Here is a 144,179-nt window from a genome sequence, read left to right as displayed (position 1 = left end):
TTATTAAATTGTATTTATGTTGTTTTAACCTATGCTTTATTAAATTGTATTTATGTTGTTTTATCCTATGCTGTATTAAATTGTATTTATGTTGTTTTATCCTATGCTTTATTAAATTGTATTTATGTTGTTTTAACCCATGCTTTATTAAATTGTATTTATGTTGTTTAAACCCATGCATTATTAAATTGTATTTATGTTGTTTTATCCTATGCTTTATTAAATTGTGTTTATGTTGTTTTATCCTATGCTTTATTAAATTGTATTTATGTTGTTTTATCCTATGCTTTATTAAATTGTATTTATGTTGTTTTAACCCATGCTTTATTAAATTGTATTTATGTTGTTTTATCTTATGCTTCATTAAATTGTGTTTATGTTGTTTTAACCTATGCTTTATTAAACTGTATTTATGTTGTTTTATCCTATGCTTTATTAAATTGTATTTATGTTGTTTTATCCTATGCTTTATTAAATTGTATTTATGTTGTTTTAACCTATCCTTTATTAAATTGTATTTATGTTGTTTTAACCTATGCTTTATTAAATTGTATTTATGTTGTTTTAACCTATGCTTTATTAACTTGTTTTTATGTTGTTTTATCCTATGCTTTATTAAATTGTATTTATGTTGCTTTAACCTATGCTTTATTAAATTGTATTTATGTAGTTTTATCCTATGCTTTATTAAATTGTATTTATGTTGTTTTATCCTATGCTTTATTAAATTGTATTTATGTTGTTTTATCCTATGCGTTATTAAATTGTATTTATGTTGTTTTAACCTATGCTTTATTAAATTGTATTTATGTTGTTTTATCCTATGCTTTATTAAATTGTATTTATGTTGTTTTAACCTATGATTTTTTAAATTGTATTTATGTTGTTTTATCCTATGCTTTATTAAATTGTATTTATGTTGTTTTATCCTATGCTTTATTAAATTGTGTTTATGTTGTTTTATCCTATGCTTTATTAAATTGTATGTATGTTGTTTTATCCTATGCTTTATTAAATTGTATTTATGTTGTTTTAACCTATGCTTTATTAAATTGTATTTATGTTGTTTTATCCTATGCTTTATTAAATTGAATTTATGTTGTTTTATCCTATGCTTTATTAAATTGTGTTTATGTTGTTTTATCCTATACTATATTAAATTGCATTTATGTTGTTTTAACCTATGCTTTATTAAATTGTATTTATGTTGTTTTATCCAATGCTTTATTAAATTGCGTTTATGTTGTTTTATCCTATGCTTTATTAAATTATATTTATGTTGTTTTATCCTATGCTTTATTAAATTGTATTTATGTTGTTTTAACCCATGCTTTATTAAATTGTATTTATGTTGTTTAAACCCATGCATTATTAAATTGTATTTATGTTGTTTTATCCTATGCTTTATTAAATTGTGTTTATGTTGTTTTATCCTATGCTTTATTAAATTGTATTTATGTTGTTTTATCCTATGCTTTATTAAATTGTATTTATGTTGTTTTAACCCATGCTTTATTAAATTGTATTTATGTTGTTTTATCTTATGCTTCATTAAATTGTGTTTATGTTGTTTTAACCTATGCTTTATTAAACTGTATTTATGTTGTTTTATCCTATGCTTTATTAAATTGTATTTATGTTGTTTTATCCTATGCTTTATTAAATTGTATTTATGTTGTTTTAACCTATCCTTTATTAAATTGTATTTATGTTGTTTTAACCTATGCTTTATTAAATTGTATTTATGTTGTTTTAACCTATGCTTTATTAACTTGTTTTTATGTTGTTTTATCCTATGCTTTATTAAATTGTATTTATGTTGCTTTAACCTATGCTTTATTAAATTGTATTTATGTTGTTTTATCCTATGTTTTATTAAATTGTGTTTATGTTGTTTTATCCTATGCTTTATTAAATTGTATTTATGTTGTTTTATCCTATGCTTTATTAAATTGTATTTATGTTGTTTTAACCTATGCTTTATTAAATTGTATTTATGTTGTTTTATCCTATGCTTTATTAAATTGTATTTATGTTGTTTTATCCTATGCTATATTAAATTGTGTTTATGTTGTTTTATCCTATACTTTATTAAATTGCATTTGTGTTGTTTTAACCTATGCTTTATTAAATTGTATTTATGTTGTTTTATCCAATGCTTTATTAAATTGCGTTTATGTTGTTTTATCCTATGCTTTATTAAATTGTATTTATGTTGTTTTATCCTATGCTTTATTAAATTGTATTTATGTTGTTTTAACCCATGCTTTATTAAATTCTATTTATGTTGTTTTAACCCATGCTTTATTAAATTGTATTTATGTTGTTTTATCCTATGCTTTATTAAATTGTGTTTATGTTGTTTTATCCTATGCTTTATTAAATTGTATTTATGTTGTTTTATCCTATGCTTTATTAAATTGTATTTATGTTGTTTTAACCCATGCTTTATTAAATTGTATTTATGTTGTTTTATCTTATGCTTTATTAAATTGTGTTTTTGTTGTTTTATCCTATGCTTTTTTAAATTGTATTTATGTTGTTTTATCCTATGCTTTATTAAATTGTATTTATGTTGTTTTATCGTATGCTTTATTAAACTGCATTCATGTTGTTTTATCCTATGCTTTATTAAATTGTATTGATGTTGTTTTATTCTATTCTTTATTAAATTGTATTTATGTTGTTTTATCCTATGCTTTATTAAATTTTATTTATTTTGTTTTATCCTTTGCTTTATTAAATTGTATTTATGTTGCTTTAACCTATGCTTTATTAAATTGTATTTATGTAGTTTTATCCTATGCTTTATTAAATTGTATTTATGTTGTTTTATCCTGTGCTTTATTAAATTGTATTTATGTTGTTTTATCCTATGCTTTATTAAATTGTATTTATGTTGTTTTAACCTATGCTTTATTAAATTGCATTTATGTTGTTTTATCCTATGCTTTATTAAATTGTATTTATGTTGTTTTAACCTATGATTTATTAAATTGTATTTATGTTGTTTTATCCTATGCTTTATTAAATTGTATTTATGTTGTTTTATCCTATGCTTTATTAAATTGTGTTTATGTTGTTTTATCCTATGCTTTATTAAATTGTATGTATGTTGTTTTATCCTATGCTTTATTAAATTGTATTTATGTTGTTTTAACCTATGCTTTATTAAATTGTATTTATGTTGTTTTATCCTATGCTTTATTAAATTGTATTTATGATGTTTTATCCTATGCTTTATTAAATTGTGTGTATGTTGTTTTATCCTATACTTTATTAAATTGCATTTATGTTGTTTTAACCTATGCTTTATTAAATTGTATTTATGTTGTTTTATCCAATGCTTTATTAAATTGCGTTTATGTTGTTTTATCCTATGCTTTATTAAATTATATTTATGTTGTTTTATCCTATGCTTTATTAAATTGTATTTATGTTGTTTTAACCCATGCTTTATTAAATTGTATTTATGTTGTTTAAACCCATGCTTTATTAAATTGTATTTATGTTGTTTTATCCTATGCTTTATTAAATTGTGTTTATGTTGTTTTATCCTATGCTTTATTAAATTGTATTTATGTTGTTTTATCCTATGCTTTATTAAATTGTATTTATGTTGTTTTAACCCATGCTTTATTAAATTGTATTTATGTTGTTTTATCTTATGCTTCATTAAATTGTGTTTATGTTGTTTTAACCTATGCTTTATTAAACTGTATTTATGTTGTTTTATCCTATGCTTTATTAAATTGTATTTATGTTGTTTTATCCTATGCTTTATTAAATTGTATTTATGTTGTTTTAACCTATCTTTTATTAAATTGTATTTATGTTGTTTTAACCTATGCTTTATTAAATTGTATTTATGTTGTTTTAACCTATGCTTTATTAACTTGTTTTTATGTTGTTTTATCCTATGCTTTATTAAATTGTATTTATGTTGCTTTAACCTATGCTTTATTAAATTGTATTTATGTTGTTTTATCCTATGTTTTATTAAATTGTGTTTATGTTGTTTTATCCTATGCTTTATTAAATTGTATTTATGTTGTTTTATCCTATGCTTTATTAAATTGTATTTATGTTGTTTTAACCTATGCTTTATTAAATTGTATTTATGTTGTTTTATCCTATGCTTTATTAAATTGTATTTATGTTGTTTTATCCTATGCTATATTAAATTGTGTTTATGTTGTTTTATCCTATACTTTATTAAATTGCATTTGTGTTGTTTTAACCTATGCTTTATTAAATTGTATTTATGTTGTTTTATCCAATGCTTTATTAAATTGCGTTTATGTTGTTTTATCCTATGCTTTATTAAATTGTATTTATGTTGTTTTATCCTATGCTTTATTAAATTGTATTTATGTTGTTTTAACCCATGCTTTATTAAATTGTATTTATGTTGTTTTAACCCATGCTTTATTAAATTGTATTTATGTTGTTTTATCCTATGCTTTATTAAATTGTGTTTATGTTGTTTTATCCTATGCTTTATTAAATTGTATTTATGTTGTTTTATCCTATGCTTTATTAAATTGTATTTATGTTGTTTTAACCCATGCTTTATTAAATTGTATTTATGTTGTTTTATCTTATGCTTTATTAAATTGTGTTTATGTTGTTTTATCCTATGCTTTTTTAAATTGTATTTATGTTGTTTTATCCTATGCTTTATTAAATTGTATTTATGTTGTTTTATCGTATGCTTTATTAAACTGCATTTATGTTGTTTTATCCTATGCTTTATTAAATTGTATTGATGTTGTTTTATTCTATGCTTTATTAAATTGTATTTATGTTGTTTTATCCTATGCTTTATTAAATTTTATTTATTTTGTTTTATCATTTGCTTTATTAAATTGTATTTATGTTGCTTTAACCTATGCTTTATTAAATTGTATTTATGTTATTTTATCCTATGTTTTATTAAATTGTGTTTATGTTGTTTTATCCTATGCTTTATTAAATTGTATTTATGTTGTTTATCCTATGCTTTATTAAATTGTATTTATGTTGTTTTAACCTATCCTTTATTAAATTGTATTTATGTTGTTTTAACCTATGCTTTATTAAATTGTATTTATGTTGTTTTAACCTATGCTTTATTAGATTGTTTTTATGTTGTTTTATCCTATGCTTTATTAAATTGTATTTATGTTGCTTTAACCTATGCTTTATTAAATTGTATTTATGTAGTTTTATCCTATGCTTTATTAAATTGTATTTATGTTGTTTTATCCTATGCTTTATTAAATTGTATTTATGTTGTTTTATCCTATGCTTTATTAAATTGTATTTATGTTGTTTTAACCTATGCTTTATTAAATTGTATTTATGTTGATTTATCCTATGCTTTATTAAATTGTATTTATGTTGTTTTAACCTATGATTTTTTAAATTGTACTTATGTTGTTTTATCCTATGCTTTATTAAATTGTATTTATGTTGTTTTATCCTATGCTTTATTAAATTGTGTTTATGTTGTTTTATCCTATGCTTTATTAAATTGTATGTATGTTGTTTTATCCTATGCTTTATTAAATTGTATTTATGTTGTTTTAACCTATGCTTTATTAAATTGTATTTATGTTGTTTTATCCTATGCTTTATTAAATTGTATTTATGTTGTTTTATCCTATGCTTTATTAAATTGTGTTTATGTTGTTTTATCCTATACTTTATTAAATTGCATTTATGTTGTTTTAACCTATGCTTTATTAAATTGTATTTATGTTGTTTTATCCAATGCTTTATTAAATTGCGTTTATGTTGTTTTATCCTATGCTTTATTAAATTATATTTATGTTGTTTTATCCTATGCTTTATTAAATTGTATTTATGTTGTTTTAACCCATGCTTTATTAAATTGTATTTATGTTGTTTAAACCCATGCATTATTAAATTGTATTTATGTTGTTTTATCCTATGCTTTATTAAATTGTGTTTATGTTGTTTTATCCTATGCTTTATTAAATTGTATTTATGTTGTTTTATCCTATGCTTTATTAAATTGTATTTATGTTGTTTTAACCCATGCTTTATTAAATTGTATTTATGTTGTTTTATCTTATGCTTCATTAAATTGTGTTTATGTTGTTTTAACCTATGCTTTATTAAACTGTATTTATGTTGTTTTATCCTATGCTTTATTAAATTGTATTTATGTTGTTTTATCCTATGCTTTATTAAATTGTATTTATGTTGTTTTAACCTATCCTTTATTAAATTGTATTTATGTTGTTTTAACCTATGCTTTATTAAATTGTATTTATGTTGTTTTAACCTATGCTTTATTAACTTGTTTTTATGTTGTTTTATCCTATGCTTTATTAAATTGTATTTATGTTGCTTTAACCTATGCTTTATTAAATTGTATTTATGTTGTTTTATCCTATGTTTTATTAAATTGTGTTTATGTTGTTTTATCCTATGCTTTATTAAATTGTATTTATGTTGTTTTATCCTATGCTTTATTAAATTGTATTTATGTTGTTTTAACCTATGCTTTATTAAATTGTATTTATGTTGTTTTATCCTATGCTTTATTAAATTGTATTTATGTTGTTTTATCCTATGCTATATTAAATTGTGTTTATGTTGTTTTATCCTATACTTTATTAAATTGCATTTGTGTTGTTTTAACCTATGCTTTATTAAATTGTATTTATGTTGTTTTATCCAATGCTTTATTAAATTGCGTTTATGTTGTTTTATCCTATGCTTTATTAAATTGTATTTATGTTGTTTTATCCTATGCTTTATTAAATTGTATTTATGTTGTTTTAACCCATGCTTTATTAAATTGTATTTATGTTGTTTTAACCCATGCTTTATTAAATTGTATTTATGTTGTTTTATCCTATGCTTTATTAAATTGTGTTTATGTTGTTTTATCCTATGCTTTATTAAATTGTATTTATGTTGTTTTATCCTATGCTTTATTAAATTGTATTTATGTTGTTTTAACCCATGCTTTATTAAATTGTATTTATGTTGTTTTATCTTATGCTTTATTAAATTGTGTTTATGTTGTTTTATCCTATGCTTTTTTAAATTGTATTTATGTTGTTTTATCCTATGCTTTATTAAATTGTATTTATGTTGTTTTATCGTATGCTTTATTAAACTGCATTTATGTTGTTTTATCCTATGCTTTATTAAATTGTATTGATGTTGTTTTATTCTATGCTTTATTAAATTGTATTTATGTTGTTTTATCCTATGCTTTATTAAATTTTATTTATTTTGTTTTATCCTTTGCTTTATTAAATGGTATTTATGTTGCTTTAACCTATGCTTTATTAAATTGTATTTATGTAGTTTTATCCTATGCTTTATTAAATTGTATTTATGTTGTTTTATCCTATGCTTTATTAAATTGTATTTATGTTGTTTTATCCTATGCTTTATTAAATTGTATTTATGTTGTTTTAAACTATGCTTTATTAAATTGTATTTATGTTGTTTTATCCTATGCTTTATTAAATTGTATTTATGTTGCTTTAACCTATGATTTATTAAATTGTATTTATGTTGTTTTATCCTATGCTTTATTAAATTGTATTTATGTTGTTTTATCCTATGCTTTATTAAATTGTGTTTATGTTGTTTTATCCTATGCTTTATTAAATTGTATGTATGTTGTTTTATCCTATGCTTTATTAAATTGTATTTATGTTGTTTTAACCTATGCTTTATTAAATTGTATTTATGTTGTTTTATCCTATGCTTTATTAAATTGTATTTATGATGTTTTATCCTATGCTTTATTAAATTGTGTGTATGTTGTTTTATCCTATACTTTATTAAATTGCATTTATGTTGTTTTAACCTATGCTTTATTAAATTGTATTTATGTTGTTTTATCCAATGCTTTATTAAATTGCGTTTATGTTGTTTTATCCTATGCTTTATTAAATTATATTTATGTTGTTTTATCCTATGCTTTATTAAATTGTATTTATGTTGTTTTAACCCATGCTTTATTAAATTGTATTTATGTTGTTTAAACCCATGCATTATTAAATTGTATTTATGTTGTTTTATCCTATGCTTTATTAAATTGTGTTTATGTTGTTTTATCCTATGCTTTATTAAATTGTATTTATGTTGTTTTATCCTATGCTTTATTAAATTGTATTTATGTTGTTTTAACCCATGCTTTATTAAATTGTATTTATGTTGTTTTATCTTATGCTTCATTAAATTGTGTTTATGTTGTTTTAACCTATGCTTTATTAAACTGTATTTATGTTGTTTTATCCTATGCTTTATTAAATTGTATTTATGTTGTTTTATCCTATGCTTTATTAAATTGTATTTATGTTGTTTTAACCTATCCTTTATTAAATTGTATTTATGTTGTTTTAACCTATGCTTTATTAAATTGTATTTATGTTGTTTTAACCTATGCTTTATTAACTTGTTTTTATGTTGTTTTATCCTATGCTTTATTAAATTGTATTTATGTTGCTTTAACCTATGCTTTATTAAATTGTATTTATGTTGTTTTATCCTATGTTTTATTAAATTGTGTTTATGTTGTTTTATCCTATGCTTTATTAAATTGTATTTATGTTGTTTTATCCTATGCTTTATTAAATTGTATTTATGTTGTTTTAACCTATGCTTTATTAAATTGTATTTATGTTGTTTTATCCTATGCTTTATTAAATTGTATTTATGTTGTTTTATCCTATGCTATATTAAATTGTGTTTATGTTGTTTTATCCTATACTTTATTAAATTGCATTTGTGTTGTTTTAACCTATGCTTTATTAAATTGTATTTATGTTGTTTTATCCAATGCTTTATTAAATTGCGTTTATGTTGTTTTATCCTATGCTTTATTAAATTGTATTTATGTTGTTTTATCCTATGCTTTATTAAATTGTATTTATGTTGTTTTAACCCATGCTTTATTAAATTGTATTTATGTTGTTTTAACCCATGCTTTATTAAATTGTATTTATGTTGTTTTATCCTATGCTTTATTAAATTGTGTTTATGTTGTTTTATCCTATGCTTTATTAAATTGTATTTATGTTGTTTTATCCTATGCTTTATTAAATTGTATTTATGTTGTTTTAACCCATGCTTTATTAAATTGTATTTATGTTGTTTTATCTTATGCTTTATTAAATTGTGTTTATGTTGTTTTATCCTATGCTTTTTTAAATTGTATTTATGTTGTTTTATCCTATGCTTTATTAAATTGTATTTATGTTGTTTTATCGTATGCTTTATTAAACTGCATTTATGTTGTTTTATCCTATGCTTTATTAAATTGTATTGATGTTGTTTTATTCTATGCTTTATTAAATTGTATTTATGTTGTTTTATCCTATGCTTTATTAAATTTTATTTATTTTGTTTTATCCTTTGCTTTATTAAATTGTATTTATGTTGCTTTAACCTATGCTTTATTAAATTGTATTTATGTAGTTTTATCCTATGCTTTATTAAATTGTATTTATGTTGTTTTATCCTATGCTTTATTAAATTGTATTTATGTTGTTTTATCCTATGCTTTATTAAATTGTATTTATGTTGTTTTAAACTATGCTTTATTAAATTGTATTTATGTTGTTTTATCCTATGCTTTATTAAATTGTATTTATGTTGCTTTAACCTATGATTTATTAAATTGTATTTATGTTGTTTTATCCTATGCTTTATTAAATTGTATTTATGTTGTTTTATCCTATGCTTTATTAAATTGTGTTTATGTTGTTTTATCCTATGCTTTATTAAATTGTATGTATGTTGTTTTATCCTATGCTTTATTAAATTGTATTTATGTTGTTTTAACCTATGCTTTATTAAATTGTATTTATGTTGTTTTATCCTATGCTTTATTAAATTGTATTTATGATGTTTTATCCTATGCTTTATTAAATTGTGTGTATGTTGTTTTATCCTATACTTTATTAAATTGCATTTATGTTGTTTTAACCTATGCTTTATTAAATTGTATTTATGTTGTTTTATCCAATGCTTTATTAAATTGCGTTTATGTTGTTTTATCCTATGCTTTATTAAATTATATTTATGTTGTTTTATCCTATGCTTTATTAAATTGTATTTATGTTGTTTTAACCCATGCTTTATTAAATTGTATTTATGTTGTTTAAACCCATGCTTTATTAAATTGTATTTATGTTGTTTTATCCTATGTTTTATTAAATTGTGTTTATGTTGTTTTATCCTATGCTTTATTAAATTGTATTTATGTTGTTTTATCCTATGCTTTATTAAATTGTATTTATGTTGTTTTAACCCATGCTTTATTAAATTGTATTTATGTTGTTTTATCTTATGCTTCATTAAATTGTGTTTATGTTGTTTTAACCTATGCTTTATTAAACTGTATTTATGTTGTTTTATCCTATGCTTTATTAAATTGTATTTATGTTGTTTTATCCTATGCTTTATTAAATTGTATTTATGTTGTTTTAACCTATCCTTTATTAAATTGTATTTATGTTGTTTTAACCTATGCTTTATTAAATTGTATTTATGTTGTTTTAACCTATGCTTTATTAACTTGTTTTTATGTTGTTTTATCCTATGCTTTATTAAATTGTATTTATGTTGCTTTAACCTATGCTTTATTAAATTGTATTTATGTTGTTTTATCCTATGTTTTATTAAATTGTGTTTATGTTGTTTTATCCTATGCTTTATTAAATTGTATTTATGTTGTTTTATCCTATGCTTTATTAAATTGTATTTATGTTGTTTTAACCTATGCTTTATTAAATTGTATTTATGTTGTTTTATCCTATGCTTTATTAAATTGTATTTATGTTGTTTTATCCTATGCTATATTAAATTGTGTTTTTGTTGTTTTATCCTATACTTTATTAAATTGCATTTGTGTTGTTTTAACCTATGCTTTATTAAATTGTATTTATGTTGTTTTATCCAATGCTTTATTAAATTGCGTTTATGTTGTTTTATCCTATGCTTTATTAAATTGTATTTATGTTGTTTTATCCTATGCTTTATTAAATTGTATTTATGTTGTTTTAACCCATGCTTTATTAAATTGTATTTATGTTGTTTTAACCCTTGCTTTATTAAATTGTATTTATGTTGTTTTATCCTATGCTTTATTAAATTGTGTTTATGTTGTTTTATCCTATGCTTTATTAAATTGTATTTATGTTGTTTTATCCTATGCTTTATTAAATTGTATTTATGTTGTTTTAACCCATGCTTTATTAAATTGTATTTATGTTGTTTTATCTTATGCTTTATTAAATTGTGTTTATGTTGTTTTATCCTATGCTTTTTTAAATTGTATTTATGTTGTTTTATCCTATGCTTTATTAAATTGTATTTATGTTGTTTTATCGTATGCTTTATTAAACTGCATTTATGTTGTTTTATCCTATGCTTTATTAAATTGTATTGATGTTGTTTTATTCTATGCTTTATTAAATTGTATTTATGTTGTTTTATCCTATGCTTTATTAAATTTTATTTATTTTGTTTTATCCTTTGCTGTATTAAATTGTATTTATGTTGCTTTAACCTATGCTTTATTAAATTGTATTTATGTTGTTTTATCCTATGTTTTATTAAATTGTGTTTATGTTGTTTTATCCTATGCTTTATTAAATTATATTTATGTTGTTTTATCCTATGCTTTATTAAATTGTATTTATGTTGTTTTAACCTATGCTTTATTAAATTGTATTTATGTTGTTTTATCCTATGCTTTATTAAATTGTATTTATGTTGTTTTATCCTATGCTATATTAAATTGTGTTTATGTTGTTTTATCCTATACTTTATTAAATTGCATTTGTGTTGTTTTAACCTATGCTTTATTAAATTGTATTTATGTTGTTTTATCCAATGCTTTATTAAATTGCGTTTATGTTGTTTTATCCTATGCTTTATTAAATTGTATTTATGTTGTTTTATCCTATGCTTTATTAAATTGTATTTATGTTGTTTTAACCCATGCTTTATTAAATTGTATTTATGTTGTTTTAACCCATGCTTTATTAAATTGTATTTATGTTGTTTTATCCTATGCTTTATTAAATTGTGTTTATGTTGTTTTATCCTATGCTTTATTAAATTGTATTTATGTTGTTTTATCCTATGCTTTATTAAATTGTATTTATGTTGTTTTAACCCATGCTTTATTAAATTGTATTTATGTTGTTTTATCTTATGCTTTATTAAATTGTGTTTATGTTGTTTTATCCTATGCTTTCTTAAATTGTATTTATTTTGTTTTATCCTATGCTTTATTAAATTGTATTTATGTTGTTTTATCGTATGCTTTATTGAACTGCATTTATGTTGTTTTATCCTATGCTTTATTAAATTGTATTTATGTTGTTTTAACCCATGCTTTATTAAATTGTATTTATGTTGTTTTATCTTATGCTTTATTAAATTGTGTTTATGTTGTTTTATCCTATGCTTTTTTAAATTGTATTTATGTTGTTTTATCCTATGCTTTATTAAATTGTATTTATGTTGTTTTATCGTATGCTTTATTAAACTGCATTTATGTTGTTTTATCCTATGCTTTATTAAATTGTATTGATGTTGTTTTATTCTATGCTTTATTAAATTGTATTTATGTTGTTTTATCCTATGCTTTATTAAATTATATTTATGTTGTTTTATCCTTTGCTTTATTAAATTGTATTTATGTTGTTTTATTGTATGCTTTATTAAACTGCATTTATGTTGTTTTATCCTATGGTTTATTAAATTGTATTTATGTTGTTTTATCCTATGTTTTATTAAATTCTATTTATGTTGTTTTATCCTATGCTTTATTTAATTGCATTTATGTTGTTTTATCGTATGCTTTATTAAATTGTATTTATGTTGTTTTATCCTATGCTTTATTAAATTGTGTTTATGTTGTTTTAACCCATGCATTATTAAATTGCAATTATGTTGTTTTGTCTTATGCTTTATTAAATTGTATATATGTTGTTTTAACCTATGCTTTATTAAATTGTATTTATGTTGTTTTATCCAATGCTTTATTAAATTGCGTTTATGTTGTTTTATCCTATGCTTTATTAAATTGTATTTATGTTGTTTTATCCTATGCTTTATTAAATTGTATTTATGTTGTTTTAACCCATGCTTTATTAAATTGTATTTATGTTGTTTTAACCCATGCTTTATTAAATTGTATTTATGTTGTTTTATCCTATGCTTTTTTAAATTGTATTTATGTTGTTTTATCCTATGCTTTATTAAATTGTATTTATGTTGTTTTATCGTATGCTTTATTAAACTGCATTTATGTTGTTTTATCCTATGCTTTATTAAATTGTATTTATGTTGTTTTAACCCATGCTTTATTAAATTGTATTTATGTTGTTTTATCTTATGCTTTATTAAATTGTGTTTATGTTGTTTTATCCTATGCTTTTTTAAATTGTATTTATGTTGTTTTATCCTATGCTTTATTAAATTGTATTTATGTTGTTTTATCGTATGCTTTATTAAACTGCATTTATGTTGTTTTATCCTATGCTTTATTAAATTGTATTGATGTTGTTTTATTCTATGCTTTATTAAATTGTATTTATGTTGTTTTATCCTATGCTTTATTAAATTATATTTATGTTGTTTTATCCTTTGCTTTATTAAATTGTATTTATGTTGTTTTATTGTATGCTTTATTAAACTGCATTTATGTTGTTTTATCCTATGCTTTATTAAATTGTATTTATGTTGTTTTATCCTATGTTTTATTAAATTCTATTTATGTTGTTTTATCCTATGCTTTATTTAATTGCATTTATGTTGTTTTATCGTATGCTTTATTAAATTTTATTTATGTTGTTTTATCCTATGCTTTTATAAATTGTGTTTATGTTGTTTTAACCCATGCTTTATTAAATTGCAATTATGTTGTTTTGTCTTATGCTTTATTAAATTGTATATATGTTGTTTTATCCTATGCTTTATTAAATTGTATTTATGTTGTTTTGTCCTATGCTTTATTAAATGTTATTTATGTTGTTTTAACCTATGCTTTATTAAATTGTATTTATGTTGTTTTATCCTATGCTTTATTAAATGGTATTTATGTTGTTTTATCCTTTGCTTTATTAAATTGTGTTTATGTTGTTTTATCCTATGCTTTATTAAATTGTATTTATGTTGTTTTATCCTATGCTTTATTAAATTGTATTTATGTTGTTTTAACCCATGCTTTATTAAATTGTATTTATGTTGTTTTATCTTATGCTTTATTAAATTGTGTTTATGTTGTTTTTCCTATGCTTTTTTAAATTGTATTTATGTTGTTTTATCCTATGCTTTATTAAATTGTATTTATGTTGTTTTATCGTATGCTTTATTAAACTGCATTTGTGTTGTTTTATCCTATGCTTTATTAAATTGTATTTATGTTTTTTTATGCTATGCTTTTTTAAATTGTATTTATATTGTTTTATCCTATGCTTTATTAAATTGTATTTATGTTGTTTTATCGTATGCTTTATTAAACTGCATTTATCTTGTTTTATACTATGATTTATTAAACTCTATTTATGTTGTTTTATTCTATGCTTTATTAAATTGTATTTATGTTGTTTTATCCTATGCTTTATTAAATTGTATTTATGTTGTTTTATCCTATGCTTTATTAAATTGTATTTATGTTGTTTTATTGTATGCATTATTAAACTGCATTTATGTAGTTTTATCCTATGCTTTATTAAATTGTATTTATGTTGTTTTAACCTATGTTTTATTAAATTGTATTTATGTTGTTTTATCCTATGCTTTATTAAATTGTATTTATGTTGTTTTATCATATGCTTTATAAAATTGTATTTATGCTGTTTTATCCTATGCTTTATTAAATTGTATTTATGATGTTTTATCGTATGCTTTATTAAATTGTATTTATGTTGTTTTATCCTATGTTTTATTAAATTGTGTTTATGTTGTTTTATCCTATGCTTTATTAAATTGTATTTATGTTGTTTTATCCTATGCTTTATTAAATTGTATTTATGTTGTTTTGTCCTATGCTTTATTAAATTTTATTTATGTTGTTTTAACCTATGCTTTATTAAATTGTATTTATGTTGTTTTGTCCTATGCTTTATTAAATTTAATTTATGTTGTTTTAACCTATGCTTTATTAAATTGTGTTTATGTTGTTTTATCATATGCTTTATTAAATTGTATTTATGTTGTTTTATCCTATGCTTTATTAAATTGTATTTATGTTGTTTTAACCCATGCTTTATTAAATTGTATTTATGTTGTTTTATCTTATGCTTTATTAAATTGTGTTTATGTTGTTTTATCCTATTCTTTTTTAAATTGTATTTATGTTGTTTTATCCTATGCTTTATTAAATTGTATTTATGTTGTTTTATCCTATGCTTTATTAAACTGCATTTATGTTGTTTTATCCTATGCTTTATTAAATTGTATTTATGTTGTTTTATTCTATGCTTTATTAAATTGTATTTATGTTGTTTTATCGTATGCTTTATTAAATTGTATTTATGTTGTTTTATCCTATGCTTTATTAAATTGTATTTATGTTGTTTCATCGTATGCTTTATTAAATTGTATTTATGTTGTTTTATCCTATGTTTTATTAAATTGTGTTTATGTTGTTTTATCCTATGTTTTATTAAATTGTGTTTATGTTGTTTTATCCTATGCTTTATTAAATTGTATTTATGTTGTTTTATCCTATGCTTTATTAAATTGTATTTATGTTGTTTTGTCCTATGCTTTATTAAATTTTATTTATGTTGTTTTAACCTATGCTTTATTAAATTGTATTTATGTTGTTTTGTCCTATGCTTTATTAAATTTTATTTATGTTGTTTTAACCTATGCTTTATTAAATTGTGTTTATGTTGTTTTATCATATGCTTTATTAAATTGTATTTATGTTGTTTTATCCTATGCTTTATTAAATTGTATTTATGTTGTTTTAACCCATGCTTTATTAAATTGTATTTATGTTGTTTTATCTTATGCTTTATTAAATTGTGTTTATGTTGTTTTATCCTATTCTTTTTTAAATTGTATTTATGTTGTTTTATCCTATGCTTTATTAAATTGTATTTATGTTGTTTTATCGTATGCTTTATTAAACTGCATTTATGTTGTTTTATCCTATGCTTTATTAAATTGTATTTATGTTGTTTTATTCTATGCTTTATTAAATTGTATTTATGTTGTTTTATCGTATGCTTTATTAAATTGTATTTATGTTGCTTTATCCTATGTTTTATTAAATTGTGTTTATGTTGTTTTATCCTATGCTTTATTAAATTGTATTTATGTTGTTTTATCGTATGCTTTATTAAATTGTATTTATGTTGTTTTATCCTATGCTTTATTAAATTGTATTTATGTTGTTTTAACCTATGCTTTATTAAATTGTATTTATGTTGTTTTGTCCTATGCTTTATTAAATTTTATTTATGTTGTTTTAACCTATGCTTTATTAAATTGTATTTATGTTGTTTTATCCTATGCTTTATTAAATGGTATTTATGTTGTTTTATCCTATGCTTTATTAAATTGTATTTATGTTGTTTTAACCTATGCTTTATTAAATTGTATTTATGTTGTTTTATCCTATGCTTTATTAAATTGTATTTATGTTACTTTAACCTATGCTTTATTAAATTGTATTTATGTTGTTTTATCCTATGCTTTATTAAATTGTATTTATGTTGTTTTATCCTATGCTTTTTTAAATTGTATTTATGTTGTTATATCCTATGCTTTATTAAATTGTATTTATGTTGTTTTATCTTATGCTTTATTAAATTGTATTTATGTTGTTTTATCCTATGCTTTATTAAATTGTATTTTTGTTGTTTTATCCTATGCTTTATTAAATTGTATTTATGTTGTTTTGTCCTATGCTTTATTAAATTGAATTTATGTTGTTTTAACCCATGCTTCATTAAATTGTATTCATGTTGTTGTATCCTATGCTTCTTTAAATTGTATTTATGTTGTTTTATCCTATGCTTTATTAAATTGTATTTATGTTGTTTTATCCTATGCTTTATTAAATTGTATTTATGTTGTTTTAACCTATGTTTTATTAAATTGTATTTATGTTGTTTTATCCTATACTTTATTAAATTGTATTTATGTGTTTTTATCCTATGCTTTATTAAATTGTATTTATGTAGTTTTATACTATGCTTTATTAAATTGTGTTTATGTTGTTTTATCCTATACTTTATTAAATTGCATTTATGTTGTTTTAACCTATGCTTTATTAAATTGTATTTATGTTGTTTTATCCAATGCTGTATTAAATTGTGTTTATGTTGTTTTATCCTATGCTTTATTAAATTGTATTTATGTTGTTTTATCCTATGCTTTATTAAATTGTATTTATGTTGTTTTAACCCATGCTTTATTAAATTGTATTTATGTTGTTTTAACCCATGCTTTATTAAATTGTATTTATGTTGTTTTATCCTATGCTTTATTAAATTGTGTTTATGTTGTTTTATCCTATGCTTTATTAAATTGTATTTATGTTGTTTTATCCTATGCTTTATTAAATTGTATTTATGTTGTTTTAACCCATGCTTTATTAAATTGTATTTATGTTGTTTTATCTTATGCTTTATTAAATTGTGTTTTTGTTGTTTTATCCTATGCTTTTTTAAATTGTATTTATGTTGTTTTATCCTATGCTTTATTAAATTGTATTTATGTTGTTTTATCGTATGCTTTATTAAACTGCATTTATGTTGTTTTATCCTATGCTTTATTAAATTGTATTGATGTTGTTTTATTATATGCTTTATTAAATTGTATTTATGTTGTTTTATCCTATGCTTTATTAAATTGTATTTATGTTGTTTTATCCTTTGCGTTATTTAATTGTATTTATGTTGTTTTATTGTATGCTTTATTAAATTGTATTTATGTTGTTTTAACCCATGCTTTATTAAATTGTATTTATGTTGTTTTATCTTATGCTTTATTAAATTGTGTTTATGTTGTTTTTCCTATGCTTTTTTAAATTGTATTAAGGTTGTTTTATCCTATGCTTTATTAAATTGTATTTATGTTGTTTTATCGTATGCTTTATTAAACTGCATTTATGTTGTTTTATCCTATGCTTTATTAAATTGTATTTATGTTGTTTTATGCTATGCTTTTTTAAATTGTATTTATATTGTTTTATCCTATGCTTTATTAAATTGTATTTATGTTGTTTTATCATATGCTTTATTAAACTGCATTTATGTTGTTTTATACTATGCTTTATTAAATTGTATTTATGTTGTTTTATTCTATGCTTTATTAAATTGTATTTATGTTGTTTTATCCTATGCTTTATTAAATTGTATTTATGTTGTTTTATCCTATGCTTTATTAAATTGTTTTTATGTTGTTTTATTGTATGCTTTATTAAACTGCATTTATGTAGTTTTATCCTATGCTTTATTAAATTGTATTTATGTTGTTTTATCCTATGTTTTATTAAATTGTATTTATGTTGTTTTATCCTATGCTTTATTAAATTGTATTTATGTTGTTTTATTGTATGCGTTATTAAATTGTATTTATGTTGTTGTATCCTATGCTTTATTAAATTGTGTTTATGTTGTTTTATCCTATGCTTTATTAAATTGTATTTATGTTGTTTTAACCCATGCTTTATTAAATTGCATTTATGTTGTTTTATCTTATGCTTTATTAAATTGTATTTATGTTGTTTTATCCTATGCCTTATTAAATTGTATTTATGTTGTTTTGTCCTATGTTTTATTAAATTTTACTTATGTTATTTTAACCTATGCTTTATTAAATTGTATTTATGTTGTTTTATCCTATGCTTTATTAAATGGTATTTATGTTGTTTTATCCTATGCTTTATTAAATTGTATTTATGTTGTTTTATCGTATGCTTTATTAAACTGCATTTATGTTGTTTTATCCTATGCTTTATTAAATTGTATTTATGTTGTTTTATTCTATGCTTTATTAAATTGTATTTATGTTGTTTTATCGTATGCTTTATTACAATGTATTTATGTTGTTTTATCCTATGCTTTATTCAATTGTGTTTATGTTGTTTTATCCTATGCTTTATTAAATTGTATTTATGTTGTTTTAACCCATGCTTTATTAAATTGTATTTATGTTGTTTTAACCCATGCTTTATTAAATTGCATTTATGTTGTTTTATCTTATGCTTTATTAAATTGTATTTATGTTGTTTTATCCTATGCTTTATTAAATTGTATTTATGTTGTTTTGTCCTATGCTTTATTAAATTTTATTTATGTTGTTTTAACCTATGCTTTATTAAATTGTATTTATGTAGTTTTATCCTATGCTTTATTAAATGGTATTTATGTTGTTTTATCCTATGCTTTATTAAATTGTGTTTATGTTGTTTTATCCTATGCTTTATTAAATTGTTTTTATGTTGTTTTATCCTATGCTTTATTAAATTGTATTTATGCAAAAAAGAAGCAAGACAAAAATATATCTCATACCCTACCATAATTATATATAAATGTAAAGCAAAATTGCATAATAAATATAGGGTACTTAGTGAACTATTTTTGATCAAAAAAAGTATACAAGCCGTCCCACCAGCGGCAAGGTGACCCTAAATTGGGACGGTACCTATACTGCCTATATTAAAAACCTTACTGTATATCAAAGTTGAAGTAATGCATATAAAAGGGTAGACAAATAGGACCGGGTCCCAACTCCAGACCACCTAGGCCCGTGGTAAGCTACATATATACCAATCAGCTCAACAAAGGGCATGCCACACCCTTAAATTGCACAGAATGCAAACAAGTCAAAAAACCAGACAATGTGAACTGAGGTCTAAGATGGCAGACATACAAGAAACAGAGGCATGTTCACACTAGCAAAAAAGAAGCAAGACAAAAATATATCTCATACCCTACCATAATTATATATAAATGTAAAGCAAAATTGCATAATAAATATAGGGTACTTAGTGAACTATTTTTGATCAAAAAAAGTATACAAGCCGTCCCACCAGCGGCAAGGTGACCCTAAATTGGGACGGTACCTATACTGCCTATATTAAAAACCTTACTGTATTTCAAAGTTGAAGTAATGCATATAAAAGGGTAGACAAATAGGACCGGGTCCCAACTCCAGACCACCTAGGCCCGTGGTAAGCTATATATATACCAATCAGCTCAGCAAAGGGCATGCCACACCCTTAAATTGCACAGAATGCAAACAAGTCAAAAAACCAGACAATGTGAACTGAGGTCTAAGATGGCAGACATACAAGAAACAGAGGCATGTTCACACTAGCAAAAAAGAAGCAAGACAAAAATATATCTCATACCCTACCATAATTATATATAAATGTAAAGCAAAATTGCATAATAAATATAGGGTACTTAGTGAACTATTTTTGATCAAAAAAAGTATACAAGCCGTCCCACCAGCGGCAAGGTGACCCTAAATTGGGACGGTACCTATACTGCCTATATTAAAAACCTTACTGTATATCAAAGTTGAAGTAATGCATATAAAAGGGTAGACAAATAGGACCGGGTCCCAACTCCAGACCACCTAGGCCCGTGGTAAGCTACATATATACCAATCAGCTCAACAAAGGGCATGCCACACCCTTAAATTGCACAGAATGCAAACAAGTCAAAAAAACAGACAATGTGAACTGAGGTCTAAGATGGCAGACATACAAGAAACAGAGGCATGTTCACACTAGCAAAAAAGAAGCAAGACAAAAATATATCTCATACCCTACCATTATTATATATAAATGTAAAGCAAAATTGCATAATAAATATAGGGTACTTAGTGAACTATTTTTGATCAAAAAAAGTATACAAGCCGTCCCACCAGCGGCAAGGTGACCCTAAATTGGGACGGTACCTATACTGCCTATATTAAAAACCTTACTGTATATCAAAGTTGAAGTAATGCATATAAAAGGGTAAACAAATAGGACCGGGTCCCAACTCCAGACCACCTAGGCCCGTGGTAAGCTACATATATACCAATCAGCTCAACAAAGGGCATGCCACACCCTTAAATTGCACAGAATGCAAACAAGTCAAAAAACCAGACAATGTAAACTGAGGTCTAAGATGGCAGACATACAAGAAACAGAGGCATGTTCACACTAGCAAAAAAGAAGCAAGACAAAAATATATCTCATACCCTACCATAATTATATATAAATGTAAAGCAAAATTGCATAATAAATATAGGGTACTTAGTGAACTATTTTTGATCAAAAAAAGTATACAAGCCGTCCCACCAGCGGCAAGGTGACCCTAAATTGGGACGGTACCTATACTGCCTATATTAAAAACCTTACTGTATATCAAAGTTGAAGTAATGCATATAAAAGGGTAGACAAATAGAACCGGGTCCCAACTCCAGACCACCTAGGCCCGTGGTAAGCTACATATATACCAATCAGCTCAACAAAGGGCATGCCACACCCTTAAATTGCACAGAATGCAAACAAGTCAAAAAACCAGACAATGTGAACTGAGGTCTAAGATGGCAGACATACAAGAAACAGAGGCATGTTCACACTAGCAAAAAAGAAGCAAGACAAAAATATATCTCATACCCTACCATAATTATATATAAATGTAAAGCAAAATTGCATAATAAATATAGGGTACTTAGTGAACTATTTTTGATCAAAAAAAGTATACAAGCCGTCCCACCAGCGGCAAGGTGACCCTAAATTGGGACGGTACCTATACTGCCTATATTAAAAACCTTACTGTATATCAAAGTTGAAGTAATGCATATAAAAGGGTAGACAAAAAGGACCGGGTCCCAACTCCAGACCACCTAGGCCCGTGGTAAGCTACATATATACCAATCAGCTCAACAAAGGGCATGCCACACCCTTAAATTGCACAGAATGCAAACAAGTCAAAAAACCAGACAATGTGAACTGAGGTCTAAGATTGCAGACTTCAACTTTGATATACAGTAAGGTTTTTAATATAGGCAGTATAGGTACCGTCCCAATTTAGGGTCACCTTGCCACTGGTGGGACGGCTTGTATACTTTTTTTGATCAAAAATAGTTCACTAAGTACCCTATATTTATTATGCAATTTTGCTTTACATTTATATATAATTATGGTAGGGTATGAGATATATTTTTGTCTTGCTTCTTTTTTGCTAGTGTGAACATGCCTCTGTTTCTTGTATGTCTGCCATCTTAGACCTCAGTTCACATTGTCTGTTTTTTTGACTTGTTTGCATTCTGTGCAATTTAAGGGTGTGGCATGCCCTTTGTTGAGCTGATTGGTATATATGTAGCTTACCACGGGCCTAGGTGGTCTGGAGTTGGGACCCGGTCCTATTTGTCTACCCTTTTATATGCATTACTTCAACTTTGATATACAGTAAGGTTTTTAATATAGGCAGTATAGGTACCGTCCCAATTTAGGGTCACCTTGCCGCTGGTGGGACGGCTTGTATACTTTTTTTGATCAAAAATAGTTCACTAAGTACCCTATATTTATTATGCAATTTTGCTTTACATTTATATATAATTATGGTAGGGTATGAGATATATTTTTGTCTTGCTTCTTTTTTGCTAGTGTGAACATGCCTCTGTTTCTTGTATGTCTGCCATCTTAGACCTCAGTTCACATTGTCTGGTTTTTTGACTTGTTTGCATTCTGTGCAATTTAAGGGTGTGGCATGCCCTTTGTTTAGCTGATTGGTATATATGTAGCTTACCACGGGCCTAGGTGGTCTGGAGTTGGGACCCGGTCCTATTTGTCTACCCTTTTATATGCATTACTTCAACTTTGATATACAGTAAGGTTTTTAATATAGGCAGTATAGGTACCGTCCCAATTTAGGGTCACCTTGCCGCTGGTGGGACGGCTTGTATACTTTTTTTGATCAAAAATAGTTCACTAAGTACCCTATATTTATTATGCAATTTTGCTTTACATTTATATATAATTATGGTAGGGTATGAGATATATTTTTGTCTTGCTTCTTTTTTCCTAGTGTGAACATGCCTCTGTTTCTTGTATGTCTGCCATCTTAGACCTCAGTTCACATTGTCTGGTTTTTTGACTTGTTTGCATTCTGTGCAATTTAAGGGTGTGGCATGCCCTTTGTTGAGCTGATTGGTATATATGTAGCTTATCACGGGCCTAGGTGGTCTGGAGTTGGGACCCGGTCCTATTTGTCTACCCTTTTATATGCATTACTTCAACTTTGATATACAGTAAGGTTTTTAATATAGGCAGTATAGGTACCGTCCCAATTTAGGGTCACCTTGCCGCTGGTGGGACGGCTTGTATACTTTTTTTGATCAAAAATAGTTCACTAAGTACCCTATATTTATTATGCAATTTTGCTTTACATTTATATATAATTATGGTAGGGTATGAGATATATTTTTGTCTTGCTTCTTTTTTGCTAGTGTGAACATGCCTCTGTTTCTTGTATGTCTGCCATCTTAGACCTCAGTTCACATTGTCTGGTTTTTTGACTTGTTTGCATTCTGTGCAATTTAAGGGTGTGGCATGCCCTTTGTTGAGCTGATTGGTATATATGTAGCTTACCACGGGCCCAGGTGGTCTGGAGTTGGGACCCGGTCCTATTTGTCTACCCTTTTAAATGCATTACTTCAACTTTGATATACAGTAAGGTTTTTAATATAGGCAGTATAGGTACCGTCCCAATTTAGGGTCACCTTGCCGCTGGTGGGACGGCTTGTATACTTTTTTTGATCAAAAATAGTTCACTAAGTACCCTATATTTATTATGCAATTTTGCTTTACATTTATATATAATTATGGTAGGGTATGAGATATATTTTTGTCTTGCTTCTTTTTTGCTAGTGTGAACATGCCTCTGTTTCTTGTATGTCTGCCATCTTAGACCTCAGTTCACATTGTCTGGTTTTTTGACTTGTTTGCATTCTGTGCAATTTAAGGGTGTGGCATGCCCTTTGTTGAGCTGATTGGTATATATGTAGCTTACCACGGGCCTAGGTGGTCTGGAGTTGGGACCCGCTCCTATTTGTCTACCCTTTTATATGCATTACTTCAACTTTGATATACAGTAAGGTTTTTAATATAGGCAGTATAGGTACCGTCCCAATTTAGGGTCACCTTGCCGCTGGTGGGACGGCTTGTATACTTTTTTTGATCAAAAATAGTTCACTAAGTACCCTATATTTATTATGCAATTTTGCTTTACATTTATATATAATTATGGTAGGGTATGAGATATATTTTTGTCTTGCTTCTTTTTTGCTAGTGTGAACATGCCTCTGTTTCTTGCATGTCTGCCATCTTAGACCTCAGTTCACATTGTCTGTTTTTTTGACTTGTTTGCATTCTGTGCAATTTAAGGGTGTGGCATGCCCTTTGTTGAGCTGATTGGTATATATGTAGCTTACCACGGGCCTAGGTGGTCTGGAGTTGGGACCCGGTCCTATTTGTCTACCCTTTTATATGCATTACTTCAACTTTGATATACAGTAAGGTTTTTAATATAGGCAGTATAGGTACCGTCCCAATTTAGGGTCACCTTGCCGCTGGTGGGACGGCTTGTATACTTTTTTTGATCAAAAATAGTTCACTAAGTACCCTATATTTATTATGCAATTTTGCTTTACATTTATATATAATTATGGTAGGGTATGAGATATATTTTTGTCTTGCTTCTTTTTTGCTAGTGTGAACATGCCTCTGTTTCTTGTATGTCTGCCATCTTAGACCTCAGTTCACATTGTCTGGTTTTTTGACTTGTTTGCATTCTGTGCAATTTAAGGGTGTGGCATGCCCTTTGTTGAGCTGATTGGTATATATGTAGCTTACCACGGGCCTAGGTGGTCTGGAGTTGGGACCCGGTCCTATTTGTCTACCCTTTTATATGCATTACTTCAACTTTGATATACAGTAAGGTTTTTAATATAGGCAGTATAGGTACCGTCCCAATTTAGGGTCACCTTGCCGCTGGTGGGACGGCTTGTATACTTTTTTTGATCAAAAATAGTTCACTAAGTACCCTATATTTATTATGCAATTTTGCTTTACATTTATATATAATTATGGTAGGGTATGAGATATATTTTTGTCTTGCTTCTTTTTTCCTAGTGTGAACATGCCTCTGTTTCTTGTATGTCTGCCATCTTAGACCTCAGTTCACATTGTCTGGTTTTTTGACTTGTTTGCATTCTGTGCAATTTAAGGGTGTGGCATGCCCTTTGTTGAGCTGATTGGTATATATGTAGCTTATCACGGGCCTAGGTGGTCTGGAGTTGGGACCCGGTCCTATTTGTCTACCCTTTTATATGCATTACTTCAACTTTGATATACAGTAAGGTTTTTAATATAGGCAGTATAGGTACCGTCCCAATTTAGGGTCACCTTGCCGCTGGTGGGACGGCTTGTATACTTTTTTTGATCAAAAATAGTTCACTAAGTACCCTATATTTATTATGCAATTTTGCTTTACATTTATATATAATTATGGTAGGGTATGAGATATATTTTTGTCTTGCTTCTTTTTTCCTAGTGTGAACATGCCTCTGTTTCTTGTATGTCTGCCATCTTAGACCTCAGTTCACATTGTCTGGTTTTTTGACTTGTTTGCATTCTGTGCAATTTAAGGGTGTGGCATGCCCTTTGTTGAGCTGATTGGTATATATGTAGCTTATCACGGGCCTAGGTGGTCTGGAGTTGGGACCCGGTCCTATTTGTCTACCCTTTTATATGCATTACTTCAACTTTGATATACAGTAAGGTTTTTAATATAGGCAGTATAGGTACCGTCCCAATTTAGGGTCACCTTGCCGCTGGTGGGACGGCTTGTATACTTTTTTTGATCAAAAATAGTTCACTAAGTACCCTATATTTATTATGCAATTTTGCTTTACATTTATATATAATTATGGTAGGGTATGAGATATATTTTTGTCTTGCTTCTTTTTTGCTAGTGTGAACATGCCTCTGTTTCTTGTATGTCTGCCATCTTAGACCTCAGTTCACATTGTCTGGTTTTTTGACTTGTTTGCATTCTGTGCAATTTAAGGGTGTGGCATGCCCTTTGTTGAGCTGATTGGTATATATGTAGCTTACCACGGGCCCAGGTGGTCTGGAGTTGGGACCCGGTCCTATTTGTCTACCCTTTTAAATGCATTACTTCAACTTTGATATACAGTAAGGTTTTTAATATAGGCAGTATAGGTACAGTCCCAATTTAGGGTCACCTTGCCGCTGGTGGGACGGCTTGTATACTTTTTTTGATCAAAAATAGTTCACTAAGTACCCTATATTTATTATGCAATTTTGCTTTACATTTATATATAATTATGGTAGGGTATGAGATATATTTTTGTCTTGCTTCTTTTTTGCTAGTGTGAACATGCCTCTGTTTCTTGTATGTCTGCCATCTTAGACCTCAGTTCACATTGTCTGGTTTTTTGACTTGTTTGCATTCTGTGCAATTTAAGGGTGTGGCATGCCCTTTGTTGAGCTGATTGGTATATATGTAGCTTACCACGGGCCTAGGTGGTCTGGAGTTGGGACCCGGTCCTATTTGTCTACCCTTTTATATGCATTACTTCAACTTTGATATACAGTAAGGTTTTTAATATAGGCAGTATAGGTACCGTCCCAATTTTGGGTCACCTTGCCGCTGGTGGGACGGCTTGTATACTTTTTTTGATCAAAAATAGTTCACTAAGTACCCTATATTTATTATGCAATTTTGCTTTACATTTATATATAATTATGGTAGGGTATGAGATATATTTTTGTCTTGCTTCTTTTTTGCTAGTGTGAACATGCCTCTGTTTCTTGCATGTCTGCCATCTTAGACCTCAGTTCACATTGTCTGTTTTTTTGACTTGTTTGCATTCTGTGCAATTTAAGGGTGTGGCATGCCCTTTGTTGAGCTGATTGGTATATATGTAGCTTACCACGGGCCTAGGTGGTCTGGAGTTGGGACCCGGTCCTATTTGTCTACCCTTTTATATGCATTACTTCAACTTTGATATACAGTAAGGTTTTTAATATAGGCAGTATAGGTACCGTCCCAATTTAGGGTCACCTTGCCGCTGGTGGGACGGCTTGTATACTTTTTTTGATCAAAAATAGTTCACTAAGTACCCTATATTTATTATGCAATTTTGCTTTACATTTATATATAATTATGGTAGGGTATGAGATATATTTTTGTCTTGCTTCTTTTTTGCTAGTGTGAACATGCCTCTGTTTCTTGTATGTCTGCCATCTTAGACCTCAGTTCACATTGTCTGGTTTTTTGACTTGTTTGCATTCTGTGCAATTTAAGGGTGTGGCATGCCCTTTGTTGAGCTGATTGGTATATATGTAGCTTACCACGGGCCTAGGTGGTCTGGAGTTGGGACCCGGTCCTATTTGTCTACCCTTTTATATGCATTACTTCAACTTTGATATACAGTAAGGTTTTTAATATAGGCAGTATAGGTACCGTCCCAATTTAGGGTCACCTTGCCGCTGGTGGGACGGCTTGTATACTTTTTTTGATCAAAAATAGTTCACTAAGTACCCTATATTTATTATGCAATTTTGCTTTACATTTATATATAATTATGGTAGGGTATGAGATATATTTTTGTCTTGCTTCTTTTTTCCTAGTGTGAACATGCCTCTGTTTCTTGTATGTCTGCCATCTTAGACCTCAGTTCACATTGTCTGGTTTTTTGACTTGTTTGCATTCTGTGCAATTTAAGGGTGTGGCATGCCCTTTGTTGAGCTGATTGGTATATATGTAGCTTATCACGGGCCTAGGTGGTCTGGAGTTGGGACCCGGTCCTATTTGTCTACCCTTTTATATGCATTACTTCAACTTTGATATACAGTAAGGTTTTTAATATAGGCAGTATAGGTACCGTCCCAATTTAGGGTCACCTTGCCGCTGGTGGGACGGCTTGTATACTTTTTTTGATCAAAAATAGTTCACTAAGTACCCTATATTTATTATGCAATTTTGCTTTACATTTATATATAATTATGGTAGGGTATGAGATATATTTTTGTCTTGCTTCTTTTTTGCTAGTGTGAACATGCCTCTGTTTCTTGTATGTCTGCCATCTTAGACCTCAGTTCACATTGTCTGGTTTTTTGACTTGTTTGCATTCTGTGCAATTTAAGGGTGTGGCATGCCCTTTGTTGAGCTGATTGGTATATATGTAGCTTACCACGGGCCTAGGTGGTCTGGAGTTGGGACCCGGTCCTATTTGTCTACCCTTTTATATGCATTACTTCAACTTTGATATACAGTAAGGTTTTTAATATAGGCAGTATAGGTACCGTCCCAATTTAGGGTCACCTTGCCGCTGGTGGGACGGCTTGTATACTTTTTTTGATCAAAAATAGTTCACTAAGTACCCTATATTTATTATGCAATTTTGCTTTACATTTATATATAATTATGGTAGGGTATGAGATATATTTTTGTCTTGCTTCTTTTTTCCTAGTGTGAACATGCCTCTGTTTCTTGTATGTCTGCCATCTTAGACCTCAGTTCACATTGTCTGGTTTTTTGACTTGTTTGCATTCTGTGCAATTTAAGGGTGTGGCATGCCCTTTGTTGAGCTGATTGGTATATATGTAGCTTATCACGGGCCTAGGTGGTCTGGAGTTGGGACCCGGTCCTATTTGTCTACCCTTTTATATGCATTACTTCAACTTTGATATACAGTAAGGTTTTTAATATAGGCAGTATAGGTACCGTCCCAATTTAGGGTCACCTTGCCGCTGGTGGGACGGCTTGTATACTTTTTTTGATCAAAAATAGTTCACTAAGTACCCTATATTTATTATGCAATTTTGCTTTACATTTATATATAATTATGGTAGGGTATGAGATATATTTTTGTCTTGCTTCTTTTTTGCTAGTGTGAACATGCCTCTGTTTCTTGTATGTCTGCCATCTTAGACCTCAGTTCACATTGTCTGGTTTTTTGACTTGTTTGCATTCTGTGCAATTTAAGGGTGTGGCATGCCCTTTGTTGAGCTGATTGGTATATATGTAGCTTACCACGGGCCTAGGTGGTCTGGAGTTGGGACCCGGTCCTATTTGTCTACCCTTTTATATGCATTACTTCAACTTTGATATACAGTAAGGTTTTTAATATAGGCAGTATAGGTACCGTCCCAATTTAGGGTCACCTTGCCGCTGGTGGGACGGCTTGTATACTTTTTTTGATCAAAAATAGTTCACTAAGTACCCTATATTTATTATGCAATTTTGCTTTACATTTATATATAATTATGGTAGGGTATGAGATATATTTTTGTCTTGCTTCTTTTTTGCTAGTGTGAACATGCCTCTGTTTCTTGTATGTCTGCCATCTTAGACCTCAGTTCACATTGTCTGGTTTTTTGACTTGTTTGCATTCTGTGCAATTTAAGGGTGTGGCATGCCCTTTGTTGAGCTGATTGGTATATATGTAGCTTACCACGGGCCTAGGTGGTCTGGAGTTGGGACCCGGTCCTATTTGTCTACCCTTTTATATGCATTACTTCAACTTTGATATACAGTAAGGTTTTTAATATAGGCAGTATAGGTACCGTCCCAATTTAGGGTCACCTTGCCGCTGGTGGGACGGCTTGTATACTTTTTTTGATCAAAAATAGTTCACTAAGTACCCTATATTTATTATGCAATTTTGCTTTACATTTATATATAATTATGGTAGGGTATGAGATATATTTTTGTCTTGCTTCTTTTTTGCTAGTGTGAACATGCCTCTGTTTCTTGTATGTCTGCCATCTTAGACCTCAGTTCACATTGTCTGGTTTTTTGACTTGTTTGCATTCTGTGCAATTTAAGGGTGTGGCATGCCCTTTGTTGAGCTGATTGGTATATATGTAGCTTACCACGGGCCTAGGTGGTCTGGAGTTGGGACCCGGTCCTATTTGTCTACCCTTTTATATGCATTACTTCAACTTTGATATACAGTAAGGTTTTTAATATAGGCAGTATAGGTACCGTCCCAATTTAGGGTCACCTTGCCGCTGGTGGGACGGCTTGTATACTTTTTTTGATCAAAAATAGTTCACTAAGTACCCTATATTTATTATGCAATTTTGCTTTACATTTATATATAATTATGGTAGGGTATGAGATATATTTTTGTCTTGCTTCTTTTTTGCTAGTGTGAACATGCCTCTGTTTCTTGTATGTCTGCCATCTTAGACCTCAGTTCACATTGTCTGGTTTTTTGACTTGTTTGCATTCTGTGCAATTTAAGGGTGTGGCATGCCCTTTGTTGAGCTGATTGGTATATATGTAGCTTACCACGGGCCTAGGTGGTCTGGAGTTGGGACCCGGTCCTATTTGTCTACCCTTTTATATGCATTACTTCAACTTTGATATACAGTAAGGTTTTTAATATAGGCAGTATAGGTACCGTCCCAATTTAGGGTCACCTTGCCGCTGGTGGGACGGCTTGTATACTTTTTTTGATCAAAAATAGTTCACTAAGTACCCTATATTTATTATGCAATTTTGCTTTACATTTATATATAATTATGGTAGGGTATGAGATATATTTTTGTCTTGCTTCTTTCTCATTAACCCTTGCACGCAGTCTCCTATCCACCCGTATAGCTAATTGCATAGCCTGTTGCAAATCTTCAGGTGTAGGATAAGCAATTAGCAGGTCTTTAACCCTTTCACTGAGCCCAGCAAGAAATAGACTTTTCAGAGCAGAATCGTTCCACCCTGTTTGAGTAGACCATCGACGGAAATGAGTACAATATTTTTCCACATTACCTGATCCCTGTCTCAAACGTCTTAACTCAGTCTCAGCTGATGAGACACGATCAGGATCATCATATAATAGTCCCAAAGCAGAAAAAAAACTATCCACTGAACTGAAGCATGTATCACTAGGTTGCAAAGAAAAGGCCCACTCCTGAGGCTCTTTGCGCAAAAGTGACATTATAAACCCTATGCGCTGGGAATCATCCCCAGAGGACTTGGGTCTCAAACGAAAATACAATAAGCAAGCATTTTTAAATGAAAAAAATTCTCGGTGTTCACCAAAAAATAAATCCGGCAAACGTACCTTAGGCTCCAAGAAATGTGCTCCAGGACAGTTACTAACGTGTTGACGGAGCTCAGTCACCTCCAAAGAGAGTCCCTGCAGGTGTTTAGCCAAATCCAGAACCGACACCATGATGGAACAGAAAAAATCTTTCCTTAGAGCATTTGCTGGGCTGGACTTACTGTTATGTTCTGCTACCAGAGCTAAGGAAAGAGAGGAGATCTGTCCCTACGATAGAACTCAGCTTAATCCCTACGATGTAACAGGGGACCTGATCCTGCGATCAGACCTGCTAAAGTCCTAAGCTAGTCTGTACGGAGACCTATAGATGTGGGGAAGGAATCCCTACAAGTACTAAGGACTGGGAGGAAAATGGGACACCTCCTAACAGAAATAGTAGCAGACAGACGAACAAACAAAATATATAGAACATAGAGGTCCGTAGACCAAGCAAACTAACAGAGTTAGATACAGAGCACAGGCTAGCTAGAAAGTAGATAAACAATGAAGTCCAGCAAAGCCAGAAGGGCGGAGCAGGATTAAATAGGCCAACAAGGTCATGTGACCAATGTTGTACCATCTTGGGTATTTGCTGGGGCTGTTCTATGTGTTTAATGTCAACTTTGTGATTCAATAAAATATTGCCACACTGTTTTACCCTCACCCTGTGTTGGCTGAGTAGCGTTATGCCCACGGAAGACCAAGGATCTTCACATTTTGGTGGCAGCTGTCAAGCAGCTTAAAGAGCTCATTGTGAGCCAGTATTCTATAAACTGGACTGATGCATGTCACCATTAAAATAAAACCGGTCAAAATTGTTCTTATTACAATGGGCACATTGTAGATTCAGACTGAAGGACAATGACCAGTCCCCCCCCCAAAAAAAACAACAAAAAAAACTTCAAGCTATGTGACCAAGAAGAAGGACCTCAGTCCAATTGAGATGGTTTTGGATGAGTTGGACAGAAAAGTGAAGATAAGGCAACCAACAAGTGTTCAGCACCTCTGAGAACTCCTTCAAGACTATTGGAAGCCGTTCCATGTGAATGCCTAAAGAAGGTCTTGAGAGAATGCCAAGGATGTGTATAGTGGCCATTAAAGTAAGGCCAGGGACAGACGAATGTATCAAAAATCCAGAAAACTTGGGCGATTTTTTTGTGTGTTCAAACTTTTGACCCAGTACTGTAGATAGCTGCTACCGGTAGAAGTAGACTTCATAGCATTGTACGAGCCAGAATTATGTAAACTGGACACACGCCTACCATCATTAATATCTAGCATTGCTATTACTTTAGGTGGTGTTAGCCAGTGTTATGGAAACTGGACTGACAACTTCTATCAATACCCTTTTGCCACTCATTGGCTCACACCTACACCATAGCAGTAATTGCCTATTTCTCTGTTCCTTTGGTTTGGTGGAAACTTTGCACTTAATGTATTAAGAAAAAAGAGGTCAAAAGAAGTTGGAAGTGAAAACAAATTTATTTTAAAAACTATATACTAAATAGCAGAAAGTACATCATTTCCTGTGAACACGAGCAGCAGATAAAACAAAGCAGCATCTCATGGTTCTCCCTGATTGCAAATGTAAAGCCTAGAAAAAGTTAAAATCACATCTGCAACATCAAAAACTCACCAAAAACTCATTGTGGGAACGTAGACTTAAAAGGAAAAGCATATAAAAGCATGGGTTCTTGCATGGAACACAGCCATCGATTTTTAGCTAGCAAAACCTGGTAAGAATTCATATGTTTCATCGGTCCAGTCACCTGTCTGTCCTTCCAACACAGGTTTATCAGCTATACAAGAATGGACATGCTAAAAAGAAAACAGACTGCTTGAGGGAGAATAAGAAGGCAGCATTTAACAATGCAAGTAATGCACTTTAAAGAGTTTGTCCAAGAATGCACTAATATGTCCCTTGTCACATAATTCAAACGGCAGTTCGTCTTAGTCACGCGTCAAAATGGGCTGCAGTCTGAAGAAGAAACACTGTTCCAAAGACCTGTGTCTCAATGTCAGAGGAGCTGTATCGTAAGCACATGTACCTCTGTGAGCCGAGGAGAAGTATGTGAGAGAATTGCACGGCGAATAAGCCTCCTTACCTTGCCGTGCCAGAGCTGGTGTGTCACTCTCCATAAGGAGAAACGCTACCCCTTAGACCTCAGTCCAGAGCCTCTCACCTAGCCAAATCAGAACTCATACTTTGCACTGATGAGGGCCAACAGCCCGAAACACCGTGTCTGCAAATTGAGATTCTGATTTGGCTTTTATCCTAAGTCATATTGCACAACTCGTTAAAGGGTTGATTATGACTTGTAGGATTGCTGCTTCCAACAGGTGGCGCTATAGAGTACAAGTCCTCTTTTATTCTGAAGAGGCAATTTGCATATGAGAGAATAAATCAATTTTCTTGGCTGACTGGGCACAAGGGACTAAGGGTGGAGACTGTGCTCAGTCAGCCCAGAAGATTGATTTCTTCTTGTCACACCCTTTTCCTTGGATCACAGAGGTATTGTGTGCTTACAATATTGCTCCTGTCTGTTGGGACACAGGTCTCAGAAGTAGTGTTTCTTCAGAATGAAGCCCGTCCTGACACGTGTCTAGGACGGGCTGCGTTTGAATTATGTGATGGGGACAATTTTATTATATGCCTGGAGAACTCCTTTTAAGTGCAATTCTTCACGCACAGTATTTATTCATTACTAAAATCAGCAACTAACAGGACCTTCAAATGTCATCATCTCGGTCTACATATAACAGTACCCATGAAGCTTCACCTGCCATGGAAGGGTTTTCCTATGCAGGCTTTCCTTTGCTATTTTAAGAGTTTTCCACACATATTTATCAACTGCATGTGGCTTTTACTCTGGTTAGTTATGTACTCACACTACACCTTCCCCATCTCCATTTAGAGTCTTGCCAAACTAATTAAAGGGATAGTCTGCAATTTAGGGTATTTTTTGTTTTACTTAGATGCATGTATTTGAGGCTAAAAATCATTTTTGCAATTATGTTTACTAAAAAAATTGTACCATTTGCTTCTGAGTTGCACTGTCTGCTGCTGGCTGCAGAATGAGTTAACTGAGAATCATCAGTAAGCCCTTTCTAAAAGTCTTAATGGGAGAGTTTATAGAGCTTTATTAATCGGTCTTTTTCTGAACTCCTGTCAGCTCATTTATGACCACAGACCACATCAAAGTTGAATGTGCAGGGAAACAAACAGCCTGTAAAAGCCAAACGGTGAACAATGAAACCCAAAAATTATTTGTAATCTCAAATACACTGCATTTTAATAAAAAAAAATACTATGTATAGTATGTACCAAATTTTGTTATCTCCTTTGGTGTTATGTAGCTATATTGCATAAAGCAGCCGGGAAATAGCATTTGATAGACCAGAGTTAAATAATGAATGGCCCCAGTATGTTACAAAACTAGTAGCATTACTTTGTGTCATGGTAAAAGGGAACTGAGAAAAGTGACATATCCATAACATATGACATAAATATCTGGTTGTGCCTCTGTCAAGACATCCAGAAATTGGAAAAACATGGGATCCCATGTTACTGCTCTAACCTGGGGAATAAAGAAGCAGAGGTTATGATGTCACTTCAATGAAGTCTGGGTCTAATAGAGTCATTGGTCTGCTCCTCTATTTTTTTGCTGCAGGTTTATAGTGTACCTAGACTTGTGTGCTCCCTCATGTATGACCTTCTGATATGGAATAGGACCCATGCCCAAGTGTCTCCTGCCGTGGTACAGTAGCCACTAGAACTTGACCACCGAGCATACCGGAGTGTTGTATCACACCAAAAGATGAGACTGTGTGTGAGGACTAAAGAGTAAGTACGCATTATGGTTGTAGAAGAGCACAAAGGACCTTCTTCTGGCTGGTGGAAGCTGACCCAAACATTTATGATTTAGCCACTTAATAATAGTACTTATCAAAATGTTATTTTAAGCAATTAAAAAAATATATGTTGAAATTGCCCAACGAATCGTGTTACGGTGGAACCATGAGACTTGTACAGTAAGATAAACCTTCCAATGGCAATCCTAAGGAATAAATGAAAAAAGAGGAGCAGCTTGTTACATTAGGCTATTCGGAGTAATTGTCAAATTTTCACATGCTTTTCCCAAAAACCTCTGAAACATGTCCATCAACTCAGACATGGACTTGCTTTCTTGTAATTTCCTTCTGTGTTATTTTCCTAATAGGATTTAGCAGGTGGCGCCCAAACTACAAGTGAAGAACATAGGAAAAGTTAGAAACAGATATACATTCATATATACACTGGGAAAATCGTGAAGGATCAGTCAACGATTCAATTAGTTAAAACACTTCTACCCAATAAAGGTCTAGATTTTAGAGTATATGGGTTGCCTTAAAAGGGTTATATAGCATCTATAAGAACTATGTTTTTTTTACTATGTTGTTTCAACAGTGTAAAAACTTGGTTTCGATGACAAATGCTTCAGCAAAGGCACATGCTTGACAGCTGCTCCATTCATTCCCTAGGTGGCTGCTCGGCTTTTTTCGGTAGACTCCCAGCGGTCATGCATCTGACCTGCGGCACATATTTTGTAATAGGGATAAAAGTTCACCATTGGGGATAAAAAATTCCCCATTCTGCCAATTGGTGCATGTTACACCTATGTGGACTTAAAGATATATTTTGTGCATTTTGGTTTCATTAAATATATTGCACCATTTGGCTTTTAGAGACTATTTGTTTCTCTGCACATTCAACTTTGATGTGGTCAGTGGTCTTAAACCAGCTGAGATGAGGTCAGAAAAAGACATAAAAAAAGTTACTCTCCTTCTCTTGTTATAACAGTTCTCTCCTATTGAACTGTTATAATAAGCTCACTGATGGATTCTTAGACAGTGCAAGATAGAGACTACAAAAGGCAAACGGTGCAAAATTTTTAATCAAATCCAATTACAAAAAATTATTTTTAGCTAAAAATGCATGTATTTAAGTAATAAAAAAAAATTGTCTTTATTGATGGACAACCCCTATAGAGCAATTAGGGTCTATACCTGTAGCTAGTGCCCCCAACATTAGAAACCATATTTCAAATAAAAAAGTATAAAAGCACGGACAACCCCATTTATCACTGGTCAGTAATAGATCATGGTATACAGTCAAGGACCATGTTATACAGTCAAGGACCATGTTATACAGTAATAGACCATGTTATACAGTCAAGGACCATGTTATACAGTAATAGACCATATTATACAGTCAAGGACCATGTTATACAGTAATAGATCATATTATACAGTAATAGACCATGTTATACAGTAATAGACCATGTTATACAGTCAAGGACCATGTTATACAGTAATAGACCTTGTTATACAGTAATAGACCAGGTTACTCAGTTTACTTAGTCTTATGACCACGTCACACAATAGATAATTGCTGGCAAGTATATAATGTTAAAAGGGGTTATCTAGGACTATTTATTTTTTTTTACTATTGACCTAAGAACTAACAGGTAGATAGTTGCTAACTGCCTGCCTGTTGTGCCTGGCACCAATCTCTGCTGACACAGAGCGGTCACAGCGATTCAGCGGCTTCTGCTGATATCATGTCTACAGAGCAGCGGCTTCTCTTCCGCTCTGGTCTCTTGATGGATCGTGACTGCCGATGTGGCACCCTGCTGCGCACAGGTACCACAGGATCCAGGGTGCATGGACGGACTTCTCCACAAGAGGCCCTCATTACATACAAACACCTCCACCCTTCCACCTCACACCACCAGAGGAAGCCTGTTAGGGATATATCTATGGAGGGTGGAGCCAGGCAGTTCAGTTAGTAAGGAGTCAGACTGAGACAGAGTCTGAGAGCGTGCTGACGCTGAGAGCAGCGAAGACGCAGCGTGTCTGCTGCAGAGTTCTGAGGGCCCCGAGTGTGGCCGAAGGCAAGAGGAGAATGGAGAGAGGAGTTGAGGGGGCAGAGGAGCATCATAAGACTCACCCCGAAGATACAAACCGGACACCGGGTCCGCGCCTACAGGGTGCCTTTATACCCAGATTACATAGAATACTGATTAGAATAATGGTCAAAATTCACACTAGTGGTCACCACTGATTCAAATAGCTAATATAAATTGGAAAGGGTATGAAGAAAGGAAAGATGTGTGAATAAAATTTAGCTTTTATTAGTATAATTAAAAACTCTTGTTTAATAAAAAGTTATTTGTAAATGAATTATCATACATCTAAGGATGTATATAGGGCTACTACTATATAATTTTATGCAGTTATAGCCCAAAAGTTCCTATTTTAAATGTGAGGACACAGAGATAAATTGTCCACAGCCAATGTCCCTATAATTGTTGGCTGGGTATTATAAGTTGTATATCCCAAATATCCCAACCCTCTCTGTCAGATAATTTTGTTATTATTGATTCCATATACGGGATACCGTTGAAATGTGAGGAGTGATCATTTATTCTCCACTAGTGAGCCTCTTGTGGCTTCTTACATTCTCTAAGCTGTAAGTAAATTAGTAAGAGTATTGCATAGGGAGATATAAATGTTATGCTTGTTCAATCTCACTGCTACAGGTGGCATTAAAGCAACAGCTATTATGGCTGAGCTTACATCTAAGAGCCAAGCATTAATCTCATATGGGTAATGTAAGCGGTTAATACCGCTGGTCTACTAAATCATGCCCCTAGGGATAATAGTGCTCTGTCTCTCCCGCAGCGTGTTCGTTCTGGCTGTGTGCGGATGGTCTGCTTACAATCACTGTTGTTAATTACAGAGATTAAGGATGTGGTCAACCGCCAGTTTGTATCATTAGCTTAAGCACATGGAGGTCAGAGCACCCTATCTCCCCCACAGCATTCTCACTCAGGTGGCGTGCAGGTTATCTGCACGTGGTCAATGCCACTTTATATATTAAGCCGGCAGAGTGGAAATTGGAGTGAGATAGCGACGGCACACAGCATGACAGAGAGTGGTATATGGGCCCTTAGAAAAAGCCGGTAACCCCGGCAAAACGCGCGTCAGGGACGTTTATCTTAATACTTTAAATGTGGTGACATATTACAATACCCATATACCACTCTACAAGCCCCAGCATCACCACCCACCAAACTCCACACTGCCCCGGGGGTCTGCTCCACCTGTGGGGAGCAGAAACACCTCAGCTACCATCCCATCACCCCCCCGGAGGTCTGCAGCAGCGCTGGTAATCATTACCAGCTACCACAGGTGGCATCACGAACTATTTACTTTATTTTTATTTTTCCTATCCAAGTTACTATCCCCTTTTTGGTTGACCGCCCTGGGCCACGGACCGGGCCAGCCACTGTGACATATCCCCCACCAGCATCCATAGGCCCGGCTGCCGAGTACCCCATTGCCCCAGGGGCGCGTCACCGACGTCATGCTGATTGGCAGCCGACTCACAAGTTGCCTAACATCGGCAGTAATGCCCCGTCGACAGAGCAGCCTGGAAGAAGAAGAGCTGCTCTGTTGACTTGGAGCAGCTGAATCGCTGGTGACAGTGGTCGGTGACCTCTCCGAGCAGGCGCCGGATACAACAGGCAGGTAGTTGCCTCTGTTAGTAACAACCTGCCTGTCAGTTTTTAGGCTTATAGTAAAAAGATAAAATAGTCCTGGATAAACCCTTTAAAGATCCAGCAACAAACCTCCCATTCATGATCTTTCATAAGCCTGATTTTTGGTTGGTCAGTCATGTAAGATTTACAAACAGTACCATTGGGGCTGGAGAACGAAGACTCGTCATGAGATCTATTTTCTTTATTGACAGCGTCATCACCATTTCTGTGCGCAAACTTATGCTTCCAGGCTTTGGCTATAATGGCTGCAGGGTCTGTGGGATCATTAAGTGAACGTTTCTTCTTGTCTTTCCTGGTTGAGGGTTTCCCACCAGGGGATCTAAAGTGAAAAAGCGGTGAACATAAACATCACTGCCATTCTGTAACAGACGGGCTGACAGGCTATAACTTAGCTCTTCATACAAACCACTTTTCATTCATTGCTGCTATGTCTAATAAGATTTTTTTTACAGATTTTTTCTACAAAAATGCATCAATCACCTGCTATCCATTTTCGGAAAAGACTTGTCTAAGATCCTATTAGTGGGGCTAATACAGCATATTTATAATTAGGAACAGACTACTCTGAAATGTTAAATCTAACATCATTATTGAAATCATGCTTGCATTAGTTAATTTTAACTTTGCAAGTTATCACCTATCCACGGGTCACAGGAGGTCCGCATGGAAGACCCCCACCATGAATGGGGCTTGGAAGAGACACATTATTTTTGAGCCTTCTCAAGCATTCACACCATTGCTACATTATTATATGTGGGACTTCCAGAGAAGGGTACAGCCCTTTCGTTTTTTCTCCCCTTATTCCCAGAGCCATACGTTTTTTATTTTTTGTCAATGTACCTTTCTTTTTTGTGGGACGAGTTGTTCTTTTGATTAACACCATTTATTTTAGCATATCGTGTAGTGGAAAACGGGAAAAAAATTCCAAGTGTGGTGAAATTGCAAAAAAAGTGCAATTCCACAATTGTATTTTGTTTTTGTTCTTTTTATTTACCATGCTCACTAAATGCTAAAACCGACCGGCCATTATGATTCTCCAGGTCAGTACGAGTTCATAGATACCAAACATGTATAGGTTCTTTTATATTTGAATGGTGAAAAAAAATCAGAAGTTTGTAAGAAAAAAGAAAAAAAAAATCGCTTATTTTGCCATTTTCCGAGACCCGAAGTGTCTCCATTTTTCGGGATCTGGGGCCAGGTTAGGACTTATTTTTTGCGCCCTGAGCTGACGTTTTTAGTTATATAATTTTGAGGTAGATACAATGTTTTGATCGCCTGTTATTTTATTTTATTGCAAAGCTGCAGAGGCAAAAAAAACGCACATAATTCTGGAGTTTAGATTTTTTTTCTCATTTCGGCGTTTACCGATCTGATTAATTTACTTTATATTTTGATAGATAGGACATTTCTGAACGCAGCAATACCAAATATGTGTATATTTTTTAATGATTTTATTTTCAATAGGGCAAAAGGGCGTGATTTAAACCTTTATTTTTTTTTTTACTTTTTTTATTTTACTTTTTACTGACTGCAATAGCCCCCTTAGGAGACTTGAAGCTGCAATAATCTTTTCACCTAAGCTACACATAGCAGGGCTTCAGCACTGCTATGTATAGCAGAAATCACAATTTCCTATGAATGCCGGCCACAGGGGATCTACAATGACAGCCACGGGGGTCTTCTGCAGACCCCCTGCTGTCATGACAACACGTTGGCACCCCGCAATCACATGACAGGGGCGCCTATGGGTGTGTCTTGTGACGAGCCTCTGGCAGGTGTGTGTTAAATGCCACTGCCAGTGATCGACTGTGATATTTAACTGGTTATCTCGGATCCGCCCACGGTTGTTAGGGGCACATGACAGCTCATGAGATTGTGGCGCCCTGCTATGCATTGGTGACAAAGATCCTAGAAGGGTGCATGGACGGATTCCTCCACAAGAGGCCCTCATAGCATTCACACACCTCCACCTTCCACCTCAGACTACCAGAGGGAGCTCGTTAGGGATATAAATAGGGAAGGTGGAGCTAGGCAGTTAGTCTAAGGCTGGAGTCCACAGAGAGTGAAGCCTGTGAGAAAGTCAGTCCAGCACAGACTCAGTGAGCTCAGGTTAGTGAGCCTACGACGTGCCGACGCCATAAGAGCGGTGAAGAGTAGCGAGGCCTACTGCCAGTGTGAAGCCTAGTGAGGGCCCCAAGCGCGGCCGAAAGCAAGTGGAGTAAGTGAGCAACATAGGGGGCAGAGGAGCTTAGCCAGCTCACCCCAAAACCATTTACTGGACACCGGGTCCGTGTCTGCAAGGATCTCTAGGACCAGCAGAAACAACCAGAACCCCTGGCCAACTATATGTCCCAGGAACACCAGAAGCTGACCGTTAGCCCAGGGTCAGGAATCACAGAGGCCCAAGAGACCAGGGAGTGTGATCTCTTTCAGAAGGACCTACCACCAGGTGAGGAGGTGCGAGACAGAGACCAAGTTAGTCCTAGCTTCAGGCAGGTCATAAACTTATCAGGAAAAGGCAAGAAACAGGAGGCCCCACACCCGCTCACTGGGGAGAGTCCTGAAATGCACCCTTCACCCTATAGAGCCCTGGATCGTGCCTGAAACACCACCAGTAAAGGTACTGAAGTGAACTGTTGTAAGTGTGCCTATTCTTCTCCTGACCCGGCTGGGTCCCCTCTGTCCTGCATCCCCTCTCCTACGCTGCCCTGAGGCCCTGCTCCACCTGTGGGGAGCCGCACCAACTAAGCTGCCTGATCACCGGCCTCAGAGGACTGTAGCAGCGCTGGTGATTCCCACCAGACACCATGGGTGGCGTCACGAACTTTCCCTTATCCCATATACCTTTTCCCCCATTCCTTTGCTTTTAAGAGTGACCCCAGGGTACGGGCTCGGGAGCCGGCCACCGCGACATCCCCCAAATCTAACAGCAAGGCCCGGGCGCCGAGTCGTCCCCCAACACCCTGGGCGCGTCATCTCTTCCTGGCATCACGAACAGGATCCCGTGCCCACTGCAACAACGGAGTGTTGTGCACGTTGCCACCGGGTACTGTGCGCCTTTAATAAAAACTGTGTATTTAACTGTGGTGAAAGATTGCCGCCATTGTTGTGCCGCCGAGCGGGAAGAAGGGCGTAACCGCGGGAAACTGAGAGGCGTACCTGCTGAAGCGCGCGAAGCCCTGGACACGCCCCACGCCTCGAAGTCATACCAGGAAGCGCCAGGTCCTGGAAGGAGCCTCAGTGAGCGCTCTGACGTAGGACGCAAGCGACGCAAGAGATGAATATCCCAGAGGATGGGGATGACTCGGCGCCCGGGCCTAGTTGTTCTGGTTTATGGGGGGATGTCGCGGTAGTCGGCTCCCGGGGCCGTACCCTGGGCCTCTCTTTTAAAAGGGGTTTATAATTATATAAAAGTTCGTGACGCCACCTGTGGTATCTGGTGAGAAGCACCAGCGCTGCGGCAGCCCACTGAGGCCGGTGATAAGGCAGCTTGATGGAACAGCTCCCCACAGGTGGAGCTAGGCCTCAGGGCAGCGTATGAAGGGGGAATGCAGGACATCGAGGCCCAGCCGGGCCTATGGAAAGACAGGCAAACATACAGTTCTCTTCAGTACCTTTTACTGATGGGAAATCAGGCACGTCTCGGAGCACTGTAGGGTGAAGGGTGCATTTCAGGATCCTCCCAAGAGAGCGGATATAGGGCCTCCTGTTTCTTGCCTTTGCGTAGTAGTTTCTGACCTGCCTGGAGCTAGGCCTAACTTTGTCTCTGTCCTGCACCGGCTGACTTTGTGGTAGGGCCTTCTCTTGAAGTACACGCTCCCAGCTTGCGGGGTCTATGCGTTTCCTGGCTCTGTTACGTATCAGCTCTTTGGTGTTCCTGGGACCTGTAGTTCTCCAGGGATTCCGGTTGTGCTTTACTGGGTCATAGAGATCCCTGTAAGCTCGGACCCGGTGTCCGGTATATGCTTCGGGGTCAGCTGCTTAAGCTCCTCTGCCCTCTATGTTACTCACTCTCCACTCGCCTTCGACCTCGCTCGAGGCCCTCACTAGGCTACACACACTAACGGCAGCTTGCCGCGCTTCACCGCTCTTATGGCGTCGGCACGCCTTGGGCTCACTAACCTGAGCTAGGCGAGTCTGGACTGCGCTGCACTGCAGGCTAACACCTGCAAGAGCTGGAACTGGCTCTGTCCCCTGAGGTAACTCTTCTCAGACAGCACTGAACTTCAGCTTCTCACAGGCTCGACTCCAGACCAGACTGCACTGCCTAGCTCCACCTTCCCTATTTATATCCCTGACGGGCTCCCTCTGGTGGTCTGAGGTGGAAGGTGGAGGTGTGTGTATGCTGTGCGGGCCCCTTGTGGAGGAATCCTTTCATGCACCCTTCTAGGATCTGTGGCACTCATGCATAGCAGGGCGCCACACAAGGTCCTGAAGAAGACCATCACCTGCGGAGCTGCGGCCTACCGGAAGAAAAGAAAAGAAGGTAGGCCACGGTTCGCTAGGGGGGCGCCAGAATGTCCGAAGAACAGCACAACGCCGGAGTACCGGTTAATTGGCCCTGATGTCCAACCCGTGCTCGGCGCCGAGCAGGCCGAAGCAGCCGCTCCACCAGCAGGGCCTGTAACCCCTGTCATACCGTACATCCCTGGAGCGAAGTGGCTCCCCCAGTACAGCGGCAAACCAGATACCCTGTCTGGATTCAAAAGGAAAATATGCGGTATACTGGACATGTACTCTATGACAGGCAAGCAAAGAGCTGATGTTGTATTGGGACAATTGACCGATGCTGCGGAGCGAGAAGTAGAAAGCTGGTCGGCCGCAGACCAGGAGTCAGTGTCCGCAATCTCTAAAAAGTTACAGACTGTCTTTGAGAATTGTACTGAGACAGACCTCCGGATGAGGTTCTACAACTGCTCTCAGCAACCGGAGGACAGTGTTCGGGACTATGCCTGGCATTTACAAGGGGCTCTGAAACAGGTTAGTCCAACCAGCTTCAATGATGAAAATAAAATGCTGAAGGAACAGTTTATCCAGGGACTGAGGTCCCAAGAGGAGAGCAGGACTGTGCGTTGGTGGTCCCTGGATCATCCAGATGGCACCTTTGACACCCTTAAGGAAATGGCTATAAAAGGACTGCAGCCCCTGGAAACAACTGCTATCCAATGTTACCAGGGTGGGGCCACCCCAGTGCCTGCAGCATCCACCTTTTCCCCGGTGGCTGCTGAAGCCAAGGTTCCAGCAACGTCCCCTAGTGAGCTGGACAGCCTGCGCTCTGAAGTGTGCCAGCTGAGCAAAACCCTGACCACTGTACTGAGTGTCCTGCAGCTGAGGACGGAGCCCGAGGCAGAAGGAAGGATCCTGCTAGCCGACAGCCCTGAGGATGTCCCCTGGATGAGAAGGATGAGGAGGACAATGCCACCCCCTGGGAGGACCAGCGACCAACGCCGCCCGCCGAGGGACCCTGTCTGCCACCGCTGTCACAAGACAGGTCACGCCATTCAGAGCTTTCCTTTAAACGAGAAAACCCTGGGGCCGAGGTTCCGACACCCAGGAGTAGACCCCGCAGGCCCATCAAACTGGTACCACAGGTTCGTGGGAGGAAGACCTTTCCTGTCCATCGTGCTGGACGGCATCGCGACACCCGCTCTGCTGGACACAGGATCTCAGGTAACCATCACGCCTGATGTCCTCTACAAAAGGTTCTGGTCTATAGACGAACTTCACCCACCAGATCCAAATCTTTCCGTCTATGCCTCAAACAGCCTCCCCCTTAACCTAGTCGGGGTTAAGGATGTGGCAGTAAAGGTGGGAAGAGTGGAACTGAAGGACCAGGGACTAATTGTAGTAGAGACTAATCCTGATGATACAAACTTGTATATGGTACTTGGTACTAATATTGTTAGTAACTGTTTGGGGGAAGTGTTGTTCTTGCTCCAACAGATAGCTGACACTGCCAGACCAGGGCACAGAAGGGCACTGCAGAAAGAAATCTGAGCCTTTATGTACCAGCAACAGGTAAAGCTAACAGGCGGTGAAATTGGTAACGTACGGGTGACAGACCCGGTACTCATTGTGATCCCCCCGATGAGTGAAATGCTGATTTGGTGTAGAGCAGCAAAAGGTCTCAAAGTACGGAGCTACCAGGCGGTAGTAGAGCCCCTTAGCTCGGAACATAGACCTACACTCTTGACTGCCAGAGGGGTAGTGAATGTACGCAATGGGAGGGTGCCCGTATGCCTCCTAAACTATGGGGAGGACGAGATTAGATTACCACACTACGCCACTGTTGCCAAACTGTACACAGTAAATAACAACTCCTTACACACGGCGGAGTCCTTAACCTCACCAGACGAAGTGGAGGATAATGACCCTGGAACCCAGGTGGAGGATTGGTGTCAACAGCTCCATGTTGGGACAGACACCACTCCTGCCCATCAGAAGCAGGGTGTACACCGGGTGGTTCAGGAATACGAGCAGGTATTCAGTAAGCACCCACTTGACTTTGGGAGGATTAAGGGGGTTCAACACCATATCCCCACAGGTGACCATCCACCCATCAAAGAATGTTACAGGCCTATACCACCAGCACACTACCAGAAGGAGATGTTGCACAACATGAAGAAGGCAGGGGTAGTAAGGGATAGATGTAGTCCCTGGGCAGCTCCCCTAGTTCTAGTCAGGAAAATGGACGGAAGCATGAGAATGTGTGTAGATTACAGACAAGTAAATCGCATTACACATAAAGATGCATACCCTTTACCTCATATAGAGGAATCCCTGGCTGCCTTAAAGTCTGCAAATTACTTCTCCACCCTTGACCTCACTAGTGGGTACTGGCAAGTAGCTGTTGCTGAGGAGGATCAGGAGAAGATGGCCTTCACAACCCCGATGGGACTCTGCAAGTTCAATAGTATGCCGTTTGGACTCTGCAATGCCCCCGGAACATTCCAGAGATTGATGGAGTGCTGCTTGGGACACCGCAACTTCGAGACTGTACTACTATACCTGGACGACGTGATAGTGTACTCCAAAACGTATGAGGACCACTTGAAGCACCTGGCGGAGGTATTTGAGTCGCTGTCCCGGTATGGGATGAAGCTGAAGCCCTCAAAGTGCTACCTGCTCAAGAGGAAGGTACAGTACCTGGGGCACATCGTTAGTCCAGAGGGAGTAGCACCAGACCCGGAGAAGGTCACTGCCATCCAGAAATGGCCGGAGCCGAAGAGCCTCAAGGAGGTACGTCAGTTCCTGGGACTAATCGGGTATTACCGGAGGTTTGTGAAGGACTATACCAAGAAAGCGGCACCTTTGCAAGATCTCCTGGTAGGACAGTCCGAGAGAGGCAGAAACCCCCCGTTCCAGTGGGGAAAGGAGCAAGTTGAATCCTTTGAGGTGATGAAGGAGATCCTGACCGGTGAAGAGATCCTAGCTTACCCTGACTAAAGCCAACCATTCCTGCTATACACTGATGCCAGCAATGAAGGATTAGGAGCTGTACTGAGTGAGAAGCAGAATGGCTGAGAGAAGGTGATCGCCTATGCAAGCAGGAAGCTCCGCCCGACCGTGAGGAACCCAGAGAACTATAGCAGCTTCAAGTTGGAATTCCTGGCCCTGGTCTGGGCCATCACCGAGCGGTTCAAGCACTACCTAGCCTCCAATAAGTTCACTGCCTTCACTGATAATAACCCCTTGACTCATCTAGAAACAGCCAAGCTAGGAGCCATGGAACAACGATGGATGGCTAGGCTGTCAAACTACCAATTCACTATTAAGTACCGGGCAGGCTGCAAGAACGCCAACGCCGATGCCCTGTCCAGGATGCCTCACCAGTCGGATACTGAAGAAGAAGTGGATGACCTGGAGGAGATTGAACTACCTGCCTTTCATCAGAACGGAGTGGTCCACGAGCAACAAGCTTCCAGGAGGCAACGTGGTAAGACATTAAACCCCCTGCATCACCACAGCTGGAAGGAGACCCAGGATAGCGACCCGGTTGTCAGCCGTATCAAAGAACTGATAACCAAGGAAGGTTCCTCCCTGGAGAAGGAAGCGTCTCTCCAAGCCAAGCAGCTGTGGAATGAGAAGAGCCGGCTGTTCATCTATAGGGTGAAGCTGTGCCGGAGGTACGTCAACCCCAAAACCCATGAGATGGTATGGCAGATAGTGATGCCCAAGACAGACATCCAGATGGTGTTGGAAGCCTACCACGATCAGGCGGGGCACTTTGGCTGGAAGAAGCTAGAAACCCTTCTGAAGTGTCGGTTTTATTGAGTAGGAATGCGCAGTTCCATTGAGAGGTGGTGCCGGAATTGTGGACCCTGTAGCCTCAGAAGAAAAGACTACAGCAGCCAGAAGGCACCCCTGCAACCCATGAAGATGACTCGTCCCTTAGAGATCGTAGCCCTGGATCATGTCAAGCTGTCACCCAGCAGGTCAGGATATTCCTATGCCCTGACCATGGTGGATCACTACTCCTGGTTCCTGGTGGTCGCCCCCGTCAAGGATCTGACGGCCGAAACCACGGCGAAGACGTTTCAGGCGTACTTCTGCAGGCCCCACGGACACCCGAAGCAGGTGCTGACAGATCAAGGCTCAGCCTTTGAGGCCGAATTGTTTAAAGAGTTCTGCCATCTGTACGGGTGTAAAAAGATCAGGACAACACCGTACCACCCCCAAACCAACGGTCTCTGTGAAAAGATGAATAACATCGTCATTGACCTGCTGAAGACCTTACCACTAGAGGAGAGAAATCAGTGGCCAGACCTACTACCTGACCTGGTAGATCTGTACAACCACATACCTGTGAGTTCCACCAATTGTACTCCAGCATATCTCATGCGAGCAAGACCCGGGAAGTTGCCCATGGACCTGGAGCTTGGTGTAGTAGAACCGGAAGCAGATAGGTCCACTGAGGACTGGGACACGACCAGACAGGAGCAGTACAGAAGAGTACAGGCCTGTGTCGAAGACAGTCTCACTCGGGTAAGAGACAAGCAGGAAGCCCACTACAATAAAAGTGCGCCCGCAGAACCCTTCACACCAGGAGAAGTGGTGTTAAAGAGGAAAAGGAGAAACCACAAACTTGATGACCAGTGGGAGAGAGAACCCTACACTGTGTTAAATTCAAGATTTGATAACAAGAAGACCTGCCTAATTAGTAGAGTCGGAGGAATGACGACTGCAACGGTATCTAGAGATCATCTGAAGTTGTGTCCAGACCTGCTAAAGCCGCAAGAAGAAGTGCCTCTCACCGTACCGGAGGAGCCTAAAGAAGCAGTACTCCATACTGACAGGAGATTTACCGGCAGATTGGCCTCAACTAGGAGGAGCAGTAATAATCCCTGTGATCCACTTCTTTCAACAGCCAGAAGACCCTCCACAGCAAGTAGAGCCCGTAAGTGCTTCAGAAGAGCCTGCTCAAGAAGAATCCCCGGAAGAAGGATCCCCGATTGGAGCAGAGCAAGAAGGCCCAGCCAATGGTATACTTGCCAGTCCTGTAGACAGGTTAAGGCAACCCTGCAGTTCCCCAACACTTAGAGCTGACAGAATGGGAGGTAGTGCAAATACTAGTGCCTCACGCATCCCAGTACCACGTAGGTTGACACGTAGCACACGAGGTCAGACCCCTGTCAGATACAGAGAGTAAAGAAGGAAACTCTGAATGTTAGAACTCTCCTGTTAGGTTTTTTCTATCTTGCTGGTCACATGACCTTTTTTGCCTATTTAGTCCTGCTCCGCCCTCCTAGCCTTGCTGGACTTCATTGTAATTTCTACTCTTGAACTAGCTTGGTGCTCTTTTGCCTTTCTCAGTCAGTTTTGCTGGGTCTTCGGACCTCTATGTTCTATGTTGTTTATGTGTCTTATTTCTGCTACAATTTCTGCTAGGAGGTGTCCATCTTTCTCCCAGTCCCTAGTTCTTATAGGGATCCCGCCCTCACATCTATAGGTCTTCGTTCAGACTAGCCCAGGACTTTAGCGGGTCTGATCGCAGGATCAGGTTCCCCGTTACATCGAAGGGATCCAGCTTAGTTATATTGTAGGGACAGATCTCCTGTCTTTCCTTAGTGCTTGTAGCAGATCATAACAGTAAGTCCAGCCCAAAAAATTTCTCTAAGGAAAGACCTCCAGTTTCCATCATGGTCTCGGTTCAGGATTTGGCTCAACGCTTGCAGGGACTCTCTCTGGAGGTGGCCAAGCTCCAACAACACGTGAGTAGCTGTTCTGGAGCACATTTTGTAGAGCCAAAGGTACGTTTGCCTGATTTATTTTTTGGTGAACAACAAGATTTTTTTTCCTTTAAAAATGCTTGTTTATTGTATTTTCGTTTAAGACCCAGATCCTCTGGTGATGAATCACAGCGCATAGGGTTCATAATGTCACTTTTGCGCAAGGAACCTCAGGGATGGGCCTTTTCTCTCCAACCTAGTGATCCGTGCTTTAGATCAGTGGATAGTTTTTTTTCTGCTTTGGGGTTGTTTTATGATGATCCTGATCGTGTCTCATCTGCTGAGTCTGAATTAAGACGTTTGAGGCAGGGATCAGGTAATGTGGAAAATTATTGTACTCACTTCCGTCGGTGGTCTGCACAGGTGGAGTGGAACGATTCAGCTTTGAAAAGTTTGTTTCTTGCGGGGCTAGGGGAAAGGGTTAAGGATCTGCTGATTGCTTATCCTTCACCTGGAAACTTGCAGGAGGCAATGCAATTAGCTATACGGGGGGACAGGAGACTGCGTGCAAGGGTTAATGAGAGTAAAACCTCTGCCATGTCAGCTCCGAGTCTTGAGAGGGTCTGTACTGACATTGGAGAGCCGATGGAGATTGGGGCGATGTCACTCCGCTCTCAGGAAAAAGACCGCAGATTTTCTGAAGGTTTGTGCTTTTATTGAGGTGGGTCTGACCATTTCATTAGGAACTGTGTGCTTTGTGTGAACAAAGAAAAAAAAAGGTCAGTTACGCCCGTATAGCCTGTTTAAATACTAAGGGTGTACTTCTTTCTCCTACTACCACTGCTCAGGAAGAATTAATTGAATTTCGGGTATTTGTGGATTGTGGTTGTACTCTGAATGTGATTGATGGGGGATTCTTGGAAAAACTTAAATTAAAACCCAAACCTTTGTCATCCCCTATTGCCGTGGTTTCTGTCGATGGCTCTCCTTTAAAGAGTGTTACTCACAAGGTCTGTGAATTTCCCCTCACTATTAATGGTATTCACCAAGAGAATTTGGATTTGGTAGTATTAAATAATTTGCCTTCTCCTGTAGTGTTGGGGTTACCCTGGTTAAAATTGCACAATCCTGTACTGGATTGGTCTACCAATGAAATTAAGTCTTGGAGCCCTAAGTGTTATGACAAGTGTTGTAACGGGTGCATTGCTGCAGTGGATAAAGGGGAATTACCTGTACCTATTCAGGATTTTTGGAAAGTTTTTTCTGAGAAAGAATCGCAAATTTTGCCTCCCCATAGAGACTATGATTGTACCATTGAATTTGTCCCTGGAGCGACTCTTCCTAAAAGTCGTTTATTTAATCTTACTATTCCTGAGAGAAAAGCTTTGGAGGAATACATACAGACAAGCTTGGCCGCCGGTCACATTAGGCCTTCCAAGTCTCCTGTGGCTGTTGGATTTTTTTTGTTAAAAAAAAGGACGGCGGTTTACGTCCTTGTCTGGACTTTCGTGAGATTAATAAAATTACTATACGCATTCCTTACCCACTGCCATTGATTCATGATTTGTTTAACCAGTTAGTGGGGGCCAAGTGGTTCTCTAAAATTGATCTCCGGAGGGCATACAATTTGTTGCGCATGAAGGAGGGTGATGAATGGAAGACTGCTTTTAACACTCATGTGGGTCATTTTGAGAATCTGGTTATGCCTTTTGGTCTTACCAATGCTCCAGCATTTTTTCAGAATCTTATTAATGACATCCTTAGACCTTTGATCGGCAAAAATGTGGTTGTGTATTTGGATGACATTTTGATTTATTCGCCGGATCTGGAGTCTCATTGGCGGAGCGTACGTGAGGTTTTACAGTTATTAATGGACAATTCGCTTTTTGCTAAGCTAGAGAAATGTGAGTTCGCTGTACAGAGAATTAGTTTTTAGGGTTACATTATCTCCAGTGAAGGTTTTGAGATGGATCCGGTTAAAGTTCAAGCTGTGCAGGAATGGCCTAGGCCTATTGGTTTGAAATCAATACAGAGGTTTTTGGGTTTCGCCAATTATTACAGAAAATTCATAAAAAAAAATTCTATTATTGTCAAACCACTGACCGATCTTACCAGGAAAGGTGCTAATGCAGTTCAGTGGACTTCTGAGGCCATTGAAGCTTTTGTGTTTCTAAAGGAGAGGTTCACCTCTGCTCCCATCCTTATGCAGCCTGATGTGACTAAGCCGTTTTTGGTTGAGGTTGATGCTTCTTCTGTGGGGGTCGGTGCGGTGTTGTCTCAGGAAAACTAGGATGGAGTACATCCCTGTGCCTTTTTTTCAAAAAAATTTTCTGAGACTGAACTTAATTACGATATTGGTAATCGGGAATTGCTGGCTATTAAACTCGCATTTGAACACTGGCGTCATCTCTTGGAAGGTGTTGAATTTCCCATTCAGGTTTTCACTGATCATAAAAATCTGATCTATCTTGATGCTGCCAAGCGCTTGAATGCCCGTCAGGCTAGGTGGGCACTTTTTTTCTCGCGGTTTAATTTTTCCGTTACTTACATCCCGGGTACCAAGAATGTTAAAGCTGATGCGTTGTCTCGCAGCTTTTCTCCCATGGTCGGTGCTGAGGAGGAGGAGGAGAGCATTTTACAAGAAGGTGTTGTTTTTGATGCTTTGGACTCCATTTTGGAGGATGAGATTCTTAAAGCTCAGGAGAATGCCCCATCTAACACTCCCCATGGGAGGTTGTTTGTGCCTAGGACCTTTAGGAGAGATTTGTTTGTTGAGTGTCATGAGTCTTGGTTGGCAGGTCATCCAGGAATTTCTGAGACCAACAGACTTGTGGGTCGCAGTTTTTGGTGGCCTGGATGGCAGAAGGAAGTCATTAAGTGGGTGCGTCAATGTACTGTGTGTGCTAGATCTAAGTCTTCGCATGCTCCTGCTGCGGGGTTGCTTTGCTCTCTAGAGGTTCCTAGTGCACCTTGGATACATCTGGCTATGGACTTTTTTACTGACCTTCCCCCCCTCTGAGTGTTTCACGGTCATCTGGGTGGTCGTGGACCATTTTAGCAAGATGTGTCACTTGGTTCCCTTCATCAAACTGCCTTGCGCTAAGACACTCGCTAAGGCTTTTGACAAGGAAATTGTCAGACTACATGGCGTTCCTACTGACATTGTTTCTGATAGGGGACCTCAGTTTGTGGCTCGTTTTTGGCGTGCCTTTTGTGACAGGTTGGGAGTTCATTTGTCGTTTTCATCCGGATATCATCCTGAGTCTAATGGCCAGACAGAAAGAAAGAACCAGGATGTTGAGCAGTTCTTGCGTTGCTTTGTGGCAGAGAATCAAGAGGGGTGGTCTGAGTTTTTGCCACTTGCTGAGTTTGCTCTTAACAACCATACATCCTCTTCTGCTGGGTGTTCGCCTTTTTTTTGTTGTTCTGAGAGACATCCGTCTTTTGGGTCATTCTCCAAATTGGTATCGACTGTGCCTGAGGAGGAGAGTTTTTCCGGTGATTTGGAGAGAGTTTGGACGGATGTGCGTGCTGATCTTCAGGAGGCTAACATAAAATCTAAGAGTTACTTTGATAGGAAACGGCAAGAGGTTTCGTTTGCTATTGGTGACATGGCTTGGGTCCCAAGTTTGTAGGGCCCTTTAAGGTGCTTCAGATAGTTAACCAATCTGCTGTTAAGTTGGAGGTTCCTACCTCCTGGAAGATTAATCCGGTGTTTCATGTTTCTCTGTTGAAAAGAGCTGATGTGTCGGATGGTGACGCTTCTGCCACTGTTCCTCCGGTGGTGGAGGACGGGGAATATGAAATTTCCCGCATCCTAAATTCTAGACGGTATAGGGGGAGTTTGCAGTATCTCGTCGCTTGGAAGGGTTTCGGACCCGAGGATAACTCATGGGTGAGGGCGGATGATGTTTCTGCTTCCAGACTTGTCAGAGCGTTTCACAGGAGGTTTCCTGATAAGCCTGGGCCTAGGGGATCCGGAGGATCCTCTTAGAAGAGGGGGTACTGTTAGAACTCTCCTGTTAGGTTTTTTCTATCTTGCTGGTCACATGACCTTTTTTGCCTATTTAGTCCTGCTCCGCCCTCCTAGCCTTGCTGGACTTCATTGTAATTTCTACTCTTGAACTAGCTTGGTGCTCTTTTGCCTTTCTCAGTTGGTTTTGCTGGGTCTTCGGACCTCTATGTTCTATGTTGTTTGTGTGTCTTATTTCTGCTACAATTTCTGCTAGGAGGTGTCCATCTTTCTCCCAGTCCCTAGTTCTTATAGGGATCCCTCCCTCACATCTATAGGACTTCGTTCAGACTAGCCGAGGACTTTAGCGGGTCTAATCGCAGGATCAGGTTCCCCGTTACATCGTAGGGATCCAGCTTAGTTCTATTGTAGGGACAGATCTCCTGTCTTTCCTTAGTGCTTGTAGCAGATCATAAAACTGACAGTGTAGATAGTTGCCCTTGGGGTATTATATTGTGTATTTTCATGTATATGTATCTATTCACTTGTGTTTTGCCTTTTAATGGACAATCTAAGTGAAATGGACACTTTTCTTGTTTGCCTCTAACTACCCGCCAGGGTACATAAAGAACTTTGTGGCTGAGGACTATGTACAGCCCAAAAACTGTTGCAGTAAATAATTGCACTCCCTGGAGTGCCCCTTTAGGTGACCTCAGAAGAAAAACCTGTCTGGGTGGCACAAGCGGAGGTCGAACTCAGGATCGCCATGCCCTGCAGCCACCCCAGGGCCTACGTGGAGGGTTTGCTTTGGACAGGTCCCTCAAGCTACCAAGTACTCTACCCTGTGAGATGGACATCCTGTCGGGGAACCTCACAGGAAGAGACTTGAATTTTGAGGTTGCTTATTGAATTGTACGTACCTATTTATTATTTATAATGTTTTATATGTAACGTTCAAGCAAAGTGCCTCCCATAAAGGGAAGAGTTATTGTTATTGTTGTTATAAAAAGTACTTCAGTCCGGGAGTACTGAGCTTTGCTAGGGGGGAATGTGGCGCCCTGCTGTGCATTGGTGCCACAGATCCTAGAGGTGTGCATGGACGGATTCCTCCACAAGAGGCCCTCATAGCATTCACACACCTCCACCTTCCACCTCAGACCACCAGAGGGAGCCCTTTAGGGATATAAATAGGGAAGGTGGAGCTAGGCAGTTAGTCTAATTCTGGAGTCCACAGAGAGTGAAGCCTGTGAGAAAGTCAGTCCAGCACAGACTCAGTGAGCTCAGGTTAGTGAGCCTACGGCGTGCCGACGCCATAAGAGCGGTGAAGAGTAGCGAGGCCTACTGCCAGTGTGAAGCCTAGTGAAGGCCCCGAGCGCGGCCGAAGGCAAGTGGAGTATGCGAGCTACATAGGGGGCAGAGGAGCTTAGCCAGCTCACCCCAAAACCATTTACCGGACACCGGGTCCGTGTCTGCAAGGATCTCTAAAACCAGCAGAAACAACCGGAACCCCTGGCGAACTACATGTCCCAGGAACACCAGAAGCTGACCGTTATCCCAGGGTCAGGAATCACAGAGGCCCAAGAGACCAGGGAGTGTGATCTCTATCAGAAGGCCCTACCACCAGGTCAGGAGGTGTGAGACAGAGACCAAGTTAGTCCTAGCTTCAGGCAGGTCATAAACTTATCAGGAAAAGGCAAGAAACAGGAGGCCCCACACTCGCTCACTGGGGAGAGTCCTGAAATGCACCCTTCACCCTATAGTGCCCTGGATCGTGCCTGAAACACCACCAGTAAAGGTACTGAAGTGAACTGTTGTGAGTGTGCCTATTCTTCTCCTGACCCGGCTGGGTCCCCTCTGTCCTGCATCCCTTCTCCTATGCTGCCCTGAGGCCCCACTCCACCTGTGGGGAGCCGCACCCAACTAAGCTGACTGATCACTGGCCTCAGAGGACTGTAGCAGCGCTGGTGATTCCCACCAGACCCAACGGGTGGCGTCACAAACTTTCCCTTATCCCATACACCTTTTCCCCCATTCCTTTGCTTTTAAGAGTGACCCCAGGGTACGGGCTCGGGAACTGGCCACCGCGACATCCCTCAAATCTAACAGCAAGGCCCGGGCGCCGAATCGTCCCCCAACACCATGGGCGCATCAAGATCAGCAGTCATGTGCGGGGAAAGATGCGGGCTCAGAGCCAGATTTTTTTTTTATATACAGTTTTCTCCTTCATTCTATTTCACGCATGTCTGTAATAAAAAATATATACTGTATTTAAAGAAAATCTATAAAATGATCTTACCTTTCGACCGCCCGAAGCTTGATGGAATTCATGCCTTTTAACACATCCATCATACTGGGGAGCTGATCCACACTGCCTTTCTCTGAAGCCTCGCTTTCCGTCGGGCTGCATTTGTGAAACCCTTTACATTCTCTTATAAGATCAAGTGCAGATTTTAGTTGAGTAGATGGGACTGGGGGTGGTGGAGGAGGAGGAGGAGGAGGAGGAAGGGGCAGCGGAGCTACTGGGGTTGTACATTGTAAGAACTGTGCGGAAAGTGGTGTAGAAGCTGAAGATGGGGGTGGGAGGGCATTACCTGGGCTGCCAAATGAGTACAGTGATTCTGTATCTGAGAAAAAAAGACAAGATCAAATCATACCAAATACATAGCAAAAGCTTGACCTGTTTAACCCATTAAGTGATTAATAAGGATTACAAAAACAATGGCTTACGAGACTGTGCGGCTTGTGACTGTTGTAGGGCAACAATGGCAGCAATCTGTGCTCTCAGCTGCAGCAGCTCATCTTCCAAAGCTGCGATTTTCTGAAAGGCATGATCGTCTGCAGGAAGGAGACTCTTTTCACACACTCTCTTGGCCGACATCATAGTCAGAAATCCTGAGTCTGAATTATTCGGGTCCATGGACTTGTTGGATTGAAGATCGTGTCTGATGAAAAAGGTCACTGTCACTAAAGAACCATTAAAAAGTAGTAGTTACTAAAGGGAATCTGTCACCAGGTTTATGCTACCTCATCTGAGAGCAGCATGATGTGAGGGCCGAGACCCCGAATCCAGTGATGTTACTGGGCTCTTTGCTGTAGTTTTGATAAATAATTGTGTTATCTTCTTCAGCTCTGCTAGTCCTCTCAATGATCAGCTCCTGCTATGCAGTCCTTAATATTCATGAGCTCCGGCTAACCATGTCCCTCTCCGCTGTCAGCGTTGTCTATGCACAGTGTAGACAGAAAGCTGTAAATCAATGGTGCAGGCAGGGCTGTGGAGTCGGTAAGCCAAAATTCCGACTCCTCAATTTCCATGACTCCGACTCCCTCATACACGACTCATGTTTAAGTGATAAATTTACTGTAGCACAGATTCATCTCAGCTAAAAGTCTAGACCCTTAGATCAGGAATAGGACAGACATTTATAAGACATTTCATAACTTTCCCAAATTCTTATGAAACAATATTCCCCACAAACTGCATTGAACTACTGTACCCAATTTATTATATATTTTAGGTTAGGAGTCGCAGTCGGTACATTTTATACAGATTCCGACTCCACGAAAATGGACTCCACAGCTCTGGGTGCAGGTTGGGTTAGACTGAGCTCATACAATATGGGAGAAGACAATCAGAGCTCACCAGAAGTAAGAAGTATCTTGGTATATTTATTTGTCTTATTAGTCACACCAAATGAAGCGCACAATAACAGGAAATGGTCGGCACCAGCGTGCACCCGCGCTCTCCTGTAACAGGTCAGCTGCTATTTTTTAGCCAATAAAGATACCAAGACCCTTATGGGGAGTGTCACCTTTCTTCTCCCATATTGTATTACTGGGCCATTTACTATCGTCACTGAGCATCATCTATGTAATTACCTAACAGAGGCCATAACGATAATTGATCAATGTCATATATATTCAAGCCGTTACAGTAGCAGCCTAACCAGTGTCTACACACACATATATGTATATATACAGTACAGACCAAAAGTTTGGACAACCTTCGTATTTAAAGATTTTTCTGTATTTTCATGACTATGAAAATTGTACATACACACTGAAGGCATCAAAACTATGAATTAACACATGTAGAATTATATACTTATCAAAAAAGTGTGAAACAACAGAAAATATGTCTTATATTCTAGGTTCTTCAAAGTAGCCACCTTTTGCTTTGATGACTGCTTTGCATACTCTTGGCATTCTCTTGATGAGCTTCAAGAGGTAGTCACCGGAAATGGTCTTCCAACAATCTTGAAGGAGTTCCCAGAGATGCTTAACACTTGTTGGCCCTTTTGCCTTCACTCTGTGGTCCAGCTCACCCCAAACCATCTCGATTGGGTTCAGGTCTGGTGACTGTGGAGGCCAGGTCATCTGGCATAGCACCCCATCACTCTCCTTCTTGGTCAAATAGCCCTTACACAGCCTGGAGGTGTGTTTGGGGTCATTGCCCTGTTGAAAAATAAATGATGGTGCAACTAAATGCAAAACGGATGGAATAGCATGCCGCTGCAAGATGCTGTGGTAGCCATGCTGGTTCAGTATGCCTTAAATTTTGAACAAAACCCCAACAGTGTCAGCAGCAAAGCACCCCCACACCATCACACCTCCTCCTCCATGCTTCACGGTGGGAACCAGGCATGTAGAGTCCATCCGTTCACCTTTTCTGCGTCACACAAAGACACGGTGGTTGGAACCAAATATCTCAAATTTCGACTCATCAGACCAAAGCACAGATTTCCACTCGTCTAATGTCCATTCCTTGTGTTCTTTAGCCCAAACAAGTCTCTTCTGCTTGTTGCCTGTCCTTAGCAGTGGTTTCCTAGCAGCTATTTTACCATGAAGGCCTGCTGCACAAAGTCTCCTCTTAACAGTTGTTGTAGAAATGTGTCTGCTTCTAGAACTCTGTGTGGCATTGACCTGGTCTCTAATCTGAGCTGCTGTTAACCTGCGATTTCTGAGGCTGGTAACTCGGATAAACTTATCCTCAGAAGCAGAGGTGACTATTGGTCTTCCTTTCCTGGGGCGGTCCTCATGTGAGCCAGTTTTTTTGTAGCGCTTGATGGTTTTTACAACTGCACTTGGGGACACTTTCAAAGTTTGCCCAATTTTTCACACTGACTGACCTTCATTTCTTAAAGTAATGATGGCCACTCGTTTTTCTTTACTTAGCTGCTTTTTTCTTGCCATAATACAAATTCTAACAGTCTAGTCAGTAGGACTATCAGCTGTGTATCTACCTGATTTCTGCACAACACAACTGATGGTCCCAACCCCATTTATAAGGCAAGAAATCCCACTTAATAGACCTGACAGGGCACGCCTGTGAAGTGAAAACCATTTCCGGTGACTACCTCTTGAAGCTCATCAAGAGAATGCCAAGAGTGTGTAAAGCAGTCATCAAAGCAAAAGGTGGCTACTTTGAAGAACCTAGAGTTTAAGACATATTTTCAGTTGTTTCACACTTTTTTTTAAGTATATAATTCCACATGTGTTAATTCATAGTTTTGATGCCTTCTGTGTGAATGTACAATTTTCATAGTCATGAAAATACAGAAAAATCTTTAAATGAGAAGGTGTGTCCAAACTTTTGGTCTGTACTGTACATATATTATATAGACACATACACATACATATGTGTGTGTATATATATATATATATATATATATATATATATATATATATATATACAGTACAGACCAAAAGTTTGGACACACCTTTTCATTTAAAGATTTTTCTGTATTTTCATGACCATGAAAATTGTACATTCTCACTGAAGGCATCAAAACTATAAATTAACACATGTTGAATTATATACTTAACAAAAAAGTGTGAAACAACTGAAAATATGTCTTAAATTCTAGGTTTTTCAAAGTAGCCACCTTTTGCTTTGATGACAGCTTTGCACACTCTTGGCATTCTCTTGATGAGCTTCAAGAGGTACTCACCAGAAATGGTTTTCACTTCACAGGTGTGCCCTGTCAGGTTTAATAAGTGGGATTTCTTGCCTTATAAATGGGGTTGGGACCATCAGTTGTGTTGTGCAGAAGTCTGGTGGATACACAGCTGATAGTCCTACTGAATAGACTGTTAGAATTTGTATTATGGCAAGAAAAAAGCAGCTAAGTAAAGAAAAACGAGTGGCCATCATTACTTTAAGAAATGAAGGTCAGTCAGTGCGAAAAATTGGGAAAACGTTGAAAGTGTCCCCAAGTGCAGTTGCAAAAACCACCAAGCGCTACAAAGAAACTGGCTCACATGAAGACCGCCCCAGTAAAGGAAGACCAAGAGTCACCTCTGCTTCTGAGGATAAGTTTATCCGAGTCACCAGCCTCAGAAATCGCAGTTTAACAGCAGCTCAGACTAGAGACCAGGTCAATGCCACACAGAGTTCTAGCAGCAGACACATCTCTTCAACAACTGTTAAGAGGAGACTTTGTGCAGCAGGCCTTCATGGTAAAATAGCTGCTAGGAAACCACTGCTAAGGACAGGCAACAAGCAGAAGAGACTTGTTTGGGCTAAAGAACACAAGGAATGGACATTAGACCAGTGGAAATCTGTGCTTTGGTCTGATGAGTCCAAATTTGAGATCTTTGGTTCCAACCACTGTGTTTTTGTGTGACGCAGAAAAGGTGAACGGATGGACTCTACATGCCTGGTTCCCACCGTGAAGCATGGAGGAGGAGGTGTGATGGTGTGGGGGTGCTTTGCTGGTGACACTGTTGGGGATTTATTCAAAATTGAAGGCATACTGAACCAGCATGGCTACCACAGCATCTTGCAGCGGCATGCTATTCCATCCGGTTTGCGGTTAGTTGGACCATCATTTTTTCTTTCAACAGGACAAAGGGCTATTTGACCAAGAAGGAGAGTGATTGGGTGCTACGCCAGATGACCAGGCCTCCATAGTCACCAGACCTGAACCCAATCGAGATGGTTTGGGGTGAGCTGGACCGCAGAGTGAAGGCAAAAGGGCCAACAAGTGCTAAGCATCGCTGGGAACTCCTTCAAGATTGTTGGAAGACCATTTCCGGTGACTACCTCTTGAAGCTCATCAAGAGAATGCCAAGAGTGTGCAAAGCAGTCATCAAAGCAAAAGGTGGCTACTTTGAAGAACCTAGAATATTAGACATATTTTCAGTTGTTTCACACTTTTTTGTTAAGTATATAATTCCACTTGTGTTAATTCATAGTTTTGATGCCTTCGGTGTGAATGTACAATTTTCATAGTCATGAAAATACAGAAAAATCTTTAAATGAGAAGGTGTGTCCAAACTTTTGGTCTGTACTATATATATATATATGTGTGTGTGTGTGTGTATATATATATATATATATACATATATATATATGTAGCGCCCCGAGGGTTCGGCCGCTACAGGGGTATTGCACCTCTGCCAGAGGTGTGATATTCCACTCCCGGGTAAGGATGGAGTGTGGACCAGGGCTCAGTTAGCTGCATACAGCACACACACCCCATTTCCGAGGGACAGCTCAACGGTGCTCCCACTAGACAGAAGTGCAGGCACGACCGACTATGTCCCTGTCTGGAGTGGGGAGGGGGGTGGAACACCCAGTGCTGTAGGGGCAGATAGGGGTTGGTTCCTGAGCGTAGGAAGGAGCCCATTGGTTGTTGGTCACCTGGGCTCATGGCTAGAGGGAGGTATAAAAGGTGGGCACCATCTTAGATCTGGGTGCAGTCTGTGAGGAGAGCTGACAGGGAGCAGCAGCTCAGGCTGAGTGCTGCTCCAGAGGCAGGCCTAGAGAAGAGGCCGGAGCCTGAGAGGAGAAGGAGAAGTGAGCCTGGAGAAGAGGCCAAGGGAAGGAGGAGAAGACAGAACAGGAGAGAAGGAGAAGAGAGAGAAACAGAAGGGCTCAGGAACAAGAAGGTGGAAGGGACACTAAGAACCCACGAGAATACAGGGTGAAGGGTCAGGCAGATTAAGGGTACCGGATCCCAAGTTGGTGGAGGAGAAACTACCCTCAGCCAAAGACCGGTCGTCGTGATCATTTATTGGTGCGACACCTCATCAAACCTGCTAGGAAGGCACCATATAGGACAGCGGAGGACGGGGCCCACGTTTAACCGCACAAGTCCGCGGCAGCTGGACAAAAGTGGGTCACTGGTGAGGCAGGCCAGAGAAAGGACAAAAGGGGGTCCTGAGCCATACTTCTGAACTGCCTGGGAGTTGACCGAGCCCCACACCTGGTGGACGCAGCACGGCTCGGGCGGTCACTACTGGTGCCGAAGTGACCCGGAGCACATGAACTGCGAGTAAAGACCCTGGACTGTAACTTGTTGTCTGTGTGTTCCTTCGCGCCTCCAGCACTATCAGCACTGGGACTCTCACTACCATCACTCCCACCATCCACTACACTGCCCTGGGGCCTCACTCTTCCCGTGGGGAGTCACATCATCCCAGCTGCATACATCATCAGCCCCAGCGGTCTGCCCTGCAGCGGCGGTTCCTAATAACCGCAATCCACGGGTGGCGTAGTCAGACATTATCTAAAGCACGTAGCAGACTAACATTGGTCTGACCACCTTGAGCCGCGGGACCGGGCCACCACTACTACTCCCAGCGTCTCCCTACTGCCCGGTTCCGCGTGCCCCACGGCCCAGGGGGCGAGTCATATATATATATACACACATACACATATATGTGTGTATATAAATATATACACATATATGTGTATGTATGTATGTATATATATAAACGTATATATGTGTGTGTGATTGAGCTCATTGTTTAGATAACCAGTAGAACGCTGGAATCAGGGTCTCCGTTGCTTTGAAGAGGATAAATCTAATGACAGATTAATTTTGAAAGTAATAAGATCAGATAATTACCGGAATCTGGTGTACATCAGGTCATTGTCATCTAACAGACATGGGGCATCTACCAAAGAAGCAATGTCAGGTCTCTTGACAGCTTCATACTCTTTAGTTTCTAATACTTCAGGTCCTATGAATTTCTGCAAGAGAGAAATAAAGGATATTATGTCAAAAAGCAAAGTTTTTGTATTAATGTTTTTGTATTAATCCCCATAGAGGAAATCTGTCACCAGGTTTTTGTTATGTAATCTGAGAGCATCATGGTGTAGGGACGTAGACCCTGATTACAGCAATGTGTCACTTACTGGGCTGATTATTGTTGTTTCAATAAAATTAGTGCATTATTAGCAAGATATTATCACTTTAGGACTAACTGTGCCATGTAGTCTTTCTTTTCTATGTAACCTCGCTCCCACCACTGATTAACAGCTTTCTGGTTATGCACGCAGAAAGTTGCCAATCAGTGGTTTGCGCAGGGTTATTGAGAGCTCAGCATTCAGAGAACTGTTAGATCAGCAACAGATAAAACAGTGATTGTATGAAAACTGCAGCAAGCAGCTCAGTAAGTGACACATCGCTAGAATAAGTCTTTGCCCCTACATCGTGCTGCATATCAAAAACGTGTCAAGAGGAATAACCCGTATAATGTACTAGCAGCACATTATCAGCCTCCTAATAATAAGGTTCTAAAAGAGGCACTGCCGTCAAAGTTTTTATCCTCTTAATATATTGCAGTCATCATACTATATAGCACTGTGTACTTACAATTGCTCATTTTGGCCTTATACAGCTAATTCTTCTCTTTTCTCGGCTCTATGTAGAAACAGGAAGTCTCTTTTTCCTGGATTTGTCATCCCCCTCTTCAACTTCTGACCCAGCTGCTTTCTCCTCCTCCTGCCAGGGACTTTTGCAGTGACTCATGACTAGAGCAGAGAAGGATTCAGCTAGTCAGTTTTTAATCACAATGTCATAGACCTAATGGAAAAGAGAAGAATTAGCTAGGTAAAGGGGCAAAATGAGCAATTGTAAGTACACATGACAGTTCTATTCTGCAGTCAAAATGGGGGGGGGTAATAATGGATCAGCTGTCAGGTTACCTTTAAAGGGGGTTTTCTCATAAAGATATATGGATAAAATTGCAAAGTGCTTTTAAAAACAAGCAACCTTGCAATCAATTTGCTTCTTTTTTTAAAAAAACTTTCTGCTCTCAAGAATGGAAGGATTTTTAATTCTATAGTTTACGCACATTGCCTAGTGTACCAGCCACCTCTGTACATACCCCTCAACCTTCCCAGACCCAGGGGACTGTCTCAAATTTAGGGAGCTGTCCCGCTATTCTGGGAGGTCGGGAATATGTCCCGACTTCAACTGTATTTGTGTCCTAATGTCACAGATACAGGTGGCTTTAAAAATGGCACAGGGAAGCATCAGCTCCTTCCTCCACCCATCAGTCTATAGACACACGTGGTCAAAATTGTTGGTACCCCTCGTTTAATGAAAGAAAAACCCACAATGGTCACAGAAATAGCTTGAATCTGATAAAAGTAATAATAAATTAAAAATCTATGAAAATGAACAAATGAAAGTCAGTCATTGCTTTTCAACCCTGCTTCCACAGAATAAAAAAATTAAACTCATGACATAGGCCTGGACAGAAATGATGGTGCTCTTAACTTAATATTTTGCTGAACAACCTTTTGAGGCAATCACTGCAATCAAACCATTCCTGTAACTGTCAATGAGACTTCTGCGCCTCTCGACAGGTATTTTGGCCCACTCCTCATGAGCAAACTCCTCCAGTTGTCTCGTGTTTGAAGGTTGCCTTTTCCAGACGGCATGTTTCAGCTCTTTCCAAAGATGCTCAATAGGATTTAGGTCAGAGCTCATAGAAGGCCACTTCAGAATAGTCCAATGTTTTCCTCTTAGCCATTCTTGGGTGTTTTTAGTTGTGTGTTTTGGGTAATTATCCTGTTGCAAGACCCATGACCTGCGACTGAGACCAAGCTTTCTGACAGTGGGCAGCACATTTCTCTCTAGAGTCCCTTGATAGTCTTGAGATTTCATTGTACCCTGCACAGATCCAAGACACCCTGTGCCAGATGCAGCAAAGTAGCCCCAGAACAAAACAGAGCCTTCTTCATGTTTCACAGTAGGGACAGTGTTCTTTTCTTGATATGCTTCATTTTTCTGTCTGTGAATATAGAGCTGATGTGCCTTGCCAAAAACTTTCATTTTTGTCTCATCTGTCCATAGGACATTCTCCCAGAAGCTTTGTGGCTTGTCAACATGTAGTTTGGCAAATTCCAGTCTGGCTTTTTAACGATTTTGTTTCAACAATGGTGTTCTCCTTGGTCGTCTCCCATGAAGTCCACTTTGGATCAAACAACGACGGATGGTGCGATCTGACACTGATGTTCCTTGATCTTGAAGTTTACCTTTAATCTCTTTAGAAGTTATCCTGGGCTCTTTTGTTACCATTCGTATTATCCGTCTCTTTGATTTGTCATCAATTTTCCTCCTGCGGCCACTTCCAGGGAGGTTGGCTACAGTCCCATGGATCTTAAATTTCTGAATAATATGTGCAACTATAGTCACAGGAACATCAAGTTGCTTGGAGATGGTCTTATAACCTTTACCTTTAACATGCTTGTCAATAATTTTCTTTCTAATCTCCTGAGACAACTCTTTCCTTTTCTTCCTCTGGTCCATGTTGAGTGTGGTACACACCATGTCACCAAACAGCACAATCTGTAGCCCTATATACAGGCCCACTGACTGATTACAAGATTGTAAACACCCGTGATGCTAATTAGTGGACACAACTTGATTTAACATGTTCCTTTTGTCACATTATTTTCAGGGGTACCATCATTTCTGTTCAGGCCTATTTCATGAGTTTAATTTTTTTTCTAAATTATGTGGAAGCAGGGTTGAAAATGAAGATCTGACTTTCATTTGTTCATTTTCATATATTTTTAATTTATTATTACTTTTGTCAGATTCAAGTTATTTCTGTGACCAATGTGGGTTTTTCTTTCAATAAACGAGGAGTACCAACAATTTTGACCACTTGTGTAATCATAGAAAGCCCTGCCTGGACCTTCTGGTCACAAGACATTCTCGTGTCCCGTGACTAGGCAGCGGAGAAGAGGAGCAGGACACAGGCAAGGTGTGGCTGTTGTAGGAGAAGAGGAGCAGGACACATGCAAAGTGTGGCTGTTGTAGGAGAAAATGAGCAGGACACAGGCAATGTGTAGATGTTGTAGGACAAGAGGAGCAGGACACAGGCAATGTGTGCCTGTTTAGGACAAGAGGAGCAGGACACAGGCAATGTGTGCCTGTTGTAGGACAAGAAGAGCAGGACACAGGCAATGTGTGGCTGTTGTAGGAGAAGAGGAGCAGGAAACAGACAAGTTGTGAGTGTTGTAGAGGAAGAGGAGCAGGACACAGGCAATGTGTGGCTGTTGTAGAAGAAAATGAGCAGGACACAGGCAATGTGTGGCTGTTGTAGGAGAAGAGCAGGACACAGGCAATGTGTGAGTGTTGTAGGAGAAGAGGAGCAGAACACAGGCAACGTGTAAGTGTTGTAGGAGAAGAGGAGCAGGACACAGACAAGGTGTGGCTGTTGTAAAGGAAGAGGAGCAGGACACAGGCAATGTGTGGCTATTGTAGAAGAAGAGGAGCAGGATACAGTCAATGTGTGGCTGTTGTAGGAGAAGAGGAGCAGGACACAGACAAGGTGTGGCTGTTGTAGGAGAAGAGGAGCAGGACACAGGCAATGTATGGAAGTTGTAGGACAAGAGGAGCAGGACACAGGCAATGTGTGGAAGTTGTAGGACAAGAGGAACGTGACACAGGCAAAGTGTGCCTGTTGTAGGTCAAGAGGAGCAGGACACAGGCAATGTGTGCCTGTTGTAGGAGAAGAGGAGAAATACACAGGAAATGTGTGGATGTTGTAGGAGAGTTGAGTATTTGCGTGTTGATTTGACAGATTTGTGTGTGCTGATGTAGCATCAGACTGCATGTGTGGCAATGTACTATGGGGGCCTCTAACTGTGTGAAAAGCTGGGGGGCATCATACTGTGAGTGAAGGACATTTTTGGGGCAAGGAAAGTCTTACCAAGCTGTGTGGATACACTAAGGGCTTTACTAAGAGCAATATTTTGGTGTGGGCACATATAAATAACTGGGCAAGGTTAGGGTACTGGCTTGGTGGAAAGCAGAAATTAGCTTGGCACACTATGTGCACCATAGGGCGTGTCCCTCTTTCTTATTCAAAAGTTGGAAGGTATGTCTGTAGTCTATCAGAGGTGTCCGGTTTCATAGGTAAGGTTAGTGGGCTTGCAAGCATTGCTCTGAAGCCAGTCAGATTGCTGGATCTGCTTGCAGCATGGGAATTCACACAGGTTGTGTGAGTAACTCAGCCATGCTGCAGGATCAAATGTCAGGAGCTCAATTGCCCTTTGGCATGCAGGACATTGGGAGTGATAGGAATTGTGCGGGAATTATCTCCGAGACAAACCCGTTAATTAATTCTTGAAAAGTAACTCAACTTTGAATTCATTCTTTGTATGTATACTTTTGTAGGCACTTTCCATTTTTGCCGGCCCCGACCCACACCGATCTGTAGACATGGAAAGTGCCTACAAAAAGTTCCTCACTAGGAACGAAACGTTGCCACTGCAATGACTATGTGTCAATAAATCACCATTTTTCACTGAAGAGTGGAGTGCTGCCTGTGTCTTCATGAAATATACTGCTCAAAAAAATAAAGGGAACACTTAAACAACAGAATATAACTCCAAGTAAATCAAACTTGTATGAAATCAAACTGTCCATTTAGGAAGCAACACTGATTGACAATCAATTTCACATGCTGTTGTGTAAATGGAATAGACAATAGATGGAAATTATTGGCAATTATCAAGACACCCTCAATAAAGGAGTGGTTCTGCAGGTGGGGACCACAGACCACATCTCAGTACCAATGCTTTATGGCTGATGTTTTGGTCACTTTCGAATGTTGGTTGTGCTTTCACACTCGTGGTAGCATGAGATGGACTCTACAACCCACAGAAGTGGCTCAGGTAGTGCAGCTCATCCAGGACGGCACATCAATGCGAGCTGCGGCAAAAAGGTTTGCCGTGTCTGTCAGCGTAGTGTCCAGAGGCTGGAGGCGCTACCAGGAGACAGACCAGTACACTAGGAGACATGGAGGGGGCCGTAGGAGGGCAACAACCCAGCAGCAGGACTGCTACCTCCGCCTTTGTGCAAGGAGGAACAGGAGGAGCACTGCCAGAGCCCTGCAAAATGACCTCCAGAAGGCCACAAATGTGCATGTGTCTGCACAAACAGTTAGAAACCGACTCCATGAGGGTGGTATGAGGGCCCAACGTCCACAGATGGGGGTTGTGCTCACAGCCCAACACCGTGCAGGACGCTTGGCATTTGCCACAGAACACCAGGATTGGCAAAGTCGCCACTACCGCCCTGTGCTCTTCACAGATGAAAGCAGGTTCACACTGAGCACATGTGACAGACATGGAGACTCCATGGAGAGCGATATGCTGCCTGCAACATCCTTCAGCATGGCCGGTTTGGCAGTGGGTCAGTAATGGTGTGGGGTGGCATTTCTTTGGAGGGCCACACAGCCCTCCATGTGCTCGCCAGAGGTAGCTTGACTGCCATTAGGTACCAAGATGAGATCCTCAGACTCATTGTGAGACCATATGCTGGTGCGGTTGGCCCTGGGTTCCTCCTAATGCAGGACAATACCAGACCTCATGTGGCTGGAGTGTGTCAGCAGTTCCAGCAAGATGAAGGCATTGAAGCTATGGACTGGCCCACCCGTTCCCCAGACCTGAATCTGATTGAGCACATCTGGGACATCATGTCTCGCTCCATCCACCAACGTCACGTTGCACCACAGACTGTCCAGGAGTTGGCAGATGCTTTAGTCCAGGTCTGGGAGGAGATCCCACAGGAGACCATCCGCAACCTCATCAAGAGCATGCCCAGGCGTTGCAGGGAGGTCATACACTCACGTGGAGGCCACACACAATACTGAGCCTCATTTTGACTTGTTTTAATGACATTACATCAAAGTTGGATCAGCCTGTAGTGTGTTTTTCCACTTTCATTTTGAGGGTGACTCCAAATGCAGGCCTCCATTGGTTAATAAATTTGATTTCCATTGATGATTTTTGTGTGATTTTGTTGTCAGCACATTCAGCTTTGTAGAGAACAAAGTTTTCAATGAGAATATGTCATTCATTCAGATCTAGGATGTGTTATTTGAGTGTTCCCTTTATTTTTTTGAGCAGTGTACATACAGGGTGGGCCATTTATATGGATACACCTAAATTAAATGGGAATGGTTGGTGATATCAACTTCCTGTTTGTGGCACATTAGTATATGAGAGGGGGAAAACTTTTCCAGATGGGTGATGACCATGGTGGCCATTTTGAAATCAGCCATTTTGGATCCAACTTTATTTTTTTCAATGGGAAGAGGGTCATGTGACACATCAGACTTATTGAGAATTTCATAAGAAAAACAATGGTGTGCTTGGTTTTATTTATTATTTCATGATTTTTTTACAAGTTTATGACCACTTATGAAATGTGTTCAAAGTGCTGCCCATTGTGTTGGATTATCAATGCAACCCTCTTCTTCCACTCTTGACACATTGATAGCAGCACCGCTGAAGAAATGCTAGCACGGGCTTCCAGTATCCGTTGTTTCAGATGTTGCACATCTCGTATCTTGATGGTATGGTGTTGTATATGGGGTACAAAGATAGTGGGGCCATTCTTCATCAATGGAAACCTGAATGCCACTGGATATTTGAAATTGCTACAAGATGATGTGTTGCCCTCTTTATGCACTGAAGGTGGCAAGTTCCCTGAGTTTTTCCAACAAGATGGTGCACCACCACATTATGGGTGTCAGGTCCGAGCATTTTTACATGAACAGTTCCCTGGAAAGTGGATTGGTCATCGTGGGCCAGTTGAATGGCCACCAAGGTCTCCTGATCTGACCCCCTTAGACTTTTATCTTTGGGGTCATCTGAAGGCAACTGTCTATGCTGGGAAGATACGAGATGTGCAGCATCTGAAACAACGGATACTGGAAGCCTGTGCTAGCATTTCTTCTGCGGTGCTGCTATCAATGTGTCAAGAGTGGAAGAAGAGGGTTGCATTGACAATCCAACACAATGGGCAGCACTTTGAACACATTTTATAAGTGGTCATAAACTTGTAAAAAACTTGTAAAAAACTCATGAAAGAATAAAGTTACGTTAAAACCAAGCACATCATTGTTTTTCTTATGAACTTATCAATAAGTTTGATGTGTCACATGACCCTCTTCCCATTGAAAAAAATAAAGTTGGATCCAAAATGGCCGACTTCGAAATGGCCGCCATGGTCACCACCAATCTGGAAAAGTTTTCCCCCTCCCATATACTAATGTGTCACAAACAGGAAGTTGATATCACCAACCATTCACATTTAATTTAGGTGTATCCATATAAATGGCTAAATGGCCCACCATGCATTATATTATATAATTTTTTTTTTCTAAATTATATATATACAGTACAGACCAAAAGTTTGGACACACCTTCTCCTTTAAAGATTTTTCTATATTTTCATAACTATGAAAATTGTACATTGTACATTCACACTGAAGGCATCGAAACTATGAATTAACACATGTGGAATTATATACTTAACAAAAAAGTGTGAAACAACTGAAAATATGTCTTATAATCGGTTCTTCAAAGTAGCCACCTTTTGCTTTGATGACTGCTTTACACACTTTTGGCATTCTCTTGATGAACTTCAAGAGGTAGTCTTCCAACAATCTTGAAGGAGTTCCCAGAGATGCTTAGCACTTGTTGGCCCTTTTGCCTTCACTCTGCCGTCCAGCTCACCCCAAACCATCTCGATTGGGTTCAGGTCTGGTAACTGTGGAGGCCAGTGAGGTGAGTTTGGGGTCATTGTCCTGTTGAAAACTAAATGATGGTCCAACTAAATGCATATCGGATGGAATAGCATGCCGCTGCAAGATGCTGTGGTAGCCATGCTGGTTCAGTATGCCTTCAATTTTGAATAAATCCCCAATAGTGTCACCAGCAAAGCACCCCGGCACCATCACACCTCCTCCTCCATGCTTCATGGTGGGAACCAGGCATGTAGAGTCCATCCGTTCACCTTTTCTGTGTCGCACAAATACACGGTGGTTGGAACCAAAGATCTCAAATTTGGACTCATCAGACCAAAGCACAGATTTCCACTAGTCTAATGTCCATTCTTTTTGTTCTTTTGCCCAAACAAGTCTCTTCTGCTTGTTGCCTGTCCTTAGCAGTGGTTTCCTAGCAGCTATTTTACCATGAAGTCCGGCTGCACAAAGTCTCCTCTTAACAGTTGTTGTAGAGATGTGTCTGCTGCTAGAACCCTGTGTGGCATTGACCTGGTCTCTAATCTGAGCTGCTGTTAACCTGCGATTTCTGAGGCTGGTGACTTGGATAAACTTATCCTCAGAAGCAGAGGTGACTCTTGGTCTTCCTTTGCTGGGGCGGTCCTCATGTGAGCCAGTTTCTTTGTGGCGCTTGATGGTTTTTGCAACTGCACTTGGGGACACTTTCAAAGTTTTCCCAATTTTTCGCACTGACTAACCTTCATTTCTTAAAGTAATGATGGCCACTCGTTTTTATTTACTTAGCTGCTTTTTTCTTGCCATAATACAAATTCTAACCGTTTATTCAGTAGGACTATCAGCTGTGTATCCATCAGACTTCTGCACAACACAACTGATGGTCCCAACCCCATTTATAAGGCAAGAAATCCCACTTATTATACCTGACAGGGCACACCTGTGAAGTGAAAACCATTTCCGGTGAGTACCTCTTGAAGCTCAACAAGAGAATGCCAAGAGTGTGCAAAGCAGTCATCAAAGCAAAAGGTGGCTACGTTGAAGAACCTAGAATATAAGACATATTTTCAGTTGTTTCACACTTTTTTGTTAAGTATATAATTCCACATGTGTTAATTCATAGTTTTGATGCCTTCAGTGTGAATGTACAATTTTCATAGTCATGAAAATACAGAGAAATCTTTAAGTGAAAAGGTGTGTCCAAACTTTTGGTCTGCACAGTGTATATATATATATATATATAATCTAACTACACTTTATCACTGTACCATTTAAAGGGAATCTGTCAGTAGGATCAACCCTCCTAAGCCGTCTATATGGGCATGTACGTCATAGGAAGCTAACTAAATTGATACCTTGATATCTGCGATCTGATGGCTTATTCCAAAGAAATCTACATTTTTCTTAATATGTAAATGAGCTGTGAAAAAAAGTGGAAAATCCAGCAGCCACAAAATTCATTAAAACATCACATTTATTTGTAGATTAAAACATGAAAAAGTAAAATTTAAAACATGTTAGCACAACGGTCTACACGAGCTCTTAATCATGGCCCCAACATAGATCTCCTGGAGAATCTGACTCCAGAGTTCAATTTGAATGAAAGGTTCTGTTACCAGTGTGAGACATGTAATGACTGACAGTCTGCTCTCCTGATCTACATCTCTCACACTGGTAATGTGTCCTTTCATTTAAAATAAGCTCAATAAACTCTGGAGGCAGATTCTCAGGGAGATCCACGTCCGACCCACAGCTCATTTACATATTAAGAAAATGTGAATTTCTCTGGAATATGACATCAGATCGCAGACATGAAGGTATCATTGTATTCAACTTTCTATGACCTACACGCCACATAGACGGCTTAGGTTGGTTGATCCTTCCGACAGACTCCCTTTAAGGCTCCACAAACAGTGGTGATGCCACAAGTATAGGCATGAAATCATAAGGGATGGCAAACCTTTAGATTCATTTCTGGAACCTCTTGGACATTCGTGATGACAGATACTGAGAACAAGAGTGGTATATGCAAAAAAAGAGTGGTGTGTCCTCTTTACAGTGGATCTGTCAACGGATTCCACAATTCAAATCATATACATTGTTAGATAGATGGCTTAAACCTAGCGAAACAGGTCAGAATGGCTGTATGATACTGATATAATAGGATGTTCATTTTTATGAGTCCACCTACAGAGTTAGAGAGCTCAGAAGCTGTAGTGTTTTTAATCTCCACCCAACCTGACTTGCAGCTGCAGCTTGTACTGAGAAGTGTGAGATCTCAGCAGCAGGAGGAATAGATCCGCTTTAAGCCTCTACTGTGAATAATGATGCTACCTAATAATTCACAAGTGTTGACATCACTGCTTGATTTCACATTGGAGGCCACAGTCAGTGATTTGGCCAGATAAGTTCCATTTAAAAGGATTTTCCAAAAAAGTTATCCAAGATGGCCGCCTTTACATATTTCAAAATGCAACCCATCCTGGGCACGCATTGTTACAGTTTACACCCCTATGACTGAAAGCGGGAGGCTTCCGGGGGATAAAGTTAATTTCCTCCCGGCAGACAGGCTCCTAGTGCAGTGGCAACACATGGTCAGAATGCTATTTCCCTGCAGATTAAACCCATATCGGCAGGTTAATAGCGGTTTTTCACACAACCGGTTCATTTTAATACACTGTGGATTCACATGACTTAGAAGTGCACCAACCTGGAAATGAGGTCGAGGGCACGATTCCAATGGCAGTAATGTTCCAATAATTTGAACCACACTACGGGTCCAGCCATATGTCTTACGCTCCAAAATTTGGATACCCTACAGAGGAATAAGCCAGAAAAACATACAGTTAGGGAGAAGTCGGCACAGTCAAGTGACCACGCTGGCACAGTTCTGACCTTCTCAGTGGGCATGACATTTCGATCAGGACTGTGGGAATGAAGTTATGTTACAGGAGCCCCGGGAGAGCTAATGCCGACACCAAGAGGTGAGTATAGAGGTTATTAACCTCTTTATGACGTGGTACGTAATAGTACACACCACGTCATAACCCCCGGATCATCAACCTCATCCATACAGCTGACATGTGCCCGCAACAGCAGCGGGTGGAATCGCGATCCACCCGCGGCTGTTAACTAGCTAAATGCTGCTGTCAATCTCTGACAGCGCCATTTAACCACGCCGGAAGCGCGTCTTTTACATGATCATGGATCACCGATTGGTTCGCATGACCCCAGTGATGGTCATGGCCAGATTGCTATGAGCCCATAGCAAGTGAGCATTTGTGCTACACAGAGGCGATCTGCTCATTGCCTGTATGTAGCAGAGCCGATCAGGCAAGTGCTGTTTCTAGTTTCCCATGAAGACTATTGAAGCAAGCAAAAAGTAAAAAAAAAAAAAGTTTTAATAATGTTAAAAAAATATAAAAAAGTTTAAATCATCCCCCTTTCGCCCCATTTAAAATAAAACAATTAAAAAATAACAAAAAAACACATACACATATTTGGTATTGCCGCGTTCAGAATCTCCCGATCAATATGAAAAAAAATTAATCCGATCGGTAAACGGCGTAACAAGAAAAAAATTCTAAATGCCAGAATTACGTTTTTTTTTGGTCGCCGCAACATTGCAATAAAATGCAATAACAGGCGATCAAAACATTGGATCTACCCCAAAATGGCATCAGCTCGGCGCGCAAAAAATAAGCCCTCACCCGATCAAAGATCCCAAAAAATGGAGACACTAGGGGTCTTGGAAAATGGTGCCTTTTTTTTTTTTTTTTTTTTTTTAGCAAACTTTGAAATTTTTTTCATCACTTAAATAAAGAAGAACCTATACATGTTTGGTGTCTACGAACTCGTAATGACCTGGAGAATAATAATGGCAGGTCAGTTTTAGCATTCAGTAAACGTGGTAAAAAAAAAAAAAAAACCTGTGGAATTGCACTGTTTTTGCAATTTCACAGCACTTGGATTTTTTTTTCCCGTTTTCCAGTACATGATATGATAAAACCAATGATGTCGTTCAAAAGTAAAACTTGTCCCACAAAAAATAAGCCCTCACACGGCCATATTGAGAGAGAAATAATAAAGTTATGGCTCTGGGAACAAGGGGAGCAAACAACGAAAACGCAAAAACGGAAAATGCTCCAGTCATGAAGGGGTTAATATATTTGGGGGAAACATAGTGATGGAGAAGGGGTTGTCAGAGTAGTGATTCTTCAGTCACCTTCCTGCTCTGCTGAGATTTCACACTGTCTTTGCCATGGAAGGCCCAGGCGCAGATTAAGTTACCGGCTGACCTACAATAACATGGCTCTATCATTGCCATGGGCAGCGCATGTAGTCATCTCTAAAAGATGTCATTGAGCTGAAAACTCAATCTGCGCATTCGCTGCCCATGGTAATGATGGTGCGAGATTTCGAAAATAGCAGGAAGGTCACTGAAAAAGCAGGGTCCTATTATTCACAGACCAGAGGGGCCGGGAATCACAGACAGGGAGGAGAAGACAGAGTGTACAGTCCAGCCCCTGTGAACGAGATCTGATTAGAAGAAAACTTCAAATGGGGATTAAAGCACCACTCCAGCAGGTTTTTATTATTGCAGTGCTAATCTAAGGTCCCTGACCCTAGTATAATACTTACCCGCCGTCGTCCTCACCTTTCATCGACGATGCTCTAGTCCCGCGGCGCCACCTTGTGACCGCAACTTCTGACTGATCGGAAGTCAAAAGGTAATAGTCATAAGATCTTGCATTGAAAATTGACCTCCGGATTGTCCAGCAAACACTGGAGCGATCCGGCAGGTCACAAACTGCAGAAGACGACTGGAGCGGCGCTGATAGAAGGTGAAGACGGCGGCTGGTAACAAAAAGATTGGGGGCAGGGACCTTAGATTAGAAGCACCACTCCAGCGCTGTAATAAAAAAAAACACTGACGTGGTGATTTAAAGAAGAACAACAAAGCGGCTTTCTTCACCAAAGGTATCAATTTAATCAATATTACAGCACCATCTAAAGTATGTCTTTACTTTAAATTCCAATTTTGTGCTGACAGCTTCTCTTTTTGGCCCACTCTGTCATCCATGACAACTAGGGTCCCAGTTGGTTCACCTACCAATATGTTTTCATTCAATCATACAGAAATAAATATATACCAGAGCCATATATTATATATCAAAATACATATCAAATTGTATTCATTACAACAATGCAAAAACATTTTGACTTATTAAAACATGTTGAACATGGGAAACCACAAGATGGCGCCACAATCCCAGCAGTAGTATGAAACAACAGCCTTTTCCATGAAAATGATCTAGATTATCGCTCAATTCCACATATGTCTAACTTATCCATCTCCTGCTGGTATCATAGTTTTCTATGGTTTATAGGGATCTTATCTTGTGGTTTCCCATTTTTAACATGTTTTATATATTTTTTGTATTGTTGTAATTAATAATATTTGATTATGTTTTCTGATATATATGGTCTTGGTGTACATTTATTTCTGTATAATCGTGCTTCCATTTGTACTGAACCTGTTACTCCATCCATGCAGACAATATAGGCTGGTACATTCATTTCTGTTTTTGTGTATTTGTGCTGTGACTGTGGACACATTTGCTAACAATGTGTTTTCATGTCTACTGTGCTGGATATGTACATATGTGTGTTTTTTAAACTATATATAATAAAAGCTATATTTTATTCCTTTTATGATTGAACAGCATCATAGTGGGTTGAAAGTACATGTCCACAGAGTTGAACAAAATGAAACGTCAAGTTGAATGAGAAGAAAATTGGCACCAGAAATTGTGGCACCCTATATCTCCACAACAGAGCGCGGAAGAAGAAAAATTATAAAATGTAACTTTTTCATCTAAATTTCTGCCATTACATGCAGGAATCTAGAGTTTATCATGCTTAAAGCGAACCTGTCAGCAGAATTTTGCTAAGTACCGTATATACTCGAGTATAAGCCGACCCAAGTATAAGCCGTGGCACCTAATTTTACAAAAAAAAACCTGGGAAAACATAGACTCGAGTATAAGCCTTGGGTGGGAAATGTAGCAGCTACTGGTAAATTTCCCCATCCTGGTATGCATGGCCCCCTCATCCCCAGTCCTGGTATGCATGGCCCCCTCAACCCCAATCCTGGTATGCATGGCCCCCTCACCCCCAATCCTGATATGCATGGCCTTCTCATCCCCCAATCCTGGTATGCATGGTCTCCTCATCCCCCAATCCTGGTATGCATGGCCTCCTCATCCCCCAATCCTGGTATGCATGGCCCTTTCATCCCCCAATCCTGGTATGCATGGCCCCTTCATCCCCCAATCCTGGTATGCATGGCCTCCTCATCCCCCATCCTGGTATGCATGGCCTCCTCATCCCACAATCCTGGTATGCATGGCCTCCTCATCCCCCAATCCTGGTATGCATGGCCTCCTCATCCCCTAATCCTGGTATGCATGGCCTCCTCATCCCCCAATCTTGGGATGTATGGCCCCCTCATACCCCAGTCCTAGTATGCATGGCCCCCTCATCCCCCAATCCTAGTATGCATGGCCCCCTCATTCCCCAATCCTAGTATGCATGGCCCCCTCATTCCCCAATCCTAGTATGCATGGCCCCCTCATCCCCCAATCCTGGTATGTATGGCCTCCTCACCCCCCAATCCTAGTATGCATGGCCCTCTCATCCCCCAATCCTAGTGTGCATGGCCCCCTCATCCCCCAATCCTAGTATGCATGGTCCCCTCATCCCCCAATCCTAGCATGCATGGCCCCCTCATCCCCCAATCCTAGTATGTATGGTTTCCTCATCCGCCAATCCTAATATGCATGGCCCCATCACCGTACACATAAAAAAATAAACACTTATACTCACCTTCCTTCCTCACCTCTACTCCAGCACTGCGTCCTGTTCTGCAGCAGCTCATGTCAGCATCTGAGCAGCGCATGGTGTCACAGCCATGCGCCCTTAGACGCTGATGTGAGCTGCTGCTGCCGGCATGTTCACTCCTCTCCACACCGGGACTTTGTGCGTTGTACTGCGGTGGTATTCACACTGTGCCGTAATGAGGCACTGACCCAGTAAAGTTTAACTTAAATGTCTTTATTCTTAACAAACTCACAAAGTAAAGGTAAACGGTATCCTCCTGATCACAGCTGGGTCGTAACACAGTCTTTCTCCAAACCCGTTACCGTGGGCGATGGCACCGACGTGTCACGCTGAGGAGTGCCAGGAGTTTTGCTTCTCTTGGCTCTGTGCTCAGCTTCACACAGGCCTGTATTGCAAAGCCAGCTGCACTGCAACTTGTAGACAAAACACTGACACATCCAAACCTTTGCTGCAGGTTTTTAAATAAGAACTGTGGACATGAGCCACATGCAAGACCCGGGCTGGAGGGAGTGGACCGCCCCACTGTCATCCTGTAGTCTACTCCAAGAATAAAAGCCCATGCTGGGTTTTCTTAAATCTAACTTAGCCAAAAGCTTGACCAAGTTCAAACTTTACTTTTTTCCTGCACTGCAACCACAGCTATGTCTGTGATTGCCATGCACTCCAGCGGGTTCAAAATGCTTCTATGCACATCCTAGGAGACACATATCGTCCCTCGCATATGATCCCTCTCACTGCCTCGCAGTGTGGAGAAGAAGAGTGAATATTCATTCTCTTTAGTACCGTGCCCACTACTAAAGAGAATGAAAATGCTGAAAAATTCGTATTATACTCGAGTATATACGGTAAACTACAGGCGTTATCATGTTGGTGCCGTTACACTAATTAATATGATACCTGAGGTGAAGAAATCCGTCTTGTGGTTCTTGTGTAATTAGTGTTTGCAGTTTTTAGTTAATGATATGCCCGTGCTCTGGGGCAGGACTGTAGGCAGGGTCTTATCCTGGTGCTCTAGGCCAGATCAGCAAGATAAAACCCTGTCTACAGGCCGCCCCTATCTGTCTCTCTTTCTGGCTGTCTCTATGATACAGAACATACTTGTCCTTTGGGGCGGCCTGTGGGCAGATCTGTTCTTGCTAATCTGGCCCAGAGTATCAGGATAAGACCCGGCCTACAGTCCCGCCCCAGAGCACAAGAATCTCATTAACTCAAAACTGCAAACAATGATTACACAAGAACCACAAGACGGATTTCTTCACCTCAGGTATCATTTTAATCAGTGCAGCAGCCCCAACATGACACTGCCTGAAGTTTACTTAGCAAAATCCTGCGGACAGGTTTGTTTTCAATTTGTGAAAGGTCCTATTTAAAAGGAATGTGACACAATTTTTATTTTTGTATTAATGATTATATAATTCATAATAATAATTTACTTTTAAAAACAAAATAAAATGTCGTATTTTAAAGGGAACCTGTCACGTCCTAGTTGCTATGTACACTGCCCCCATTGCTTTGTTAGTGATGCAATGTGCATCACTAACAAGCTTTTTGCTTTAAAATCGATGGTAGCATAATGATGAGCTTTATATACACTTTGTCTTAGCAGCTCGTATTCAGTCATAGGGGTGTGATCCTGCTATTCAGTCATGGGCAGCACCTCATTCACTCACTGCTGGCGCTGCCCATGTATTTGAATACTGCTCCCGGCAAGGTTGTGTCTAGATTGGAGGTGATTTTTTTGTGAGAGGGAGAAAGCTCGGCCACTTTGTGAATTTTTTTTTTTTAAATAAAGTGAGTTTTTTTTATTATCGCTTTCTGTAATATAAAAAATTACACACAGCTCTGATTGTTCAGTTTTGTTAGAATTCAAATTTTCCTGTATGTCCACAAGTCTCAGCCAGCGACGGAGCAGCCGACAGAATCATCAGAATGCACAGCACAAAAGTGGCATAAATTATAACAGTTCTCCAGTGACCTTAGACATTCCTGTAATAATTTGTCACTTCCATGTTGTACATTATGGTGACTGTCGGGGGCGCTCTTTTACGCCTCTCCCCGTGGAGCTCCCTCCACTCTTCACAATGTCGGTGCTGCGGACAGGACTGTGGACAAATGGGAGAAGTCACATTCTGGCAAAACTGAACAATCAGCGATAAGGGGAATTTTTATATTACATAAAGCAACAATAAAAATATAAGTTTCATTAATCAGGAAAAAAAAGAATTTTGCCCAAATCCATAAAATATATAACAGTGTAAAAATACATAAATTATATAACAGTGTAAAAAATCATTTTTGATTTGTTTTTAATGGAGCAAACATCACATGAGCAAATGCATAAAAAAGCATAAGAAAAACATTAAAAAGCCAGTAGAGGCGACTAGACAGCAGTGAGTATAAGGATCCTTGAATCAACTCCGATCTATTGGTGTCAGTGCTGAACTGTCTACATCGGTCTAGTGGTGACAGTGCTGAACTGTCTACATCAGAGGGGATTTTTTGAGGACCTCACTCCAGCAACTCCGATCTAGTCTCCTCAGCAGTGAAGCGTCTAGAGCGGCGTGGCTAAAGTGAGGAGCACAAAAAATCACCTCCGATCTATACACAACCTTGCAATATTCAAATACATGGGTGGCTTCAGCAGTGACTGAATGCGGTGCTGCCCATGACTGAATGTGAGAATCACACCCCTATGACTGAATACGAGCAGGTAGGACAAAGTGTAGCATCGGCATCTCTGCCTCCTACTGGGCAGAGACTTCGTTCCCATCAGCGCCGCGGTCCCGGTCCGGTGTCTTCCTGCACCCCTGCTGCTGTGGTGCGCACCGTGCGCAGTTTCCCAGGCACTGTGCTTAGGGCGCGCGCCCTCCTTCCCTTTTTAAGGGGCCGCGCACGCGCCGTCCTAAAGAGTCCCCGGCCAATGGCTGGACGACTTCCCCTATTTAAAGCACCTCCTCCAAAATGGAGGTGCCTGTGCAAGGTTGTTGTTTGTGTGCCAATGTGGCGCCCCTGAGGGTTTGACCACCACAAGGATGCTGCATTTCTTTAATGGAGTGTAATGTTTCTCCTCTCAGGTAAGAACAGTGCGATGGTCAGGAACCTTCCTTCACATCCAACACCACACTTCTCCCACCAGAGGGGACTAGATTGCACCAGGTGCTGCCCTCCTGGTTACAGGGAGACTGGGGAACCAAGAGATAGGGGAACCATTTAATGGGTGAGGATGGAGGACTCACATTTTGGTGACACTGTAAATTTCATATTTAATAAAAAAAAAACCATTTTGGTTCTGGGTCTTTGTATTGTGATCTCCCTCCCTGAGCGTGGATCCTGTGTGAGCCTGCAGAGGACGGAGACACAGCCCTCGTACCTTAGCCTTGGGTCGAGGGGCAGGTTGCAGATAATGGATGTCTCAACCCGGTCAAGGACCATGACCAAGAAGGCCCGGAGCTTAAGAGTGTAGCTCCACAGCAAATGGATCCCAGGGAGGATGCAGACGGAGCAGAGTACGCCACCTGTCCTCGCCTACCTGTTGTATTCAGTGGGATTCCGGCTGCAAGAGGGGAACCGGTCCCCGACACCTCACCTTGCTACTCCACGTCCTGGTCGGGAAAGCCCGGTAGGCCCTGAGGATCCCACCGGGTAACGGAAGGAATGGCGCTGCCACCCGTACCCTTTTTCTGAGAGGAGTTCAGAGGGAGACAAGGCCTATCTACACACAGACAGGAAAGGACCCGGTCTGAAGTCTAGGAACACTCTGGTGCAGGGTCCTGATTTGACACTGGACTTACTCGGAGGTTGTCGGACCCTCTTTGTCTCTGTGACCGCAGGACTCCGCAAGGAGTTGGGAGTCGCCTTCCTACTGCCATCTCTTTAGTGAGTAAAGCCTTGGAAGTTCACCCCTATGGCCTCCGGACTCTTTGTTCTGCACTACACCACACTACGCAGCACTAGACTCCCCTGGACTACTACCCCTGTCGTCCTGTCCCTCTGCCCTGAGGCCCTGCTCCGCCTGTGGGGAGTAGTAACAACCATGGCTGCAATAACACCATGCCTCAGCGGACTGCAGCAGAGCTGGTGGCCTTCACCAGGTGCCACAGGTGGCGTAGTCGAGATCAGCCACTCAACCCGGATAAGCCCATCTCTTTGTTTTAGTGTGACGGCCCTGGGCACGGGTCGGGTCCGGGCCACGGCTGCACCCCATCTCTACATCACAGGACCCGACTCCGAGTCCCCCATCTCCCAGGGTAAGGCCTTATTGGAGACCACGCTGAGTCACACACCAACACTCTCCTCAGCCCTCAGGTTCCAGTGCCCGCAAGCCTGCCTACCCGGAGCACCTGCCAGGTTACCTGCCGTGTCCGCCTGCTTGCTTACCCGGAGCACCTGTCTGACTATTTGCCATACCCACCTGCTTGTCTACCCGGATCACCCACCGGCCTACCTGCCGTGCTTATCCGCTGTACCTGTCAGCTTCTGTCACCTGACCCATGGGAGTCACCTGCTCTCACACAAGGTTGGTCACAGAGTGGAACCTGGTTCACCTGCCCGGTCCCTCCTTGGTTCACGGAGTCAACTAAGCCTCCGTGTGACCTGGGTCGGTCCGAGTAGGCACTTAGTTACGCCCCTCTGGTCCCTCCTTGCATCGAAGCACAGAGGTTCCACCACCCGAATCCGTAACAGTTTGCACAGGCCATGTAATCCGGTGGCCCCCAGGCTCCTTCGCTCCCAGACCTGTACCTGGAGGTCTCTCGTCAGAGATCCCAACAGGAAACTATCCTGTTCTATCTGCGGACAGTCAACTCCCGCCTGGACACGCTGTCGCTTCGGCACTCCATACATGAATATATAAGAAATATTGTATCTAGACTAATGTCACTTTGAAAACTGAAGGTTTTTTGCGCATAATTTGGCCAATTTATGTGTGCCCATCAACCACGACAAGGTCACCTTCGTATGATGGGAAACTACGCTACGCTACCACTGGATATGCCACTCTTGGGCTGTAAGCCTGTATGGACAATATGTCTCTGCTTGGGCTTTTAACCTACAATGTATGGGCTGGTAGAGCTAGTTAAAACCACCTGTGACTGAATGGGAGGGACACATGGTCAGAAAAAAGGCTGTCAAACTTCTAATAGTGTGAACACGTACCTGCTGCAATGCTCCAGGAGCGGGATCCCAAAAATGATTAATAGAAAAAAGAGAGGGGTCGCTCACTGGTCTATTCGGGTGCTCTGAAGAAAAGAGTAATCTCAATTGCAAAAAGAACTTCGGCACTCCATACATGAATATATAAGAAATATTGTATCTAGACTAATGTCACTTTGAAAAATGAAGGTTTTTTGCGCATAATTTGGCCAATTTATGTGTGCCCATCAACCACGACAAGGTCACCTTCGTATGATGGGAAACTACGCTACGCTACCACTGGATATGCCACTCTTGGGCTGTAAGCCTGTATGGACAATATGTCTCTGCTTGGGCTTTTCACCTACAATGTATGGGCTGGTAGAGCTAGTTAAAACCACCTGTGACTGAATGGGAGGGACACATGGTCAGAAAAAAGGCTGTCAAACTTCTAATAGTGTGAACACGTACCTGCTGCAATGCTCCAGGAGCGGGATCCCAAAAATGATTAATAGAAAAAAGAGAGGGGTCGCTCACTGGTCTATTCGGGTGCTCTGAAGAAAAGAGTAATCTCAATTGCAAAAAGAACTTCGGCACTCCATACATGAATATATAAGAAATATTGTATCTAGACTAATGTCACTTTGAAAAATGAAGGTTTTTTGCGCATAATTTGGCCAATTTATGTGTGCCCATCAACCACGACAAGGTCACCTTCGTATGATGGGAAACTATGCTACGCTACCACTGGATATGCCACTCTTGGGCTGTAAGCCTGTATGGACAATATGTCTCTGCTTGGGCTTTTAACCTACAATGTATGGGCTGGTAGAGCTAGTTAAAACCACCTGTGACTGAATGGGAGGGACACATGGTCAGAAAAAAGGCTGTCAAACTTCTAATAGTGTGAACACGTACCTGCTGCAATGCTCCAGGAGCGGAATCCCAAAAATGATTAATAGAAAAAAGAGAGGGGTCGCTCACTGGTCTATTCGGGTGCTCTGAAGAAAAGAGTAATCTCAATTGCAAAAAGAACTTCGGCACTCCATACATGAATATATAAGAAATATTGTATCTAGACTAATGTCACTTTGAAACATGAAGGTTTTTTGCGCATAATTTGGCCAATTTATGTGTGCCCATCAACCACGACAAGGTCACCTTCGTATGATGGGAAACTACGCTACGCTACCACTGGATATGCCACTCTTGGGCTGTAAGCCTGTATGGACAATATGTCTCTGCTTGGGCTCTTAACCTACAATGTATGGGCTGGTAGAGCTAGTTAAAACCACCTGTGACTGAATGGGAGGGACACATGGTCAGAAAAAAGGCTGTCAAACTTCTAATAGTGTGAACACGTACCTGCTGCAATGCTCCAGGAGCGGGATCCCAAAAATGATTAATAGAAAAAAGAGAGGGGTCGCTCACTGGTCTATTCGGGTGCTCTGAAGAAAAGAGTAATCTCAATTGCAAAAAGAACTTCGGCACTCCATACATGAATATATAAGAAATATTGTATCTAGACTAATGTCACTTTGAAAAATGAAGGTTTTTTGCGCATAATTTGGCCAATTTATGTGTGCCCATCAACCACGACAAGGTCACCTTCGTATGATGGGAAGCTACGCTACCACTGGATATGCCACTCTTGGGCTGTAAGCCTGTATGGACAATATGTCTCTGCTTGGGCTTTTAACCTACAATGTATGGGCTGGTAGAGCTAGTTAAAACCACCTGTGACTGAATGGGAGGGACACATGGTCAGAAAAAAGGCTGTCAAACTTCTAATAGTGTGAACACGTACCTGCTGCAATGCTCCAGGAGCGGGATCCCAAAAATGATTAATAGAAAAAAGAGAGGGGTCGCTCACTGGTCTATTCGGGTGCTCTGAAGAAAAGAGTAATCTCAATTGCAAAAAGAACTTCGGCACTCCATACATGAATATATAAGAAATATTGTATCTAGACTAATGTCACTTTGAAAAATGAAGGTTTTTTGCGCATAATTTGGCCAATTTATGTGTGCCCATCAACCACGACAAGGTCACCTTCGTATTTATGTGTGCCCATTCAGTCACAGGTGGTTTTAACTAGCTCTACCAGCCCATACATTGTAGGTTAAAAGCCCAAGCAGAGACATATTGTCCATACAGGCTTACAGCCCAAGAGTGGCATATCCAGTGGTAGCGTAGCGTAGTTTCCCATCATACGAAGGTGACCTTGTCGTGGTTGATGGGCACACATAAATTGGCCAAATTATGCGCAAAAAACCTTCATTTTTCAAAGTGACATTAGTCTAGATACAATATTTCTTATATATTCATGTATGGAGTGCCGAAGTTCTTTTTGCAATTGAGATTACTCTTTTCTTCAGAGCACCCGAATAGACCAGTGAGCGACCCCTCTCTTTTTTCTATCTGGACACGCTGTCCACCCCGACTGTGTCCGTCTCTAACCGAGGGGCACCCACTCCGGCAGCACCTCAACCCAGTGGCGGTATGGCACCTGGCTTCGGATCCTGGCTTTCTGCGCCTCCATGTTTCGATGGTGACCCTGTCCTATGTAGGGGCTTCATAAATCAATGCACGCTGCACTTTGAACTTCTGGCACACCAGTTCGTGTCCGACCGGGCCAAGGTGGCATTCGTCATGTCTCACCTCACCAAAGAAGCGTTGGCATGGCTTAACCCTCTGTGGGAGAGAGGGGATCCTCTGGTGTCCAATCTCCAGGCCTTCCTCGCGGCTTTCCGGAAGGTGTTCGATGAACCTGGACGAAGATCTTTTACTGCTTCCTCACTTCTCCGACTCCGTCAAGGGAGTCTCTCTGTGGGACGGTATGCCGTGCGTTTCCGCACCCTCGCATCTGAACTGGCCTGAAATAATGAGGCACTGGTGTCCGCCTTTTGGGAAGGCCTTTCCGGACGGATCAAGGATGAGCTAGCGGGCCATGACATACCTCCCACCCTGGACGACCTGGTGTCATTAGCTACCCAGATTGACATCCGTTTTCTGGAGCGTGCTAAGGAGACGACCTGGGAGAGAAGACCTCCGCGTCTCGCTCCAACCTCCCAAAACCCAGTCTCTCAACCAGCCATCCCTGGGTGTCTTCTCCAGAGCCAATGCAAAGTGACCAAATCAAGATGGTCAAGTCTCGCCCGGAGACATGCCGCGCCGAGGGGCGTTGCTTCTACTGTGGCAGTATAGAGCATCTGATCCGTTCCTGCCCGGTGAGACAGGGAAACTCCAGTGTCTAGGACCGCTCGTCCTAGGCAAGAGTTCTTCCTCTCCGTCCTTGACTCTGTCCGTTTCTGTCACCAGTGGTGAGACCTGCTTCTTCTATACTGTCTATTTGGATTCCAGAGCCGCTGGGAATCTCATTCAACAGGCCGTTGTGGAGCATTATCAGATTCCTACCATACATCTGGCTGAACCTTTGGCGGTTTCCTCTGTGGATGGGAAGCTTATCCTGGAAACCATCTGGCTTGACACTGAGCCTGTAACTCTTCAGGTGGGAATGCTGCACTCGGAGAAGATCTCCTTTCATGTGCTGTCCGGTCTCTCTCATCTCCTCTTGCTTGGTCTGCCCTGGTTACAGAGACATGAGCCCGTCCTGAATTGGAGATCTGGTGAAGTGATCCGTTTGGGTCAGGAATGCCGGAACCAGACAGGACTCATGGTTCATCCTGCTTGACCCCCGTCTAATCCAGCTAACCTACCTGGCCTGCCGGCTCCCTACTGGTCCTATGCGGGCGTCTTTGACAAAAAGGAAGCGGAGACACTACCACCTCATAGACCGTATAATTGCCCCATCGACCTAGTACCTGGTGCTTCACCTCCCCGCGAGCGAATCTACCCCTTGTCGCTGGCCGAGACCCGTGCTATGTCTGAGTACATAGAGGAGAATCTTGCTAGGGGATTTATCCAGAAATCCACCTCTCCAGCTGGAGCAGGATTCTTCTTTGTCGAGAAGAAAGACGGCTCTCTGCGTCCTTGTATCGACTACAGGGGTCTAAACCAGATTACCATCAAAATAAGTACTCCCTGCCTCTCATCTCGGAGCTGTCTGATCGCCTAAAAGGCGCAAAGATTTTCACCAAGCTCGATCTGGTCCGGATTCGCCAGGGAGACGAGTGGAAGACGGCATTCAACTCCCGGGACGGTCACTACGAATACCGTGTGATGCCCTTCGGTCTCTGTAATGCTCCAGCCGTCTTCCAGGAGCTAGTTAACTAGTGTTGAGCCACCCCCGTAGTGTTCGAGTTCGGTTCGGTTCGTCGAACACCCGTGTGTTCGCCGAACTGTTCGTCGAACACCTTCGAACACCGTTAAAACCAATGGCAGGCAAACAAAAACACATAGAAACACATAGAAAACACCTTCAAAGGTGTCCAAAAGCTAACAAACTGCTCAGAAGACATAACTAACACATGGAAAAGTGACAAGTACATATAGTCATGCGAAAATAAAAGAAGTGGAGGAGTAAAAGGAGGGGGAGACACAGATATAGGCATGTCATGCCCTTCTAAAATCCAAAAAGTGAGAAGCCGACACGGCCAGTCCGCTCCTGCCCGTGCCACCTCCGTGTCGCCGGGTTTGTGCCAGAGCCGCGGTGAACCCTGATGGCCAGCCCCCCTCTCCCAATACTGGTGCCTGTCCACTGGTGGGTCGAGCGAGCCCCCCTGTGGTGGAGGCAGCTCTAAGCTTTTTAATTTAAATTGTCTCTCTAATTTGAATGAATACACTTTAAATCCATTTACAAGGATCTATTGGAGGGCAAGTCTCATGCCAGCAGCCGCGTAATTCCAGCTCCAGTAGCGTCCACTAAAGCTGCTGCAGTTAAAAAGCTTTTATAAGGATCGAGCTCGGCTGTCCACCGCAAGGCATCCTACTGCCAGTCCCAGCCCCTATGCCTTGGGGTGCCTCCTGATGCTCTTCACTGAATATCCCGTGGTCCCGAAGCATTTCCTTTGAAAAAATTAAGTGTCCAAACTACAGGTGGTGTAGCTTGCTTAACAGCCGGGATAATCCGCTGACTAGCAGACACTGCTACTAGGCACAAAGTATTTCCTGGGCTAGATGCAGTTAAAAATTTGTAATTAGATACTCTCGTTGGATGCTGAGAAAGCATTCCATAGAGTCTCCTGGCACGCCATATATGATTCTCTTAAAAAGCTTGGGGTAGGGGTCTAGGGGACCCTTTTATAGCCAAAATCATGGCCCTGTATCACAATACGTCACCTAGGCTGAAGATAAATGGAACTGTAGCACCCTGAGGGCTCGGTTGCTACAGACGTATTGCACCTCACCCAGAGGTGTGATATCTCACTCTCAGGTAAGGATGGAGTGTGGATCAGGACCCGACACCTGCATGCATTACACCACATTGCCGTGGGGCAGGGCGACCAATATGCCCCTGAGATGGGCACGACAGTCCCTGTCCCTGGCTGGAGTGGGGGGAGGGAACACTGAGGAAGGGGAACCCTGTAGTGCAGGAGCAGGGAGGAAGCAGTTCCTGGGTGCATTGAGAAGGGAGTATAAAAGGTGGGCACCATCTTAGTTCAGTGCAGAGAAGTCTGAGCAGAAGTGGCAGGGAGCAGGGGCTCTGCATGAGCTCTGCTCCGGAGGCGGGCCTAGTAACAGAGGCCCAGGCCTGGAAGAGGGAGAAGGAAGGAAGAGGAGCGGAGAAGGCTCCAGGAACGAGGAATGAAGGGATCCCAGGGGTGCGGACGGGCGAGTCGCCACCGCATGCCCGAATCCACCTGCGTGGAGGGGTCAGGCCAAAGGGGGAGACCGGTCCCCGAACTAGTGGAGGCAGGAAACGACCCTCAGCTAGAAACCGGAGGCTCTGACATTTTATGTGGCGCAGCCCCTCGCTACACCCGCTAGGAAGGCACCACATAGGGTCAGGGAAACTGGCGCCAAGTTTACCAAGAGGAGGCCCGAGGCAGCCGGACAGAAGTGTTGGTAAGAAAGGCCAGACAAAGGACACACAAAGGGGGTCCTGTGAAGTGCTCCAAAGTTATCTGGGAGTTGTCTGAGCCCCTCACCTGGTGAGCACAGTATGACGTGGGCAGCCGTTACCTGCAGACGTGGTCTGGATAATAAGAACTGTGAGTAAAGGCCCTGAACTGCATCACTGACTCCGTGTCGTTACTGCTGCTGCCCTGCACCATCACCCCCATCCTCCGCATACACTGCCCTGAGGCTATACTCCTCCCGTGGGGAGTTATGCTACGCTCTGCTGCACCCACAACACCAGCCTCAGCGGTCTGCCCTGTAGCGGCGGTTCACTCTGACCGCAATCCACGGGTGGCGTAGTCGGACATGTAAACATCAAAACCACATAAATAGTTCCGCCACTGGTTTGACCACCCTGAGCCACGGAACCGGGTCGCCGCCACGAAGACTACAACCACTAGCATCCACCAAAAAGGGTCCGGCTCCGGGTGTCCCAAGGCCCAGGGGGTGCGTCAGAACATTTTCATCACCTTTCACAATCACCAATGGGACAAGGCAGGGATGTCCTCTGTCCCCTCTCTTATACATCCTAGTGATGGAGCACCTGCTCTCATCAATTCGCCATAACCCCAATATTAGGTGGATTGAGGTGGGAGGCACCGAGTACAAGTGCTCTCTATTTGCTGATGATGTCCTAGTATATATCACTCAATCACATATATCCATCCATGCTGTTATGGCTGAAATAGATCACTTTGTTACATGGTAAAATTTTAAAATCAATGCAGCGAAGTCTGAGGCCCTCGATGTCTCCCTCCCCAAATCCATATAGGATTCCATCCAGTCCAACTTTCCCTTTGCCTGGCCCTCACAGGGTATCAAATACTTAGGAATTCCTATTCATAGAGACCTCTCCCATCTATGTTATCTTAATTTTGGGCCCTTTATTGAACAACTCCATACAGACCACGGTTGGCAAGTTAGAACTGTAAGATTCACTACGTGAACCACTGGTGTTTTGTGGAAAAGCACATGTACACTGTGTTCCAAATTATTATGCAAAAAGTGTTTAGGAGTGATAAGGGAAGAATTTGTTTGTTTGTCAGTTAAACTCATTGATGGTGATGTGTGTCAGGGCTCTTTATATCACTGTAAGCAATTGCAGACACCTGTGCTAATTAGTTTGGCAGGTGTGTCCAATGAAAGGCAAGACTACTTAAGAAGGCTCTCTCACATTATTAAGCAGCCTACATTTTCTGCCAAAATGGGAAAGAAAAAGGATGTGTCGGCTGCTGAGAAGCAACAAATTGTGGAGTGTTTAGGTCAAGGCATGACTACAATCAACATTGTGCGATGATCAGGATGAAGTGTCTTGGCAATCAAGAAGTATGTAGCTGATTCACAGTACACACGTGTGCGTGCTGATAAGGGCAAATTGAGGACTCTTTCCTACAGGCAATTACGTCAGGTTGAAAGAGCAGCGGCAAAAAAGCCTTGTCATAGCAGCAGACAAGTTTTTGAAGCTGCTTATGCCTCCAACGTCCCCCGAACAACAAGATGCAGGGTCCTTCAGAGGTTTGCAGCTGTGCATACGCCATCCTGTCGACCTCCTCTATCCACTTCACACAAGCAGAAACGGCTCCAGTGGGCCAAACATTACATGAAGACTGATTTCAAAACAGTTTTGTTCACGGATGAGTGCCGTGCAGCGCTCGATGGTCCAGATGGATGGAGTGGAGGATGGCTGGTTGATGGACACCCCACGCAAACACGGCTACAGCGCCAACAAGGAGGAGGTGGAGTAATGTTTTGGGCTGGAATCATGGGGAGAGAGATTGTCGGCCCTTTTAGGATCCTTGAAGGCGCTAAAGATGAACTCCATAATGTATGTGGATTTTCTCAAACAGCACTTCCTGCCATGGTTCAAGAAGAAGAACCGTGTATTTCACAGCAAGATCATTTTTCTGCATGATAATGCACCATCTCATGCTGCACATAAAACATCTGCATCTCTGGCTGATATGGGCATAAAATGGGACAAACTTATGGTGTGACCCCCATGCTCCCCTGACCTCTACCCCATTCAGAACCTTTGGAGCATCATTAAAAGGAGTGTCTATGATGGCGGGAGGCAGTTCATATCTAAGCAACAGCTCTGGGAGGGTATTCTGTCCTCATGCAAAACAATTGAAGCAGAAACCATCCAAAACCTGACAAATTCAATGGACGAGAGAGTTCAGAAGCTCCTTTCGAACAAGAGGTCCTATGTGAAAATGTAACATCACCTAGAATAAAGTTTTGAGTTGAAAACTGTTTGATTTCAGTTTCTAACAACCTGCTAATGCTTATAATTTCAAAAATGACCATTTTTTTGGTCTTTATTAAAATGAAAAGGTTGATCGAAAAGTTTGGGGGATCTAAGAGTGTGGCAACCCAGTAGTCATGATTACTTCGAATTCTGACAATATGAGGGTCATGCTGCAGGTAGTGCAGCAAGAAGGCACTTATGTGTCTTGCGCATCTCGGAGCCCCAAAATTATTTTCCGGGCTAGATGCAGCTAAAAATTATTTTTAATTTTAAATCTGGTGAAGCTTTAGTATAGATGGCCTAATAGGATCAGTGCTGCACACTGCTACAAAGCCCAAATTATTTTCCAGTCAAGATACAGATAAACATGATTAGTAATTTGAAAGCTTAAAACGGTTGGTAGGGTGATTTTAACCAATCATCAAGCTTTTACTCTCCCCAGGATGACACAGGGGTAGAAAAGTCATTTCGGATCCATGATTTGTTCATCTTTATGAACGTGAGTCTGTCTACATTATCAGTGGAGAGCCGCGTGCGCTTATCTGTCAGCAGACCACCAGCAGCGCTGAACACACGTTCAGACAGAACGCTGGCTGCGGGGCATGACAAGATCTCCAAGGCGTAAGTGGCTAGCTCCGGCCATTTATCCAGATTGGAAGCCCAAAAAGAGCAAGGGTCCAGTGACACAGTCGTGGCTTCAATATTTACTTGGAGATACTCCTGTACCATCGTCTCTAGGCGTTGACTATGTGTCAGACTTCTTGTCTCCTGTGGCCTTGCAAAGGATGGGCTAAAAAAGTGGTGAAATGATTCCGCAAAATTGATGTTACCAGCAGATACTGTGGTTCTGTTACGGTTTGAGTGCTGAACACTTGACGGTCCCACGGTTGGCAAGTTGGAACTGTGAGATTCACTACGTGCACCACTGGTATTTTGTGGAAAAGCACATGTAAGATTCTGCAACAGTCTCTGCTGATACTCCTGCATGCGTGCATCCCTTTCTATGGCAGGAATAATTTCTGCAAATTTACTTTTGTACCGGGGATCAAAAAGTGTGGCAACCCAGTAGTCAGGATTATTTCTAATTCTCACAATTCGAGGGTCATGTTGCAGGTAGTGCAGCAAGAAGGCACTCATGTGTGTTGCGCATCCAGGAGCACCAAGTCCCTGTTGTGTTGGTGGCAAGGTAACAATCATGCTTCCTTCCTCTGTCCTCTCCCCCCAACCTCGCACAGCAGAAATGTGATCAAGGTCTCCCTCATCTGATGAGTCTTCCATCAGTTCGTCCTCCACTTCTTCCTGGGCTCCTGCACCTTCCTCACTAGTTTGGCTGCTACCATGCGCCCTGGTAAAACCATCTCCCCCACCCTCACATGCCTGCCGCCTTGGTGCTGCCGACCGTCAGGACCTTGCAGATGTTAGCCCTTCCGCATACAACTCCTCCTCCTCTACTTCCTCCACCTCCTCTTGTGCCACCACCTGACTCCGAATTCTGTTTAACATGTGCTCCAGCATGTAAATCACCGGAATAGTCATGCTGATAATGGCATCGTCAGCACTAAACATCTTCGTCGCCATTTCAAAACTGTGCAGAAGGGTGCATAGGTCCCTGATCTGAGACCACTCCTCCAGCGTGATTTGCCCCACCTCTGAATCTCGTTGGCCCAGGCTATACGTCAGAACGTATTGCACCAGGGCTTGTCGATGCTGCCACAGTCGCTGCAACATGTGCAGAGTTGAATTCCACCGGGTAGGCACATCGCATTTTAGCCGGTGAAGTGGCAGGCCCAACGACTTCTGTAGAGATGTAAGTCGCTGAGCTGCGGGATGCGAACGGCGGAAGTGAGCACACAGCGACCGTGCCCTCTGCAGAAGGCCATCTAGTCTGGGATAGTGGGCTAAAAATTGCTGGACAACCAGGTTCAACACGTGAGCCATACAAGGCACGTGTGTGACATTGCCCCGGCGAAGGGCCGCACCCAGGTTTGCAGCATTGTCGCACACGGCCTTCCCTGGTTTCAGGTCCAGTGGAGACAACCATTCATGAAATTGGTTCTCCAGAGCTGACCACAACTCCTCAGCTGTGTGACTCACATTTCCCAGACATTTCAATGTAAAAACCGCCTGATGACGTTGAGCCCTACTGCCAGCATAGTAAGGAGGTGTGCAGGATCCCTTCTGCGCAGTTAGAAAGCTTGTGGCATGACCAGACAGGCTTTGGGTGCAGGTGGAAGACCGAGAGGAGGTTGAGGAGGCAGAAGCAGTGGAGGAACTTTGAGATAAAGAGGATTGACGCACAACTCGTGGGGACGGCAAGACTTGGACAGCAGCCCCTTGTCCTGCTGTCACCATAGTTACCCAGTGCCCAGTCAGCGACATGTAACGCCCCTGTCCATGTGACGCGCCCCCTGGGACATATTCCTTTTGAGGGGAATACCCGGCACCGGATCAGATGGGGGTTGTAGTCTCCGAGTGGCTGTGACCCGGCCCGTGCCCAGGGTGTCAAACTCAGTGTTATGTGGCAGTCCTACAGATGTTATTTAAAGTTCTTTTGTGTCGACTACGCCACCCGTTGTGTTGCGGTCACTGTGGCCGCCGCTGCAGCAGGGTCCACTGAGGCTGATGGTGTTGTGCAGCTTGATGGGATAACCCCCAACGGGAGGGGTATTGCCTCAGGGGGACAGGTGCAGAGGATGGGGGTTGTGGTGGTGCGGTGCAGACGGCAATTAATGACAGAGTCGGGTTGTGCAGTTTAGGGTATTTACTTACTGCAGATGTTGTACGGGTCACTCCAGCTCCGAGTGACCACCCGAGCCGTGCTGCGTCCACCAGGTCCTGGATCCGGCCAACCCCCAAACAAGTCCGGAGCGTGGCCCTGAGCTCTCCCTCTGTCCGTTCTTCTGCCGTCCCCACCAGTGATCCACCTAGGTCCAGCTCCCTCGGGCCTTCTGTTGGGCAACCCTTTGGCCTTAGGTTCCCTGACCCTCCATGTGGTATGCCTTCAGGGTGGATGTAGTGGGTGGCCGTGGCAGATGCTGCCCACGGCCTCCGGTCTCTGGCTAGGGATGTTTTTGCCCCCACCAGCTTGGGTTCCGGTACCCTGGTGCTGACTCCTCACCCGGTGTTCTTATTTGGGTTCTTGGGTCCCTTCTTTGTCCCCCTCTGGGTCCTTCTGCTCCACTCTCTCTCTTCAGGGCCTCTCTTTCTCCTCAGTTCTTCCTTGCAGGCTTGCTTTCTGCTCTTCCTCTCCTGCTGACTTGTTCTCTGCACTGACTGACAGGCTCCTCTGCAACTGACCCTGATCTTAGTTGGTGCCCTCCTTTTATATCCCTCTATGTGTGAGCTCAGGTGACCAGCACCCAATGAGCTCCTAACACTACCCAGACTGCTCCCCCTATCTGCCCCTACACTACATGGGATGTTCCACCCCCCTCCCACTCCAGCCAGGAACAGGCTCGGTCGTACCTGCACATTTCTAAGTGGGAGTACCGTCGGCCTGCTCCTCTGAAATGGGATGTATGTAGTGCATGCAGTCTATCTGAGCTCAGTTCCACTCTCCATCCTTACCCGGGAGTGGAATATCACACCTCTGGGTTGAGGTGCAATACTCCTGTAGCAGCCGAATCCTCAGGGTGCTACATTCCCCCCTGGTAAATCACAGCACGTCCTCGGGCTGTAAGACACAAAACACCACAAAAACATACATTTTTTTTTTTCATAATAACCATATAAAACACTATATAAATATATATATATATAACATTCTCGTCGTCTCTTTCTTTCTTCCTCCTCTGGTCACCGTGCAACTCGTGACCAGGTAAAGTGCGACAGTCTTTTGAAAAGCAGTTTCTCATAAAACCAGTAGGGGGCGCCTTAGGAAGCGCAACTATGTACAGGGGAATTTGGCCGTTCTCAGTCCCCGGCCAGGTAAGGGAAAGGGATGGCTGCTCACAGTCCTCAGCCTGGTATGGGTAGGGGACACACTGGTTAAACTGTTCATTGGTCCCAACGGGGACTAAACTTTAAAGCAGCCACGGTTACTTGGGTACCCCGACGGGTAACTATATACAGTCCTTTGTACTATTTCAGTCATAGTACCTTCTAGCCTTGAACCCGTCCGGGTCTTCTGGCTCTTCCTCCCTACACCGCAACTCCTCCTCCGTCAGGCGGTGTACGTGGAGGGCGTACGGTCCCTTGGCACACTTGTGCCGGGTGAACGTGACCTCGTCACCGACGTAGAGGTCACGGCCTTTGTGACCCTCTGGCAGGTGGGACTCGACGTCCCGTCGGGTAACAAAGACGTCACCGAGGTGGTTACGGTCCTTTATGAAGCCCCACCCATGCTGCGCGTTGAACTTTATTACCGTCCCGATGGTACGGGGACGATCCGCTGCACGGGGGTCCCTCCTGGTCCGGCTCTTTTGCTCCGCGCTGCGGGTCTGGGCCCATTGCTCTCTGACCCGCCTCTCCTCCCGCTCCTTGGCGAATTGCGCAAGCTGCTGACGACAGATCTCACTGCGCTCTTCTGCGGCCGCCCGGCTCTTTTCGGTGAACCCCATCAAATCTTCTCCCGTGGGGTCCCACGCGAATTGAGCCTCTTCAAGAGGAGGCGAGACCCGAGTCACGGGCTTTGGAGCCGGGATCAGGGGCTCACACAAGGGACCTATTTTCTTTTGTCGCTCCAGCTCCAAAAACTCTTCGGGCCAGATGAAAGGCCGCCCGTCCGGCCATGTGTGCTGGCTGAAGGGGTCCTCTCCCAGACGTGGCACCCTTGGTTTCACGGGCGCGGGCGCGGTGGTGGCGGCGCCCGGGTTGCCCAGGCCTTGCGGCCAGGCCTGGGGCACCTGGAAGGTGAAGGGCACCGTTAGCACGGCGGCGCCCTGGGCTACCTGGCCTTGCGACCAGGCCGGAGGCTCCGCGGAGGTAGATGGCGCTGTTGGTGATGCGGCGCCCGGGAACGCTAGGCCTTGCGACCAGGCCGGAGGCTCTTCCTGTTTCGTCACGCTCCGGGTCACGACGCGTGACGTCACAGGGGTCGCGGCGGCGGCTTCCGGTCGGGGCCTAGTCGGTGGCGGTGTCTTGGCGGTTTCGGGTACTGCAGGGGGACTTTCGGGCTCTGCGACGGGGAGCTGGGGCAGGTTGGCGGTTTCCCGGTATGGGGTATAGGCGTCCCCTTTACCTGCCTCCTTGCGTCCGGCTCCCTTCTCTGCGCCGTCTCCGGCCTTGGGTCCTCCCGCGCCATCCTCGGAGGTGGTCTGCTTCTTCTTCCAGGGCAGCGTGCTCTGCGGACGGATCTTCGTTTTCTGGGCCATTTCCCGGCTCCACTCCGCCAAGATCTCACGCTGCACCCGGGCCATCCTCCTTGCGAGGCCCTCCAGGGCATTTTGTGCGCACTCCCGGTCTCGGGGGAGCTGCGCCAGAACCTCCGCTAAGCCTAGCGGGGTGGTGGACTCCAGCAGGCTCCTGACCATCGGGTCGGTGCTGCGCTGCTCCTCTCCTGGCAGGCTCCTGGCCTGCGGGCCGGTGCTGCTCTGCCCTCCTTCTTCCTTTTGCAGGCTCCTGGCCATCGGGCCGGTGCTGCTCTGCTGCCGCTCCATTCCCGGGTCAACTCTTCCTCTCCTCGACTCCGGGTGCTCTCGCTCTAGACACCTTGTCTCCGGGTGCGCTCGTTCTAGACTGCTCCAAGCGACACCCATCGTTGCTCTTTTGTTTGGTCTCCTCCTACTTCGAGGGCGGTCCCGGGGCAACTTGGTGACTGTCAGCTCCAGGGGCAGTTCTTTCACGCTGACAGACACCTCTAGCATCACAGTCTCTGTTGGTGGGGGCGGTTTCCACCTTTGGCGCCATTTTCGGTCCCGGCCCACGATGGGAAGTGTCCTCCTGCCCTCCTTTAGCACGCCCATAATGGCGTCCGCTGCTCTTCCAAGGCGGGAAAAAGCTGGAATTGGCGGGAATCGCTTCCCAGTGGCGGGAAACTCGGCAGATGGCGGGAACAAGCTGGAAATGGCGGACAACCGGCGGGAAACGACTGGTGATGGAGTCCGATGGCGTGGACCCTCCGGAACCGGCAGGAGACTTCTTTTTGAGGTAACGGTGTTCTTTTCCTCAGGCACGCAGTACCCGGGTGTTGCGGGCACGTAATCCTGCCGACTACGCCAAAGTTGACGCGCCCCCTGGGACATATTCCTTTTGAGGGGAATACCCGGCACCGGATCAGATGGGGGTTGTAGTCTCCGAGTGGCTGTGACCCGGCCCGTGCCCAGGGTGTCAAACTCAGTGTTATGTGGCAGTCCTACAGATGTTATTTAAAGTTCTTTTGTGTCGACTACGCCACCCGTTGTGTTGCGGTCACTGTGGCCGCCGCTGCAGCAGGGTCCACTGAGGCTGATGGTGTTGTGCAGCTTGATGGGATAACCCCCAACGGGAGGGGTATTGCCTCAGGGGGACAGGTGCAGAGGATGGGGGTTGTGGTGGTGCGGTGCAGACGGCAATTAATGACAGAGTCGGGTTGTGCAGTTTAGGGTATTTACTTACTGCAGATGTTGTACGGGTCACTCCAGCTCCGAGTGACCACCCGAGCCGTGCTGCGTCCACCAGGTCCTGGATCCGGCCAACCCCCAAACAAGTCCGGAGCGTGGCCCTGAGCTCTCCCTCTGTCCGTTCTTCTGCCGTCCCCACCAGTGATCCACCTAGGTCCAGCTCCCTCGGGCCTTCTGTTGGGCAACCCTTTGGCCTTAGGTTCCCTGACCCTCCATGTGGTATGCCTTCAGGGTGGATGTAGTGGGTGGCCGTGGCAGATGCTGCCCACGGCCTCCGGTCTCTGGCTAGGGATGTTTTTGCCCCCACCAGCTTGGGTTCCGGTACCCTGGTGCTGACTCCTCACCCGGTGTTCTTATTTGGGTTCTTGGGTCCCTTCTTTGTCCCCCTCTGGGTCCTTCTGCTCCACTCTCTCTCTTCAGGGCCTCTCTTTCTCCTCAGTTCTTCCTTGCAGGCTTGCTTTCTGCTCTTCCTCTCCTGCTGACTTGTTCTCTGCACTGACTGACAGGCTCCTCTGCAACTGACCCTGATCTTAGTTGGTGCCCTCCTTTTATATCCCTCTATGTGTGAGCTCAGGTGACCAGCACCCAATGAGCTCCTAACACTACCCAGACTGCTCCCCCTATCTGCCCCTACACTACATGGGATGTTCCACCCCCCTCCCACTCCAGCCAGGAACAGGCTCGGTCGTACCTGCACATTTCTAAGTGGGAGTACCGTCGGCCTGCTCCTCTGAAATGGGATGTATGTAGTGCATGCAGTCTATCTGAGCTCAGTTCCACTCTCCATCCTTACCCGGGAGTGGAATATCACACCTCTGGGTTGAGGTGCAATACTCCTGTAGCAGCCGAATCCTCAGGGTGCTACACATGCCTACTCGTCCAAGTGTCTGTGGTGAAATGCACCCTGTCACACACAGAGTTTCTCAAAGAAGCGGTGATGTTGTGTGCGACATGCTGGTGGAGCGCAGGCACATCTTTCTTTGAGAAGTAGTGCCGACTGGGCATCTGGTACTGGGGCACTGCGACGGACATAAGGTCTCGAAAATCCTCTGTGTCCACCAGGCGGAAAGGCAGCATTTCTGTAGCCAAGAGCTTGCAGATGGTGAAATTCAACCTCTTAGCTTTCTCATGGCTAGGAGGAAATGGTCTTTTACTTGTCCACATCTGAGGGACCGAGGGCTGGCTATTGTGCTTAGACGGGGTTGATAAGGGTGTCCCCGGCAAACTGCCGGTCTGTGAGGAAGATGCAGGCGGACATGTTAGGTTGCCTTGATCCAAAGGAGGTGCTATCGATGTCGGACAGCGCTCAACACCAGCTGGTGTTACCACCTCCAAAGAAAATGATGACCTGCCAATCACGCTGGCTGTTGCGGGTAAAGAGGTGGCAGGTCTGCGCCCCAAAACAGGTGTGACTGCTGTCCCCCCAGTCACAGAGGATGAAGAGGCCGCGGATGCACAAGATATGGCAGACGGTGGTTGGCCCGGCCGGCTAGGCCGCATTGTAGCACACTGAGCTTCTCACTGCAACTTATGCTTCATGTCCATGTGTTCATGCATGAAGTACTCAAACTATGTATTTTTTGGCCTCTACTTAGCTTTTGCTGACAAATGTTACAGATAACACGAGTTGGGTCTTCTTTATCGATCTGAAAAAATGCCCAGGCTATGCAAGGCTTAGCACCCATGCGACCTGAAGAGCCACCACGACTTGTGGTGAGAGGCAGAGTTGTGTTTGAGGATGCAGTTGTTGACGTGCTTCCAGTACTACGTCTCTGTCCAGGAAGGCGCAACCTGACCTCGTCGTCACTAGCATCTTCCTCCACCTCCTCTGCTGACCTCATCTCTTGGCTGACTGTGGGTTGACAGTAAGTGGGATCTCCAACCTCATCATCATCACCCTGTGCGTTATCACACCCGTCGTCCTCAGAGCCAACCTGTTCCTGCCCTGACAAAAAACTAAAGTTGTCGCTCCAATCAGGTATTTGAGTCTTATCATCGTCTTCCTCATTGTCTCCACCAACAGGAGTTACAGTTTGGGAATGAGGGTCTACATTATGGTCAGAACCTTCTGCGTCTGGTCCTGGATCCGACTCATAAAGATTCTGGGCATCAGTGCAGATCATTTCCTCGTCTGGATTCACAGAAGCGCTGGAGTCGACCTCTGATTCCCAGGCTATAGTATGAGTAAACAGCTCTGCAGACTCAACCATCTGTTCTACCTCATACTCAGACGGGCAGCTGGAGATTTGGGAGCTGTGAGGAAGCAAGTGCGATTGGGGTGACACCTTTGAGGACTGGAGTATTTGTGATGTTGAAGTTGATGTGGAGGAGAGCCCACTTAAAGGAGCACTTGATATCCGTTGAAGCACCTGCTGTTTTTGTGCCTCATCTGGAATTTGTAGCGATTGGCGTGGCCGTAAGAAAGGGATCTTATCACATTGTCCGCTAAAAGAAGTAGACATTTTAGTTTGGCTGGAAGATGGTCTTTCTTCTGCAGATGTTACTGTTGCTTTAACACCTACCCCACGGACACAACCTTTTTTCCCCTTCCCAACACGCCTATTCCCCTTTCCACCAGCAGCAGGCCTTTTTCCACTCATTTTGGTGGTTAACTAATTCACAACTCTGGAGTTGTTTGCACAAAAAAACAATGGATGGGAACCGAGCAGAGCTGAGTGGCCAAACTGTGGTATTAGGCCAAAACTATTGGCTGGGTTAGATGCAGAAAAAAATTATATTCAATTTGCAACCTGATGGAGGTCAGTATAGATGGACTAGTAGAACAAGTCCCACACACAGCTAGAAGCCCAAATATTTTTTCAGAGCTAGATGCAGAAAAAAATTATATTCAATTTGCAACCTGATGGAGGTCAGTATAGATGGACTAATAGAACAAGTCCCACACACAGCTAGAAGCCCAAATATTTTTTCAGAGGTACTGTAGATGCAGATAAAAATTATTTTTAATTTGCAACCTGATGGAGGTCAGTATAGATGGACTAATAGAGAAAGTCCGACACACTGCTAGAAGGCCAAATATTTTTTCAGAGCTAGATGCAGAAAAAAATTATATTCAGTTTGCAACCTGATGGAGGTCAGTATAGATGGAATAACAGAGAAAGTCCCACACACTGCTAGAAGGCCACATATTTTTTCAGAGGTAGATGCAGAAAAAAATATATTCAGTTTGCAACCTGATGGAGGTCTGTATAGATGGATTAATAGAACAAGTCCCACACACAGCTAGAAGCCCAAATATTTTTTCAGAGGTAGATGCAGATAAAAATTATTTTTAATTTGCAACCTGATGGAGGTCAGTATAGATGGACTAATAGAGAAAGTCCCACACACTGCTAGAAGGCCAAATATTTTTTCAGAGCAAGATGCATACAAAAAATTATTTTGAATTTGCAACCTGATGGAGGTCAGTATAGGTGGACTAATAGAACAAGTCCCACACACTGCTAGAAGGCCAAATATTTTTTCAGAGCTAGATGCAGAAAAAAATTATATTCAGTTTGCAACCTGATGGAGGTCTGTATAGATGGATTAATAGAACAAGTCCCACACACAGCTAGAAGCCCAAATATTTTTTCAGAGGTAGATGCAGATAAAAATTATTTTTAATTTGCAACCTGATGGAGGTCAGTATAGATGGACTAATAGAGAAAGTCCCACACACTGCTAGAAGGCCAAATATTTTTTCAGAGCTAGATGCATACAAAAAATTATTTTAAATTTGCAACCTGATGGAGGTCAGTATAGGTGGACTAATAGAACAAGTCCCACACACTGCTAGAAGGCCAAATATTTTTTCAGAGCTAGATGCAGAAAAAAATTATATTCAGTTTGCAACCTGATGGAGGTCTGTATAGATGGATTAATAGAACAAGACCCACACACAGCTAGAAGCCCAATATTTTTTCAGAGGTAGATGCAGAAAAAAATATATTCAGTTTGCAATCTGATGGAGGTCAGTATAGATGGACTAATACAACAAGTCCCACACACAGCTAGAAGCCCAATATTTTTTCAGAGGTAGATGCAGAAAAAAATATATTCAGTTTGCAACCTGATGGAGGTCAGTATAGATGGACTAATACAACAAGTCCCACACACAGCTAGAAGCCCAATATTTTTTCAGAGGTAGATGCAGAAAAAAATATATTCAGTTTGCAACCTGATGGAGGTCAGTATAGATGGACTAATACAACAAGTCCCACACACAGCTAGAAGCCCAATATTTTTTCAGAGGTAGATGCAGAAAAAAATATATTCAGTTTGCAACCTGATGGAGGTCAGTATAGATGGACTAATACAACAAGTCCCACACACAGCTAGAAGCCCAATATTTTTTCAGAGGTAAATGCAGAAAAAAATATATTCAGTTTGCAACCTGATGGAGGTCTGTATAGATGGATTAATAGAACAAGTCCCACACACAGCTAGAAGCCCAATATTTTTTCAGAGCTAGATGCAGAAAAGAATTATATTCAATTTGCAACCTGATGGAGGTCAGTATAGATGGACTAATAGAACAAGTCCCACACACAGCTAGAAGCCCAAATATTTTTTCAGAGGTAGATGCAGAAAAAAATATATTCAGTTTGCAACCTGATGGAGGTCTGTATAGATGGATTAATAGAACAAGTCCCACACACAGCTAGAAGCCCAATATTTTTTCAGAGCTAGATGCAGAAAAAAATTATATTCAATTTGCAACCTGATGGAGGTCAGTATAGATGGACTAATAGAATGATGCTATGCTCAAAAGATTTTACTTCACTAGGTGCAGTAAAAAATTGGTATTCTATACACAGGTGGTATATCTTGCAACACAGATAGGCTACTCCACTGACTAACACACTCTGCAATAGGCCAAAAAGGATTAGCTTTGCTAGATTCAGCCAAATGCTGTGAAAAAAACTTGCACAGCACTGGCACAGACCTGCCTGGCAAAAACTGATAGGAACTGATGTAACCTAGTCCTGAAAAGGACTCCAATTACAATTAGTCTTTACTCCCACAATCTATCTATTTAAGAGCACAGACCTCCCTGATAAAAGTCGTAGGAAATGCTGTAACCTAGTCCTTAAAAGGACTGCAATCACAACTATTCCCTACTCCCAAGCTATCTGTAGATTTGTGCGAAAATTGGCTTGAAATTAACAAGGTATAGCGCACACAGCAACAGCGGTGCCGTCTAACACGCAGCTGCAGCAGTGAGAAAATGGTGGCGACGGGGAAAATGGCTTGGTCTTATAGGGCAAGGACATGTGACATACACTGCCAATGACACATGCCCTTGCTTGTGTGAAAAAAAGCACTTCGCTCCGTGTGTGCGCTGCTGATAGGCTGACAGATTGCACCTCCCCACTGCAAATGCGGGAAAGAGAAAAAAAAATGGAGATCTTCATTGTTCCTGCAGAGATCCATCCCCTGCCCCTCCCCCCACCCCGCTGTACACTCAAACTGCGTATTAACATTAATTTTCATTATTACTGAGAAAAAATCCAGTTATGATTTTGGTGCACGAACATGTATCAAACATAACCTCGAACAGCCGAATTTTTCTCAAATTGTTCGTGTTGACAGAACGGCTCGAACACCGCCCAAAACAGCTCGAATTTGAGATTGGCGAACAGTTCGAGTAGAACAACGCTCATCTCTATAGTTAACGACATCTTCCGAGATCTCCTGTATTCCTGCGTGGTGGTGTACCTGGACGATATCTTGGTGTTCTCCACGGATCTGCCCTCACACCGGAGGGATGTTCGTCAGGTTCTGCTGAGGCTCCGGAAGAATCGCCTGTATGCTAAATACAAGAAATGCCTCTTTGAGCAGACCTTCCTGCCGTTTCTGGGTTATATCATCTCCGAGACCGGACTGCGGATGGATCCAGAGACAGTGTCTGCCGTCTTAAAGTGGCCCCGACCGGAGGGGTTGAAGGCGATTCAACGGTTCCTGGGTTTCGCAAACTATTACCACCTCTTCATTCCTCATTTCTCCTCCCGGACTGCTCGCATCTCTGCGCGCACTCGTAAAGGAGCAAATCCCAGGAAATGGACTTCCGAGGAGGAGAAGACCTTCGTCTCCCTTAAACAAGCTTTCTCCTCCGCTCCTGTGCTATACCGTCTGGATTGCAACAAGCAGTTCTTCCTGGAGATTGATGCCTCCTCCTCCGGGGCCGAAGCAGTGCTCACCCAGAAATCCTCGTCCGGGCGAATGGTGACCTGCGGCTTCTTCTCCAAGCTCTTCTCCTCGTCCGAACGCAACTACTCCATAGGAGATCGAGAACTGCTGGCCATCAAATTAGCGCTGGAGGAGTGGCGCTATTTGCTTGAGGGGGCTCTGCACCTGGTGGTCATCTACACTGACCACAGTAATTGTCCACTGAGTTGTGTACCTAATCCTATCATGTGTAGTACAGTCTGCTGGGCTGTGTACGTAATCATATCATGTCATACATTCCACAAAGGCATGTACCCAGGGCCGGCGTCAGCACCCGGCGTACCCGGGCAAGTGCCGGGGCCCTGGAAAATCAGAAGGGCCCACCGCCCACTCACTGTCGGGGCCCACCGCCCACTCACTGCCAGGGCCCTGGCCGCTTCCTCGGCACCTGTTCAGTGACGCAGGCGCTCATTGATGGTGATGTGTGTCAGGGCTCTTTATATCACTGTAAACAATTGCAGACACCTGTGCTATTTAGTTTGGCAGGTGTGTCCAATGAAAGGCAAGACTACTTAAGAAGGCTCTCTCACATTATTAAGCAGCCTACATTTTCTGCCAAAATGTGAAAGAAAAAGGATGTGTCGGCTGCTGAGAAGCAACAAATTGTGGAGTGTTTAGGTCAAGGCATGACTACAATCAACATTGTGCGATGATCAGGATGAAGTGTCTTGGCAATCAAGAAGTATGTAGCTGATTCACAGTACACACGTGTGCGTGCTGATAAGGGCAAATTGAGGACTCTTTCCTACAGGCAATTACGTCAGGTTGAAAGAGCAGCGGCAAAAAAGCCTTGTCATAGCAGCAGACAAGTTTTTGAAGCTGCTTGTGCCTCCAACGTCCCCCGAACAACAAGATGCAGGGTCCTTCAGAGGTTTGCAGCTGTGCATACGCCATCCTGTCGACCTCCTCTATCCACTTCACACAAGCAGAAACGGCTCCAGTGGGCCAAACATTACATGAAGACTGATTTCAAAACAGTTTTGTTCACGGATGAGTGCCGTGCAGCGCTCGATGGTCCAGATGGATGGAGTGGAGGATGGCTGGTTGATGGACACCCCACGCAAACACGGCTACAGCGCCAACAAGGAGGAGGTGGAGTAATGTTTTGGGCTGGAATCATGGGGAGAGAGATTGTCGGCCCCTTTAGGATCCTTGAAGGCGCTAAAGATGAACTCCATAATGTATGTGGATTTTCTCAAACAGCACTTCCTGCCATGGTTCAAGAAGAAGAACCGTGTATTTCACAGCAAGATCATTTTTCTGCATGATAATGCACCATCTCATGCTGCACATAAAACATCTGCATCTCTGGCTGATATGGGCATAAAAGGGGACAAACTTATGGTGTGACCCCCATGCTCCCCTGACCTCTACCCCATTCAGAACCTTTGGAGCATCATTAAAAGGAGTGTCTATGATGGCGGGAGGCAGTTCACATCTAAGCAACAGCTCTGGGAGGGTATTCTGTCCTCATGCAAAACAATTGAAGCAGAAACCATCCAAAACCTGACAAATTCAATGGACGAGAGAGTTCAGAAGCTCCTTTCGAACAAGAGGTCCTATGTGAAAATGTAACATCACCTAGAATAAAGTTTTGAGTTGAAAACTGTTTGATTTCAGTTTCTAACAACCTGCTAATGCTTATAATTTCAAAAATGACCATTTTTTTGGTCTTTATTAAAATGAAAAGGTTGATCGAAAAGTTTGGGGGATCTAAGAGTGTGGAAACCCAGTAGTCATGATTACTTCGAATTCTGACAATATGAGGGTCATGCTGCAGGTAGTGCAGCAAGAAGGCACTTATGTGTCTTGCGCATCTTGGAGCCCCAAAATTATTTTCCGGGCTAGATGCAGCTAAAAATTATTTTTAATTTTAAATCTGGTGAAGCTTTAGTATAGATGGCCTAATAGGATCAATGCTGCACACTGCTACAAAGCCCAAATTATTTTCCAGTCAAGATACAGATAAACATGATTAGTAATTTGAAAGCTTAAAACGGTTGGTAGGGTGATTTTAACCAATCATCAAGCTTTTACTCTCCCCAGGATGACACAGGGGTAGAAAAGTCATTTCGGATCCATGATTTGTTCATCTTTATGAACGTGAGTCTGTCTACATTATCAGTGGAGAGCCGCGTGCGCTTATCTGTCAGCAGACCACCAGCAGCGCTGAACACACGTTCAGACAGAACGCTGGCTGCGGGGCATGACAAGATCTCCAAGGCGTAAGTGGCTAGCTCCGGCCATTTATCCAGATTGGAAGCCCAAAAAGAGCAAGGGTCCAGTGACACAGTCGTGGCTTCAATGTTTACTTGGAGATACTCCTGTACCATCGTCTCTAGGCGTTGACTATGTGTCAGACTTCTTGTCTCCTGTGGCCTTGCAAAGGATGGGCTAAAAAAGTGGTGAAATGATTCCGCAAAATTGATGTTACCAGCAGATACTGTGGTTCTGTTACGGTTTGAGTGCTGAACACTTGACGGTCCCACGGTTGGCAAGTTGGAACTGTGAGATTCACTACGTGCACCACTGGTATTTTGTGGAAAAGCACATGTAAGATTCTGCAACAGTCTCTGCTGATACTCCTGCATGCGTGCATCCCTTTCTATGGCAGGAATAATTTCTGCAAATTTACTTTTGTACCGGGGATCTAACAGTGTGGCAACCCATTAGTCAGGATTATTTCTAATTCTCACAATTCGAGGGTCATGTTGCAGGTAGTGCAGCAAGAAGGCACTCATGTGTGTTGCGCATCCAGGAGCACCAAGTCCCTGTTGTGTTGGTGGCAAGGTAACAATCATGCTTCCTTCCTCTGTCCTCTCCCCCCAACCTCGCACAACAGAAATGTGATCAAGGTCTCCCTCATCTGATGAGTCTTCCATCAGTTCGTCCTCCACTTCTTCCTGGGCTCCTGCACCTTCCTCACTAGTTTGGCTGCTACCATGCGCCCTGGTAAAACCATCTCCCCCACCCTCACATGCCTGCCGCCTTGGTGCTGCCGACCGTCTGGACCTTGCAGATGTTAGCCCTTCCGCATACAACTCCTCCTCTTCTACTTCCTCCACCTCCTCTTGTGCCACCACCTGACTCCGAATTCTGTTTAACATGTGCTCCAGCATGTAAATCACCGGAATAGTCATGCTGATAATGGCATCGTCAGCACTAAACATCTTCGTCGCCATTTCAAAACTGTGCAGAAGGGTGCATAGGTCCCTGATCTGAGACCACTCCTCCAGCGTGATTTGCCCCACCTCTGAATCTCGTTGGCCCAGGCTATACGTCAGAACGTATTGCACCAGGGCTTGTCGGTGCTGCCACAGTCGCTGCAACATGTGCAGAGTTGAATTCCATCGGGTAGGCACATCGCATTTTAGCCGGTGAAGTGGCAGGCCCAACGACTTCTGTAGAGATGTAAGTCGCTGAGCTGCGGGATGCGAACGGCGGAAGTGAGCACACAGCGACCGTGCCCTCTGCAGAAGGCCATCTAGTCTGGGATAGTGGGCTAAAAATTGCTGGACAACCAGGTTCAACACGTGAGCCATACAAGGCACGTGTGTGACATTGCCCCGGCGAAGGGCCGCACCCAGGTTTGCAGCATTGTCGCACACGGCCTTCCCTGGTTTCAGGTCCAGTGGAGACAACCATTCATGAAATTGGTTCTCCAGAGCTGACCACAACTCCTCAGCTGTGTGACTCACATTTCCCAGACATTTCAATGTAAAAACCGCCTGATGACGTTGAGCCCTACTGCCAGCATAGTAAGGAGGTGTGCAGGATCCCTTCTGCGCAGTTAGAAAGCTTGTGGCATGACCAGACAGGCTTTGGGTGCAGGTGGAAGACCGAGAGGAGGTTGAGGAGGCAGAAGCAGTGGAGGAACTTTGAGATAAAGAGGATTGACGCACAACTCGTGGGGACGGCAAGACTTGGACAGCAGCCCCTTGTCCTGCTGTCACCATAGTTACCCAGTGCCCAGTCAGCGACATGTAACGCCCCTGTCCATGCCTACTCGTCCAAGTGTCTGTGGTGAAATGCACCCTGTCACACACAGAGTTTCTCAAAGAAGCGGTGATGTTGTGTGCGACATGCTGGTGGAGCGCAGGCACACCTTTCTTTGAGAAGTAGTGCCGACTGGGCATCTGGTACTGGGGCACTGCGACGGACATAAGGTCTCGAAAATCCTCTGTGTCCACCAGGCGGAAAGGCAGCATTTCTGTAGCCAAGAGCTTGCAGATGGTGAAATTCAACCTCTTAGCTTTCTCATGGCTAGGAGGAAATGGTCTTTTACTTGTCCACATCTGAGGGACCGAGGGCTGGCTATTGTGCTTAGACGAGGTTGATAAGGGTCTCCCCGGCAAACTGCCGGTCTGTGAGGAAGATGCAGGCGGACATGTTAGGTTGCCTTGATCCAAAGGTGGTGCTATCGATGTCGGACAGCGCTCAACACCAGCTGGTGTTACCACCTCCAAAGAAAATGATGACCTGCCAATCACGCTGGCTGTTGCGGGTAAAGAGGTGGCAGGTCTGCGCCCCAAAACAGGTGTGACTGCTGTCCCCCCAGTCACAGAGGATGAAGAGGCCGCGGATGCACAAGATATGGCAGACGGTGGTTGGCCCGGCCGGCTAGGCCGCATTGTAGCACACTGAGCTTCCCCCTGCAACTTATGCTTCATGTCCATGTGCCGGTTCATGCATGAAGTACTCAAACTATGTATTTTTTGGCCTCTACTTAGCTTTTGCTGACAAATGTTACAGATAACACAAGTTGGGTCATCTTTATCGATCTGAAAAAATGCCCAGGCTATGCAAGGCTTAGCACCCATGCGACCTGAAGAGCCACCACGACTTGTGGTGAGAGGCAGAGTTGTGTTTGAGGATGCAGTTGTTGACGTGCTTCCAGTACTACGTCTCTGTCCAGGAAGGCGCAACCTGACCTCGTCGTCACTAGCATCTTCCTCCACCTCCTCTGCTGACCTCATCTCTTGGCTGACTGTGGGTTGACAGTAAGTGGGATCTCCAACCTCATCATCATCACCCTGTGCGTTATCACACCCGTCGTCCTCAGAGCCAACCTGTTCCTGCCCTGACAAAAAACTAAAGTTGTCGCTCCAATCAGGTATTTGAGTCTTATCATCGTCTTCCTCATTGTCTCCACCAACAGGAGTTACAGTTTGGGAATGAGGGTCTACATTATGGTCAGAACCTTCTGCGTCTGGTCCTGGATCCGACTCATAAAGATTCTGGGCATCAGTGCAGATCATTTCCTCGTCTGGATTCACAGAAGCGCTGGAGTCGACCTCTGATTCCCAGGCTATAGTATGAGTAAACAGCTCTGCAGACTCAACCATCTGTTCTACCTCATACTCAGACGGGCAGCTGGAGATTTGGGAGCTGTGAGGAAGCAAGTGCGATTGGGGTGACACCTTTGAGGACTGGAGTATTTGTGATGTTGAAGTTGATGTGGAGGAGAGCCCACTTAAAGGAGCACTTGATATCCGTTGAAGCACCTGCTGTTTTTGTGCCTCATCTGGAATTTGTAGCGATTGGCGTGGCCGTAAGAAAGGGATCTTATCACATTGTCCGCTAAAAGAAGTAGACATTTTAGTTTGGCTGGAAGATGGTCTTTCTTCTGCAGATGTTACTGTTGCTTTAACACCTACCCCACGGACACAACCTTTTTTCCCCTTCCCAACACGCCTATTCCCCTTTCCACCAGCAGCAGGCCTTTTTCCACTCATTTTGGTGGTTAACTAATTCACAACTCTGGAGTTGTTTGCACAAAAAAACAATGGATGGGAACCGAGCAGAGCTGAGTGGCCAAACTGTGGTATTAGGCCAAAACTATTGGCTGGGTTAGATGCAGAAAAAAATTATATTCAATTTGCAACCTGATGGAGGTCAGTATAGATGGACTAGTAGAACAAGTCCCACACACAGCTAGAAGCCCAAATATTTTTTCAGAGCTAGATGCAGAAAAAAATTATATTCAATTTGCAACCTGATGGAGGTCAGTATAGATGGACTAATAGAACAAGTCCCACACACAGCTAGAAGCCCAAATATTTTTTCAGAGGTACTGTAGATGCAGATAAAAATTATTTTTAATTTGCAACCTGATGGAGGTCAGTATAGATGGACTAATAGAGAAAGTCCGACACACTGCTAGAAGGCCAAATATTTTTTCAGAGCTAGATGCAGAAAAAAATTATATTCAGTTTGCAACCTGATGGAGGTCAGTATAGATGGACTAACAGAGAAAGTCCCACACACTGCTAGAAGGCCACATATTTTTTCAGAGGTAGATGCAGAAAAAAATATATTCAGTTTGCAACCTGATGGAGGTCTGTATAGATGGATTAATAGAACAAGTCCCACACACAGCTAGAAGTCCAAATATTTTTTCAGAGGTAGATGCAGATAAAAATTATTTTTAATTTGCAACCTGATGGAGGTCAGTATAGATGGACTAATAGAGAAAGTCCCACACACTGCTAGAAGGCCAAATATTTTTTCAGAGCAAGATGCATACAAAAAATTATTTTGAATTTGCAACCTGATGGAGGTCAGTATAGGTGGAATAATAGAACAAGTCCCACACACTGCTAGAAGGCCAAATATTTTTTCAGAGCTAGATGCAGAAAAAAATTATATTCAGTTTGCAACCTGATGGAGGTCTGTATAGATGGATTAATAGAACAAGTCCCACACACAGCTAGAAGCCCAAATATTTTTTCAGAGGTAGATGCAGATAAAAATTATTTTTAATTTGCAACCTGATGGAGGTCAGTATAGATGGACTAATAGAGAAAGTCCCACACACTGCTAGAAGGCCAAATATTTTTTCAGAGCTTGATGCATACAAAAAATTATTTTAAATTTGCAACCTGATGGAGGTCAGTATAGGTGGACTAATAGAACAAGTCCCACACACTGCTAGAAGGCCAAATATTTTTTCAGAGCTAGATGCAGAAAAAAATTATATTCAGTTTGCAACCTGATGGAGGTCTGTATAGATGGATTAATAGAACAAGACCCACACACAGCTAGAAGCCCAATATTTTTTCAGAGGTAGATGCAGAAAAAAATATATTCAGTTTGCAACCTGATGGAGGTCAGTATAGATGGACTAATACAACAAGTCCCACACACAGCTAGAAGCCCAATATTTTTTCAGAGGTAGATGCAGAAAAAAATATATTCAGTTTGCAACCTGATGGAGGTCAGTATAGATGGACTAATACAACAAGTCCCACACACAGCTAGAAGCCCAATATTTTTTCAGAGGTAGATGCAGAAAAAAATATATTCAGTTTGCAATCTGATGGAGGTCAGTATAGATGGACTAATACAACAAGTCCCACACACAGCTAGAAGCCCAATATTTTTTCAGAGGTAGATGCAGAAAAAAATATATTCAGTTTGCAACCTGATGGAGGTCAGTATAGATGGACTAATACAACAAGTCCCACACACAGCTAGAAGCCCAATATTTTTTCAGAGGTAGATGCAGAAAAAAATATATTCAGTTTGCAACCTGATGGAGGTCAGTATAGATGGACTAATACAACAAGTCCCACACACAGCTAGAAGCCCAATATTTTTTCAGAGGTAGATGCAGAAAAAAATATATTCAGTTTGCAACCTGATGGAGGTCAGTATAGATGGACTAATACAACAAGTCCCACACACAGCTAGAAGCCCGATATTTTTTCAGAGGTAAATGCAGAAAAAAATATATTCAGTTTGCAACCTGATGGAGGTCTGTATAGATGGATTAATAGAACAAGTCCCACACACAGCTAGAAGCCCAATATTTTTTCAGAGCTAGATGCAGAAAAAAATTATATTCAATTTGCAACCTGATGGAGGTCAGTATAGATGGACTAATAGAACAAGTCCCACACACAGCTAGAAGCCCAAATATTTTTTCAGAGGTAGATGCAGAAAAAAATATATTCAGTTTGCAACCTGATGGAGGTCTGTATAGATGGATTAATAGAACAAGTCCCACACACAGCTAGAAGCCCAATATTTTTTCAGAGCTAGATGCAGAAAAAAATTATATTCAATTTGCAACCTGATGGAGGTCAGTATAGATGGACTAATAGAATGATGCTATGCTCAAAAGATTTTACTTCACTAGGTGCAGTAAAAAAATTGGTATTCTATACACAGGTGGTATATCTTGCAACACAGATAGGCTACTCCACTGACTAACACACTCTGCAATAGGCCAAAAAGGATTAGCTTTGCTAGATTCAGCCAAATGCTGTGAAAAAAACTTGCACAGCACTGGCACAGACCTGCCTGGCAAAAACTGATAGGAACTGATGTAACTTAGTCCTGAAAAGGACTCCAATTACAATTAGTCTTTACTCCCACAATCTATCTATTTAAGAGCACAGACCTCCCTGATAAAAGTCGTAGGAAATGCTGTAACCTAGTCCTTAAAAGGACTGCAATCACAACTATTCCCTACTCCCAAGCTATCTGTAGATTTGTGCGAAAATTGGCTTGAAATTAACAAGGTATAGCGCACACAGCAACAGCGGTGCCGTCTAACACGCACCTGCAGCAGTGAGAAAATGGTGGCGACGGGGAAAATGGCTTGGTCTTATAGGGCAAGGACATGTGACATACACTGCCAATGACACATGCCCTTGCTTGTGTGAAAAAAAGCACTTCGCTCAGTGTGTGCGCTGCTGATAGGCTGAAAGATTGCACCTCCCCACTGCAAATGCGGGAAAGAGAAAAAAAATGGAGATCTTCATTGTTCCTGCAGAGATCCATCCCCTGCCCCTCCCCCCACCCCGCTGTACACTCAAACTGCGTATTAACATTAATTTTCATTATTACTGAGAAAAAATCCAGTTATGATTTTGGTGCACGAACAGTTATCAAACATAACCTCGAACAGCCGAATTTTTCTCAAATTGTTCGTGTTCGCCGAACGGCTCGAACACCGCCCAAAACAGCTCGAATTTGAGATTGGCGAACAGTTCGAGTAGAACAACGCTCATCTCTATAGTTAACGACATCTTCCGAGATCTCCTGTATTCCTGCGTGGTGGTGTACCTGGACGATATCTTGGTGTTCTCCACGGATCTGCCCTCACACCGGAGGGATGTTCGTCAGGTTCTGCTGAGGCTCCGGAAGAATCGCCTGTATGCTAAATACAAGAAATGCCTCTTTGAGCAGACCTTCCTGCCGTTTCTGGGTTATATCATCTCCGAGACCGGACTGCGGATGGATCCAGAGACAGTGTCTGCCGTCTTAAAGTGGCCCCGACCGGAGGGGTTGAAGGCGATTCAACGGTTCCTGGGTTTCGCAAACTATTACCACCTCTTCATTCCTCATTTCTCCTCCCGGACTGCTCGCATCTCTGCGCGCACTCGTAAAGGAGCAAATCCCAGGAAATGGACTTCCGAGGAGGAGAAGACCTTCGTCTCCCTTAAACAAGCTTTCTCCTCCGCTCCTGTGCTATACCGTCTGGATTGCAACAAGCAGTTCTTCCTGGAGATTGATGCCTCCTCCTCCGGGGCCGAAGCAGTGCTCACCCAGAAATCCTCGTCCGGGCGAATGGTGACCTGCGGCTTCTTCTCCAAGCTCTTCTCCTCGTCCGAACGCAACTACTCCATAGGAGATCGAGAACTGCTGGCCATCAAATTAGCGCTGGAGGAGTGGCGCTATTTGCTTGAGGGGGCTCTGCACCTGGTGGTCATCTACACTGACCACAGTAATTGTCCACTGAGTTGTGTACCTAATCCTATCATGTGTAGTACAGTCTGCTGGGCTGTGTACGTAATCATATCATGTCATACATTCCACAAAGGCATGTACCCAGGGCCGGCGTCAGCACCCGGCGTACCCGGGCAAGTGCCGGGGCCCTGGAAAATCAGAAGGGCCCACCGCCCACTCACTGTCGGGGCCCACCGCCCACTCACTGCCAGGGCCCTGGCCGCTTCCTCGGCACCTGTTCAGTGACGCAGGCGCTGCTTGATTGCCGGCACTCCCCCAGTCCCAGACATGGCCGCGTGGTGTGCGGCTGTGTATGCTAGTAATGACACGGAAGGGTCGACGGCACTGCACCTTCAATTGTGCTTGTGTGTAGTTCCTGTCATTATTAGCAGACACTGCCGCACAGCGCGCGGCCATGTCTGGGGGAGTGCCGGCAATCAAGCACCGTCGGAGGTCCTGCACAGATGGGGGGGAGCGGCCCGGACCCGACCGCAAGTGGGCCCCTCTGATTGTCCAGGGCCATGATGTCTGTGACACGCCGGGGGCCCTGCACTGCCCCATACCTGAGGATCTGCTGGACAGGACACTGGACCGGGGACAGGTGAGTGAAGCTTCCCCAATCCCCATATTAAAAATATTTGTAATGGGTCTGTGTGAGTGCATGTATGTGAATGTCAGTGTGTATAACGGTGTATATATATTTGTCTGTTTTATATATGTTTTTAAGAATTTGTGTAAAAATGTGTGTATGTCTGTATGTGTACATATCTGTGTACCGTGTGTGCGTGCGTGTGTCTGCGTACCGTGTGTGCGTGCATATGTCTGCGTACCGTGTGTGCGTGCATATGTCTCCATACCGTGTCTGCGTGCATATGTCTCTGTACCGTGTGTGCGTGCATATGTCTGCGTACCGTGTGTGCGTGCATATGTCTGTGTACCGTGTGTGTGCGTGCATATGTCTGTGTACCGTGTGTGTGCGTGCATATGTCTGCGTACCGTGTGTGTGCGTGCATATGTCTGCGTACTGTGTGTGCGTGCATATGTCTGCGTACCGTGTGTGTGCGTGCATATGTCTGCGTACTGTGTGTGCGTGCATATGTCTGCGTACCGTGTGTGTGCGTGCATATGTCTGCGTACCGTGTGTGTGCGCGCATATGTCTGCGTACCGTGTGTGTGCGTGCATATGTCTCCGTACCGTGTGTGCGTGCATATGTCTGCGTACCGTGTGTGCGTGCATATGTCTCCGTACTGTGTGTGCGTGCATATGTCTGCGTACCGTGTGTGCGTGCATATGTCTGCGTACCGTGTGTGCGTGCATGTCTGCGTACGTGTGTGCGTGCATATGTCTCCGTACCGTGTGTGCGTGCATATGTCTGCGTACCGTGTGTGCGTGCATAGGTCTGTGTACCGTGTGTGCGTGCATATGTCTGCATACCGTGTGTGCGTGCATATGTCTGCGTACCGTGTGTGTGCGTGCATATGTCTGCGTACCGTGTGTGCGTGCATAGGTCTGTGTACCGTGTGTGCGTGCATATGTCTGCATACCGTGTGTGCGTGCATATGTCTGCGTACCGTGTGTGTGCGTGCATATGTCTGCGTACTGTGTGTGCGTGCATATGTCTGCGTACCGTGTGTGTGCGCGCATATGTCTGCGTACCGTGTGTGTGCGCATGTCTGCATATGTGAAGGATGAGGTGGCAGGCTGGGCCCTGTGTACTATATATATATTTCTCCCCCATATCTCTGCATCATGAATCGTGTATGTGTTAAAAGGGCCCACTGAGACTCTTTCGCCCGGGGCCCAGAAAAACCTGGAGCCGGCCCTGCATATACCTAATGTTATGTGTGATAAAGTTCATGTATCTAATCCTATCTTGTGAGATGCAGTCTGCAGAGCCATGTATCTAATCGTATCATCTGTGATATAACATTGTGGTCAAAAACTAAAGGACTCTGGACTGTGATCCTAAACTTCATCCTCCTTTATCCTTTTGCAAACACTCAGAAGGAAGGGGGGGGTGTCAGACACATGGAGCAGATCCCCCATATTTACTGCAGTCATAATGCCAGTTAACACTACATTAGTTTTTTTTGGCAAATATCAGCAACTCTATCCCTACTACTTAATGGTTGGGAATATCAGAACTTTATTTTAGTTATTTTATACTATTAAAACACAAATTAAATATTAAAAAAAAAAAGTAAAAAAAACTTTAATACTTTACATTTTTCCGTGCATTGCATTGTAAAATCTGTCTGCAGTCCCAGCTCTTGAAAGCTGGTACCTGCATGCAAACCTTCATGTGACATAACAATACCACACTGGCCAGGACCTACCTGCTGTGCCATCATGGATGTGACGCTAAAACATAGGGCCACATTTTTATGTTGGTTGTTGAAACATTTCTTCACTATGCGAAGCTGCATGTAGCCACCAATGGGTAAGTGTAGCATTATACTATGGCCATTTAAACCCCCTTCCCCGTGTAATGCATGTGCCAGCTCGGGTAACGTGGTTCTTTTGCTCAGACACAAAGGGGGTCCCTATTCTGCTAGCTATTGCAATTAATTCAGCTTATATAGTGACATTACGTATCTGGGGTACATTACAGTAAGTTATCCATGCCCCACTATTTAACAAAGTGCCAGAGCGGGCAAGATGTCACCACATTTTTTGCACAAATACACCCTGCTTCAAATTTATTTTTAATTTTTGGCACCAGAGAAACGGCATTGAAGGAACGATGAATTGCCCCCATAATTTTCTAGATGTTGGCATTAAAAGATAAAGCATTCATTACTATAGCTGCATATCAATTCCTTCAAATAGCACATGAGGAAGACGACTTGCAATAGCACGTACAAAACTCCGTCTGCGGGTAAACCGTTCCCATACTGGCACTAGCTGGGAAAAAGAGAATAGAATTTTTCTTTTTAAAGGGCAAAAACAAACAATATTGAGATCATCAGTAGTCACTAAGATCAGAAATACAACCATGGCGGCTGACAATTATCAGTGCAGGGATTGTCCTATAAAAGGAAATTTCACGCCTATACAGTGGTGGCCAAAAGTATTGGCACCCCTGCAATTCTGTCAGATAATACTCAGTTTCTTCCTGAAAATGATTGCAATCACAAATTCTTTGGTATTATTCTCTTCATTTAATTTGTCTTCAATGAAAAAACACAAAAAGAATTGTCCTAAAACCAAATTGGATATAATTCCACACCAAATCTAAAAAAGGGGGTGGACAAAAGTATTGGCACTGTTTGAAAAATCATGTGATGCTTCTCTAATTCGTGTAATTAACAGCACCTGTAACTTACCTGTGGCACCTAACAGGTGTTGGCAATAACTAAATCACACTTGCAGCCAGTTAACATGGATTAAAGTTGACTCAACCTCTGTCCTGTGTCCTTGTGTGTACCACATAGAGCATGGAGAAAAGAAAGAAGACCAAAGAACTGTCTGAGGACTTGAGAAACCAAATTGTGAGGAAGCATGAGCAATCTCAAGGCTACAAGTCCATCTCCAAAGACCTGAATGTTCCTGTGTCTTCCGTGCGCAGTGTCATCAAGAAGTTTAAAGCCCATGGCACTGTGGCTAACCTCCCTAGGTGTGGACGGAATAGAAAGATTGACGAGAGATTTCAACGCAAGATTGTGCGGATGGTGGATAAAGAACCTCGACTAACATCCAAACAAGTTCAAGCTGCCCTGCAGTCTGAGGGTACAACAGTGTCAACCCGTACTATCCGTCGGCGTCTGAATGAAAACGGACTGTACTCAGGAAGACCCCACTTCTTAACCCGAGACATAAAAAGCCAGGCTGGAGTTTGCCAAAACTTACCTGAGAAAGCCTAAAACGTTTTGGAAGAATGTTTTCTGGTCAGATGAGACAAAATTAGAGGTTTTTGGGAAAAAGCATCAACATAGAGTGTACAGGGAAAAAAAAGAGACATTCAAAGAAAAGAACACGTTCCCTACAGTCAAACATGGCGGAGGTTCCCTGATGTTTTGGGTTGCTTTGCTGCCTCTGGCACTGGACTGCTTGACCGTCTGCATGGCATTATTAAGTCTGAAGACTACCAACAAATTTTGCAGCATAATGTAGGGCCCAGTGTGAGAAAGCTGGGTCTCCCTCGGAGGTCATGGGTCTTCCAGCAGGACAATGACCCAAAACACACTTCCAAAAGCACTATAAAATGGTTTGAGGGAAAGCATTGGAGACTTCTAAGGTGGCCAGCAATGAGTCCAGACCTGAATCCCATAGAACACCTGTCTAGAGATCTCAAAATGGCAGTTTGGAGAAGGCACCCTTCAAATATCAGGGACCTGGAGCAGTTTGCCAAAGAAGAATGGTCTACAATTCCAGCAGAGCATTGTAAGAAACTCATTGATGGTTACCGGAAGCGGCAGTTATTTTGGCTAAAGGTTGTGCAACCAAGTATTAGGCTGAGGGTGCCAATACTTTTGTCTGGCCCATTTTTGGAGTTTTGCGTGAAATGATCAATGATTTCATTTTTGCTTCATTCTCTTTTGTGTTTTTTCCTTGCAAGCAAATTAAATGAAGATAATAATACCAAAGAATTTGTGATTGCAATCATTTCAGGAAGAAACTGAGTATTATCTGACAGAATTGCACTGGTGCCAATACTTTTGGCCACCACTGTACAAGAATTCCCACTCCAGAAATTGTAGTTGTTTTTTTTTTATTATTTCACCCTTTTTTTAGTTATCAGTAATGTGCATCTTAAATACTTATTGATTGCTGTCTTCTGCCGTTTCCAGCGCTGATCCAGTTCTCCCCTGTATCATGTGACTACAGTTCTCCCTTACTGGCTCACACCGCAGACCTTTAGTTCCTTTCTTAATGTAAGTCTATGAGAGCTTCACGCCGAACCTCAAACTTATATTGAGAAAGTGAGAGACAAAGAAACGCTGTGGTGATCCGGCTAGTGATATCTCCGTTCACATGAGACAGGAGAGTATCTGAGCGGTGCTGGAAACGGTAGAAGATGACAACCGGTAGGTAAATTAATGCGCACACTTTACTTATAACTAACAAGGGTGAAATATATGAAAAATAGAAAGCTGGAAATTAACTTTAAGAATGTCTGATTATTGGGGACCTACTGATCTTCAGAACAGGGGTCCAGTGACCCCTTCTCCTTCCATGGTGAGGAGGTTGAATAGAGTGGTGACTATGGAGATATTGCCCTGTACTCAGTCTCAAACACTGAAGGAAGTGGCTCTAATATGCTGGACAGTCTGAATGCATATGCCATCACTCATTAGTCCCTGTCTGAATGAGGCTCACAATCCAATTTCCCTGTCTCATACACACACTAGGGTGAATTCCATAGGATGACACTGTATCAGAATGGTTGTGGAGTGTGGGAGAAGAGCAGAGGAAGCTACAGACAGTCAGATATTTCCTGGGCAGCAGAGGACAATCAGGTGAACATCACACAAGTCACCAGCGCAGAGTCCTTCTTACGGATTGGCTCTTCACTTCGGCACATACAGGGTGCTTCCTGTCGCCTATAACATCTATATGCCAGAAAAGCCACATGGTTGGGGGTTGTCTTCATGAGACCCTCGCCACCCCATGATGTACACTTAGTGATGGCTGACAGGCCTTTACCTAAGTTTAGTTATACACTTCCTAGAAAGCAAGCAGCAGCACGGGTCTATGCGTGTCTCTAGTTCTTTCTCAGATCTTCCCTTTCCATAGACTTTAAAAGACAGCTGTAATCAGATCCCTCAGTGAGCTATCAGTCTGTCTTGTTTTCACTGAGACAGATTTAAAGGGTTTATCCAGGACTAAATTATTTTGTTGCTATCAGCAGGTAGTTGCTAACTATCTGCTTGTTGTATCCGGCGCCGGCTCAAAGCAGTCACCGACCGCTCCTGTCGGCGATTCAGCTGCTCCAGGTCAACACAGCACCTCTTTTTCCGGGCTGCTATGTTGACTGTTGACGTCATGCTGATTGACAGCTGGATTCCCGCAGTTAGGCAGTGAGGAGCCGGCTGTCAGCACAGTGTCAGTAGTCAACAGAGCAGAGCGGAAGAGAATCAGCTGCCGCAGAATTGGTCTGTGACCCCTTAGTAACTACCTGCCTGCTTGCTGTAAAAAAAAATAATATAGTCCTGGATAATGCCTTTAACAGTATGATAACTTTAGGAGGAAGGGGGAGGAGATGAAGTGGCTCATAAGTGGAGAAAGAAGCACTTTTCTCTCAAATACATTACAAAGTTTCTTACACAGCTTATTGCCAGGGCAGTGGACCTGGTAAAGGGTTTTTGCTGTATTTTACATACAGTACAGACCAAAAGTGTGGACACACCTTCTCATTAAAATATTTTTCTGTATTTTCTTGACTATGAAAATTGTACATTCACACTGAAGGCATCAAAACTATGAATTAACACAAGTGGAATTATATACTTAACAAAAAAGTGTGAAACAACAGAAAATATCTTATATTCTAGTTTCTTCAAAGTAGCCACCTTTTTCCTTTGATGATTGCTTTGCACATGTGGCGCCCCTGAGGGTTTGGTCGCCACAGAGGTGCTGCATCTCACCCAGAGGTGTGGTGTCTCACTCTCAGGTAAGGAAGGAGTACAGTTCGGGACCCTAACACCTGCATCCAACACTACACTACTCCAGTACAGAGGGCAGGGCGAGATTGCTCCTAAGGGAGAGTGACTCGCCCCCTGGGCCGTGGGGCACTCGGATCCGGGCAACAGGGGAACGATGGGGGTAGTAGTGGCTACCCGGTTCCGTGGCTCAGGGTGGTCAGGCCAGTGATAGTCTGCTATGCACTATCGATAATGTCCGACTACGCCACCCGTGGATTGCCGTTATTAGGAACCGCCGCTGCATGCAGACCGCTGGGGCTGATGAGGTGTGCAGCTGGGGTAGTGTGACTCCCCACGGGAAGAGTGCTTCCCCAGGGCAGTATAATGGATGGTGGGAGTGATGGTGGTGAGAGTCCCAGTACTGGTAGTGCTGGAGGCGCGAAGGAGCACACAGACAACAGGTTGCAGTCCAGGGTCTTTATTAGAACAGGTAAACTGACCCATAAACAGTCCCGGCTAGGAGGGGACCTGGATGTCTGAGAGCAATTGGGAAATTGGCCCTGGTCAGGGTGAGGGTGTAGGCCTACCGTGCTTTCTGCGCTCCTTCTGGCTATCTCCTCCTTATAGGGTAACAGCCCACGTTTCCGAGCTTTCCGTGTATTCTCGCCTGTATGGCCTGCGACGTGGGTTCCTTTCTGCTCCCGGCCTGGTACGGCTTTTCTGGTCCCTTCTGTTGTGGCAGGGCCTTCAGGCTTCTTAGGCCAAGGAACATACAGTCCCCTGCGGACTGGTTATCTGCTGGAGAATGTGGAATCCTCACAGCCTCAGACACCAAAGTCTGGTAAATTGAGTTCTTTATCTGCCAAGACAGGCTCACTTCGCCTCTTGTCTCTGGCTTGTGGCTCTCCTACCGCCACACTTCCTCTTAGGGTGCAATACAACTGTCCCTCTCTGCTCTGGGACGCTTCACCGTCCTGAGACAGGTCGTCCAGTTCTCCCTAACCCTGCCCCCAGTTCCAGCTTTTATAGGGGCAGCCGGCTCCCCCTACTGGCCTGAGACAGGAGGTATTGCATGCTAATGTTCCCCTGACTAGAGAACCTCCCCCTTGCTCTCAGACACAGCTTTATTAGATTTTGTGGCATCCAGGCCAGGGTGACACATTCCCCCCTAGTAAAATTTAGTACTCCGGGACTAAACAATAAACAAAGATAATATACATGACTATAAAACATTAATAGACAAACGACGCACAGATTGAGTTCTTAAGGTCACAGTGTGGTCTGTGACCGGGTGTCCATATCACCAGCACAACGGGGAGCCTTAACCAGGTGGGGGGGTCTGTCCTACCCCAAATCCTTTACAGTCTTAGTTCATTCCTGAGTTAGGCTCCGAACGCAGTCCATACATGGTCCCGGTTATAAAAAAGTCCATAACCTTTGAGTCCGTACGGTAACTGCAAGAAACTGAAATACACTATTAACAATCATGCAGGTAACTTGGCAAACATTTCAACATTTGGCAACAAGGTTATTTACAGTTTTCTCCAGCGAGCGGGTATCTGCCCCTTTGTGCTCCTGGTTGACCTCCTTAACCCACTGTCTGGTGGTGGACTGACCTGACTTTCCCCACTAGCGTTAGGGGTACAGCTACCAGCTGGGTGTACAGGTAGGGCAGGCAGCTGTCTGCGGGTCCTTTGGCTTACCGCAGGCATGGCAGGCTCAATGTCAGCAGAGGGTGGTTGACTCTCCTGGGCTGCTAGTACAGGCTCTTCTGCCTCTGGAACCGCTTGCTCCTCTTCACCTTCCGGCTCTGGTGTTGGTTGTTGCTGTGCCGGTTGCAGGAAATGCAGGACGGGTACCACTATGGCATCATTTATGCGAGCCCAGGACTGAGGGAACTCTCCGAGAACGGTGCTGATCATTTCTTCCTTGTCCTCTGCGGGTTCAAGGTCACTCTGATCCTCTTCTGCACTACGGAGTTGCTCGGGGCATCTTTTGAGGTGGTCTCTGGAGACGGTGCTAGTGGTTTCACCTCCGTCCTTGGTGATCACGCACACCTTCGGATTGTCGTGATCAGACTGCAGTACGGTGTAGGGTTCCCTTTCCCACTGGTCGTCCAACTTATGTAGCCTTCTCTTCCGCTTCAGGACCTGCTCAACAGGTTCTAGGGGACCAGCAGGGGCGTGTTGGTTGAAGAGTCTTTCTTGCCGTTCTCTCACCTGGGCCAGGCTCCTCTCCACACTCTCCTGTACCTTCTTGTACTGCAGTTGCCTTTCCGTATCCCAGTCCGCATCCGGGGAGGTGTCCTCAGGCGTCAGGACTCCCATCTCCAGGTCTACGGGCAGCTTACCTGGTCTGGCTCGCATCAGGTAAGCCGGGGTACAGTTGGTAGCATTCACCGGGATATGATTGTATAAGTCTATCAGGTCCGGCAGTTTTTCTGGCCACAGGCTGCGTTCCTCCAGGGGCAACGTCTTCAGGAGATCAATGACTATATTGTTCATTTTCTCACACATCCCGTTCTTTTGTGGGTGGTAAGGCGTTGTACGAATCTTCTTACAGCCATAGAGGTTGCAGAACTCCTGGAAGATTTCAGCTTCGAACGCTGGACCCTGGTCTGTCAGGACCTGTTCCGGATACCCGTGTGGACGGCAGAAGTATTGGTGGAAGGCTCTGGCCGCCATTTGGGCTGTCAAGTCTTTCACCGGGACTACCACTAGAAAACGGGTATAGTGGTCCACGATTGTCAGGGCATAGATGTATCCTGACCGGCTTGGAGCCAATTTGACGTGGTCCAGAGCTACCAGCTCAAGAGGCTGCGTGGTGATGATGGGCCTCAAGGGTGTCTTCTGGCTGGCACGGTCCTTCCTCCTTAGGTGACAAGGGCCACAGTCTCTGCACCACTTCTCTACAGCCCCTCTCATGCCGACCCAAAAGAACCATCCTCTTAGCAGGAACTCCAGTTTCTTCCAACCGAAGTGCCCCGCTCTGTCATGGTAAGCCCCCAGGACCATAGCTGCAACCCGCCTTGGGACCACGACTTGCCAGGTCAGCTAGTGCGTCCGGTGGTTGACAATCCTTCTGCACAGCTTGCCTTCATAGAGGAACAGCTTGCTCTTCTCTTTCCATAGCTGCTTGGCTTCCTCTGGAGCATCCGGATCTATGCGGGCATCTTCCTGGGTCAGCAGATCTTTCACCAGGCGGATGGCAGGGTCACTATCTTGGGTCTCGGCCCAGATGTGGTGAGGTAGAGGATTGATCATCACGGTTGTTAGATCCTCCTCCTTCACGCGGTGGGAGTATTGAGCGGCTCCATACCGGTGAAACGCGGGGAGTTCTACCTCCTCCAGCTCTTCTGGGTCTTCGTCACCTTCAGGTAAGTGAGGCATTCTCGATAGGGCATCAGCGTTGGCATTGGTTTTGCCTGCCCGATACTTGATCACGAAGTCGTAATTGGAGAGACGGGCCATCCACCGCTGTTCTAGGGCACCCAGTCTTGCATTGTCCAGGTGTGTTAACGGGTTGTTGTCCGTGTACACGGTGAACTTTGCAGAGGCCAGGTAATGCTTGAAGCGTTCCGTCACGGCTCACACCACCGCCAAGAATTCTAGCTTGAAGGAGCTGTAATTCTCCGGGTTCCTCTCGGTGGGCCTCAGCTTCCGGCTGGCGTACGCGATCACCCTTTCTCTGCCCTGTTGGTTTTGGGACACTACGGCTCCCAGTCCCACATTACTGGCGTCTGTGTGGAGAAAGAAAGGCTGGCCATAATCAGGGTAAGCCGGGATCTCATCCCCTGTGAGGGCAATCTTTAGCTGGCGGAAGGACTCCTCTTCCGGTTTATCCCACTTGAAGGGTGGCTTTTGACTTCTGGACTTAGACTGTCCAATCAGGAGGTCCTGCATAGGAGCTGCCATCTTAGTGAACCCGGGGATGAACCTTCGGTAGTAGCCTACCAACCCGAGAAACTGTCTCACCTCTTTGATATTCGAGGGGCTTGGCCAGCTCTTGATTGCCGTGACCTTGTCAGGGTCGGGGGCTACTCCTTCCGCACTTACCACGTGCGCTAGGTACTGGACCTTCGGTTTCAACAGGTGACACTTCGATGGTTTCACCTTCAGGCCATAGCCTGCCAGGGCTTCGAACACCTCGGCCAGGTGCTTTAGATGGCCCTCGTAGGTCTTCGAATAGACGATCACGTCGTCCAGGTAAAGGAGGACCGTCTCGAAGTTTCGGTGCCCTAGACAGCATTCCATCAGCCGCTGGAAGGTCCCTGGTGCGTTGCAGAGCCCGAAAGGCATACAGTTGAATTCGCTCAGTCCCATCAGGGTGGTGAAGGCGGTCTTCTCCTTGTCAGCCTCTGCCACAGGAACCTGCCAGTACCCGCTAGTAAGGTCCAAAGTAGAAAAGAAGTTAGCTGATTTTAGTGCGGCTAAAGACTCCTCTATTCTAGGCAGCGGGTATGTGTCTTTATGGGTGATACGGTTGATTTGTCTATAGTCTACGCACATTCTCATGGTGCCGTCTTTCTTTTTCACCAGAACCAAGGGGGCTGCCCAGGGGCTACAGCTATCTCTAATGACCCCAGTTTCTTTCATTTCTCTTAGCATACCCTTGGCATTCTGATAATGTGCAGAGGGTACAGGCCTGTGTCTCTCTTTTATTGGTGGGTGGCTCCCTGTGGGGATGTGGTGTTCTATCCCTTTTACTCTGCCGAAATCTAGCAGGTGCTTACTAAAGACTCTCTCGTACTCCTGTATCACCCGGTAGACTCCTTGTTTTTGGTGCAGGGGAGTGGAGTCAGCACCCACATGGAGTTTCTGGCACCAGTCCTCCTTTTGTTTCTGGGAGCCATTACCCTCCGCCTGTGGAGATGGAGGCAAGGGTTCCACGGCCCTGATAGCTTTGTGTTCGACAACAAACAGTTTGGCGAGTGTAGCGTACCTGGGTAAGTGTACTTCCCTCTCCCCAATGTTGAGGATGCGGATGGGCACCCTCCCATGATGGACATCAACCACCCCCCGGGCTGTCAAAATGGTGGGCCTGCTGTCCGAGTACACGGGTTCTACCATGGCTTGGTAGTCTCTACCTTTCAACCCGATTGCAGTCCGACACCAGATCATCATTTCACTTTTGGGAGGCATGGAAATGGGGAATGGGTCACTCATTCTTACGCTACCGATCTCACCACCAGATAGTTCTACCTGCTGCCGTCTCATCAGGGCTTTTAACTCCTTGTTGAGGACTCTCTGTTGGCTGGAACTAGCATTCACCGCCACCTGTTGTAGAATTACAATTACCTCTGAAAGACAATTTTCAATCACGTTAGTACCCACAGTTATTTTAGGGTGACTTTCACGACGGTCAATGTCCACAATAATCACTCCCTGTGCTGGTAGTTCAACTTTACCAATTTTAATGGTCATCTCCTTGAACCCCATCTGCGGCACAGGTAAGCCATTACTGGCGATGATGCTCAAGTTACTGTCTGGATACCGTGTGATATCAGCATCAGTCCAATACTGCTTAAAAAGTACATAAGGGATAGTGGTTACTTGCGACCCAGTATCCAGCAAGGCGCTCATAGGGATACCGTCCAGCACCACGGGTAAAACCGGGCGCCCCCCAAAGTACTTATCACGCCAATTATAAGGGCCTGGTGATCTTATGCCTGGGGGTCGGCCCTCTGCCCCAGGTTGGACTCGTTTAAATTACAGTACCTGGAAATGTGTCCGGGCTGGTTGCATCGACGGCAAATGGGCTGTCCATCCTCCGCGTAGCGGTCTGTGGGCCTCCCTCGGAACGACGGGATCCTCCTCTGTCGACACCACGGGACATCCTCCGGACTTGAAACCAACTCAATGGGTCTTGACGGGTCCAATTGTAATGCCTGGACGGTCCTGGTCAATGCAGCAACGCTCCTGGTCAGCTCCTGGACTTGGTGGTGTAGATCCTTCGACGGGGCTTGGCTCAGGGCCTGTGCTTCAGCCCCCACGGAGTCCACAGAGGACGGCGCCGCCTCCTGGTGGTAGGTGAGAGCAGGGCGCCGGGGGTTTATAGCGCCACTGGTTGCAGGTTCACGGAGCACCCTTATGGCCCTGTCCTTAAATTGGGCAAAGGTCAGATCAGGGTTCTGAAAGAACATGAGGCGCAGTTGGGCCCTGTGGGCGCTAGACAGCAGACCTTCTATGAATTGTTCTGTTAGTAGCTTATCCGTTTCCTGCACACTGCCAGGGTCAGTTTGTTGGATAGCCCTCAAGGCTTCCTGCAGATTTAGGGCATAGTCTCTGATGCTGTCCTGTGCCCGCTGCTTACATCCATAGAACCTCATTTTAATTTCAGCAGAGGTACGTGTGTCAAAGGTACCCCGCAGCCGGGCCAGAATACCCTTCACGGTCCTTTTCTCCTCAGTGGGTCATGATTTTACCTCCCTTTGGGCTGCGCCAGTTAACTGCCCTGTTAGTATGCTGACCTTCTGTTCCTCTGTCAGGGGGTAAACTTGGAACAAACTGTACAGCCTTTCCTTAAAGTCAGTTAGGGCATGGGGCTCCCCTGAATACTTAGGCAGCCAGGCCGCTCCAGGAATGTAGGGCAGGGAAAATGGCATCACCGCTGCTGCAGCTGCGCTGGTGGTAGTGGGCGCCTCCGTGTCCGACATCTTCCTCCCCCCTAGTCAAGCGTGGCCTACCTTCCGACGATCCTCTTCTGTAGGCCGCGGCTCCGCTGGTGCTGCTCCGGACGAGGACTTTGCGTCGCGTCCTGGTGACGTCAGCGTCGCTCTCTCTCCCTTCCAGGACCTTGCGCAGCGTCGGTGCGTGGGGCGGAGCTTCGGGTCTCGTGCGGTTTGGACGTCCACGCCCCTCTTCTTCCCGCGCGGCGTCCTGAAGATGGCGTCCGATGGCGGGAAAACGGCTGAAGATGGCGGGAACCGATGGAAGATGCCGGGAGACGGTGTGGAAAAGGCGGGAAACGGTTCCGGATGGCGGGAAACTTCACTCAGGTAAGTGCAAAGTCTTTTCTAGGCACGCAATACCCGTTTGTGGTGGGTTGGTTGCAATCCTGCCGACTACGCCAAAGCTGACTCGCCCCCTGGGCCGTGGGGCACTCGGTTCCGGACAACAGGGGAACGATGGGGGTAGTAGTGTCTACCCGGTTCCGTGGCTCAGGGTGGTCAGGCCAGTGATAGTCTGCTATGCACTATTGATAATGTCCGACTACGCCACCCGTGGATTGCCGTTATTAGGAACCGCCGCTGCATGCAGACCGCTGGGGCTGATGAGGTGTGCAGCTGGGGTAGTGTGACTCCCCACGGGAAGAGTGCGGCCCCAGGCAGTATAATGGATGGTGGGAGTGATGGTGGTGAGAGTCCCAGTACCGGTAGTGCTGGAGGCGCGAAGGAGCACACAGACAACAGGTTGCAGTCCAGGGTCTTTACTAGAACAGGTAAACTGACCCATAAACAGTCCCGGCTAGGAGGGGACCTGGATGTCTGAGAGCAATTGGGAAATTGGCCCTGGTCAGGGTGAGGGTGTAGGCCTACCGTGCTTTCTGTGCTCCTTCTGGCTATCTCCTCCTTATAGGGTAACAGCCCACGTTTCCGAGCTTTCCGTGTATTCTCGCCTGTATGGCCTGCGACGTGGGTTCCTTTCTGCTCCCGGCCTGGTACGGCTTTTCTGGTCCCTTCTGTTGTGGCAGGGCATTCAGGCTTCTTAGGCCAAGGAACCTACAGTCCCCTGCGGACTGGTTATCTGCTGGAGAATGTGGAATCCTCACAGCCTCAGACACCAAAGTCTGGTAAATTGAGTTCTTTATCTACCAAGACAGGCTCACTTCGCCTCTTGTCTCTGGCTTGTGGCTCTCCTACCGCCACACTTCCTCTTAGGGTGCAATACAACTGTCCCTCTCTGCTCTGGGACGCTTCTCAGTCCTGAGACAGGTCGTCCAGTTCTCCCTAACCCTGCCCCCAGTTCCAGCTTTTATAGGGGCAGCCGGCTCCCCCTACTGGCCTGAGACAGGAGGTATTGCATGCTAATGTTCCCCTGACTAGAGAACCTCCCCCTTGCTCTAAAGACACAGCTTTATTAGATTTTGTGGCATCCAGGCCAGGGTGACACAAGAGCACAGTCCCTGGTTCCTGGCTGGAGTGGGGGGGGACCACAGTAAGGGGGAACCATGTAGTGGGTGTGGGTGGAGGAAGCAGTTCAGGGGAGCACTGGAGAGATGATATAAGAACAGGAGCCATCTTGTGAAGCGAGGTTCAGTCAGAGGAGGAGAAGTGGAAGGAGCAGAGGCTCTGTAGGAGCTCTGCTCAGAAGGAGGGCCTGGTGAGAGGCCCAGGACTGAAAGGAAAGGAGAGGAGAGAGGAGCAGGAGAGAGGCTCCAGGAATAAGGAAAAGACCCCAGGGGTACGGCAGTGCTGGAGACCACCCGTACGCCCGAATCTATCAGGCGGTGGAGGGGTCAGGCCGTACAAAGGGAACCGATCCCTCAACTAGCGGAGGACTCTATGCCTAACTAGAACCCGGAGGCTACAGTATTTTATGTCCTGTAGCCACAAGTCCATACCAGTCTCACCGAGAAGGTAGCCATATATGGAGAGGCTACCTCCGGGTGTGGCCGACAGCAAGCAGCCATGGGACCGCCCCAGAAAGGGGAGAGGAGAGAAGAAAACTGGGAGACAGGGTGTGGTCTTGACCAGTCTAGACAGACCGCACCTGGCAGGCAACATGAAGGGAAGTGCACCAGGAGTCCCTGCCAGCGGCCTGCTATGACCTGAGGCACCCCTCACCCTGGAGGAGGTAGTTTCCAAGCTGTCCCGGGAGGATTCGGAGTTCCTCTATGCCGGGATGGAGGACCTGACCGGGAGAATGGAGAGGGCCCAGCAAGATGCCATCGCCAGCTGGAAAAAGGAGATAGTAGAGAGGATGGCGAACCGGCAGCAGCCAGCGCTGCAAAGCACAGGCAGCGCCCCAGCCTTGGCGGATCCGCACCAGCACCAGGAGGCAGAGTGCAGCGCAAGAGCGGCCGCGGGAGCAGGTAAGAGGAGCCTCCCTGTCCCGGGTGCTAGAGGCGCTGACCTGCTCCTGGCCCTCTGGTGGAACCGTCGACCCCGGGCGCTACTGACGCAGACCCGCTCCTGACACCCCAGCAAGGCCCTCCGCCCCCGGGCGCGGAACACGCGGACCCGTTCCGGGCCCTCCTTCCAGGTCATCGGTCCCCGGGCGCGCACGCCCTAGACGTCCTCTGGGGCTCGGAACCGTCACCTCCGGGCACCAGCAACACCGGCCCGCTCCTGGGTCCCTTACGGGAACCGCTTACCCCGACACCCGAGTGGGTGTACGGACGCCGACCCTGGGATTGGACCGCAGAGGTGGAAGACCAGCGGCTCCCACTATTACCAGCTCCCCCACCCCCCGCCGTCTCCCAAAGTGAGGAGGATCAATTTGAGTGGGATAACCCTGGGGTAGACCTCATGGGGTTTCCCCGAGAAACAAAAGCAGAGGCTGCCCGCAGAAGAGAGGACTGCAAGAGGGAAGTGGAGCAGCTCGAGAAGGAGTGCCACATCCGGCGGGTGCGTTAGGAAAGACTGTAGGCCCGGAACATGGAGGAGAAGGCCAGGGCCCGCAAGGACAGGAAGTCAGCATAAGGTCCCCGTGCCGAAGGGACCGTAGTGAAGTTCAACCAGCATGGAGGATGGGGTTTCATCTGGGATCCACAGGCCGAGACGGACCTTTTCGTGAATCAGAGGGACGTGGAGTCCCACCTTAAAGAAGGACATCCGGATCGGAACTTGTACCCGGATGATTACGTCACCTACACCAGGCATAGATGTGAGAGGAACTGGTATGCCCTGAATGTCTACAGGGTGGGGAAAGTGAGCAGTTCCTCATCCTACAGTGCTGATGACCTGGCTGGGCCAGCCTATAGTGGACAAGAGCTTCCCAGGAGGGAGCACCACTACTGAGCACAGTAGCTGGAACTTGAACACTATATAGTTACCCGTAGGGGTATGGCAGAGACACTGCAAGTTTGAGATGTGAGTGTGTTTATCCAGTTACCTGGAAAAGGTACAAAAACTGTCAGGTTATGGACGGTGAATAACCGAAGAACTTTCCAGTGTAAATAGTTGCACTTATTAAAGTGCCCCCTATTGGTTTTATGTAAAAAGACCATTGAACAAAAACCCGTTTGGCGTGGCCGAAGACGTGGTCCAACATCTGGATCATCTATGCCCTGCAGCCACGCCCAGGGCCTACGTTGAGGGTTTTCGGGCGGGTCCCTCATGTTCACTGAATAGCACCTTACTAAAGAAAATGGACACCCGGTTACAGATCGTGCTGTAACTTGTTGAAGAATGTTATTAAAAGTGTTTTATAATATTTTGACAACCAGTAACGTTCAAGAAATGTGCCTCCCATAAAGGGAAGAAATGTTATATTCATAATCTTCTATGTGACTGTGACTCGCCCCCAGGGCCGTGGGGTGCTCGGCAGCCGGGCCTTATGGCTGCTCTTGGGGGATATCACGGTGGCTGGCCCGATCCGTGGCCCAGGGCGGTCACTCAAAAGGGGGATATTTATAGGGGATATGTCGTGCCGCCACCTGTGGTGTCTGGTGAGGATCACCAGCGCTGCGACAGTCCTCTGAGGCAGGTGTTAGGGCAGCTTGAGATGGAACGGCTCCCCACAGGTGGAGCAGGCCTCAGGGCAGTGTAGAATAAATGCAGGTGCGCTGGGCGTTGTAGTGCAGGGAGGGAAATGGCGCTGGTGAAAGGAAGGGACGGAGGCAATTCGGTGCAGTCATCCAAGATTTACTCACAGTTCTTAGACAGTCCACAGGTGCACTGTACTGGTGCAAGCCTCCTGCGTCGCTCTGCGTTCACCGGGCAGGGGTTCAGTCCTTCCTCAGGCAGCTTGGGTGTACCTGGCAGAACCCCACTTTCTTATGTACCTTTCTAGACCGACTTCGCGCTGGGTCTTTCTCCCTCCTGCCATGCGCTTGCCACTGTGAATCCTGTTCGGGTGCTGCGAGGTCCCCCCTGTCCGTCGGAGTTGCACAGACCTGCTTGACCTTACTTTGGATTGAAGTGAGGGTTTGGCTTGTGGCTATAGAAGCCAGAAGCCTCCGGTTTTTCCAGCCGAGGCTTGAAGCTGCACGACTGGGCCAGGGGCCAGTCCCCTTCTTGCGGCCTAGATCCTCCTGACGCTTGGCAGGTTCGGGGTGTACGGGTGCCGCCTGCATTCGCCGTACCCCCTAGGATCCCTTCTATAGAACGGAGCTTACTCCCTGCTCCCCTCCTGGGCCTCAGTCCTAGGCCCTTTGTGGTGGAGCAGAGCTCCTAAAGAGACTCTGCTCCCGGACTGTTCCTACTCAACCACACACTGTTCTTCAACTCCCCAATGCTAAAATGTCTACCTTTTATATATCTACTGTATAAGTGCTCCCATGAGCTACCTCCTCCACCCACACCCACTACTGGTTCGCCCTAACTTTGGGTTCCCCCCACCCCAGCCAGGGTCAGGGCTCAGGAGAAAACTACATTGCGTCTTGCCCCTCCTGCTGGCCTGGGGTAGTGTAGTGTTGGATGTAGGTGTTGGGGTTCCGTGCAATACTCCCTCCTTACCTGATAGAAAGGGAGACACCACACCTCTGGGTGAGGTGCAGTACCTCTGTGGCGACCGAACCCTCAGGGGCGCCACAAATGCATTCCAAAATTTTGCATGTCTTTAAAAATACCCTGTTTTTTACTCTGTTCCAGCCCGCGGACGTGCTGTGTTTTACCAGGGGGGTATGTGGCGCCCCTGAGGGTTTCTGTCGCCACAGAGGTGCTGCATCTCACCCAGAGGTGTGGTGTCTCACTCTCAGGTAAGGAAGGAGTACGGCTCGGGACCCTAACACCTGCATCCAACATTACACTACTCCAGTACAGAGGGCAGGGCGAGATTGCTCCTACTGGAGAGCACAGTCCCTGGTCCCAGGCTGGAGTGGGGGGGGGACCACAGTAAGGGGGAACCATGTAGTGGGTGTGGGTGGAGGAAGCAGTTCAGGGGAGCACTGGAGAGATGATATAAGAACAGGAGCCATCTTGTGAAGTGAGGTTCAGTCAGAGGAGGAGAAGTTGAAGGAGCAGAGGCTCTGTAGGAGCTCTGCTCAGGAGCAGGGCCTGGTGAGAGGCCCAGGACTGAAAGGAAAGGAGAGAGGAGCAGGAGAAAGGCTCCAGGAATAAGGAAAGGACGCCAGGGGTACGGGCAGTGCTGGAGGCCACCCGTACACCCGAATCTATCAGGCGGTGGAGGGGTCAGGCCGTACAAAGGGAACCGATCCCTCAACTAGCAGAGGACTCTATGCCTAACTAGAAACTGGAGGCTACAGTATTTTATGTCCTGTAGCCACAAGTCCACACCAGTCTCACCGAGAAGGTAGCCATATAGGACCCAGGGAATGGAACAGATGTCACCCGCCAAGGCCCGCTGGTTCCGGATTGGGGGCACTAGGTGTGAGGTGCAGGGAGAAGGCCAGAGAGAGAGAGAACACACAGAAGGGGGTCCTGTTAAGTACTCTGAAGTTACCTGGGGGTGGTCTGAACCCCTCCCTGAGTAAGCGCAGCACGTCGAGGGAAGTTACACTGGTACCTGTAACCTGAACTGCAACAACCGAGAGTAAAGACCCTGAGGACTGCACTACACTGCCTCTGTGTTTATTACTGCACCATCAACCCCTGCACTACAACGCCCAGCATCACCTACAACAACATCTACACTGCCCTGGAGCTAAGCTCTACCTGTGGAGAGCCACACCATCCCTGCTTCAGTAACATCAGCTCTAGAGGACCTGCTGCGCAGCGGTGGCTCCCTTTAGCCGCGTACCACAGGTGGCGTCACAAACTTTATAGAGTCGCTATAAATCCCCTATCAATAACCCCTTTTATTGACCGCCCCGGGTCACGGACCGGGTCACCGCCACTGTGACATCCCCCAGCATCTACCGGCCTGGCACTGGGTGCCCCACGGCCCAGGGAGCGCGTCACACACTCTTGGCATTCTCTTGATGAGCTTCAAGAGGTAGTCACCAGAAATGATTTTCACTTCACAGGTGTGCCCTGTCAGGTTTAATAACTGGGATTTCTTGCCTTATAAATGGGTTGGGACCATCAGTTGTGTTGTGCAGAAGTCTGGTGGATACACAGCTGATAGTCCTACTGAATAGACTGTTAGATGCTTTTTTCTTGCCATAATACAAATTCTAAGTAAAGAAAAACCAGTGGCCATCATTAGTTTAAGAAATGAAGGTCAGTCAGTCTGAAAAATTGGGAAAACATTGAAAGTGTCCCCAAGTGCAGTTGCAAAAACTATCAAGCGCTACAAAGAAACTGGCTCACACGATGACCGCCCCAGGAAAGGAAGACCAAGAGTCACCTCTGCTTCTGAGGATAAGTTTATCCGAGTCACCAGCCTCAGAAATCGCAGGTTAACAGCAGCTCAGATTAGAGACCAGGTCAATGCCACACATAGTTCTAGCAGCAAACACATCTCTTCAACAACTGTTAAGAGTAGACTTTGTGCATCAGGCCTTCATCGAAATATAGCTGCTAGGAAACCACTGCTAAGGACAGGCAACAAGCAGAAGAGACTTGTTTGGGCTAAAGAACACAAGCAATGGACATTAGACCAGTGGAAATCTGTGCTTTGGTCTGATGAGTCCAAATTTGAGATCTTTGGTACCAACCACTGTGTCTTTGTGCGACGCAGAAAAGGTGAATGGTTGTACTCTACATGCCTGGTTCCCACCGTGAAGCATGGAGGATGAGGTGTGATGGTGTGGGGATGTTTTGCTTTTGACACTGTTGGGAATTTATTCAAAATTGAAGGCATACTGAACCAGCATGGCTACCACAGCATCTTGCAGCGGCATGCTATTCAATCCGGTTTGCGTTTAGTTCGACCATCATTTATTTTTCAACAGGACAATGACCCCAAACACACCTCCAGGCTGTGTAAGGGCTATTTGACCAAGAGGGAGAGTGATGGGGTGCTACGCCAGATGACCTGGCCTCCACAGTCACCAGACCTGAACCCAATCGAGATGGTTTGGGGTGAGCTGGACCGCAGAATGAAGGCAAAAGGGCTAACAAGTGCTAAGCATCTCTGGGAACTCTTTCAAGATTGTTGGAAGATCATTTCCGGTGACTACCTCTTGAAGCTCATCAAGAGAATGCCAAGAGTGTACAAAGCAGTCATCAAAGCAAAAGATGGCTACTTTGAAGAACCTAGAATATAAGACATATTTTCAGTTGTTTCACACTTTTTTGTTAAGTATATAATTCCACATGTGTTAATTCATAGTTTTGATGCCTTCAGTGTAAATGTACAATTTTCATAGTCAAGAAAATACAGAAAAATCTTTAAATGAGAAGGTGTGTCCAAACTTTTGGTCTGTACTGTATGTCCTGAGTATACTCAGCTATGAATCCCCCATGCCCCTCTGTCCTGCTGGAGAGGTCACTTCTCCTTTTCTGCCATTGGTGCGTGGTCGCTACGGGTAGCGATATGAAGGAACATGGGGGTGTCAGTGAGCAATCACTGGTACCATATATAAAGTACAACATAAGGCTGGAGCCCCTATACATGTGCGCCAGTCCCAGGCCCGATCACCACTCACCTGCTCAGTGGGCACTCCCAGGTATTCCGACAGCTGGTGGATCAGCTCCAGCTGCAGAGGTGATGGCGGACACAGGATTCCTTCCTCCTGGAAAACAACAATGAAAGCTCACTGACCTGGCTGCAGCAATCTATGCCTGCTGGTGCTCTCTGGTATCAGTCACTTTACGTTCAAGCTATTGTTCTCTGTGATCAGCCTCTTTAGGCCGGAAACAGGCCCCGGTATGTACGGAGCACAGGACGTCACTCACCGTGTCCGCCCGGGGGTAGTGTCAGCTCTTGGTGTCTCCGCGCAGCTCCGGGACAGGACGAGGAGAACGGACGAGACTCATTCAAACCCAGCGCTGTGAGATTACGTCCAGCTGTGTGAAGACCTGTGACAGATTCCAGAGCCAATCAGCTGCAGGTGTCGCTGTGGGTGGGGTTAGGTAACGGTCGCCGTGTGCTTGAGGCTGGAGAGGTTGTTGTGTGACCCCGGTGTACGTGCTGCGTCCAGGAGAGCTGAGTGGCCGGTGAGGTGTAAGTGGCCGTGTATACATGGGGGGTGGCCGGGTGCTGGAGGGCTCACCGCCGCGTTCTCTACAAGCTCCAGCCTCTGGCTCCATGGAAGTGTTCCTGCGTCACAGGGCCAGCATATTTTGCATCCTGTGTGCTCCTATGATGGCTCCTGACTGTGGAGCCGGACTCTGCAGCCTTTCTCACCTGTGACGGAAAAAGGGCAAAACTTTAATTTCTACACCAGCCAAAAGTCTACCACCTGGCCCCTCATGTATGTCTCCCATAGTCATGTGACGCGGGTAGTGGGTCAGCGCTGTGCACATACATATAAAAGTCAGAGCGCTGCGCCAGTCACAGCGCTGTGCCAGTCAGAGCGCTGCGTCAATCAGAGCGCTGCGCCAGTCACAGCGATGCGTCAGTCAGAGCGCTGCGTCAATCAGAGCGCTGCGTCAGTCAGAGCGCTGCATCAGTCACGGGGCTGCGTCAGTCAGAGCGCTGCGCCAGTCAGAGCGCTGCGTCGGTCAGGGGGATGCGTCAGTCAGAGCGCTGCGCCAGTCAGAGCGCTGTGTCAGTCAGGGGGCTGCGTCAGTCAGAGCGCTGCGTCAGTCAGAGTGCTGCGTCAGTCACAGCGATACGTGAGTCAGAGCGTTGCCCCAGTCAGAGCACTGCGTCAGTCAGAGCGCTGCACCAGTCAGAGCGCTGCGTCAGTCAGAGCGCTGCGTCATTCAGAGCGCTGCATCAGTCTGAGCGCTGCGTCAGTCAGAGCGCTGCATTAGTCAGAGCGCTGCATCAGTCGGGGGCTGTGTCAGTCAGAGCACTGTGTCAGTCAGGGGGCTGCGTCAGTCAGAGTGCTGCATCAGTCAGGGGGCTGCGCCAGTCAGAGCGCTGTGTCAGTCAGAGTGCTGCGTCAGTCAGGGGGCTGTGTCAGTCACAGCGATACGTCAGTCAGAGCGTTGCCCCAGTCAGAGCACTGCGTCAGTCAGAGCGCTGCGCCAGTCAGAGCGCTGCGTCAGTCAGAGCGCTGCATCAGTCAGAGCGCTGCGTCAGTCAGAGCGCTGCATCAGTCAGGGGGCTGTGTCAGTCAGGGGGCTGCGTCAGTCAGGGGGCTGCGTCAGTCACAGCGATGCGTCAGTCAGAGCGCTACATCAGTCAGAGCGCTGCATCAGTCAGAGCGCTGCATCAGTCAGGGGGCTGTGTCAGTCAGGGGGCTGCGTCAGTCAGGGGGCTGCGTCAGTCAGAGCGCTGTGTAAGTCAGAGCGCTGCATCAGTCAGGGGGCTGCGTCAGTCACAGCGATGTGTCAGTCAGAGCGCTGCATCAGTCAGAGCGCTGCATCAGTCAGAGCGCTGCATCAGTCAAGGGGCTGTGTCAGTCAGGGGGCTGCGTCAGTCAGGGGGCTGCGTCAGTCAGAGCGCTGCATCAGTCAGAGCACTGCATCAGTCAGGGGGCTGTGTCAGTCAGGGGGCTGCATCAGTCAGGGGGCTGTGTCAGTCAGGGGGCTGCATCAGTCAGGGGGCTGCGTCAGTCACAGCGATGCGTCAGTCAGAGCGCTGCATCAGTCAGAGCGCTGCATCAGTCAGGGGGCTGTGTCAGTCAGGGGGCTGTGTCAGTCAGGGGGCTGCGTCAGTCAGGGGGCTGCGTCAGTCAGAGCGCTGTGTAAGTCAGAGCGCTGCATCAGTCAGGGGGCTGCGTCAGTCACAGCGATGTGTCAGTCAGAGCGCTGCATCAGTCAGAGCGCTGCATCAGTCAGAGCGCTGCATCAGTCAGAGCGCTGCATCAGTCAGGGGGCTGTGTCAGTCAGGGGGCTGCGTCAGTCAGGTGGCTGCGTCAGTCAGAGCGCTGCATCAGTCAGAGCGCTGCATCAGTCAGGGGGCTGTGTCAGTCAGGGGGCTGCGTCAGTCAGAGCGCTGTGTAAGTCAGAGCGCTGCATCAGTTAGGGGGCTGTGTCAGTCAGAGCGCTGCGTCAGTCAGAGATTTAACCTGGGGCAGATGTGGACATTACAGGAGACTTGCAAAATACACACACACACACACACACAGCCCCTCTGCAAAATATATACACACACACTGCTCCTGTGTAAAATACATACACACACAGGGCCGGCTCCAGATTTTTGAGTCTCAGTGGGCCCCTTTAATATATACAATGATTCATGATGCACAATGATTCATGATGTGTGTGTGTACACTACCGTTCAAAAGTTTGCGGTCACCCAGACAATTTTGTGTTTTCCATGAAAAATCATACTTTTATTTATCAAATGAATTGCCAAATGAATAGAAAATATAGTCCAGACATTGACAAGGTTAGAAATAATGATTTTTATTTGAAAGAATAATTTTCTCCTTCAAACTTTGCTTTTGTCAAAGAATGCTCCCTTTTGCCGCAATTACAGCATTGCAGACCTTTGGCATTCTAGCTGTTAATTTGCTGAGGTAATCTTGAGAAATTTCACCTCATGCTTCCTGAAGCCCCTCCCACAAGTTGGATTGGCTTGATGGGCACTTTTTGCGTACCATACGGTCAAGCTGCTCCCACAACAGCTAAATGGGTTTGAGATCTGGTGACTGCGCTGGCCACTCCATTACAGATAGAATACCAGCTGCCTGCTTCTTCCCTAAATAGTTCATGCATAATTTGCAGGTGTGCTTTGGGTCATTGTCCTGTTGTAGGATGAAATTGGCTCCAATCAAGCGCTGTCCACAGGGTATGGCATGGCGTTGCAAAATGGAGTGATAACCTTCCTTACTCAAAATCCCATTTACCTTGTCCAAATCTCCCACTTTACCAGCACCAAAGCAACTCCAGACCATCATGCTTGACAGATGGCGTCAGGCACTCTTCCAGCATCTTTTCAGTTGTTCTGCATCTCACAAATGTTGTTCTGTGTGATCCAAACACCTCAAACTTTGATTCGTCTGTCCATAAAACTTTTTTACAATCTTCTGTCCAATGTCTGTGTTCTTTTGCCCATATTAATCTTTTCCTTTTATTAGCCAGTCTCAAATATGGATTTTTCTTTGCCACTTTGCCCTGAAGGCCAGCATCCCGGAGTCTCCTCTTCGCTGTAGACGTTGACACTGGCGTTTTGCGTGTACTATTTAATGAAGCTGCCATTTGAGGAGCTTTGAGGCGTCAATTTCTCAAACTAGAGACTCTAATGTACTTGTCTTGTTGCTCAGTTGTGCAGCGGGGCCTCCCACTTCTCTTTTTACTCTGGTTAGAGCCTGTTTTTTCTCTCCTCTGAAGGGAGTAGTACACACCATTGTAGGAAATCTTCAGTTTCTTGGCAATTTCTCACATGGAATAGCCTTCATTTCTAAGAACAAGAATAGACTGTCGAGTTTCACATGAAAGTTCTCTTTTTCTGGCCATTTTGAGAGTTTCATAGAACAAACAAATGTAATGCTCCAGATTCTCAACTAGCTCAATGGAAGGTCAACTTTATAGCTTCTCAAATCAGCCAAACCATTTTCAGCTGGGCTAACATACTTGTGCAAGGGTTTTCTAGGGTTTTCTAAACATCCATTAGCCTTCTTACACAGTTAGCAAACACAATGTACCATTAAAACACTGGAGTGGTGGTTGTTAGAAATGGGCCTCTATTCACCTATGTAGATATTGCAATAAAAACAAGACTTTTGCAGCTAGAATAGTCATTTACCACATTAACAATGTAAAATAGCACAATTCATGGAAAAAGTAGTATGTACACCACAATTCTAATGTATATTTTAAATCACCATTACATATAATGTTATACTCAATACTACCATATTATGGACTATATAGGCTCCATCGTCAAATAGACATAGAGAGCACAGGGAAAAAAGACAAAGTTATAACAAATTTATTACAGATAATCAATTAGGCACACAACAGGGGTAAGTGCAGATAATATGTGAAGCTAAAAAATGACCCTCCCCACATAGCGACCCCCAAAATAGATCCTACATTACACATAATAAAATCATTGATTTTAAATATATATAGAAACAGAGGAACCATCACCATGGAGTAATAACAGCAGATAGCATCTCCATATACAGTACAGACCAAAAGTTTGGACACACCTTCTCATTTAAAGATTTTTCTGTATTTTCATGACTATGAAAATTGTACATTCACACTGAAGGCATCAAAACTATGAGTTAACACATGTGGAATTATATACTTAACAAAAAAGTGTGAAACAACTGAAAATATGTCTTATATTCTAGGTTCTTCAAAGCAGCCACCTTTTGCTTTGATGACTGCTTTGCACACTCTTGGCATTCTCTTGATGAGCTTCAAGAGGTAGTCACCGGAAATGGTTTTCACTTCACAGGCGTGCCCTGTCAGGTTTAATAAGTGGGATTTCTTGCCTTATAAATGGGGTTGGGACCATCAGTTGTGTTGTGCAGAAGTTAGGTGGATACACAGCTGATAGTCCTAGTGAATAGACTGTCAGAATTTGTATTATGGCAAGAAAAAAGCAGCTAAGTAAAGAAAAACAAGTGGCCATCATTACTTTAAGAAATGAAGGTCAGTCAGCGTGAAAAATTGGGCAAACTTTGAAAGTGTCCCCAAGTGCAGTTGCAAAAACCATCAAGCGCTACAAAGAAACTGGCTCACATGAGGATCGCCCCAGGAAAGGAAGACCAAGAGTCACCTAAAATATATAATAAATTGGGTACAGTAGTTCAATGTAGTTTGTGGGGAATATTTTTCATAAGAATTTGGGAAAGTTATGAAATGTCCTATAAATGTCTGTCCTATTCCTGATCAAAAGGTCTAGACTTTTAGCTGAGATGAATCTGTGCTACAGTAAATTTATCACTTAAACATGAGCCATGTATAAGGGAGTGAGTCGGAGTCGTGGAGTTGGAGGTTTGGCTTACCGACTCCACAGCCCTGTGCATGATTGCTGCAAAGTATGTTTTCCTCTTGACCCTCCCTTGTTTCCGAGAAAATATAATTTTAAATGACGTCCAGGAACCATAAGGAGAGAGATGTGATTAGTCTGATGTGATAAGGGACTCCCTCAGTCATCTGGAGTGGGGCGGAAAGAAGCCAGCTGAGTACATCATCAAATTAGCTGGGTCTCTCCCAATAGTCTCCGCCTGGTTTTTCAAACCTACCTGTCTGCAATCGCACAGACAGGCTCTGATTCATCCTGCCCGTGGTTCGAGCAACATGAATCGAATGACAGGCCCCCTTTACTATTGAAAAGCCTGCTCAGGATTCATTTGTGGTAACAAAGAATTGGCCATTCATTAGTTACATAAAATAGAACATAATTGGGGGAACACTATAACTTTCACCCTTGAAGCCAATTTTCTATATAACGGTATTACATCTTTTACAGGCAATTCACTAATTGTGTGAAAATCCTAATCACTGTAAAAGACCGAGGAGTGAGCTAGGTATGATGGTGAGCCTGGAGAACATTAAGAACAGGTAAACTCATTGCGTGTAATGCTGGGGCTGAGCTTGTGTACAGCTGTCATGAAGTATTAGCTGGTAGTAGTGGTGTCCGTACAAAGTGAGTGTACATCCAGCAGAAATGCTGTCACTGTAATGCCCTGGATGTCTGGGCACATGGGCCTGTGTTTTTGGGTAGTCCTCACTGCATTGTATGCCTTGGCATATGTATCCTTGTTTGGACAACTCTCTCTGTAGCCAGTCTTTTGATGATCTTCATATTTTTCATACAAATTGTCATGAATTAAATGTAGTCCACCATTAGCTCTAGTGTGTGCACTAGACAAGCGGGTGTTGTGTATCTAGAACAATTTTCCATTTTGTAATATTTAAAGGGGTCTTCCATTTTCAGGAAAGTTGTCCTTACACGCAATTTATTGTAATAAAAACGAACTGTATTATGCATCCTCGAAGGATCCAGTGCTGAGTGCTGCTTCTCCGGGTGTCTGTTATTGTCTGCAGTGCCGTCATCACGTCGGCAGTGCTGAAGCCAATCAGTGACCTCAGCGGCTTTGTCCTTGTAGACAGCATGAGCCGCTGACCTCACTGATTTCCTGCAGCATTGTCGTCGTGATGTCAGTGCTCCAAATAATAAAATAAGAGCCATGGTGAAGACTCAGCAGTAAGTAAAGCACAGTTTCTTTATTTCACAACAAATTGCACCTTGGGACACAACTTTCCTGAAAAAAAACAGCCAGACAAATAATAATAAACTCTTTAATGTTTATTAAAGGGGTTGTCTCAAATTTGCAAGTTAATATTGCAAAGTGCTTGTAAAATCAGGGCAACTTTGCAATTTACTTATACTTTCCTCTTTGTTAAGAACAGATGGATTTTTCCTTCTGGTTTACAGCTTATCGCCTAGGTTATTGTCCACTTCTGCAGTGGCCGATTTCCTAGGCTGCACTGATGGCGGCTTTTCCAATGCGGAAAGTGTGTTTTTTGGGTGAGCTGCTCAGTCATGCCGCTGGAAAGAACCGTCAGTCTTCAGAAGAGCACTGCTCCCTAGGAAGCTAGGAGGCCGAGAGGTGGCGCACTCCTGAAGAAAGAGGATGATACAACCCCTTTAATCAGTACCTTTTATAGTGACCTTTTCCAGAACAAGATGACAACAGAGCTCTCCTGTGATATATGGATAAATTCTATTTTTTTTCAGTGACATGAATAATCGTAGCAAAGTACTCGCCCATCAGATTCACGTGTCATTAGGTGTGCCAGGTCACTTGCTTACACCAGAAACCAAGAACAAGCAAAACAACCTACAGTTCTTCATTTCAAGTGCAAACAAAAGAGCCGAAACCATAACACTCCACATCCATGGACTTGATGATCTGGTAAGGGTCATCTGTTTGATATTGCCATACTGCACACAGAACTTATTATAGCTTCGATCCACTTTTTAAAGGGCGTCCAAGATTTTTTTTTTTTAAAGAATGGCTTAAAATATCTCTCTATTCAGGTAAATATTAAGCTGCAAAATTCTGCCTAATTTATTTTGTTTAATTTTTTTCTTTTTGTAGGAAGAAGTGACCACTATGGACTTTCAGGATAGGAAATACCTATGTTAAGAAACATTATTAAAGGTGAAAGGTGTCATCAGCTTTACATTTCAGACAGCAATCAGAAGGTGCACTGTGCGAGTGAAGCCAGACCTGGTCACAGAGGTAGGAGAAAATGAAAAAATATTTTAACTTGGGATTGCTGTTTTGTGGAGAAAAAAAATTACACTGCTGTCGCACCAATTTTCATAAAACAGAGTGTGGTGGGTTTTAGTGGGAGGGATTGATGTAAATTGTAGCGGAAATTTGAGTCAGTTCATAAATGTTGGAGTTTGTGTTGGCGCACCTGCAGCACAAGATGTGCCAAATTTATTATGAGGCATATACCATATTTTTCGGACTATAAGACGCACCCCAAATTTTGGGGTGGAATATAGAAAAAAATATATTTTTATAAGATGGGGGTCCGTTTTATAGTCTGAATAGGTACAGTATCTTATCTGGGGGGCAGTGGAGCGAAGGTCACAGGAGGCAGGGTCCTTCAGGAATCCGGTGCTCCAGCAGCGGGGAGTTGCGGTGGAGCTGGATTGCAGGGCCCTCTGTGGCGCCCCTGAGGGTTCAGTCGCCACAGAGTTACTGCGCCTCACCCAGAGGTGTGGTATCTCCTTCTCTCAGGTAAGGATGGAGTACTGCCCGGGACCCCAACACCTGCACTCAACACCACACTACTCCAGGCCGGCTGGAAGGGCCTTATGCACTTGTTTTGCTTCCACGTCCCTGGCTGGAGAAGGGGGAACCAAAGAGAGGGGGAACCATGTAGTGGATGTGGGTGGAGGACGTAGTTCAGGGGAGCACTTTAGGAAGATATAAAAAGGGAAGCCATCTTAGAAACAGCGTTCAGTTCAGTCGGAGAGGAAGCAAGAAAGAGGAGGGGAGCAGAGTCTCTTCAGGAGCTCTGCTCCATAGTGGGGTCTAGTAAGGAAGGCCCAGGAGGGGAGCAGAGGAGTAAGGCTCCAGTAAGGAAAGGGATTCCAGGGGTATGGAAGGAGCAGGAGGCCACCCGTACACCCGAATCTGCCAGGTGTCAGAGGGATATGGCCGCAAGAAGGGAACCGGTCCCTGGACTGGCCGAGTACTCCACGTCTCAGCCAGAAAACCGGAGGCTTCTGCACTTCCAAGGTGCAGTTGCCATACTCTCATCTAAGCCACCGAAAAGGGCACCAAGTAGGTCCGGGATCTCAGAGTACCCGTTCGGGACTTTGTTTGCGAGGCGCAGGGCAGGAGGGAGAAGACAAAGCACGGGAAGTCGGTCAAGAAAGGAACATACAAAAATGGGGTCCCGTTAAGCGCTTCTCATATACTAGAGAGAGTGCTGAACCCCTGTCTGGCAGTGCGACGCGGGAGGCTGACACCCGTACAGTGTACCTGAGGAACCTAAAAAGAACTGTGAGTAAACTCGGATGACTGCACTCCACTGCCTTTGTCAGTTATTTTCGCTGCGCCATCTCTCCTGCACTACAACCCCCAGCATTACCATCAACCCTGCACTGCCCTGCAGCAGAAGAGTTGGCTGGGGCCCGGTGGCTGGCTGGGGCCCGGTGGCTGGCTGGGGCCCGATCCATGTCTGGGGCCCGGTCCATAGCTGGGGGCCTGGCTGAGGCCCGGTCCATGGCTGGGGGCCTGGCTGAGACCCGGTCCATGGCTGGGGGCCTGGCTGAGGCCCGGGGCTTGGCGATCGGACGTGGCTGCGCGCCACTGAGGCCTGCCTGGGGACCGGTGGTGGTGGCAGCGGCAGCAAAGGAGGAGGAGGTGAGATGCTGCGAGTTTCTGTCTGGGAGAAGGTGCGGGATGGACTGGATGCAGGCAGTGTCTAGCTGCGGGCTTGGGCAGGTGAGCGGCGCAGGTTTCCGGTGTGTGCGGCCATCTTCCTGAAGCTGCTATCTACATGAAAATGGCTGCCCGAGCTTCAAGTCAGCGCATGCGCCGGCTCGGGTGGCCATTTTCCTGCGGATCACAGCTTCAGGAAGATGACCGTGCACACTGGAAACCTGTGCCGCTCACCGGCCCAAAGCCAGACACTTCCCGTATCAAGTCCAAACCGCGTCTGCCCCCAGCCAGACACCCGCAGCATCTCACCTCCTTTGCTGCCACCACCACCACCGGGTTCTTGAAGGAGGGAGGCCCCGCTATCTCGCTCCACCACCACCGCAGGTAAGCAGCGTTTGGAACATAAGTCGCACCCCCCATTTTCCTCCCAAATTTGGGGGGGAAAAGTGCGTCTTATGGTCTGAAAAATACGGTACATCTGAGTAAGCTTGATGCTTGTTAATCCAGTAAGCAAGCTTCTGTTTAAAGGGGTTCTCCTCCAAGAACGTAATAAAATGGCCCCGTCACATAATTTAAATGCAACCCTTTCTACTCGTCAGGACTGGCTGCACTCTGAAAAAAACACTGCTTCTGAGACCTGTGTGTCAACTGTCAGAAGCTGTATCGTACGCACACATACTTACATGATCTGAGGGGAAGCCTGTGACTGAAGAAGAAAATCTTCTCTTCAGCTGACTGAGCACAGATGACTGAGACTGCATACGAATATCCTTTGTATTCAGTCAGCCAAGAAGATTTCTTTTTTCTTTCTATTCTCTTCTCTCGATTTCTTCGCTCTTCCTGACATGTGACTAGGACATGCTGTGTTTGAATTGTGATTGCGATTTCATTACATTCCTGGAGCACCCCTTTAACAACCTAGTCTATGAAACTTCACTCAACTTTTTTTTTTTTTTTCTCCTCGCCAAAATTGGAAAAAAAAATAACCTGTCAAAACAGGATGCCTATCCTTTCGCTGTACCTTTTATTGTGAAAAGTAAATGATCCATCTGGAGCTTGCTCTTGTAGCCTTTATCATGTGTCCTGTTTCATCTGGTTTTAAAAGTAAATCTGACAAAAAGTACTTTTTAAAAGGGTGCAAGAAATGAACTGGATTTTCCTAGAAAGGGTTCACAGATAGAATAGTGTTAGTTACGGAAGCTGTCTTGTCCAGTGTTGCTATTAACCTGCAGCTATAGGGTTAATCTTCAAGT

The 144,179-nt window shown here is 43.2% G+C and overlaps 2 protein-coding genes across 2 annotated transcripts; one reads left to right on the top strand and one right to left on the bottom strand.

Moving 5' to 3' along the window:
- Window positions 1-34,709: 34,709 nt before the first annotated feature.
- On the bottom strand, window positions 34,710-115,399 carry LOC141225670 (mitochondrial fission regulator 2-like). Its single transcript, XM_073667075.1, has 9 exons — window positions 115,394-115,399; window positions 115,206-115,306; window positions 72,307-72,409; window positions 61,673-61,797; window positions 55,548-55,762; window positions 55,117-55,444; window positions 38,837-39,018; window positions 36,817-36,824; window positions 34,710-35,337 (listed from the first exon to the last, which is right to left on the bottom strand). Exons 1-9 carry the CDS (start codon window positions 115,397-115,399, stop codon window positions 35,263-35,265), a joined length of 1,143 nt encoding a protein of 380 aa, XP_073523176.1. The 3' UTR covers window positions 34,710-35,262.
- An 18,661-nt stretch (window positions 115,400-134,060) lies between these two features.
- LOC141225668 (armadillo repeat-containing protein 1-like) lies at window positions 134,061-141,258 on the top strand. The gene is made up of 4 exons (XM_073667074.1): window positions 134,061-134,159; window positions 139,485-139,576; window positions 140,757-140,934; window positions 141,121-141,258. Exons 2-4 carry the CDS (start codon window positions 139,545-139,547, stop codon window positions 141,166-141,168), a joined length of 258 nt encoding a protein of 85 aa, XP_073523175.1. The 5' UTR covers window positions 134,061-134,159; window positions 139,485-139,544; the 3' UTR covers window positions 141,169-141,258.
- Window positions 141,259-144,179: the final 2,921 nt, after the last annotated feature.

This window comes from Phyllobates terribilis, unplaced genomic scaffold, assembly GCF_046119375.1.
Source record: "Phyllobates terribilis strain yellow unplaced genomic scaffold, ASM4611937v1 Scaffold_405__1_contigs__length_1709751, whole genome shotgun sequence".
In the NCBI taxonomy this organism is placed as follows: domain Eukaryota; kingdom Metazoa; phylum Chordata; class Amphibia; order Anura; family Dendrobatidae; genus Phyllobates; species Phyllobates terribilis.
This window is presented reverse-complemented; position numbering and strand designations above follow the sequence as displayed.

Excerpts from the sequence above, each read along its gene's own strand:
- LOC141225670 (XM_073667075.1), bottom strand. Across the intron at positions 72,410-115,205 it reads GAAGGAATTGATATGCAGCT|TATCCAAATTTTGGAGCGTA; the intron begins ATAGTAATGAAT and ends TCCTCTGTAGGG. Across the intron at positions 55,445-55,547 it reads GTCACAAGCCGCACAGTCTC|ATACAGAATCACTGTACTCA; the intron begins GTAAGCCATTGT and ends TTTTTTTCTCAG.
- LOC141225668 (XM_073667074.1), top strand. The coding sequence starts at position 139,545 with ATGATGGTGAGCCTGGAGAACATTAAGAACAG. Across the intron at positions 139,577-140,756 it reads CTGGAGAACATTAAGAACAG|TGACATGAATAATCGTAGCA; the intron begins GTAAACTCATTG and ends ATTTTTTTTCAG. Across the intron at positions 140,935-141,120 it reads TCCATGGACTTGATGATCTG|GAAGAAGTGACCACTATGGA; the intron begins GTAAGGGTCATC and ends TTCTTTTTGTAG.